Source organism: Schistocerca cancellata, chromosome 7, assembly GCF_023864275.1.
Source record: "Schistocerca cancellata isolate TAMUIC-IGC-003103 chromosome 7, iqSchCanc2.1, whole genome shotgun sequence".
Classification (NCBI taxonomy): domain Eukaryota; kingdom Metazoa; phylum Arthropoda; class Insecta; order Orthoptera; family Acrididae; genus Schistocerca; species Schistocerca cancellata.
Genome location: NC_064632.1, coordinates 302252111 through 302396289, shown reverse-complemented (window position 1 = coordinate 302396289; position 144179 = coordinate 302252111). Strand labels below are relative to the sequence as shown.

General features: G+C 41.6%; 1 protein-coding gene across 1 annotated transcript; it reads right to left on the bottom strand.

Annotated features, from left to right (window-relative positions):
• Positions 1–57258: 57258 nt before the first annotated feature.
• On the bottom strand, positions 57259–136373 carry LOC126092742 (sorbitol dehydrogenase-like). The gene is made up of 8 exons (XM_049908468.1): positions 136218–136373; positions 125564–125597; positions 124633–124797; positions 109822–109981; positions 86707–86891; positions 68840–69018; positions 68636–68754; positions 57259–57421 (listed from the first exon to the last, which is right to left on the bottom strand). The coding sequence occupies exons 1-8, from the start codon at positions 136371–136373 to the stop codon at positions 57259–57261; spliced, it is 1161 nt and encodes a 386-aa protein (XP_049764425.1).
• Between the last annotated feature and the right edge of the window lie 7806 nt (positions 136374–144179).

Genomic DNA, 144179 nt, shown 5'->3' with positions numbered 1-144179 from the left:
GAATCTATTTTGTCAAACGATGTCAGACCATTTGTCATGTAACAATCAAAGTATTGTTCACTAAGTCAGTAAGTGAGAATAGTAAAACAGTTGAGAGGATCTCTGATTTTGACGTTAACTTAAAATGTTTCAAATCAGATTTTGTGAAGGAGAAACTTTATTTTGAATACAAGTTTCTAACTGAACCATCTGGTCTTAGTATACAGCGTTATCAGTACCTCATCCTCTTCCACATCGTATTTATTTAAATCCAATAAACATTTCTTAAAAGAAATGATTTTCCAATCAGAGTCAGAAAAAATGTAATGTGCCAGAATCAGAAAAGTATTAATGTTTATAAAGCATTAAAGTGGGCAGCATTGCTCAGCGCTGAGCCAATATCCAGAACTATCACTCGACAATTGCAAGGTTATTCATTTATCAACTACATTTGAAAGAAGACAGCCCTCGGTCACTATTTTTAACGAATTAACTGGGTTTCAACACTGCTAGGAGTGTCTTTCTCAGAATTTAAATCAAAGAATGGTCTATAACATGGTCACAAAATTATGACTAAAAACGTATGATACGGAGTATAAGTACAAAATCATCGTGAAATACTGGCAGTACTTATACGTCATTTACAAAATAATAAATATGCCCAAAGGGCATTAGTCACAAAGATATTTAAGATAAAACATTGTGATGGCGAGCCACTGAGGACTGCTCGTTACTTACGCTGTTACAGGTTGCAAACGGACTGAGGTGCCCGCGTTAACAAATGCTGCTAGGTGAGCGCTCCATCTAGTAGCCGTAGATACAATTAGGCTACTTCACACTGAAATATAGGCAGAAATGATTATAAATGAACGGTATTTGGTACATAATGGAAAGCAATGTTTGTTTGATAGTAGCATACAACATAACATTTTGTCTACATCGCAGCTCATGACAGTAAGATAAAACATGAAAACATCATTACGAAAATGTAGACAGGACTGAATGACAACTTGTAGAAGGCAATATTCACGTGAAATACAGCCAAGAAACATTTGATAATTAGAAAACATAGGACTACCTTAGAAGGAAAAGAACATTTCGACAACCTGCACAAGTAGACCCGAAGTCAGAACGGCTTTATACTGTTGAAAAAATTTTTATTACGCAGCTGTAGCTGTTCGTTAAGGATGAGGCTATCCTTTCGAGCAATATGTTTGAAAATCTCTAATTCTTCTAAAATATCTAGTCTACGCCCTTTGTGGAAGAAGAAAATGCTCATTAACATGAACCCTCATCCCCCAAAACTTCGGTCTCAATTTAAAATCCACAAACATAATCAGCCGATACGCCCGATATCATATAGTATGAATAGTGCATACCATGATCTGGCCAAATTTCTACATGAAACTCTGAGAAAATTATTCGTTTTTGTGAACAATTGTTCCGTCCCAAATAGTCACACCTTAGTCCAAAAAATAAAAGACTTAGAATGCAGTTCAGACACCAAGTTAGTTTCTTTCGATATCAAAAATCTTTATACTAGCGTCCCCGTACAGGAAACGCTTACAATTGTAGAAAAAAATTTACGTCGCTTCAAAAAAGATATTTCAGACGAACAAATCACAAAAAATGGTTCAAATGGCACTGAGCCCTATGCGACTTAGCTTCTAAGGTCATCAGTCGCCTAGAACTTAGAACTAATTAAACCTAACTAACCTAAGAACATCACACACATCCATGCCCGAGGCAGGATTCGAACCTGCGACCGTAGCGGTCGCGCGGTTCCAGACTGTAGCGCCTTTAACCGCTTGGCCACCACGGCCGGCTGTACAAATCACAGACTTCATGAATCTCATCTCAGTCGTAGTCAAGTAGAACTATTTTGAATTTAATGGACTTTTGTACCAGCAATCCGACGGGCTCGCTATGGGAAATCCGTTATCTGGTATCCTCGCTGATATTTTCATCAACTCCCTAGAAGAAAAATATTTTAATTGTTTTCCAGCTGCGTCACTAGGCATTCTTTCTTATTACAGATACGTTGACGATATTCTAATCATCTACAAAGGACCCACTGACGGTGTTGATCGTATCTTTAACCTATTCAATGTTCTTCATGAGAAAATTTCTTTCACTATCGAATTTGAAAATGAGGCCGGCCAATTAAACTTCCTTGACTTGACGCTTACCATAGAAACAAATAAAATTTCTTTCAATATTTTTCGTAAAGTAACATATACCTACCAGATCGTTCCTGCATCTTATACTCATCCACAAATCCACAATCGCATAAAAAAGCCTTCTTTCATTCTGCTGTCACCACTTTCTAAAGAAAAGTTCAACGACGAAATCAATTTACTTAAAAAAAAAAAAATAGCAGTTAGCGAGTATAAACCTAACATAGTAGGTGACGTCCTTAAAAAGAAAACTGCTGAAAGAATTATTACGCTTGGCACTTCTGTTATCGAGTCTTACTCAAAAAAATATTTCTCTATTCCTTTCGTGGAGCCTATCCCTTATTAGATCCAACGCATTCCTCGAAAGAAATACGATTGTAACTTTGGTTTTTCCACTAATAATAATTTGAAAAAAAAATCTTCATTCAAAATTTACATTCTATTCGTTCCCCTTTAGAAAATTCTGGTGTCTACAAAATTGTCTGCGATACTTGCTTCTCTTACTACATAGGACAAGTATGGTTCAAATGGCTCTGAGCACTATGGGACTTAACATCTATGGCCATCAGTCCCCTAGAACTACTTAAACCTAACCAACCTAAGGACAGCACACAACACCCAGCCATCAAGAGGCAGAGAAAATCCCTGACCCCGCCGGGTACATAGGACAAACTGGACATACCTTCACTACCAGATATGAAAAACACTTGCTAATAAAAAATGGCACTAGCCCCCAAAATTCGTCGTTTGCCGACCATCTTTAGTTACAGATCATTAACCTAAAGCCATCTGCGATAGCAACATTTTGCACACCGAAAAGAAAGGGCGTAGACTAGATATTCTAGACGAATTAGAGATTTTCAAACATCTTGCTCGAAAGGATAGCCTCATCCTTAACGAACAGCTACAGCTACGTAATAAAAATTTTTTCAACGGTATAAAGCCGTTACTCGATATCTGACTTCGGGTCTCCTTGTGCAGGTTGCCGATGTGTTCTTTTCCTTCTAAGGTAGTCCTATGTTTTCTAATTATCAAATGTTCCTTGGCTGTATTTCACGTCAATATTGCCTTCTAAAAGTTGTCATTCAGTCCTGTCTACATTTTCGTAATGATGTTTTCATGTTTTATCTTACTGTCATGAGCTGCGATGTAGACAAAATGTTATGTTGTATGCTACTATCAAACAAACATTGCTTTCCATTATGTACCAAATACCGTTCATTTATAATCATTTCTGCCTATATTTCAGTGTGAAGTAGCCTAATTGTATCTACGGCTACTAGATGGAGCGCTCACCTAGCAGCATTTGTTAACGCGAACACCTCAGTCCGTTTGCAACCTGTAACCGCGTAAGTAACGAGCAGTCCTTAGTGGCTCGCCATCACAATGTTTTATCTTAAATATCTTTGTGAATAATGTCCTTTTGGCATATTTATTATTTTGTAAATGACATATAAGTACTGCCAGTCTTTCACGATGATTCTGTACTTATACTCTGTATCATACGTTTTAAGTCGTAATTCTGTGACCATGTTATAGATCATTCTTTGATTTAAATTCTGAGGAAGACACTCCTAGCAGTGTTGAAACCCAGTTAATTCGTTAAAAATAGTGCCCGAGGGCTGTCATCCTTCAATTGAAACTATTCACGGTCTTTGAACGTGCAGCCACTCTTCAGGGTCTTTGAACGTGCAACCATGTACAAAATTTTGATTTATCAACTAATCTACCGACATTATTTGTATGAAGCTATTTTACGGCCGACATTGCACTTCGCTTAGCCAAGATTTAATATTTTGTTCGCCTACTGTGGAGAGAACAGAATACAAAGTTTACATCTGTTGCGACTCCAGAGATAAGAAAAATGTATTTCATTGCTTATTTGCGTAGGGAAATTTGTCACGTTATTTCTCACGGCCATAGAACTTGGTGCTCTCGAGACTGAGTAAATTTCAGAGGGATTGATTTCATTAGAGGCATTACGTACTGCTTTTCCACATTAAGTTGTTAAATTTTTCTTTGGATTACAGTAAAATTGATTAAGCACACCATTTGCTCAACAACACATCACAAGGTAAATTTGGAGTGTTAAGGTTCCAGCGCGTAGTCTCACAATTAAAGATACCGGAATAGACGCTTTCCTATTGTTGACGACAATGTTGAGATTCATAGTGACCACTGTGCGGCGCAACAGTTGCAAAGCACCACAGAAAACATGAGTTCCGTTCCCAAAAATAATGAACAAATTCCTAACACTACAATTTCATCCACTAATTTAACAGTAATCAGACGGTAGAATTCGGTATTTCGGACGCTGCTGATCTGCACATGGCTGATGTGCATAATTCAAAACTTGATTGTTGACCGAGTGAGGTCGGTGATTCGCCTACTTTTCACACAATTGGTCTGATTGCCAATAGTATGTCAGAGGAAACAATAGTGCAGAGTGCTCAATACGTTTTTAAAAATCCGTCAGATTCCACAAACTGTAAGTGTGCAGATAATGCAACAAACGAGCGGTCCATGGTTGTAGATGATGCCTCCACAACACAAAACAACACAGGTGACACCCGACGCATCAGCTGACGAGAATACGGAAGCAACATTCAACATTCTTATGCAAATGATGGTTGAACAGAATAATAAAAACGATGAACAATTTTCCATCATACGAGAAGAACGAATTTCCATCATACAAGAAATACTAGAAATACAGGTTGACCAAACAAATCACTTACGAAAAATACAAGTTGACACCACCACTCAGTTCAATGAACAATTCTCCACCATACGTGACGAGCTTAAATCGCACGCAGAAACGACTGATAACCGTTTCAATCAGGTAGATACAGACATTAAGGCCAGCGAAAAATGCAACAGCAACAGTCACTAACTTTTCAGGCTCACAATAATATGGGCAGACTACAAAGAGTGCATGACTTTGATACAAGCCAGTCATCTCACAATCTGTTGTTTTACGCCGCCGAACCGTCTCAAAATCTACAACGCGAAGGATTTCGACTATAAACATTTCCTATCAGCAAAGAAATCAAGATATTTAGAAATAACCGCACAGATCTACATCCCTTTGATTGAGTGCAGTTATTTTCATTTTCGTCGCCACCAAACTGATCAGTGACACACAAGCTCGAATTTATATGTAGCTTTATAGAGGGAGAACCTTCGATGCGTATAAGACCCATAGCAAGGCAGTGTCACTCCGTCGAAGAGTTTCAACATGCTTTTCTATCTGCGTATTGGTCGGAAACGACTCAGCGAGGCATTCAAGATCAGCTAATTAGTTTACCCATTTTGAACACTCCAGTTTTCCCACTATCACGCAGTTTTTTGAATATAAGGTTCAACAAAACCAGTACCTGACCGAAACGTATAGCCAATCTGCCCTCATACAATTATGCAACTCCAAACATCCGCCCTCATTACGAGTTTCCCTTCACACCGGACAGCAAAAGGAAAGCATTTCAGCTTTCAGAGACTTATTACAATTATTAGAAATTCATCAACTGGACTTCTCATTTGTCAATAAGAACTTTAATAACAGCAATCAAGGTAACAACTCATTCGGTCACAACGAGCAATCCCGCTTATTCCATAGCAAGAGAAATAAAATATTTGGTTCCGATAACGATTTTTATGGACATTTTAATAATAGACAACTTTTTGGTAACCAATATATTCAGCAGCAGCAACAATATCAGAAATTCGATACCAAAAGTTTTCAGCCGCAATTCTTGCCACAGCCACAGCAACCCGGAAATATCCAACAACAATACGGTCGACAAGCTGAACCGAAGGTCAATGTGCCACCGCCCAGCTTTGCCGGTACAGCCCAGTTCAGCAATTTTACGCAACCGCAAGGGAATAACTTCTCCCACGAAAATCTATGGCCACAGTCACATTGAAACGATCAACAGCAAAGAAATTTTCACTACTAGCAAGAAGGGAATAGTCAACAACTTAAGCGTAATTTTGGCAACAGCAACTTTCATAACAACCGTACAGATCACATAACTGAACTATCACAGCAATCTTCTGCCACCAATCAGCCAACTAGTAATGCGTGACTAGAAACTACCGACGCTGCTCAATCGGAAAACGTGCAAGGCGATTCTTCTACTCATAATACCGTTCAGCATAACGTCATAACCTTCGACGACATTAGGGACACATTATTACAAAAGAGAGGTCAAACTCAAAAGAATATTTCTCATCCCGTAGTTGAAATTAAAATTGGTTTGTATTTATTTTCTGCAGTAATCGAATCTGCTTCACCAGTAACAGTGATAAATGAAACTACATTCCAAAAATGTAACGTTGAAAATACCTGTCCTTTCTTTCCTCTTGGTAATACTAAAGTTCGAGGCGCAATCTCTAACAAAGGAGTAGATGTGAAATTGCAAACCCATCTATCTTTTGCACTTGCTGATCACACGTTTCATGCTAATTTCTCGATAGTTCCTCTCTTTTGGATCCTAAATGCAGAAAATACATTGCTTTCCTTTGTTTAGGTAACTGCTATCAATTTTTTAAACTGTCTTTTGCCATAACAATTAGCTCCGCTGCTTTCATCAGTGCGATGAATACTTTTCTTCCAAATCAATTAAAAGACAGAATCACCACATGTATTGACGACATTCTAATTGCAGAACCTTCTTGGTCGAACCATAATTCTGTTCTTTGCATGCTGTTGCAAACTTTTCTTACAGAAGGTGTTACCGAGAACTTCAGTAAATCTCATTTTGGTTACACATCCATAAAATTTCTAGGCCACGTAATTTCGGCTGACGGCATTACATCTGATCCGGACAAACTACAAAGATATTTTTAAAGAACGTTACAGGATTTGACACTGCATTTCTACAAATGAACAACCGGTATTTGATTTCTGTGTTTACTTTCCATATTCACTTTCTGTATTTGCTGAGATAAAGACGCAAGATGGACGTGCGCTGGTGTGTCAGGCCTAACTCATCTAACACAGAAGATTAAGAACCACGAGGAATCTATCGCACATAAGAATGCTTATTTAGATTTATCAGTTTTTTGGAAAAAATAAATTTATTAATAGCGTAGCTCAGCTTTCAGAGAGAATACAGAACGACACAATAACATCTTGAGGAAAAATCGCTATTCCCTTTCAAAAATAATTGACTGTATTAAGATCTACTGTGGGTTTGGACTTGCCTTGCATAAATATGATAAAACAACAGGATCTGACAATCCTGGAATATTCAGAGGGATGTTAGAAAAGAGCACATGAACAGTGTTACTGTTTTTAAGGATAGAGATATAGAAAATGATTTATTAGAGAGTATGTCACATGTGTCTCATGAGTAAATTACTGCAGAAAGGCAGATTTTGTGTCTGTGATAGCAGATGAAACATCAGCTGTACCTTCTAAGTTTCAATTGGTTGTAAAGTTTTTTATCTGTTATCTACTGGAAAGGCTGTTGAATGATTTTGGTCATATTTAAATCCATCGGATAACACTGCTTCCTCCTTACTACCTTGCGTTAAAAATGTCGTCGCTGAGGTTGACCAAGAGCAGAAAGAAAAATAACATCTCAATGTTATGATGGTGCTTGTGTTACGCGCAGCCAACATGCAGGGTTCTAAAAAATAATAAGAGAAAAGTATCACTTCAAATACTGTGTACATATTCATCCACAGCAATTGAACTTAAATCCCCGCCCAAGCTAACCTCAAAATAAACAAGTAAAAATGGTTCAAATGGCTCTGAGCACTATGGGACTTAACATCTATGGTCATCAGTCCCCTAGAACTTAGGACTACTTAAACCTAACTAACCTAAGGACATCACACAACACCCATTCATCACGAGGTAGAGAAAATCCCTGACCCCGCCAGGAATCGAACCCGGGAACCCAGGCGTGGGAAGCGAGAACGCTACCGCACGACCACAAGCTGCGGACAATAAACAAGTAAAACTATTTTCAGTACAGTTAGAAAGATAAGAATATTCTTTCTCCATTCGCCTCAAAGAGTGTCTACTCTATGTGCAACTAATAAATAAAGAGTCCGTCATGGTCAACCACAACATGGAACTTTAAATCGAGGGCAGTCCTTGCAGTTAATGAGAATATCGATTCTATGAGGTGTTAAACACATTGAAATGAAGATACCAGCAACCAGACAACAACCGTGTGTAAAGAGTATGATCTAAGGTTGGTACTGCAGAAACCAAAATTTTCCCTGTAGTTAGAGGTATTTTATAAAATAATGCCCCACGTGGACAGCCCATTGCAAAAGTGCACCTGTGATCCCATCTCGATAAAACAAGCAGCAGCATCACATGAAAATGTAGTTTTGAAAATTAGAGACAACATCGATAGTATAATAATCGATAAAGAACCAAATGTATCAAAGAGAAGATGAAACAGAAGCAGTATGTGACATAATAATTCAGCAGAGCAAATGAGGTTTGATTTATTCAACGACTAAATAGCCAGCGCTTCTTCCCTCCACTAAAAAATAAACTTCTTGAAAAAATTCTTTCTGCTGTTGTACTAAACTCCGTCCGAGGAGCCCATGAAGGCCAAATGGTACCGACCGGCTTCTGTGTTATCCTCTGCCAAAAGGCGTCCCTGGATGCGTATATTGAGAAGCATGTGGTTAGCATACTCCTTCCCGGCCATACGTCGTTTTACGAGGCCTGGGCCGCTGCTTTGCGATCAGGTAGCTCCTCAGCTTGCCCCACAAGGGCTGAGTGTACCCCACTTGCCAACAGCGCCTGGCAGTGCGTGACTTCGGTGATCCGGCGGGAACTGGTGTTACCACTGCGGCTAGACCGTTGGCGTTGTACAGCCCTACCAACTTTATATAAAGCTAAGTTAAAAACTGAACTACAAATCATGTACTCTCGAAATGATTTTCAAGAAATGAGAAGTGCAATAGTCCTTCCTGAAGTCTTTAAATGAAAAAAAGCAGGAACCTTTTGGTGACGTTATGAAATTGTTGAATTTAGTATCTACTATGTCAATAACAACGTGTGAGACGGGGAGGTGTTTCTCCACTTTGTCGCGGATCAAAACGTTTATCAGAAATACGATGGATGGAGATATGCTGTTTGTTCTAGCCATGTTATCTATTGAAAAGGAAATGATCCACATTTCAGCGATAAAGTCATACACAGATTCGCCTCGAAAAAGGAAGGGAGAAGAACTTTTTTCCATAAATATACCACTTCAGGAGATTCGACCCCATGAACGTCGTCAGGTTCACTTTAACGTAATTTCTGAGCCATGGAAATAGTTAATTAAGAAAATGAAATTATTTGGAAATGTAAATTGCATAATGCAGTAATAGCAATGAATCCCCAGTCATTTTAGGCACCACCCGCCACTGTCATAAGTACGATTTCGTTTGTTGTTGCAATTTTAATGATAAGCAATGTATACAGGATAATTCTTTAATAAGTACAGACCACAGAAAACGATCCCTGAAAGAATAAGGAGCAAAAAAGATTGCGTGGAGATCAGGCCTGAAGTGCGTTCCGCGGGAGGTACACTCACTTGAAGGTGCAGGCAAAATATAGTGCACAGTGTAAGGTTTCAGTAATTCAAAGCAGGTATGAGAACACACAACGCAAGTGGACATTTCCTATCTGTACTGGTGTTCTGGTTCCACACTCAACAGGGCAGTGAGCCGGAGCGCCATCGTATAGTAACCACGTTACCCTTCATACTACCAAAGTCACGCCTTCCAGTAGGGGAGGCAGGGACAAAAACACGAAGTGCAGATATGCCTCGCCAGTGAGGCACTGTGGATTCAAAATGGTTCAATTGGCTCTGAGCACTATGGGACTTAACATCTATGGTCACCAGTCCCCTAGGACTTAGAAGTACTTAAACCTAACTAACATAAGGACAGCACACAACACCCAGTCATCACGAGGCAGAGAAAATCCCTGACCCCGCCGGGAATCGAACCCGGGCGCGGGAAGCGAGAACGCTACCGCACGAACACGAGCTGCGGACGGCACTGTGGATGGATTGCTGGTTCCAAGTGCCTTTCGTTAACAAACCCCACCTGTGTTGATGCCTCGCTGCCACCGTACCATTGTGATTCCCCGTGTCCTTCAAGTATGTGTTGTGAATGTTGGCGATGTTGTCCCTAGTAAAAGCAGACTCATCTGTGAAATGTCAGAAATCCCAGTGCGGGGAGGGGCGGGGGGTGGGATGTACTTTGGTAGGTCCGTATTTAATAACGCCAACCCACGTTGTAAATGATATGTATTGTGGTAGTTGTCGTTGAGAATATTCCACACGGTCGTGTGACTTATTCGTTGCTGGTGGACATCTTTCATCTCCACCTTTCAGTGGGAGAACCCCCGCTGGAACGCATTTCCATATGATATTTTTTGTTGCTTATGTTCTCAAGGATCGTTCCCTGCAGTTTTCCCCATTTCACATAATCGATCTGTAGATCAGAAGGGGGTACCATTCCGTCTGTTGTGGCTCTATGTCAGGAAGTATAGTCGAGTAGTTAAAGCTTGAAATAAATATGTCTTCAAGGATGACGTCAAAATAATGTTAAAAGTAAAACATGCACACCACCTTCCTTACCTCGTTCATTTCTTCCAAATGTGTTATACTAACACTAAGCACGCATGAAGGCTACCCACAATTACACAAAGGACCACGCGGATGTCAACACATATTCAGAGCGGTTGTGCAGCAGAAGGATAGCAGTCATACATGTGCAGTTTCGTTGACTGTTAGGCGACAGCAGGTTTGTTCCATTCTAGAAATTGTAGCTTTCTCGTCTGGAGACTCGTTAATAGACCACTGTGATCTGAGCTACAGGAAGTACACTTTTATATGAGGGCTCAATTTTTTTTTCGAGGTCCGATCGGTAGCCAGATTAAAACTACAGTGAAACTCCTATAAACCTTTCCGCACATGTGTTGTACACTGTGTCCAGTATGGCCGTCGATCGCGTCGCATTCCACTTTTCAGTTCTGAGCGCAATGTGAGCACGTAAGGATGCCTAGAACAAGATATTATCTCGCCAAGTATGATTGGCAGCTAGCTCCAAATGTGGAAAAATGTAAGTTAATGCGGAGCAGGAAGAACAAACCTGTAATGTTCAGTTACAGTGTTACTAGTGTCCTGCTTGACACAGTCAAGACGTCTAAATATCTGAGCGTAGCACTGCAAAACGATATGAAATGGAACGAACATATCAGAACTGCGGTTGGGAAGGCGAGTAGTCTACTTCGGTTTGTTGTTGTTGTGGTCTTCAGTCCTGAGACTGGTTTGATGCAGCTCTTCATGCTACTCTATCCTGTGCAAGCTTCTTCATCTCCCAGTACCTACTGCAATCTACATCCTTCTGAATCTGCTTAGTGTATTCCTCTCTTGGTCTCCCTCTACGATATTTACCCTCCACGCTACCCTCCAGGACCAAATTGGTATCCCTTGATGCTTCAGAACATGTCCTACCAACCGATCCCTTCTTCTAGTCAAGTTGTGCCACAAACTCTTCTTCTCCCCAATTCTATTCAATACATCCTCATTAGTTATGTGATCTACCCATCCAATCTTCAGCATTCTTCTGTAGCACCACATTTCGAAAGCTTCTATTCTCTTCTTGTCTAAACTATTTATCGTCCATGTTTCACTTCCATACATGGCTACACTCCACACAAATATTTTCAGAAACGACTTCCTGACACTTAAATCAATACTCAATGTTAACAAATTTCCCTTCTTCAGAAACACTTTCCTTGCCATTGCCAATCTACATTTTATATCCTTTCTACTTCGACCAACATCAGTTATTTTGCTCCCCAAATAGCAAAACTCCTTTACTACTTTAAGTGTCTCATTTCCTAATCTAATTCCCTCAGCATCACCCGATTTATTTCGACTACATTCCATTATCCTCGTTTTGCTTTTGTTGATGTTCATCTTATACCCTCCTTTCAAGACACTGTCCATTCCATTCAACTGCTGTTCCAAGTCCTTTGCTGTCTCTGACAGAATTACAATGGCATCGGCAAACCTCAAAGTTTTTATTTCTTCTCCATGGATTTTTATTCCGGAGGTAAAATAGTCCCCCATTCGGATCTCCGGGCGGGGACTACTCAAGAGGACGTCGTTATCAAGCGAAAGAAAACTGGCGTTCTAAGGATCGGAGCGTGGAATGTCAGATCCCTTTATCGGGCAGGTAGGTTAGAAAATTTAAAAAGGGAAATGGATAGGTTAAAGTTGGATATAGTGGGAATTAGTGAAGTTCGGTGGCAGGAGGAACAAGACTTTTGGTCAGGTGAATACAGGGTTATAAATACAAAATCAAATAGGGATAATGCAGGAGTAGGTTTAATAATGCATAAAAAATAGGAGTGCGGGTAAGCTACTGCAAAAAGCATAGTGAACGCATTATTGTGGCCAAGATAGACACGAAGCCCACGCCCAAGTACAAGTTTATACGCCAACTAACTCTGCTGATGATGAAGAAATTGATGAAATGTATGATGAGATAAAAGAAATTATACAGGTAGTGAAGGGAGACGAAAATTTAATAGTCATGGGTGACTGGAATTCAACAGTAGGAAAAGGAAGAGAAGGAAACGTAGTAGGTGAATATGGATTACGGCTAAGAAATGAAAGAGGAAGCCGCCTGGTAGAATTTTGCACAGAGCATAACTTAATCATAGCTAACACTTGGTTCTAGAATCATGAAAGAAGGTTGTATACATGGAAGAACCCTGGAGATACTAAAAGGTTTCAGATAGATTATATAATGGTAAGACAGAGATTTGGGAACCGGATTTTAAATTGTAAGTCATTTCCAGGGGCAGATGTGGACTCCGACCACAATCTGTTTGTTATGAACTGTAGATTAAAACTGAAGAAACTGCAAAAAAGTGGGAATTTAAGTAAATGGGACCTGGATAAATTGAGTAAACCTGAGGTTGTACAGAGTTTCAGGGAGAGCATAAGGGAACAATTGACAACAATGGGGGAAAGAAATACAGAGAAGAAGAATGGGTAGCCTTGAGGAATGAAATAGTGAAGGCAGCAGAGGATCAAGTAGGTAAAAAGACGAGGGCTAGTAGAAATCCTTGGGTAACAGAAGAGATACTGAATTGAATTGAGGAAAGGAGAAAACACAAAAATGCAGTAAGTGAAGCAGGAAAAAAGGAATACAAACGTCTCAAAAATGAGATCGACAGGAAGCGGAAATGGCTAAGCAGCGATGGCTAGAGGGCAAATCGGTTTATTGGGAGAATTTTAGGAAAGAGCGGTTCACCTGTAAGGGAGACCGCATTTAGGTCGCAAGTGCAACCTATTCTTAAGTACACCTCGAGTGTTTGGGATCCGTACTAGGTTAGATTGAAGGAAAACATCGAAGCAATTCAGAGGCGGGCTGCTAGATTTGTTACCGGTTGGTTCGAACAACTTGTACGTGGGTTGTTCAATAAGTGATGCCCCAAATTTTTTTCTCAGAACATATTTATTGTTGGGAGTCAGAATTTGGTAACAATTTACATCAACATATCTTGTCCACGTCGTATTTTTCTACGTAGTCTCCACCACGTTCTATGACCGTACGTCAGTGTTGTGAAAGAGCATGTATTCCCTGCTGGTAAAAACACTGGTCCTGTAGGCGTAGCCGTGTTTTCACTGCATGACTGACACTCACGTCATTTTTAAAGTGTGTTCCCCGGAGAGAATCTTTAAGCGGCCCAAAGAGATGGAAGTCTGATGAAATGGCCTTTCTTTGAATATTGTGGTCCGCTGTGAGCACGTTTTTTAATATCCGAGAGCCTCGATCACTGCAGACGCACTTCCAATGCTGGCCGGCAACTGTAGAGCAAATTGTCGAGTTGTGATGCACCAGTCGGCACGAATAATGGCATCCGCAGCATTTAGCATGTCTGGAGCAGTGGCTGCGACAGGACGTCCCGATTGTGGCTGATCATGGAGATCTGTCTCTGCGTTTTCTGAGGCTGTAACTTTCTTTACCCATCACCCAGCTGTACTTAACTGCAGCATCGCCAAACACTTCACACAAACGTTTACGGATGTTCACCACGGTTTCTTTTTCTGCACACAAGAATTCAATAACAGCACGCTGCTTTTAACGTGAGTCGTATGTAGACGCCATTTTGACGCTGTATACGCCTCTGCCATCTGCCAAAACGGTTTGAAACTTCACCGGCGCACCGAACAAACATGAAATGTGAAGCACCAACCAGGACGTTTGTCTAGGTGTATTAATGGCTTTTTAAAAACAATGTAAGGCTTTACTTATCGAACACCCTCGTAAGTGTGACGAAGATGCTTCGGGAACTCAAATGGGAATTCCTGGAGGTAAAACGATATTATATGCGGGAAACACTATTGGGAAAATTTAGAGAACCGGCATTTGAAGCTGACTTATGAAAGATTATACTTCCGCCAGTATGCATTGCACGAAAAGACCACGAAGATAGTATTCGAGAAATTAGGGCGCAAACAGAGCCATATTGACAGTCGCTTATCCCTCCCTCTATTTGCGAGTGGAACAGGAAAGGAAATGTGCAGTAGTGGTACAGGGTACCCTCCGCCACGCACCGTACGATGGTTTGCGGAGTATCTATGTAGATGTAGAATTGCGTGTTGTTCTTCGATTTCTTGATGCTAATGGTATCCGCCTCACCTCGTGCAGCTCTCATAACGAAACGGTCGTGCGTGACAGCAGAGTGAGGCAGCGGCGCAGAGACTTTGAAGCAGGACGTACAGACGTTCCTGATGTAGGCCGTCGGGGAAGAAAGCGAATGTCAACGGATATTCTTCAGCAAGTGGATCAAGCGATTCGATAGATCTCCAGCGAAGGGAAATTCATAACGAGCGAAGAGGAATGTTGTCATCCTTTTTTCACGACAACGCTCGGCTGCACGTTGCAACTGCGAGAAAGGCGCTCCTACAGGGATTCGATGGGAAGTCCGGATTTGGCACCCTTTCATTTTCATCCCTTAACTCACATGAACCGATGGCTATTAGACAGCGTTTTGGCAAGCACAAGAAATTCCAGAGCGGCGTAGAGAATTGGCGAAAAGCATGGTCCTATGATGGGTGAACTGGAAAGCAGACAAAACACCACCAGAAATCTGTAAATCGGAGCGGCAACTATGTAGGGAAGTAGCTGGGAGATTCAGCAAAATGTTGCAAACAAATTTTTTTTTTTTTGTTTTCACTGTAGTTCCCATTTCCCAGCCGATCGGAAGTAGAAAACAATAGCCCTCGTATAATGAACCACGGAATTCTGTGCTTGTCATATTTATTTCGCGTAGGCTGTATTTGTACGTGTGTCGTTGGTGCTGTTGTCGCCATCATCGTCTTTGTTGTCGCTATTAATTTATTCGCATACCGAGGAATGAAGGAAGATACGGTAAAGAATGGTAGCTTCAGTTGCTTGAGGTTTCTATTTACTCTAACTAAACATAGATATTACTGCGTGCAAAGCCAACCGTACACTCTGCTGTGGCAGCAGCTAACTCGGTCACGGGACTGGCTCAGCCGCGTTCCAGTTCAGAGCAGCGCGTTTTAGTACCTCGCAGAGCAAGCACGTAAAACCATCTCTGCAAATGCCTTCACGGCCACCTGCAATTGTGTGATGTTAACACCTTCAAATTCGTTAACGACTAGAAGGAGAACAAAGTGACAGAGTTGAAACGAAAATTGCAAGCACAATTGACGTAAATACTCTTTGAGTTCCATAAACTGGTCGAAGGATAAAAAGAAATGTGAAGGAAGCACGCGATGCTTAAGAAAAGCTGTTCCAAACAACGCATTTCTTAATGGGAATGCTAGGAGAAAAATTCGAGCTATTCTTCTTTGTTGGTCGAGTAAGCACAAACAGATTAAAGCTGTCATGCACTTGCCAATGGAACTGTTCCTAAAATTACAGCAGGCAGAGACATTTTGACTGTTTATAAATACAGATAAGCCTGTGTGAATCCGTTAGACAAGTTGTCGGACAGCTTTTAGCCCTCGCGAAGCAGAAATCCCAGTAAAGTCTTGGCTCAGTAGCCAGATTTAATGTGTCAGGATGGCTCGTTCCGGCGCGCGCGCACACACACACACACACACACACACACACACACACACACACACACAGGCGGGGAGGGGGCGGGGCGGAAGAGAAAGAGAGAGAGAGAGAGAGAGAGAGAGAGAGATAGCAGCACGTCTACTAAGTCTTCTGGTGTGTCAGTAAAAGAACGGCGTGTATGACAGCATCTGCATAAAGATACGCGCTAGTCATGCTGAGCGCTGTGTGCTTTTTCATGTCACGGACTAATCCACAATGTACCGAAAAATCCAACTTGCGTTATGCTTGAAAGAGAAGTTCATGTCTTATTAATAATAATGACGGTGATTATCAGGAAGGTAAAAATACGAAACACAACAGATGTGTAGGAGATATGGATTTAGTGCAGTGTATGGATACAGTGTAGATGGAATGCGTCACTTTGTTTTCGAGCCTCGGTCGGCTTGCTATGTTATTGAGGAATAGGAATTTCAGTGTTTTCCAAGACTGCGGACATGTACCTGCAGGCAAGCGAGGTAGTAGTTATGTACTTAACTGTTTTGATATTAACCGCGCGGGGTAGCCGAGCGGTCTTAGACGTCTCAGCAGTTTGGTCCCAAAAGACCTTCCCACAAATTTCCAATTGTTTTGCGGTTATAACTGGAACATTATGATTTCGCTTGTAAGACCGTGTCTGAATCTGTAATACAACGAACTTTTCCAGGATCGTCGCCCTGTGACACACGCACTTGGTCAACTGCACAAACCCGCAAACAAAGAAAGAGTCGAGTAGGAGCTCTGAAGCAATAAATCAAATGACAGGTTTAGGACTCTTTGGTAATGTACAGCCCAACGGTGTATCCATTATTTCACCGTCAATTTTAATTCGACTTCCTTGTAAAAGTCGCGATTTAAATTATCAACGAAATTTTCGATTAGAAAAGGAACCTCGTAATAACGTTTCATATATATATATATATATATATATAATGAGCAGCCAAAATCTGGAAACAGATTTCGGCTGCTGTCATTTTCAGAGGTGTTGACAATCTATTCAGAATGACAGTAATCTTTAAAAAGTACTCGTATTTTAAATGGTCGTTCTTCTGCTTAATGGGGATTTGGGGATACTGTGAGAAGTGCCTTTATAGCAGATGAAATCGAGCCAGAACGTGAAACGTCTGTCGGTATGGTCGCCACCTAAAGGGGTTGGATAAAAATATGGAAACGCTACAAGAAATGTATGCTACAACATAAATGCAGTCACTAGTCAAATTTGCTGGTTGTACTGCTGTATCTGAACAGCACCTGTTCACCGTCCTCAATACATTGCAAGTACCAGTTGTGCTTAGAAAATGGTTGTGTGTAGCTATAAGTGCATTATATGGGAGCTAATTGAAATCGAACGAGAGCAAATCGTTGGAGGACGTATGGTCGGTGCTTGCGTAGTTAAGATAGCAGATGTTGTTGACGTTTGAGGAAGCACCCCAAAGCTTTATACCTCGTAGGGGAAAACGGAGAAACATCACCAGCTCAGTCACAACACAGTGTTCGTGACAGACGGTGACTGAAGAAGACTGTGTCGAAAAAATTGGTACCTGAAAAAGTCACTGTAAAACTGAATGTTGCAATCACGAACCCTGTCAGTAGCAGGGAATTGCAGGGCGAGATGGAATCTCAAATCCACTTATCAGTGATTCAAATGCTGCTAACAGTAGGACGCAGTGCCGAAGTTGTAAAACACGGACTATGGAGCAATGGAAGGAAGTCATTTGGTCGGATGAGTCTAGTTTTACACTGTTCCCGACTTCCATCCCAGTTTACGATCCAAGAGTGAAGCATTGCAGAGGTTCGTTGATGATTTGGGCAGCCATATCATGGTATTCCATGATCCCCCATGGGTACTCTGCAAGGTCGCATTACTGTCGAGTGTTATGTTACCATTCTGGGTGATCAGGCCCATCGTATGGAATGATGCCTGGTCCACAATGGTGGTGCTGTGATGCAAGAAGACAGGGCCCCTGTTCATGCAGCTCACATTATCCAGGGGTGGTTGTGTTAGCAAAAGGATAAATTCTCGCTCCTACCCTGGCCATGACATGAGAGTCAGCAGATCTCAGTATTACTGAGCTTTTGTAGTCTACTTTGGCGAAAAGTGTGAGAGATCGCTGTCGACCTCTATCATCGCTACCTGAACTTGCCATTATCTTGCAGGAAGAAAAATGGTGAAGATTCTCTTCAAAGCAATACAGGGCCTATTTCTGTCCATTTAGAGACGACTGGAAGCTTTTTGAGTGCTAAGGGTTTCTCACACTTTGTATTGTGGTTTTGGTGTTTCCATATTTTTGTCCAACCCATGTGTGCCTCAGTACGGAAGGTTGGGCCTCAGCCCGCCAACGTAGTTGCTAAGGACTCTACTTTTTAAAAAATCGGAAGCTTACACAAGTGTGGCGTCAAGCAAGTCATAGGTGCGGCCATCGCCGCGCCCTACCCATCCAGTTTGAGGTTCGAGACGCACCAGCAGCTGCATCTTCGTCGTCTTCGCGGACGTATATTCGTACAAGCATTCACCGCCTTGCAGTTAGTAGCACTTTAGCTATTCATCACCTTGAACACAACGCAGCTATGTCACTGGCGTACACAAGCTGTTCCCTTAGTGCGGGCCGGCCGCGGTGGTCTTGCGGTTCTAGGCGCTGCAGTCCGGAACCGTGGGACTGCTACGGTCGCAGGTTCGAATCCTGCCTCGGGCATGGATGTGTGTGATGTCCTTAGGTTAGTTAGGTTCAAGTAGTTCTAAGTTCTAGGGGATTGATGACCTAAGATGTTAGGTCCCATAGTGCTCAGAGCCATTTCAACCAACCTTAGTGCGGTGAGCGCAAGTATCTCGCACGACGACCACAAACTAACAGCGCCAACAATGTGGTAACATTTATCTGAATCTCCCCCTTTGTCACCCTGATCTGCTCTCTTGGCTCCGTATCCGTTCTCTGTCTTGATCGTAGATGTACGTACCAAGCTACGGTTTCAATACATGAGCTCTGTGTCGTGGTTCATTGCGTAACGTCAGTATGAAGGCTGCCCTCGGCTGAATAGTGCGTTTTGATTAACATTTTTTGTTACTCCTTATTTCTTTCTTATTAGAGTTGTGATATCCTCCCACATTTTACAGCTTTCCCTGTACGCAACAAATCATGTTCCCTGTAAGAAGGAGCGTTACTGATGCTATACACTGTCGAATGCTTTGAATAGTTTCCACAACGAATCCCTCGCGAAATCTGGAAGAAAATCCAGAGAGATTGTGATCATATCTGAAGTACATCAGTGCCGAGACACAATGCCTTAACTGCGCGATATCGAAGCTTATGTTACGATGATAGTGCTACCAAAGCGGAGTTACTAAATACGGCTTTCCGAAATTTCTTCAGTAAAGAAAACAAAGTAAATGTTCCAGAATTCGAATCAAGAAATGCTCTCAACATGAGCAACGTAGAAGCAGACATCCTCGATGTAGCGAGGCAACGTAAATCACTTATTGAAGGTAAGTCTTGCGGTCCAGGATGTATACAAATTAGATTCATTTCAGAGCGTGCCGAAATGGACTAATATCTCCGTATTTGACAATCATGTAGAACCGCTAGCTCGACGAATGATGGGTACCTAAAGACTTGTGAGTTGCCTAGATCCCAGTAATACTCAAGAAACGAAGTAGGTGCAATCTGATGTCTTATATACCCATATCGCTGACGTAGATTGCCAGTAGAATTTTGAAACGTATAAGTTCCCGGACATTATGAATTACCTCGAGGAAAATGATCTGTAGACACACCGTGTTTGCAAAAACAGACATAATGTCTTATGGGATAACAGAAATCAGTGATTTTTTAATGTTATTAAAATCCGTCTTGATTGCAAATTTTTTATTCATATGACCGGTTTCGGTTCATTCAGAACCATCTTCAGATCTGATATTTCAGTTACAGGAGTAACCCGTCCAAATCCAGCAACTTTCACATGCTACGTCACATGTGCTGGATTTGGACGGGTTACTCCTGTAACTGAAATATCAGATCTGAAGATGGTTCTGAATGAACCGAAACCGGTCACATGAATAAAAAATTTGCAATCAAGACGGATTTTAAGTAACACTAAAAAACACACACCGTGTAATGGTTCTTTATTTGCGAAACCATTACCAACCGCCAACCTAATTTTTCGATACCGTAGATTAATGAATATTTTTCTACGTAATGTCTCATATTTTTCACTTGATTCAAATTTGGTTTCATTTTTATATGTAGGTACGTCGATATTTTGAGATGTTGAAATCGATATAATATCTAGTGTGAATATCTATGTACTTACTGTTATCTTTAGGGCTGGCTTGTGACTTTTGGCACGGAAACGTACAGCGTAGTCAAGTTTTAGTGTTGAATATGAACACTCTTGACTTTGTGTTGGAAATGAAAAGATGAGTCCGAGTTGCGGACAATGAAAAATGTTGGGAGATTTATTAAGAGCAGCAACGGCTGTGAAATTGTATGAAGAAGTAATGTATTGAACATGCGAAAATATAAAAAGTTTAATAAATGTGAATTTCTGTGAAAAGTGAGTGTGAAGAATTATTTTCAAGTGACCATTGTTTAAAAAAGTATGGTTCAAATGGCTCTGAGCGCTATGGGACTTAACATCTATGGTCATCAGTCCCCTAGAACTTAGAACTACTTAAACCTAACTAACCTAAGGACATCACACAACACCCAGTCATCACGAGGCAGAGAAAATCCCTGACCCCGCCGGGAATCGAATCCGGGAACCCGGGCGTGGGAAGCGAGAACGCTACCGCACGACCACGAGCTGCGGACTTAAAAAAGTATGAAGCACATTGCAATGAAAAACATGAATCATCAAATTAATACCGAAAGATCGTCTCGTAAGTTCTTCAAGTCGGCGTAATTAACATCCGAGTACCTTTCGCACCAACAGCGATAGTCGTGCTACCTAGACAACAATTTTAATTACGAGCCAAAGAAAGAGCGAGATCGTCGTTGGATTGCAAATACAAGATAAGTGATATTATTGTTAATTTTCTTCAGTTACTGTAATCAATTGATGTAGCAATACCTGCCACATTAAACACCTTTTAATTGCGCAATAAAAAGATCATACTTCGAGTGCGCGACGTGATAATTTTTGAACTAATTATCTGTTAGCGGAGGTATTGTTATAACCGGTACCATTGATTTAGGAAATATCGTTCTTGTGAAATACAATTAGCTCTTTACACTCAAGAAGTAATGAGTGCTATCGAGAGGGGATCTCAGATTGATTCCGTATTTCTACATTTTACAAAAGTCTTTCGATAACAGTTTCTACAAGCGAATTATAATCAAGTTGTGTGCTTATGGAGTATCGTTTTAGCTGTGTGACTGGGTTCGCAATTTCCCGTCAGGAAGATAACGGTTTGTAGTGATTGAAGGAAAGTCATCGAGTTACACGGAAGTGATACCTCCACAAGAAAGTGGTATAGGCCCTCTAGTGTTCCTAATCTATACAAACGATTTAGGAGACAATCTGAGCAGACCTCTAGGATTGTATGCCGATGATACTGTCATTCACCGTCTTGTTAAGTCATCAGATGATAAAAAAGAATTGCAAAATGTTTTTCACAAGATATCTGTATGATCGAGAAGTGGCAATTGAGCCCATGTAATGAGAAGTGTGAGGTCATCCACATGAGTAGTATAAGGAATCCGTTAAATTTCGTTTACACTACATATCATACGAATATTAGGCTGTCAGCTCAACTAAATACAAAAGAATTACAAGTACGAACAGCTTAAACTGGAACGATCACATAGATAACGTTGTGGGGAAGAGAAACCAAAGACTGCATTTTATTGGCAAAACACTTAGAAGAAGTCTCCTTAGGCTTCCTACACTACGTTTGTCCGTCCTCTGCTAGTGTACTGCTAAGGAATATTGGATCCTTACCAGATTGGACTCACAGAGGACACCGAAAAAGTTCAAATAAGGGCTGCTCGTTTTGTATTATTAACAAACAGGAGAGAGAGTAATACGGATATGATACGCGAGGTGGAGTGGGAATCATTTAAAAAAAAGCAATTTTACTTGCGGCGAGATATTTCCAAGAAATTTCAGTCTCCAACGTTCTCCTATGAATATAAAAATATTTTGTTGACATTCACGTACATAGAAAGCAATGATCATTATAATAAAATAATAGTAATCATAGTCCGCACGGAAAGACTTAACGCTTAAGTTTGCCGTGCGTTGTTAGAGAGTGGAACGGCAGAGAAATAGTGTGTGAAAGTTGTTCGATGCACCTTCTGCCAGGCAGTTACGTGTGAACCACCGAGTAGTCATGTAGATGTAGAAGTAGATAGTGGATAGGTAATCAGTTTAGGATCTAGCGTCCTGGTAACATACACCGCGTCCGTAGACTGTAGCAAGCTCCTTTCAATTTCGCAGCCTGGAGTAGCAAGAGCTCTTGGAAGCCTGTGGGAGGAGGTAGCCACAGACGAATGGTAAAAGAAAAAGAAGACTAACTAGAAAAATTCCTTGGGATGTTTTCCATAAACTACACTCCTGGAAATTGAAATAAGAACACCGTGAATTCATTGTCCCAGGAAGGGGAAACTTTATTGACACATTCCTGGGGTCAGATACATCACATGATCACACTGACAGAACCACAGGCACATAGACACAGGCAACAGAGCATGCACAATGTCGGCACTAGTACAGTGTATATCCACCTTTCGCAGCAATGCAGGCTGCTATTCTCCCATGGAGACGATCGTAGAGATGCTGGATGTAGTCCTGTGGAACGGCTTGCCATGCCATTTCCACCTGGCGCCTCAGTTGGACCAGCGTTCGTGCTGGACGTGCAGACCGCGTGAGACGACGCTTCATCCAGTCCCAAACATGCTCAATGGGGGACAGATCCGGAGATCTTGCTGGCCAGGGTAGTTGACTTACACCTTTTAGAGCAAATTGGGTGGCACGGGATACATGCGGACGTGCATTGTCCTGTTGGAACAGCAAGTTCCCTTGCCAGTCTAGGAATGGTAGAACGATGGGTTCGATGACGGTTTGGATGTACCGTGCACTATTCAGTGTCCCCTCGACGATCACCAGTGGTGTACGGCCAGTGTAGGAGATCGCTCCCCACTCCATGATGCCGGGTGTTGGCCCTGTGTGCCTCGGTCGTATGCAGTCCTGATTGTGGCGCTCACCTGCACGGCGCCAAACACGCACACGACCATCATTGGCACCAAGGCAGAAGCGACTCTCATCGCTGAAGACGACACGTCTCCATTCGTCCCTCCATTCACGCCTGTCGCGCACCACTGGAGGCGGGCTGCACGATGTTGGGGCGTGAGCGGTAGACGGCCTAACGGTGTGCTGGACCGTAGCCCAGCTTCATGGAGACGGTTGTGAATGGTCCTCGCCGATACCCCAGGAGCAACAGTGTCCCTAATTTGCTGGGAAGTGGCGGTGCGGTCCCCTACGGCACTGCGTAGGATCCTACGGTCTTGGCGTGCATCCGTGCGTTACTGCGGTCCGGTCCGAGGTCGACGGGCACGTGCACCTTCCGCCGGCCACTGGCGACAACATCGATGTACTGTGGAGACCTCACGCCCCACGTGTTGAGCAATTCGGCGGTACGTCCACCCGGCCTCCCGCATGCCCACTATACGCCCTCGCTCAAAGTCCGTCAACTGCACATACGGTTCACGTCCACGCTGTCGCGGCATGCTACCAGTGTTAAAGACTGCGATGGAGCTCTGTATGCCACGGCAAACTGGCTGACACTGACGGCGGCGGTGCACAAATGCTGCGCAGCTAGCGCCATTCGACGGCCAACACCGCGGTTCCTGGTGTGTCCGCTGTGCCGTGCGTGTGATAATTGCTTGTACAGCCCTCTCGCAGTGTCCGGAGCAAGTATGGTGGGTCTGACACACCGGTGTCAATGTGTTCTTTTTTCCATTTCCAGGAGTGTAAATAGGGTTTTCAAAACTAATCTTCCTGTATGTTTCGAAAGAAAAGTTTACAGTCAGTGTGAGGTATCAGTGGGCTTTCATGCGAAACACTACAGAAACTGGGTTTCACTCAGTGAAAAATGTACTGATATGTGTCGGGAATTACTTCGGAAGACAGGAAGACATAGAGATGGATCAATAGAAACTGTAACACGTCTGACAGTAATAAAAAATAGAACAGAGGTATTGTGATTATCACATGTGACATAGCATTGAGTTATGCCTAGTCGTCAACCGTTTTTCTCCCACTTTCCTGCGTGATTTGACAAATACGACAAAGCCTTTTACAGAGGAGGAAATGTTCGGGCACAAGCTGTGAGGGATCTCTTTATGAACTTTACACAAGAACTAGTACTGCAACAACTTTAATAATTTCCTTCATAGGGTTTTACTAAGGTCTACAGAGTTTTAGGGCGACACCCGTACATATACCCAGAACTGAATGTTGCCACGAAATTGGATGATGGCGTTTCGAAACTCTCCAACCTTAAACAATTTCGCGACTGTGCGTCCTGTTATTCCTTCGGACTCCCCGATACTAATATGAGCGTAACGATTCTTTCGTTTCGATGTCTGTGGTGTCGACCTGGATAGCAAGGATTCGATAACATCAAAGTATCTTAAGAAATCTGACAGTATTGGTAATGTAAGAGTTCGACCGTTTCGCGGAAAGGAATACATCAGTGTCAGGATTAAAATGTATGCTGTGTCCATTTAGTATACAGGGAACACAAACGCAGTAATAACATTTACATATAATGTGCAGTCCACAACAAACCCATGAAATTTCACCAACACATAGTTTCTTTCGTGGTCTTCAGTCCGAAGACTGCAACGAACATCCAGTTGAACCTGCTACTGTATTCAAGACTTGGCCATCCTCTACAATTTTAACCACATACACTTTCTTCTGTTGCCCACTTATCAATTGCTTGATGTCTCAGGACGTGTCCTATCAACTGATCGCTTCTTTTAATGAAATTTTCCCATAAATTATTTTCTCCCTAATTCGATTCAGTACATCCTCATTAGTTATCCGATCTACTCATCTAAGCTTCAGCATTCTCCTATTGCACGACGTTTTGTAACGTCCCCTTAGAAAAAGTAGAATTACTGTGCTGGTAAACTTCTACGTTATTTGATTTTCAAACAGCTGAGCAAAACTCGACGTACTCAAACAGTTTTCTTTTTCCTTATTCTGATCATCACTAAACTGACACACAATATTTTTAGCGCAACGCAGTCTCAGTTTGAATAATCCCTACAAAAGAATGACCCGACTAACAATAACCTCACATAAATCTTCTTTGCTCGAACTACTGCAATACAGAGAGCGCCAATAAAGCAAGCTAAATGAAGGATTTTAACTACTGAAGGCACTAACTACTGACAGGCATAGTCAGCAAATAAAAGATTTTGATAGAGAAAAAACAATGTATTCATCTTAATAGTGTTCGAAAGTCATAATATACAGTATATAACAGTTCATGACACCCAGTCTTACAAATTTCCTTTCTCTGACGGACACCCGTCCAGATCGTCCGCTCTCAAAACTCTGGCATCTCTCTCCCCACATCCACCACTGCTGGCGACTCACCTCCAACTGCACAACGCTACGCGCTCTTCACATCCAACTGCCCAACACTACACAAGCGAATATTCCAACAATGAGTCCAACCAGCTACAGACTCCACACAGTGCAGTCAGCGATTTCCATACAGAGCTCTACGTGGCGTTACCAACATACAAACCTAAACAGCTTACTTACAGTTACAAAAGATTCTGTCCTGTAAGTATATGAAGTCTTAATCATCCACTTCCACCTCCGTATACGGCTGCAAACCAGACAAATACGGCAGCAAAGACTCTGTAACACTTGACATTTTTTGATACCAAATTTCGCTTTCCAGAAATGACTTTCTTGCTGTTGCCAGTCTGCATTTGACATCCTCTGTACTTCGGAAGTCGTCAGTTATTTTGCAACCCAAAAAGCAAACCTCGTCAACAGCTTGAAGTGTCTCACTTCGTAACCTGATTCCCTCAGCATCGACACATGTTCTCCTTTCATTGATGTCCATCTTATGACCTCTTTCCAAGACACTATCCCTTCTGTTCAACTAGTCTTCTGTATCCTTTCGCGTCTCTGACATTTACAGTATCTTTGACAGTCGTCTAAGACAAATATACATTAAGTATGTGCTCACTGCCTTGGAAAAAATGGTTCCGGTTCTGATTTTTGTTTTGCAAGCAAGGCGTAATAACCATATTTAGCCTTATTCAAAATGTATTTGAAAAACTCATTATACCTAAATGCGCTTATTATAAAGAGAAGTCTGTAGTGATGCACTGTAATGACACGTATGGGTGTCATACATATTGTGTGACATGTATGTTTTGCTTGGAGCTGGAATATTGTATTTGTTGTGACTTAATACTCTAGGTGATTCATGAACACACAGCATAACTCCCACATTTTGTATTGTACTACAATAATTTGTTTTGTGATGTAAAAAAATTTAAAAATCTGTAAGCAATCAATACCTTGCGATACTATTAATATCGATGATTTTGTTCCGCTATTATCGAGGTTTCGACACAATTTTACGTACTGGTGACGATGCCGTATATCGTATCGAATCTGGTGTTGTAACGTCTCAAATCACTGCACCAATGATCACTGCGTAATATCATGACCACCTGTACGCATTTTCCGCTTGTGACACCAATCAGAGAAATACCGATGTTTTGCGGACGATCAGTTTACATGCAAATGCACGTCCATTCTAACAGCTTTCTAAATGGAGTAGCTATGTAAACACTTTGTACCGCTAAATGTACATTTACTATATTAGATTAGCAGTCTTTGTATCTGAATACTGGAAAGGACATAGATTCGATTCCTAGTCCTGTCAAGGATTTCCTTATTGTTAGGATGTCCAAAACGCGACGTGCGTAGAGTAGTAAATGCGGCAAAGAAACTACGTGTATTGAATGTAAGCCAATCTGAGATCGCAGCCAAGACAACCACGTGATTTTGTTGTCTTTCATTAAACTCAAACTTAAATGCTTTAATGAACTTTACATGATAGACGGAACACAAGGTACATTAGCTCAAAGGATATGGAGAGAACTGCTATAAACATAATTTAATGTGTATTCTGCTTTATGACATATTTGAGTTATGTAAAATTCTCTCAATGTTTGTTGTATTTTTTTCTAGTGTGTCTTTGATGGTGCTTTTTGAAGACAACTGAAACTGGTCATATATAAAAAGAATCTCTATGACACACACAGTGAAAACACTACCACAAATTATAAGAACCGTAGATCACAAGACACTGTGTTGTACCAGAAAACACAAAAGAAACGTCGGACTGTGGCCTTAAAATTTCAGTATTTTGCAAACAAAACGAAGTAACCATCAGAACGTTAAACAACATAATACGTAACTAAATACAGTTTCACCTTTCAGTGTCTCACGTTAGTTACTACACTGTTTGTCGACAGGATAGGCTCCACTTCGCTATGTTAACTATTCCAGGCTGCCTCTCATTCAGACAGACGCAGAAAATACACTATTAGATTGGAGGGACGTGGTTGTGTTTAGAGAGTTGGTGAGGTCCGGCGGGGAACAATGATAAAGGGATTTCTATTCGATCCTTGAGTGCTGATGAATATATGGCGCAATCAAATGTTTTTCTCTAGAGCGCAGTGGTCTGGTTACGTCGGTCATCTGTGTGTCTGGATCTGACAGTCAGTTTAATTGACTGATGATGTGGAGCTCGCGCACGCACTAGCGGTAACTGAGGCAGATTTCTATTTAGATCTGTGCTACACAACAAAGTGAACTCTACCTCCCGGTTTTGAATGTTAATGCTTATTTTGTTACATTTACAGAAGAAACAGTAGTGTGGAGGGTAGTGTTCAGAGTCTCAGTTTAATCAAATTTAGTTCACAGAGCTGCAGAAGCTTCACTAGGCCGGTCTTCTACAAGGGACATTCAAAAAGACACCAGCCGGAGGTCGTACAATGAAAATCGCTGAAGGGTTCGTAACGCCATCTACATCTACACACATACTCCACAAGCCACCATACGGTACATGGTGGAGAATACCACATTCTACTACTGGTCATTTCCTTTCCTGTTCCACTCGCAGATCGAGGGAAAAGCGACTATCCAAATGTAGCCCTGTCGGCCCTAATTTCTCCCATCGTATCTTCGTAGTTCTTGCTTCAAGAAATATCCTCATGATATTTGCTTGCTCATCAAACCTACCAGTGACAAATCTACCAGCTCGCCTCTGAATGGCTTGAATCTCTTCATTTAATCTGATTTGGTTGGATCCCAAACACTGGAACAGTACTCACGAATGGGTCGCACTAGCGTTGTATACACCGTCGCATTTATAGGTAAGCTATACCATCCCAGAATTCTCCCAATAAAGAGGAAGTCGAGCATTCGCCTTACACACAATCCGACGTGCTCATTTTAATCATATCGCTTTGCAACGTTACGTCTAGATGTTAAATCGATGTGACTTTACATGGTCGTTTTTCCTGCTCAGTCTCATTAACTTACACTATTCTACATTTAGAGCAAGCTGCCATTCATCACAATAACATACGGATCTTGAAGAACACACCTTTTTTCAGGTTGTTGTGGAATAAACACTTCGCTGTAGGTCTTCGTACTGTGATGACTTCGCTTTAGGCTTTGGGCAGGAGAGATGTCTGATGAGGCCAGCCTTGCTGCCGCTGGGAAGATGTCTGCAACTCCAGCTCTAAGTAGTGAACCAAGACTGGCATCGTACCGTCTAGCCGTTGTTGCCGCCGGCCTGTTTCTGTACAAACTGACCGGCTGGTAAGATCGCACATCGTCACGCCCGCCTAAACAGTTTAAAAACGAATATAGCTCACTTCCTTCAGTGGGGAGAGTCCGTGATCTGAAAGTAGCGCATCCAGCTTGTTGCACCCAGTGCGCAGTTTGGCTATCTCTTGGTGTTCACTCCTGTCTTCACGTGCACTTTCTATGCTTAATTAATTCACGCAGTACTAGCCGTGTCTGAAAGTTTTTAACGTTGTTGTAGTTGTTGTGGTCTTCAGTCCTGAGTCTGGTTTGATGCAGCTCTCCATGCTACTCTATCCTGTGCAAGCCTGTCCATCTCCCAGTACCTACTGCAACCTACATTGTAAGTAGGCTGTTTATGTTTTCTTTATGTAAGTAGGCTGTTTATGTTTTCTTTATGTAAGTAGGCTGTTTATGTTTTCTTTATGTAAGTAGGCTGTTTATGTTTTCTTTATGTAAGTAGGCTGTTTATATTTTCTTATTGGCAACGTTACGTAGCGCTCTGTATGAAAATCACTGGCTGTGCTGTGTGCAGTCTGTGGCTAGTTTGCATTGTTGTCTGCCATTGTAGTGTTGGGCAGCGGCAGCTGGATGTGAACAGCGCGTAGCGTTGCGCAGTTAGAGGTGAGCCGCCAGCAGTGGTGGATGTGTGGAAGGAAATGGCGGAGTTTCGAAATTACATATATTATGACTTTTGATGATATTAAGGTAAATACAGTGTTTGTTCTCTATTAATATCTTTCATTTGCTAACTATCCCTATCAGTAGTTAGTGCCTTCCGTAGTTTGAATCTTTTATTTAGCTGGCAGTAGTGGCGCTCGCTGTATTGCAGTAGTTCGAGTAATGAAGATTTTTGTGAGGTAAGTGATTTCTGAAAGGTATAGTTTAATGTTACTCAGGGCCATTCTTTTGCAGGGATCTTTGATAGTCAGATTGCGTTGCGCTAAAAAATATTTTGTGTCAGTTTAAGCACAGTCGTGTATAATTGTTCTAAGGGGACGTTTCAACATCCTTGTGAATTTGCTTAGTGTATTCATCTCTTGGTCTCCCTCTACGATTTTTACCCTCCAGGCTGCCCTCCAATACTAAACTGGTAATCCCTTGATGCCTCAGAACATCTCCTACCAACCGATCCCTTCTTCTAGTCAAGTTGTGCCACAAACTCCTCTTCTCCCCAATTCTATTCAATACCTCCTCATTAATTATGTGATCTACCCATCTAATCTTCAGCATTCTTCTGTAGCACCACATTTCGAAAGCTTCTATTCTCTTCTTGTCTAAACTATTTATCGTTCACGTTTCACTACCATACATGGCTACACTCCATACAAATACTTTCAGAAACGGCTTCCTGACACTTAAATCTATACTCTATGTTAACAAGTTTCTCTTCTTCAGAAACGCTTTCCTTGTCATTGCCAGTCTACATTTTATATCCACTCTACTTCGACAATCATCAGTTATTTTGCTCCCCAAATAGCAGACCTCCTTTACTCTCGCAGGAGAGCTTCTGTAAAGTTTGGAAGGTAGGAGACGAGATACTGGCAGAAGTAAAGCTGTGAGTACCGGGCGTGAGTCGTGCTTCGGTAGCTCAGATGGTAGAGCACTTGCCCGCGAAAGGGAAAGGTCCCGAGTTCGGGTCTCGGTCGGGCACACAGTTTTAATCTGCCAGGAAGTTTCATATCAGCGCACACTCCGCTGCAGAGTGAAAATCTCATTCTGGAAACAGTATATTTGTTTTCAATGAATTTTTGTGATCGTTTCTGGTGGTTTCACATTCAGCTGGGCATTAAGATTTTCGTTTTGTGCATTCTAGGGGTATCCTCCGGCCACAACCGACACCCCACGGTAAGACCAGAATGTTCCCGGGTTCTCGACAAGATCTTTCTGTATATTGTGATGGTGGAAGTAGTTGTATCTTCGTGCACTGATATTATTATGGAGGCACGAATTTCTACTAGCTTTCCTTCTCGACATTTGCACGTTGTTTTTTGAACAGAGAGTGCCACAATATCTGTTTTCTCAGGATTTTCCGAATTTGATTATTAAACCACGGAGGGTCTTTTCCATTCTTAATGCACTTACTTGACACATACATCTGCAGAGCGCGATTTACAATCCGTTTAAACATTCCTCTACGTCCGTCATACTGCAGCTAAATGACGTCCATTCGTTGTGTAAATAGGATGCTAACAACTGCTTATTTGCTTTTTCTGGCATAAATTCGCACATAGCCTTCCTGACGGATTTATTAACTTTAGTAACCAACCAGTCGCTAAGATGACACCATGAACCCAATTCTCTATCTATACTGACACCGCCGATAGGGTCAGGTCTGTTTTGTAACTACAGAGTCTAAAATATTTCCGTTGCGCGTGGGTTGTCGACCTAGTTGTCCAAGTCAGTTTTCGGAAAACGTGTTGAAAATTACTGCGCAAAACTCTGTCCGTACCAGTTGCAGCGAGTCCTTAGACCCCCCCACTCTATACTTGGTAGACTGAAGTCGCCTCCAACTAATACTGCGTGACTCGGGTATTTCCGTGCTACTGAGCGTAGTCTTCCCTTGAATGATATTACAGCTGTTATGGCGGCACTTGATTTCACCTAGGCCTGCTTTGGACTTCTATAGAAACAATATTTTTGTTGATAGCAATGAACACTCTCCCTCCTACGGCGTCTGATCTGTCATTTCCACATACGTTCCATGCCTCCCTAAAACAAGCAGTAGAAATACTCGTCATGCGCGGACGGGCACCATCTTGCTCATATGTAAGCCCAGGATGTCTTGCCATGAAGGGTAACAAAACAGAGCGTAGAACATCGTTGACATACCGCTGTGCTGTGAGAGTGTGGCGGATGAAAACCAAATGAGTCGTCCTATGAAAAGAAAGGCCACACCAGAGCATCACTCCTGGCTGTCGGCCCCTACAGAGGGCGACAGTCGGGTTGATATCCCACTGCATTGTGAGGCGTTTCCAGGCACGTCATCGCAGGTCAGCGAGGCTCAATTTAAAGTGGGATTCATCAATGAAAACAATTCTACACCAGTCAATGAGATTCCAGGCCGAAGATGCGTCTGGAGGCGCCCGGGACAGTGGTGGGATACCGTTCTGAATGTCGCTCGCCATACCACTCACAGTCAGTAGTGATGGTCTGAGGTGCCATTTCTTTTCATAGCAGGAATCCTTTGATTGTCATCCGCGGCCCCCTCACTGCACAGCGGTATGTCGAAGATATTCTACGCTTCGTTTTGTTTCCCTTCGTAGCTACTCACTCTGTGCTTACATTGCAGCCCTATAATGCCCGCCATCACATGTCGAGAGTTTCTACTGCTTGTCTTCGTGGTTAACAAACCCTACCTCGCTCAGCAAGGTCACCGGATCTCTTCCCAATTGAGAACGTTTGGGGTATTATTGGCGAGGTCCCCCTACCAGCTCAGGATTTTGACTATCTAACGTCCCAGTTGGACAGAAATTGTCCTGATGTCCCTCAGAACAACATCAAACAAATCTATCAATCATTGCCAAGCTTCCATAAGGGTCAGAGGTGGACCAACACGTTGCTGATATGCTAAGTTTGTGAAACTCTTTGTCTAGAATTTATCATACAATTTTTCTGAAATTGTATTCATTTGTTTGCCTGTACATGTACTTCACATCTACCAAATTCCGTCCCTTTCGGGCAACTTCTTCGTAATTTTTTTGAGTGTAGTTCTATGCTTTCTACTTCGAGTTTCAGCCAGCTCGGTGGCCGACGACGAACAATCTGGAACGCCACACCGTGTTACCGAAACCATTGCCCAGCGGGTGTATGCCCTCATTATTGAAGACCAGCGAATTACGGTGGCAGTAGTTGCCCCAGAGGTCAGATTGAGCGTCGGAATTACAACAGACATGCTGTACTCTCCTCACAGTTGTACCATTCTTCGATGAATTTCCGTTCCCGCACTCCTTCCGCTCTAAGGAAACCACTGCACATTCCTTCGTTCTTCTTCTGAAGCTTCCACTTCTCCGCATACTATCCGTTTGGCACCCCTTATTGGGGGTTGCCTGTTCTTAGGCGCTACGCTAGAGCAGCCGCAAGGCACAACTCACGAAGATAACCTTGGAAAATGCCATTACCCTACGTTTCGGGTACTCCGATCAGGAGAAGAGGAGTCAATATAAGCGAACACGTGTCGCAGCTTATCCATACATACTGGACCTTTTCTGGAAACACGACGGTCATAGTTTCCCAGGTACTTTACGTGCCTTTTGAAGCGTAATACTCTCACACGCAATGGTAGCTCAGTGGTGCCGGTACAATAGCTCAGCGTGTTCGGACAAGAAGAATAAGAAAATGATGATAAAAAAAGACCTGAGTAAAATAGTCAATTTGAATGGGTGTCCTGTGACGTCCACGCAGACCAAATGACGAAAAAAATGGAATAATGACGAAAAAGAGTGGGTAACGTCGCCGCTTATTAATTTTGCTCCCTGTGTTCAAACCCCAATTATTGTTTTTATTTTTATTTTGTATTTATTGTGTCTATTTCTTCATCTATGACTGTATAAGGTTACTAAATGAATGCTTCTTATCAAATTATAGAATACAGGGGCGTAATTACGACTCGATTTCACAGCAAGTCTCATTCATTTATTATACAAAATATGTGTGTGTGGTGTGTTGTGGGGTTACAATCTATGTAAATTCTCATATTCTGATACTTTATACTCATGTCATTTCTGATATTAAGCCATATATTTTATTAGCATGTTTATTTTTCAGAAGATTGGTGTACTACCTTGGATGAGATAGATCGTAGAAAATTTCGAAACACAAATATTCAGAAAACCACGAGCATCGGGTGAAGACAGGATTGCTACAGTGACATTTCTACGTATGGATCTCATTTGGGAAAGAAACGTTGTTAACATTGCTGAAGATTTCACGCGTTGGCAATAATTTGGTGGAAAATCATGCATAACTGATCACTTTTCCGAAAACTGGTGCATTAAGTTGACTATGAATTAGGTACACTTCAGGAATTTCACGGAATACAATTTCGACTAATTTTCTAATTCTTTTTTCTCAATTCACTTACCTGACATAGAATTAGTTTATTAAGGGGCTCTGGAAAGGCTCAAAATCATGAAAAGTTCAATTTTTACTTTTTTGCGTTTTCTGAATCTGCAGACTATTACCTTTTAATAGATATATAATTTATTCAATTCCGAAGACTACAACTATTTTTAATTTTTTTTTGAAATGTGTTCTACGTGGGCGTGACCCACTGTGGCGCTGTTAAACTGCTGTCAAATGGTGTTATTATTAACGACCGTATTCATCAGGTACATTTTAGTGATGTGAGATAAAGTATGTGTTGTGGCTAACCTGTGATGGTTCAATATATATCGCTGGTGTGATTGTCGATTGTTTCATGTTTATTTACTCTGTCGTTATCTCGAAAATATTCGTAATTAATTCTGTTTCTTGAGTCTCTGTTTTGTTGAAGTATAATAATGAGTAAAAGTAAAGTTATTAGAAATCCTCTGAAGGCTTTTAAGAAAAGGAGAAATGTTGGAAAGCCAAAGGTATGTGTTATTACTGTAAATAATAACATTCTAACATGGTACGAGGGATGCTTGCTTTATACAAGGAACGCCTTCGGGCTGCAGACAGGGCTGTTAAGAGTCCAGAAATACAAGCAAGAGTAAACAGGAGGAGGAACAAGAGGAAGCTGGAGGAGGAGTTTGCAGAGGATGAAGATAACCATCCTATGGACCTGGAATGCACTAAAAAGTTAATCCAATCTTTGTCGCTCGATTCCCAAAACTTTTATTTTCTCATACTAATTACATGTTTTCTAAGGATCTTCCAAACATATTTGTTTCAAACTTTCAGTAAATGTTACACAGTACCATCTGCATAATTTAACACAGCCTTTTTCCAAAAAACTGTATATTTTTGAATATATAAATAAAAAATTGCAAAAAAATGTTGTGAATTTTCATTACAATTGAAAAAAAATCATCTTTAATAACCGAGCTAAAATTCTGTAAAATCCCTGTGTTAAGTTGTAGCCCATATTCCAATAAATAATCTGTAAAAAGTTCAACTTCCTACCTCAAATACTTTGTGAGGAAAGATGTAATTTATAAGCGTTATTTTAACATTGCAAGTATAGGGCGTTCCGGAGCCCCTTAATAAGGACAATATTATGTCAATATACGCTGGGAAACATTCGTGTAGTAATTTTCTACCGACAGAAGTATATAAATATTAATAAAACTAATATTTTGGTTTCGAATACTGAGCGCAAGATGAAGAAACCACGACGCTAGTCACTGAGCCACCATTTCGTGTCAGGATATCTCGCCCCAAAAGGTCAAAAAATACCTCTAAAATCCTCGGAAACTGTGACAGTCGTTTTTTCAGAAACCCCTCACCCTGAGCGAAGTTTCTTGTCAATAGGGTGATGCCACTTGACGAGTTCTCCTCGTCGGCTGAAGGGTTACGAAGTCTCTACAGGTAGAGTTTTAAAGTGCTCAACAAAAGTGCGTCGGTGCCACTGAGACTGTTGCTGAACTGGGTGGAACTTACAGGAATCCTTTGCCGCTTTATTCTCGCACATGTCAGTGTTCCATCCCTCCACAATCACGCCACGGGAGAACGTGCAACGGCAGGGAAGAAAAAGCGTAAACATCCTCTGCTGCTTCGGTTCACGTTCACATTCCGTCGAATGGTTTTGAAGAGTCTCTAGTGGTTCCACCTTGTATACCAGAGCAAAACTTGCGGTTGCATGATGTTCGTAGAGTAGGGTTGAATCATCCGGTGGATCAGCAGAGTTGAACGTTGTCAAGACTGGCGTCCTGTAGCTCATCGTACTTCAGACTGTCGTTTTCGACGGCGAAATGTGTGGTAATGAACACCCAAAAGAAAGAGATGGTTTCATTGACACCCTTTGTGGTAGATCTCCGTTGATGTTCTCCTGTTTTCGGAATCAAAATGATGAACCCAACTTTTATTAGCTGTCACAACATTGTTACGGAACCAGTCAACCTCACGCTCAAAAGGCAAAAAAAAATGTTACAGATGTCTAATCTCAACTGTAACATATAAGGAGTGAGCATTCGAGGCACCCACCGTGCACACAATCTTGTGTAACGCAGTTCTGCAGTGATGGCCCCTATACTTTCACGCGATATGCCGCACTTACCTGATAGCTGTTTCTGTGTTACCCGACGATTTTCTCTGATGAGTTCATCAACCCGATTGCGATGAGTCTCGTCTGTTGCTGTACGCAGTCGTCCACTCCGAGCTCTGTCATGCGCCTTGAGGTTAGCACCACTGTTCACTTCATAAAGAGCACGAAAAGCCCAACTTCGCACAACAGTGATGCTCATAAATAATCACCGTAGGCAGCTTTCGGCGTTCTTCTATGAATTTCAGTTGGAGGCACGTTTTCTCTAGTCGGGAACTCGATTACAGCACGCTGTTTCTCACGCAACAACATAGTTATGTTACACTCCGCCACGTTACATGCACTCTAACTGGAGAGGGTTGCAGCGTGCGTCAGCGAAACGACAAAGTCAACCATGTAATATGCATGGCATCAAATATCGCAACCGATACTGAGAACAAAATAACAAATGCGAAGGTGTTACTTATATAAAATTGTGGTGTGCGTACTGTAAGACCTTCGGTACACACACCATAAGATTATTTGACTTGTCGCTCTAACGAAGTAGGCGAGTGTCAGCAATATGTCTCGTGGTCTTATCGTGGCGTGTTTATCTTCTGCCGTTAGGTCAGACGATAGAAATGCCACTTGCACGCTTAGAGTAGCAGATTGACGGTGACCAACATTAAACAGAACTTGATTAGTTTTCACACATATTTATTAAAACCATGAAAAGCATAGAAATTACTTAACTTGATTCTGGATGCTGTTTACAATTGACAATCTGAAGTTCCTTCGGTCTTGGTACGTAAATCTTATTCTCACATATCTCTGATACTTGACAAAGTGTCTAACATTTATCTTCATGGCTATGTACAGGAATATGATAATCGTATTAGGCGCAGACTGAAACTTCACTGCAGACTAATGCAGACTGACTAATCGGAGGTCTGTACACTCGTTATAATACCTCGCGCGTTCAGGTATCACTGCGCGAGTGTGATCCGCGCGGAGAAAAGGTTCTACGATAGCAGCAATCTCATTGGCTGCGTTACATATTAATACGCGGATCGGCGGAAGCAGAATTTGGTCCATATCTATGGCAGCGCCATCTCGTAGTGCGGAGATGGACGAGCGCTGCGCCTGCGCTGTTGTTCTTAGTGGGGCGCGCTCTAGTGTGAAAGTTGTGTACGCGCTGACTACGCGGAACTATGTAGACAACAAAAATACAAAGAAATAGTATCAGAACACGTACAAAATATGTATATAACACCGTTATACGAATCCACGTAAGGGGAAAGAGAGCAGTAACATGTAATTATCAGAAGAGTTATATAGGTGCCAACAAATCATAGCATAAACTTGTGACGAATGACACTCTATCCTCTACATAGCAGAAACCAAACTAAGGCCATTGCTTATAATCAGCGCAGACGGTATCGAATAAATAATGAAAGAAGTTAAAATATAGCTTTTTGGGTGTATACTCCATTAGAGGGAACTACAGGTCCTCGATGACGTATATTAATGCCGTTTAGGCTGGTTGCAAGCAACGGCCTTACTTTTATTTCTGCCATGTAAAGGCTAGTGTCATTTGTCACAAGTTTATGTTCTGACGTGTTGGTACCTGTATGATCTTTTGGTAACGGTATGTCATCCCTCTCTTCCCACTTACGTGGATACCTATTCTGTACTGATTCTATCTGCCTTTGTATCTTAGCACTGACGATAACTATGTTACAGCCGAAATCTAGATTTGCAATAAATTACGGATTTTAGCGACTGACTGCTGCCCTTCTTTAAATATGGATATTAAACGATCCCTGTGCACAAAGGCATCCAGATGACTCCCATTTAGTTAAAATTTAACAATTACAACACATTTATTTTTCAATTGTTGATGAAGTTTCAGAGCATTTAATGTCGCCATGGAGTCATAGACAATCCTCAATTATCACATAGCAGATAACTGGTCAGCTTCAACACGAGGTGACCGACACTTTTTTTTTCTGTCTGTTAGAGGAAAAGGTAACCACGCTCAGAAAGAAAAACCAGCACATTAATTTTATTGGTTTCAGAAAAATTTAATTTTAAATTTCAAAATCGTTGAATTCACCCCATTTGCTAAATTATGGTAGACAGATGAGCATGTAATTATTAGGTTAAACGGTTAAAATTATTTAGCTTTATAAGTCGAGATACTGATGCAAGTTAAAAAATCTGCGTACTTAACATAACATATTAGACTGCTTACAGAAGATATACTTTTCGTATGTGACTTGCCACAGCTGCACCATTTCCAAGTCAGGAGCCCGTACGGTCTGACGCTAGTCATGTTCAGAGACGGTGTTCAATCTGCCGAGTGATGAATATTCTTTTTTTGGATCAAACATAGGACGTCAGATAGTTGTGAATAATGTCCTGCACGCCATTCTCAATGGAGTGCTTCAGATGGCTAAGGGCTTGTAGCAACACATCGCTGGGATATCGTTTGGCGTCATTCTTTTTATTCATTATTCGACCTGATATGATTAGGGCGCGTTAGATCTGTTCAGATTAGATTGGAGTTACATCACATCCCGAATAGAATCTCGCTCGCTTTCCTGCTGAGTTGTAATTTAGCAGGCCAAGCTGGAGTAAGCCTTCTGCTTTCTGCAAGACATGGTCAATTATGGTGCTCATTCGTCTGCCTTACACATTTATGTGCATGCTGGTGGTCAAAGCTCCACCGTAAAGGTCTGCAGTGGTGCATCCGAGACCTTGACATCAACTAACAGGCGTGCAGCGACGTAAAGTAGAGGCCAGCGGGCCGTATACTGTACCTTGTGGTAGCCACGTAGGGCGGAACACAGCTGCTTGCAACGGATTTCTTCTTCTGAGGCCACGGTTCCCCTAGAACGAAAGCCACGTTAAAAAAGACAGCATATAATACGGAGGATTCTTTTTTTGTTAATTGTCGCTTCGGCCTGAAGGACCATGTACGTTCATTACATTCCTCCACAAGTCATTTCTGTTCCCGTATTTTGTGATCTGTTCTCCTTTTCTCAGGCACATAGCCTCTGTATCTCTGTTGATATCATTCTTCCATTTTGTCTGTGGCCTTCTACGGATTCTGAAAAAGCTACTAGTGGTAATCTTTCCTCTTCCATGTTAATTAGGTGTCCAGCTCACATCAACATTCTTTTAGACATCCTTCGAATAATACCAGCTTGTTGGTATCGGTCTGCCAACCCTTCCTTGTGACTCGGTGTCCCTCTTGGGGCCAAATGTTTTCCTTAATATTTTTCTCCCGTAAACTGGCGGTTTTTGTTCATCTGCTTTTCTTAACGTAAGTATTTCAGAGTCATATACAGCTACCGGGTGTAGTCTGGTATAGCCTGATTTGGAAACTTATCGAAACTGCTCTACTGCACAAAATGGCCGGTAAGCTAAAATATGTTTGCCGCTGCGATCCTTGATTTAATCTCAATTTCCATTCTATTCTGATCGCTAAAATTCTTACATTTAAATATGTTTACTATCATAAAAGTGAATTCATTAACTATAAATGGAGTTATATCACTCGGTGTCTTTCTCACATTTTGCGCAGTTGCCGCACGGTTAGAGGCGCCATATCACGGTTTCCGCGGCCCCTTCCGCTGGAGGTATGAGTGTGTGTGTTGTTCTTAGCGTAAGTTAATACTGTGTGTAAATCTAGGGATCGATGACCTTAGCAGTTTGGTCCCTTAGAATTCACACAATTTTTTTTGTCTTGCTCACGACTATACACTCAGTTTTCTCCTCGTTAATGTGTAACCCTACTTCGCTTGCAATATTTCTGTAAGAACATATCCTGAGTGACAAGTCCTCTTTGCTACCGCTTTTTTAGAAACATCGTCCGCGTATGCAAGCCGATTTGTTGTGATATTAGCCAGTTTTATTCCAGCCTGGTCTAATTTTTGGTGTTCTCTGCCTACCTTTCCTAAAATTAAATTAAAAATTATCTGTAGGATAAGAAAATTTAATGTAGTAGTACAAAACCATGTACCTCGGGCAAATTCGATATCTGCTAAGGCAACTTGAATCTTTCCTTATATGGCAGGTGAAATTTAAATTAAAAAATTATCGTCTTAAACAATAATTTTACATTCTGTCACCTTTTAATGGTAGGTCTGTGCATATTTGCAATACTCTTCTTTTACTGGCGTTGCAGAATGCTTTATTATAACTAGTTAATGTTACATTGATAAGTAATAATGCACAGCAATCTCATAAGAAGGTATACAACTACTATACAAATACTATCACACAACACTGTACTTGAATTATTAACCTATTATGTCGAGTCACTCACTTGATAAGTTCAGACTTAACCGAAGGATGCAAACAATGTTGTACCCAACTCAAAATCCATGAAAATAATGAGGAGGTGAAGGTACAATGCAGGAGGTTTACGAAATGAAAATAAGAAGTTTGAAAACATAAAACGTCACGATTGGGGAGAAACTTCTTTCAGAATCAGTTGAACTGGCAAAAAAAAAAAAAAAAAAAAAAAAAATGTTAGATGAGTTATTCTGACAAAAATTAATAACCTCCGCTATAAGACCCTGAAGATCGTTCGACGTCAACCGGCCGCCTGGTTATCATCCGTACGGAACTGAGACAGTTCCAGAAAAGTAGAAATTCAGGACATAGCACACGGATTAGTTCATATAACAAGAGATTATTAAAGAATATTGAAGAGAGCATTATGCAACGATTGACGGAAACAGGAAAAACGAATCCAACAAAAGGAGAATTGGTTGATTTGCGATATGAAATACTGAAGGCGAGAGACGTCCAAAGAAAGACACACTAAACATGCTTGGGTAACCAACGACGTATTGAATTTAAACCAAGAGAGAAGAAAGTATGAAATGTATAGCAAACGAAGCATGCAAATGGGTATACGAACGTCTAAGTACTAGATTGACAGAAAGTGCAAAATGACGAAGCAGAAAATGGCAGCGGGGAAGATAAGCTGGAGGATCATCTAGGACTAAGGAGAAGACAGATTCCGCACATAGGAAAATTAAATACTCCTGTAGGAAAATCAGGGGCACAGAGAGTAACCCAGTGCTAAGTAAAGAAATGAAAGGTGAAAAGTGGAATGTGTTATGAAGTGGAAGATGGAGTAAATGGGGTTGAGATGGGAGATATCAGGGTGCAGAAAAATTTCACAGCGCACTGAAACACCTACTTCGAAACAAGGCACCTGGAGCAAACGAACCTAAAGACCTCATCTCACCGGTCGCGGAAAACGTACTGTGGGGAGTTGGTGACGTCACAACGTGACAGTCCAAGTTCTATTACACTGTGAAGTGTGAAATGAAGAATGTGGCACGTCACACTTTTGCCTCGTGGAGTGGAACGTGGCCAATGAGAAGTGGCATCGGTTTTACGTCACAAGCAGAAGTTAGGCGCAGCCATATTGTATGGAGATAAATTCCGTAATTTATTTATTTTTTCTGTAGACTACGTGATATAGATATAAGCTGCTTCAAAGCATTAACACATTGAGGATCGCTTACAAACGCATCGATGTAGGGATGATTTGTTATAATAAAATGACAGGAAACTACATATCGATAGTTGAAGGCTTCCTGTATTTCATGGTTTTAGTGTTGCAACGTGTGTGTTCTCAAAGCATATACGGTTTCAACGCTGTGGCACTCTGATGATCAAATGCGTTTCGTTCTGGATATTATTTTTCGTAGTTAAATATCAAATAATGACATTTGTAGATACAGCCGTCACATAGCGTATACCATATAACTGAGGTGCTGCAGCCATGTACAAGTTGTAGTGTAGTTGGTAACGTCGTGAACTTCACAAATTCATGTCTTGCTACTTCCCAGTGTTTTCACTTTTTTTTCTAAAAGATTCCTCGCCCTTCTAATTAATGTAATAGATGCATTATCTGCAATAGTCGATGTTATTTATTACAAATGAAGTAGTTTCTGCAATTCCAGTTGCATAGACCAACAACTGGAATGTGTCCCCAGTGGTCGAAATCTTAGTGGCTACAGCCTGTGTCATAAAGTAAACGTAAGTTACATTCTGAAAGTTTTTGTTATTATATCTGTCTCTTCGTTTTATAGACCACCTCATGTTTGTATCTTACCGGTAAATGTATTTATCACTGACGGTGAGCCGCTTCGAGTGCCGGCCGTTGTGGCCGAGCGGTTCTCGGCGCTGAAGTCCGGAACCGCGCTGCTGCTACGGTCGCAGGTTCGAATCCTGCCTCGGGCATGGATGTGTATCATGTCCTTAGGTTAGTTAGGTTTAAGTACTTCTAAGTCCAGGGGACTGATGACCTCAGATGTTGAGTCCCGTAGTGCTTAAAGCCATTTGAACCATTTTTTTCCATTCCAGTGAAGACAAATCCCGATCTTCCAACCTATATACGAGTAAAATACGTTTCTTCAGGATGATGGTGGTCAATACATCGAGAATATTACGCATGCGCAAACTAGCATTAGACGCTATACTCTATATTAAATTTAAAACCGAAAATGAGTTAAGGAACAACTTCTATTAGAATGTATCTCAGATCGTTATACAGAATTATGTAGTCTTCCTACGGCAGAAATTTGCTATTCAAACTATCGACGAGTCCATAATCCTCTTCGCGATTTCCTCCGCTCTTCTTCAACAATCGCAGACAGTGTTTGCGCTGCTATTTTGCGCGCAACCGTTTTCGTTAGGAAACTGTAGCTTGCGCGCTGCATGCAGTCGGGAACTGCACTGGAGATTGCTGGTGGCGCAAATCACGACGAGGAGCACGTTTTGTGAGATGAAACAGGTCGTTTTAGATCGTGCAGCAACCACGACAGACATGAAGTCTCGTGTGCTTCGTGAGAGTGCGCCAGCGCGGTTCCTTCCGTCCCCTTACGATGAACCTGCACCTACCTGTGAACATTCTCAGCAAATCATCAGTAGGGAAGCCGAGTGAAACCTACTGTACTTAAACGTGAACCAGGCTGCAGTTTAAGTCACTAATCTACGTTTCGGGAAAGTTTTCACACGAAATGAAAAGTCCGAAATTTTGTCCTCAATTAATATATTCTGAAACTTACGTGAACAAGTATCACTGCCAAGCCCGTGCTAGTCTTAACACAGTCACTCACAATCCATTTCATTCACGTTAGCAAGTTTATGGTGTTGCATTTCCCGAAAACGTAATAGCTACAATAATACGGATTGTTTTTGATTGAGAATGCTCGCCAAATGTTAAGTTTGTCGGTTCCTAATGCAGTCAAAGTTTTTAGCCACCGATCTGCTCAATAGGCCACGCGGAATTTGTCTTTTTTCGTCACAAAATTCGTTCAAAAATTCCGAAATTTCTACACGCCCATCGGAATAATTATGCCGTCACTTTACCACACTTTTGATGTATGAAACACTGCTATATCCGGCAACTTGTCATTTCCATCGGAACTACTACTACACACGTCCGAACTGTTTCATGGCTACGCTCCGACTCCTCTCTAGAATACTCTAAGTCTTCTTTACCAGCAGAGAAAGACCATTGGTCAGTTTACTCAACAGCCAATAACAAAACAACACTCTCCCGCGTCAGTCCGCGCTTTTCATCAATAACCAATCGCAAAATAGTAAACCTATCGACTGCGCTTTTTACCGACGTAATTATCTAATATGCTGAAGCTTTGTTTATGCATAAAGTTATTTAGTATTGTTATTTATACCAGAATTAACTTTCTCTTTACCATAAACTTACTTTACAAATCTATTCTACAAAAATCCCCTTTGTCCACATCCATACTTCGAAATGTTCCCACACTAAATCCCACTACATAACTCGTTAAACAGTTATCTTCATATTAACCTTAAACCACACTCACGCATCATTCATACTGCTAAAACACATTTATAACATTTTACATACACAAAAAGACATAACAACACTTTATGAAAATACTAGAACAGTTTATGAAAAACATTATATTACTTTAGTGCACTCTAGTGGGCACAATCGAAACCAAATCACAGTCCCGTACCAAACACTGTCCTCTATCGGCTGATGCATAAACTACGTGCGCGTCCCGTCTCGCGTCACCATCTGTCACTATCTGCCTCTGAGACACATATCCCACTTAAACCGCCTCCAAGGCAGGATCGGTATACGGCGCTACGCATCAAGAGGATGGCTTAAGAAGTACTGAGTTACTTGGGCGAGCCAGGTATGAAAAAAACTGTTCCATTTGGTGTGCGAGGCATATGAGCCAAGAGAAATAGCCTCAGACTCCAAGAAAAATGTAATAGTTCCTATTCCAAAGAAGATAGACAGTGACAGCCGCAAATATTACCGAACATCAGTATATTAAGTAATGGCTCCAGAATACAGACTCGAGTTATTTACGAATGTGTTGGAAAAATTGGTACAAGGTGACCGTTGGGGAGACTAATTTGGGCTCCGGAGAAATTTAGTACTGACCCTACGAGCTATCTTAGAGATTAGACTGAACAAAGGCAATCTCAAGCATAGCATTTTTAGGTTCAGAGACGGCGTTCGTCAGTATAGATAGAACTACACTCTTTGAAATTCTGAAGGTAGCAGCTATAAACTGCAGGAAACGAAAATATATTTAGAGTTTGCACAGAAAATAGGCTGCAGTTACAGACGTACAAGAAGATGAAAATGGATCAGTAGCTGAGAAGCGAGTGAGACACTCACTGTCGCCAGTTCCTTCTACTATTATTCAATCTGTACTTTGACCAAGCAGTGAAGGAAACCAAGGAGACACATCGAAATTAATTATAGTTCAAGAACATGCAATAAATACTTCATGGTTTGCCATTGATATAATATACGGGCAGTCAAATGAAAACGAGAGATATGGAAGAAAAGTAAGTAAATAGTACAGGTTGTGTCGAGCACGCTGTAGAAGTTTCGTTGGGAAGCATTTACACAACCTCTATACAACCTGATCACCGGCCATACCTCTTGGCAACATTTGGGCGCACATTAACCTGTAAGGGAATGAAGCTGTCCGTCAATATTCCTGGATGTTTGGTCTCGATGGCGCGTTTTAATATTTACAAAGTGTCGACACACAGCTGTACTTTAGTTTTGGAGCCGTGTTCCAAGAAGACAATGAGCAGCTGCCATTTGCAGTCAAAGCAAAAGGTCATCACTACTTTCCCCGAGCTGACGTGCCTGTTGCTTCGACTACACTGCAGAAGTTTCGCCGGGAAGCTCTGACACATACTCCATATCGACCCGATCTCTCTCCATGCGGTTTCTATACTTTTGGCGCCCTGAAGGATGACATTTGAAGCCGTCGATGTGCCTCAGAAGAAGAGGTAAGTGCCCGGTTACAATCATGATGCCGTAGGCAACCGCAAGCGTATCTTCCATGAAGGGACTGACCATTTTATCTCAGTTTGGGATAAATATATTAACAGTTACAGCGATTACTTTTGAAATAATGAACAGTTTACTTTCTTTTTTTTAGGATTTCGTACGCCAATGTGTGTAAATGGAACCCTTATCGGATCACTTTGTCCATTTTCTCAGGAATGGACAGACGTATCAAGTTAAATTTTATGTCAAATACTAAGATTTATGGTCCTTTGGCGGTGTAATAAATGTAAGCACCTACGTCAGTGCAGTCAAAAGACACGGCTATCTATGTCACATATTTTGATACTCGTAAACTCAGTCATCAAAACCTATAGAGTACTTCTGCTAGCTTATAATACTGAAATTGCAAATCAAGTGAAGAAAAAAATGGCTCAAATAGCTCTATGCACTATGGGACTTAACATCTGAGGTCATCAGTACCTTAGACTTAAATCTACTTAAACCTAACTACGTAAGGACACCACACACATCCATGCCCGAGGCAGGACTCGAAACTGCGACTGTAGCAGCAGCGCGGTTCTGGACTGAAGCACCTAGAACTGCTCGGCCATAGCGGCTGGCGAAATTTTGCAAGAAGCAAGGTTTTACAGTACAATTAAAGAAAAAAAAAACATAAAATTGTGGATTTGTAATTACATCAAACAAATAAAAAGTTATAATTTGTTAACCGACTGTTTCCCTGTCCGTCTGTCTGATAAGACCCCTTTTTTCTCACAAACGTGTGGACTATCAAGTTAAAATATGTGTCGCATACGAAATTCTACGGTCCCTTGGCGGCATAAAAAAAACTGAAGCTTCTAAACCAATGAAATCGGAAGATACAGCGATTATGTCACGTAAATTAGAAACTCGCCAACTCACTTATTAGAACTGTGTGTTAATTCCCGTTGACTTAGTATCATTAATTTTGTCAAGAAGGAAGGTTACACAATACATGCAAATCATAAGTCGGAAAATTGTTGATTTTTAATTATATCACAGAAAGAAATATTTATTTTGCCATTTGTTATCCGACGTCAAACTTGAAATTAAATCAATTTCGAAATCCCTGGGACTGGTATGTTGCCAGTAGCAACGTCCCAAACAGGCAATAACGGAAGAGATTCTTGATTGCCGGGATGGATGAAGTAGCTGTATGTATAATTAAGTTTGTACAGAACTCTCAGTGCGTGAGCTCTACTCGCAACTGGCCAGTTTTTTACATCTGCCTCGTTTTCATTTGATTGCCCCTTATATTTCTATTAGAGATTTCAATGGACGCAGAAGATGAGTTCAACGTAATGGATAATGTACAGGAAAGAGGCTACAATATAAAACACAAGAAAAATGCAAGTAACGGAATGCACTCGAAAAAGAAACCATGTGCTGTCGAGGGAATGAGACACTATAAGTCATACATTATTTTGTTATTTGGATATCAAAATAAGTACCCGTGACTGAGACAGTGACAGAATAAAATGCAGACAGGCAATAACAAGATATTCGTTGGAAAGAGAAATTTATCTACGTAAACATAAATTTAAATGTTATGAAGTCTTTTCTGAAGGTATTTGAAGTATACACTTGTGCGTAAGTGAAACGTGGACACTAAACATATCATACAAGAAGAGAATATGGTCTTTAGAAATGTGGTGCTGCAGAAGAATAGTGAATATTTAAAGGGTAGGTCGGGCAGTTAATGAGGAGGTTTTGAACTCCTAAGAAATTCGTGGCTAAAGTTGACTAAATCAAAGAATCAGTCTGTAGTACACATCATGAGGCACCATCGAATCACTAATTTGGCAAAGGAGGGAAAAGAGAAAAGAGGAGGGAGAGGGAGAGGGAGAGGGAGAGGGAGGGGGAGGGGGAGGGGGAGGGGGAGGGAGTAGGATGCGGTAGGAGGTGATGACGTAAGGTTGAAAAGGCAAATCAAGGCGTGACTAGAATAAAGAGGTTCAAATATTCAAATGAATGTAGGCTGCAGTAGTTATGCAGAAATGAAGAGACCTACTTGCTCAATATAGACTAGCACGGAGAGCCGCATCAGACCAGTCTTCAGTATGAAAACAACAACTACAAGGAAGCGGCATGAGGTCACCTTCCCTACTGGTGGAACCACTACTTTCCGTACAAACATCTCTATATTGGCGTCGCAGTACACGCCACTCCCGTACTCAGACCAATGAAAATTCCTCTCCAGCCCCGTGCCAAAACCGCTGAATGGTCAATTCTTGTGACGGATCAGTCTTCCCATGCAATGAGCAAATAAAATAATCATTTTGTGAATGTTGCACTTCTTCTTATTTCCATGTTTGCTGAGAAAATTAGAGAGGAATTAGGTCTAATACAAGACATCTTTGAAGTTCTGTTTTCACTGAGACGTGTTTCAGCACTTTCCGTGATACCATCCTGGGGTTTATTTGGTTAGTTTCCTCCTGCAAAATTGTTGTTGGGCGTTTATTGTATAAGAAACTTTGGGGGCAAAATATTCACTTTAGTGTACTGAGCAAGTATTGTCAAACATTTTACATTGGTTTGCATATAGTAGAGCTGAGACATGTATCTAGGAGTTGAGGCATGTCTAAAGGTTCTAGTTCTAAAGTATATGTGGAAAAAAGTTGATGCATGCATTTGTTTAGCGTGCTACCTCGACACAAAGAAAAATCACCACAACATCAAAAAAATTGTAAGTTACACGCTAAGTAATATGATACATAGTGATTCTCAGTCCTAAATGCATAATAAACGAAAACATAAAATAACATTTTGCTGTTCGCTGGTGACAAATTGTAAATTACGTAGTAGACACAAAGCCACTAGTATAAACATCCAGTAACTTCATGTGATGTATTTAAACGGTCTCATGCTTCCACTTTATTTCTAAATGTACTATAAAGTGAGACCTTGAGACATACCGTAAACAAAAAACATAGAATGTTTCAGCTGCTTGATACATATCTCAGCTCTGTACTATATGCAAGCCCACGTAAAATATTTGATAATAATCCCACATTTTACATACGTAAATATTTTGCAGAAGTTTCTTTAAAGGTTAACATGGAACAACAATTTTGTGGAAGGAAAGTAAGCAAATAAACCTACTGAACACAGCAGAAAAGTGGTAAAAGATATTTGAGTGAAAACAAAGCTGCAAAGGTGTCTCTCATAAGGCGGAATTACTCTCCAAGTGGAAATAAAACTTAATGTACCATTTTTTTTGTATCTCAATTACGTCAGTCTGTTATGCTCCAACATTGATTTTCTTGATTTGATACGAAGATACTCACACATTTTTCTTAGTGTTTTACAGTAATGATATACTGCAGTCTCAATATTGTGATGACTTCTATCCATCTATGACGGCCTAATTTCCTCTGCATATCTGTTTCCTAATTTTCTTGCCCTAGATAGTTCTTTGAAAATATTTCCTGTTAGTGTGAGTCCTACTCTCTAAGAGGCCGAATACTACATGAATTATCAGTACTATCTTCGTATTGTAGGCAGTTTTGTTATATAATAGGTTAAAAATGAGTCACTAAGGCTGTAGCTAAGACAATGAGTTTCCATGTCTGTACTCAAACAGGGCAAAGAATTTATTTTCGTTTCTTGATGTATATTTCCTTATCAGTGGTCCATCTTCGAAGTGGCTGGACGTCGGTCGTCCAACAATATTGCGGAACTCCATGAAAAACAGCTTTTAGTGACCGGAAATATTCCCACTTTTCACTACATAGGAATACAATCGTCTTTAAAATAATGTGGTTATTCAAGCATTTATTTCTACCAACTCTGACATGGTCGCGTATACAAACAGTGATCCAATACTGTCAAATGTTTTTTATTCCAGTCTTTGATCACAATATGAATTCTTCAGACGCTGACCGGTTTCAGTCCGTAATGACCATCCTCAGATCTTTTTTGCACCATGTATTAAAGTAATCAGACCATAATGGCATCTTCAAAACATATAAATATAATCAGCATAGCATCGTCATATAGATCTATTCTACACCTTATTTTAGATCTATATGACGATGCTATGCTGATTAAAAAACGGTTCAAATGGCTCTGAGCACTATGGGACTTAACATCTGTGGTCATCAGTCCCCTAGAACTTAGAACTACTTAAACCTAACTAACCTAAGGACATTACACACATCCATGCCCGAGGCAGGATTCGAACCTGCGACCGTAGCGTCGCGCGTTTCCAGAGTGCAGCGCCTAAAACCGCGCTCGTTCACTCAGGCCGGCTATGCTGATTATATTTATATGTTTTGACGATGCCTTTATGGCCTTATCACTTTCAGACATGGTGTAAAAAAGGTCTGAGGATGGTCATTACGTACTGAAACCGGTCATCGTCTAAAGAATTCATATTGTGATCAAAGACTAGAATAAAAAACATTTATTTCCACGTTGACTTCCTGAAATTCCTTCTCGAAGGAGTGCCTTCAGGGATGTGAAGCGATTCAAGTTAATACATTGACATGGAGCAGCGGCCACAGCAAGCCCTCTTCTATATATTCTAACAACAAATTAGGGGTAGTGTTAATTAACGCATGTCGGCGGGAAAAGGTGGTAACCTACATCAGCGTTACCTGACAGTCCAAAACGTTTCGACAACAGATTTTAAAAAATAGAGGAAAGTTAAGATCGTACCTTTAATACTTTAAGTATTCTACGTAGTGCCCCCCCCCCCCAACACGCCATCACCCCCCCCTCCCTCCCACTTGTGAAGAACGCGCAGAAAATTCACACAACCATGTGAAACGGGCAGAAGAATCATTAATTGGATTGTTGTTCAACTCGTGCGTCACGTTAGTTTGAATATCGGTTGAGTTCATATTGATAATACCAACTTCCGGGCGTAGTGGCCGAACGGTTCTAGGTGCTACAGTCTGGAACCGCTCGACGTCTACGGTCGCAGGTTCGAATCCTGCCTCGGGCATGGATGTGTGTGATGTCCTTAGGTTAGTTAGGTTTAAGTAGTTCTAAGTTCTAGAGAACTGATGACCTCAGCAGTTTGGTCTCTTAGGAATTCACACACGTTTTTTTGATGTTCGCTGAATGACGAAGGGACAGGAAGACAATAAGCACAGCATGAAGATTACATAGGTATTTTTCCCAAATATACGTGAACCACTGTAAGTATTCATATAAGCCCATTCAAACGAATGATACATTCTTTGACATGATGTGGACCATATCTGTGTTTTTCAATGTATAATTAACAATATTAGAACACTTACAAATTGAAAGAAGTCTACTCTACTTTTGAATCCTTTTGATCATCTTGCACATCTTCACAGGGTGCATGTCTTCATGCATAATGGGTTTCCTCCTCGCTAAACTGTGTAGCAAATACACTGCTCGAATGCATATCTGTTATTTATAGTTGTTAGTTAGAGTTGTCAACATAGGTTAGAAATAGTGAGAATTCATATACACAGAATTGATTTTGTGTTGTCAACGTACATTGCCACCATGGTCATGTGATCTAGGGACAGCCCAGGTTTGTCCGTAATGCGTCCAATAAATTTTCAACGTCATTCTAACCATAGTACACATATATTCCCTTGACAGGTGCTGTGGATGTGGTACAGGCGTTTTGTGAACACCTAACAATTTTCATTAATTGATACCTGGAATAAACTGAGCTTCAGCTTTGATAAGCATCACGTTACGGTGTATTGACACTGTCCGTCACGCCATGTCACGTCACGTCGCTTAGCCCGGTACCTAACGGCGAAAGTGAGGTTATGAGTCACCATCTGTGATTCAAAAAGTCAGAGTATAATATCTGAATTGAGGAACTAACAACGACAACATCCATAACTGGCCAGAGTAAATTTCGTAACGTATGATCTTGATCAGTTTTGTTTGGTAATGTGCTATGAAGTGAAACATTTCAAAACATCGACATTTACTTGCTAGCGAAAATATATACATACAAACACATAAACAAAAGCTATAAACCAATAAATGTTTACCTTATCCATTACGTTTTTTTTTCTTATGTAAATAATGTCAGAAACAACTGTAGTTTCTCTTTCATTAAAGCTGACGTTTCCGCTTAAAATTTTATATAATGGAAATTTCTCCGTGAACTTATATTCTTATTTATATACATTGTGGGCGCCAGCTTTGTCCTGTTATTGTCAAACGTTAATAATTCTTCTCTTTGAGATATCTGACCTCCTTTATGTAAGAACACTCAATGGCAAAAAAACATCCGAGTAGTCATGGACCATTTGTAATTTGTCTCGAACACAGCGCATAATAATAAAACGAAGTTTGCGAAACTAAAAAGGCACAAATCCACTGCTATCACACGAGTGAGTGCTGAGATACCGTCAGAATTTTCTTCCCAAGAAACTTTGACGTGCCGTGTCGTGACGTGATGTGGCGGTCCGTTGAGAACCCGTGTCAATGCCGCCTTTTGAAATGCATTGTGGAATTCGACGCGACGCCCAAAGGGAACTGACCTTAAACAAAGCATCGTCCTGAGATCACGCGACAATTGACAACATGCGCAGAACCCAGTATTCACTCCATAGATATTTCTACTCTGTGGCTGTCGCCGTAGTTACTGCGCTGACATCGCTTAGACACGAACTAAAGTAGTCACGAAACTTTTTGGTAAGCGTAATGCGGGTCGTTACAAAACAACAGATAGTGTGATCAGACTAATTTTTGCTTAAGAGAGGACTAACACATTTTTCCTCAAACAAAGCATTTATGTAACTTTTCGCAGAACACTAAGAGCAATATAAAAAATTATTAATGTAAACGATACAGAGTAGTGAGTAACAAATATCAAATTCGCGGAAAAACTTAAAGTAGTGAAATTGAATGTTATTTCACCTCCTAGTTCAAGGATAACGGGTTCGACGGAATTCACGTAAGAGGTATGCGCCCATTTTTACGTAATTTGAAGGGTGCGTCAGTGCCGTAAAGAACGCTATACAAATACTTGGAAGTCACGGGTACTTGTAATTGTGCTCAAGTTGCAGGAATTTTCTGTGCTTATGTTATTATCTTTCGGTTTTGTTTTATTTCAGTCATCTGTCAATTTCATTGGATGTTAATAGGTCTAGTGTACTTAGCTAGCCATTTATAAAAATAAAAATAAAATTTTTGTGGCTGAAGCTGTATACAAGTCTTGTATGTGTCTATTACAATCATAAGTGTTTCATAAAAATAAGTTTATTCGTCGTGCCAAAGCATAGATTCGTCCCTTCCGCATTTACCTGGCGCTCACCTATTGCGCTCTCTCCCCCCCCCCCCCCCCCCTTTATAACATGAGTGTAATACAGTCGCTACTTTACGACCCGCCAGGGTAGCCGAGGGCGCTAATGGGCTGCTTCCTGGACTAGGGTAGGCGCGCCGGCACCGGATCGAATCCGCCTGACGGATTAATGACGAGCGCCGGTATGCCGGCCAGCCTGGATGTGATTCTTAGGCGGTTTTCCACACCCCACTAGGTGAAGACCGGGCTGGTCCCCACGTTCCGCCTCAGTTATATGACTCGCAGACATTTAAAAAAGTTCGCACTTTTTCCGTGGCTACACTAGACACAGACAGTTGGGGTACATTAATCCCATCCCGGGGGTTTGGGGTGGTGGTAGCAAGGGCATCTGGCTACCCTTTACAACTAACACTGCCAAATAATAACACGGCTGACGCCGCACGTCGTGGGACAAAGGCCCCAACAAATACAGAAAATAGTCTTTATTTTACGGTTTTATTACACTGTAAATTTGTTTATTAATTATACACTATCTCTACATCGTGTCTTTGTCATTTTGAAGTACTGTCTGTGGTTCCTTATCGATTTTTTTAGATTAATCTGATGATTATGTATAAACTGAAACGTGTAATTGGAGAAAGTAGTCACCCTGAGAATTCCACGTACTTGTATAACGTCCATAGTACTATCACAACATCCAGTTCAAAGAATTTAACGTAACATGTCAAACGAAACCACGAGGGTCAGTCAGAAAACAATGCCTTTCAATATTTTACAACAAAAGCATACGCAATATACGTAGGATACCAGTTACAACGTTCGCGATTAGTTTGTCCCTTTCCAGTGTAAACACCATCTGTATCCTTAGTTTTTTTTCCTATCTTGAAACAAGTGCCTATATACCAGAGCGGTAAAAAACATAGTCATACGTCCTCATCCAATAGAGCACAGAATGTTTCAGGGCAACTGCATCTTCAAAGTGATGCAGCCGATGAGCTCCTTTGGGTAGTCCGAACAACTGGAAGTCTTAGTCAGAGGTCTCTTTAATCTGGTCGGTCAACATTTGCGGTACCCAGCGTGCAAAAATCTTGAAGTTGCCCAGTTTTTCAATAGTGATGGTCACGCTGCCTTTACCGACGGACAAATGACGACACAATTCATCTTTTGCCACCTGACGGTCGTCACGGATGATTCGGTCGACACGCTGGATGTTGTGTGACGTCACTGCATTCGCTGGTCGGTCGCTCCGCGTTGCATCAGCCAATCGTGTTTGCCCTCCAGCTTCTCTACGGCGGCGAAACCATCGTCTAACCTTTGAACGCCAAGCGTAATATCTTTATACACCTTCCTCATCCTCTCATGAATACGATCGGGCTTTCCACCGTCTGCAGTTAGGAATTCAGTCTCAGAGCGCTCTTTTATACTCACGTCAATGTCGGCCGTTGTTTGAAAATTTAACTCGGCTGCCTTCTGTTGGAGTGGGCTGTAGTGAAGATTTGCGGAAGTGCACCAAATTCATGATTACTACACTACTAAGTTAATGATGAAGAACGTGAGAAGACATTACTTTCTGGCTGTCACTCGTAATATGTAAGACATAGTCAAACGACAACAAGACACATAGGAAGAAAGTAAGTAAACTTTTTAGTATGTTAAAAAAGCATCTCTTCGCACCAAGTGAATCCATGGCTATGAATGTCTTTGTTTAGCTGTCAATTAAAAAAAAAAAAAAAACGCATGGGGAGGTATCGGGACTGTATTGGGCTACCCAGCGAAACACCTGCAGCGTGGTTGAAACAATCTTGGGAACACGTGGGTTCGCCCACGTGTATGTGTGTGTGTGTGTGTGTGTGTGTGTGTGTGTGTGTGTGTGTGTGTGTGTGTGAGAGAGAGAGAGAGAGAGAGAGAGAGAGAGAGAGAGAGAGAGAGAGAGAGAGAGAGAGAGAGAGAAAGGGGGGGGGGGGAGGGAAAAAGGGAGGGAATGATCTTCATTGATTAAATGTAAAAGTAATATAAGCTGACAAATTGTATCGTACAGCTGGACGATGTTCTATAACTACAATGGAGCAAAGGACCAGAATTCAGTGAAATCTCCGATTACGACGTTACAGGTGCAAACAACAGCCAACTCCGGTAGTACATAGACTAAAATAGCCTTGACATTTAAATTGTTAATTTTCTGACGCCAGTTTTGAGAATCTATCGTTGTCTCTTTTTTGCACATTTGATCATGAAATGGCACCAGGAACGTCACTTTCTTGTTTACACACTGGCTTTCAAACACTAGTCATTACGCGCGTGTTTCGATGCCATTACTATTTGTTACCAGAAAAAAAAAACATTAATGGGGCTCGAGGGCGAACGAGTACTTCTACTTTAAATTCTGAAAGTCAACTCAAACGCAATTTATAAGGTTCTCAACTTTCACGTGTGCCTTCTGCTGTGACTTTTATACGCGTCATTCAGCATCATTCATCACATCTAAACTAGTATATTCCACTGCATGGAATGTACTTGCAGGTTGTGTTTTATGGGGGTACATGCCGTACACAAAGTTCACGCCAAATGTAACATTGTTATAGACTTCATATTGGTACAGGGTGAAGATCTATCGCGCTATTAGCTGGGTTAATGATTAGTTTTTTCTTTAACAGTGCTGGATACTGCTCACTGTAGAGTTCCTCTAGCTGAGAGCTGAGTAAGTATTACGCCTACCTTCAACACAATTAAATTAAAGTAATGATGATGCCGTTTTTAAGCAAGGGCTGGTGACTGCTCAACAACAAACCGTTTAAAAATACTACAGTACCTTACTATATGTACTCGTACCTATCTTAACTCTCTCTCTCTCTCTCTCTCTCTCTCTCTCTCTCTCGATAAATAAGAGTGTTTGTTGGTTTACAATTCATATAACTATACAGTTTTATCCCCATCTTGCTGAAATTTTGCACACTTTACCTTCCAAACAAGAGGAAGACCACTGTCTACATAAGATATCGTGATACAACTTGGAACGTATATGTATGCAATAAACGGGAAACATTGTTACCAAAAGTATCTAAAAGTTCTTGGCCGATTTACTTCATTAGGGGATCGTGTAGGAGTCTGAAGTAACGTGAGCTATGTTTTTATTCGATGTGTCATACTGTGTGTCTTTACACCGGATATTTTTCAAACAGGAGTCTTCAATAGTTGATATGTTGCGCCACTGAGGTTCTGAGTAAAATCAATGTGATCTTTGGTTGTCAGTAATATTTTAGTTGGTAGTAGCAATCGAGTGTTGGCCACACTGCTGAGCAGTCTGGCAATAGCTGCCAGGTCTCAGTGATAAAAATCCAAAGGTTGTTATATTTTGGAAAATTTGATTTTGAGTTAAGAATTGTGAAAATTTTCGGCTAACGTTGTCGCTGCTTTGTTTAGTCGCAGGTAATTTATGAAGAGTATGTGAAAGACAAATTTTGGATGATTTTTCTTTATTGATTCGGTTTAGTTAGTTCGATTGTCGAGACGAAATCAAATAAAAGTATCTGTTCACATAGCTTGCACTCATACACCACAGTTTTACCACTCTTTCGCCATTTCAGCAACTAATTACATAGCATAGCAATATTTTTTTAAGAAGTAGTAATTTTTGTAAAGATGATTGTAATTGTTAAGTAATGTGTTTCATAATACAGTTTTTTGGTGCTAGTCTCTTCTTTATGCTTCAATAATTACATCACCTTCCACCACCTCCTCACGAAACTTTTGTTTTGTAATTGTGTATGGCTGCATTGCACTTCGCGGGAGCGCAAGACTTTCCTTTAGCTTGTTTGCTGCTGCGCTGCGCTTTTATTTTCACCACTTTTGGAGCAGTACCGACTTTCTGTTGCCACAGAGAAGCCATGAAAGTTTGTTAAGGCCGGATTCACATTACTGTCGGGACACAGTTAAATCACTCGCAGTTGAGATACGCATTTCGGTATTATAATCAGATTCAATTTAGATGAAATTCAGTCCATATATCTTTTCTTTGATAGTAATTACATTACTTGGATTGTTCAGGATCACAATAGAAACACAGATGGAAGTTAACAATAGGAAACCAATTCAGTTTAGAACATAGTGACAAACACAAATAAGGTACAAGTGTCCTTTCTAGTGCATACGTTGTAGGAAAAATAACAAAATAGAAAGTATTTGTAAATAAATTATCGTTAGTTAAATAATACCACGTGATCGAACAGCACTATACACACTGCTTTCATATTTATTTTTGATTTGAGTTTAACACTTTTAAATTTGGACATATAAGTCAGGCACAATTGAAGTAACCACAACTGGGACCATACGTACGTTAGCAGATTTTGTTGGCATGAATCAGGATTTTTATTGGATTGCCTGTTCCACAGACTGCTGTCTCGAATGCCTTCACTGACTCCTCTAACTTGAAGCAGTGCGTTATGATTGGTTTCGGGTCGACTCTTCCGGTAGCCACCAGGCTCAGCGCTATGGGATAGCTGAAAGAAAATGTCTAATGTAACACAGGGAACGTATCGAGCAGGCACAGTTCTTGCAGAATGACAGTCGCTGTTGATACAAGGTTAAATCCTTCCATGCTCGTACTTTCGTCCCCCTAGGAATTTGCAGTTTCCACAGTGAATAACTAATGTTTAGCTGCGTATGAATGCCTGACTTTGTATACGAGGAAATTATTTTTCTACGCTGATGTGAGTTGGTGCAGCGTTCAGTTTAACAGTCTGCTGTTCATAGTGTGAGCACTGATTCGCGTTCAAATATTGTGTTGTATTTAGGCTGTGCGCTGTATTTTCTGGTGTGTAATCGCTGTAGTCAAGGGCCTGGCGTATGTTACTGCAGCTCCCATTGTATTAAATGGTGGAAAGTTCCTAATTTCGTCCCCCTTGTAGTTCTTATATATGTCCCAGGAACGATATTAAATGGTGGAAGGTTCGTAATTTCGTCCCCCTTGTAGTTCTTATTTATGTCCCAGGAACGATATTTGGAACTGCTATTAAAATTTTATACTATTTGTCATTTATAAAGATTATTTTCCTTTTTTCAGTTGGGAAAAAGAACACAGAGAGAAATGTATTCGTTTCATGAAATGCTTCGTTTCATATCACGAAACATGCCCTTCATCTCCACAGACACAAATTCATACATGAAACATGTTAGAAGGCGAAAAAAACGGTATAAACGTTGTTCCTTAATGGTGTTCAAGTGATTTATAATAGTTACAATGTTTGGCAATGTCGGGTGCAGAAATACAATTAAATTAATTATACTCTTGAGAATTTTAATGGGGACGATATTAGAAACACTTTCTTCGTAGTTTTGCTTTCGCAGTGTAAACTAACTATAACTACTAGCTACAGTACGTTGGAACTATCTGTAACTTGCTAAAATGGAGAATAAATTCAGGAATATATGTACCAATTTTTAACGTTTCTCTTAATCTTCCAGGGTTACAGGTCCTAACCTATTAGAATGACGAAATTTGTGCCCCCTGCCTTACAGATTTTAAGCCCCGAGACGACTGTGTCAAAGTTTGGGTTGTGTGCTCTTCCAGATAAAACATTAACATCCGCCTGAAAAGTCTACAATTTCGGTTCTTTTTCGTACGTTGAGTAGTTTAGAGTTAATATTTAGCATCATTCATTGGTTTCCATTTGATCTACCCAACAGGTGTTTCAGTGTACCTGTAGACCAGGACAGAGCTACTACAATATTTTTATTCTACAGATTGAATCCAACATTGCCAACAAAATTTTAGTGGTCATTCAAAGATATTTTCTAACCAATTTCGTATGAAGGATCCGTGGTTCCCGGTGGCTCGCTACGGAGTAATTTATGTAAATAACGCTGGAGAAACAAACCCGACACGAAACTGGGCAGTAATGAATGCAGCCATGAAGGCGAAGAGTAAATCAGGAATTACTGTTGTGAAAAGGAAGTACTGTGAACAAGCACCGCGAATAAAAGAAACTAGTCAGTTTCCAAACAAGACACACAGACTATACCACAGATATTTGTACTGTAGTGCAGATACTTTGAGTATAATACAGATATAAAGACAGATCATTATCATCATCATCTTGAACCAATTGGTTCAAATGGCTCTGAGCACTCTGGGACTCAACTTCTGAGGTCATCAGTCCCCTAGAACTTAGAACTACTTAAACCTAACTAACCTAAGGACATCACACACAGCCATGCCCGAGACAGGATTCGAACCTGCGACCGTAGCGGTCGCGCGGTTCCAGACTAGCGCCTAGAACCGCTCAGCGACTCCAGCCCTCTATCTTGAACAGTTTCCAGTCCCAGGCTGAGTCCGTTTGGAACATAAGTCTTGCTATGTAGTCCTGTTTTCCCACGATCTTTCTGTGTTCACTCTGGTCCATATCTCCAGATCTCACATTTTTTAATTTTTTTTTTAAAGACGCTCCTCCACACCTTTCAGTCATCCACCCCTTGGTCCTCTCCTCTTGGTATTTTCTTTCGATTCTCCTTTTAATGCATCATCTTGCGAATCCTCTTTTTTCCAGTCTCCTTAAGTGCCAATACCATCTTAGCCCTGATGTTCCTATCCTGTTCTGCGAGGGTTCCTCTTTCACTGTTTCACCTACCCTTCCACACCTCACTTTGTCACTCTTTCTTACTAGTTTCCTACTTCTGAGGAACTTCATCCCACGTGCCTGTAATCAGCTTACATCTTCTTTCTTCATTACCCATGTTTCAGATGTATATAAAGAAGAATGTAGGTGACAGTGCACTGCCTTTTTCACACCATATATTTGGTGGGACCAATCCGTCCTTTCATTTCCTACTTTCACACAACTCAGACTTCCACACAATATCTGCTCTACTTCGCGTGCTATCTCTTTTTCCGTTCCCTACTTTTCTAGTGCTTTCCAGACTTTTCTTCTCCTGCCGTTATCAAATGCCTTCTCTATGTCAGCAAACACCAGCACAAGATCTTTCCCTAGTTAATAGTGGTGTTCCTGGAGCTGCCTGACGGCAGATATGGCTTCAACTGTTGACCTCCCAGGTCTGAAGCCATACTCTTTCTCTCTGTTTATTCTCGACTCTTGTTAAGAGTTTGGATGTGGGGATAAGACATCAGACGGACCACAATTACTCGGTAACAAGCCACCAGAGGTCATATGCCCGTCATGCTAGAATGATCAGAAAATATCCCTGAACAGACTCAAAAATATTGACCGTGGAGTTTGGATACGTGTTGTATAATAGAACTAGAAAATTAAAGTGGATGAGAACAGAACAAATGCATCATACAGAAATGAAGTATAACTAATATCCGCCGAGCCGCGGCAAGCGCTGGATATCTCTAATATGAAAGGTATCTGAGTGAGTTAGAAGTTCCCTGTATTGTGTTACAACGCATTACATTAGACTGTATGTTGCATCATGCTAATACCTTGAAAAAATTTTGGATGCAAACCGTATTCTTTTTCTTTTTCTTGTTCCGCATGTGGAGCATGTTGAGGCACTGTCCGCAGCTATACTATAGATTTTGAATAACATGACAGCACTAGTTTATCTTTCATCTATAGTTTGGGCAAAAAGGTCATTATCCACTCATTGTCAGAACATAGGTGGGGGGGAGTAGAGTTAAGGGAAATGGACACACGAAAGGAGAGGTAGGAAGTGCATTGTGAGACCAAAAAAGGACACACCCCGAAGGAATTATCAGAATGGGACAGAAATTGTTAGACGTTATGTACATGCACAGACAAACAAATGAATAAAAATTTAGAAAAATTGGGTGATTCACTCAAGAGAAAGAGCTTCACTAATTAGGCAAGTCCATAACGCATTGATCCTCCTCTGGTAGTTATTCGCTTTAGCATTGATTGATAGAGTTGTTGGATGTCTTCCTGAGGGATATCGTGCCAGTTCTGTCCAATTGGAGCGTTAGATCGTCAAAATCCAGAACTGATTGGAGGGCTCTGCCCATAATCTTCGAAACGTTTTCAGTTTGGGAGAGGTCCGGCGACCTTACTGGCCAGGCTAGGATTTGACGAGCATGAAGACGAGCAGTAGAAACTGTCACCAGGTGCGTGTGGGCATATCTAGTTGAAATGTAATCCCAGGATTGCTTGCCATGAAAGGCAACGAAACGGAGTGTAGAATATTGTCGACATACTGTAGTGCTGTAAGGGTGCCGCAGTGACAACCAAAGGGTTCTGCTGTGGAAAGAAATGGTGCCTCGGACCACCTCTTCTGGTTGTCGGGCCTGCAATCTCATCGACTGGAGTAGAATTGTCTTCAGTGATGAGTCCCGCATTGAACTTAGCCTCTATGACCAGCGAAGACGTGTTTGGAGTCGGCCCGGACAGCAATGGATACCAATGTGACTATTGCGGGCCATATGGCCCGACAGTCAGGAGTAATGATCTGGGGTATCATTTCTTTTCATAGCAGGACCCGTTTTGTTGTCATATGTAGCACGCTTACAGTACAGCGGTACGTCGACTATATTCTGCGCCCCATTTCGTTGCCCTTCATGGCAAGCAATCCTGGGCTTACATTTCCTGCACACGGTAGCTGGTCCTTCTACTTGTCTTAGGGGTTGCCAAATCCTACCATGGTTAGCAAGGTCGCCGGATCTCTCCCCAATGGAGAACGTTTGGAGCATTATGCTTATGGCCTTCCAACCAGCTCAGTACTTTGACGATATAAAGTGCCAATTGGACAGACTTTGGCAATATATGACTCAGGAGTACATCCAACTACACTGTCAATGAATCCCAAGCCAAATAACTGTTTGCACAAGGACCATAAGCGAACAAATGGCTTACTCTCTTGCTTCATTTGTGAAGCTTATTCTCTTGAATGAATCACCCAGTTCTTCTGAAATTGTAACCATTTGTTTGTCTGTACATGTATATCATATCTGCCGTATAATTTATTATTGTTACCATAATTTCCTTCCCCTTATATTATTTCATGCGTGTCGGCACTTGGATGGGTGACCATCCAGGCCGTCATGCGCTGTTGCCATTTTTCGGGGTGCACTCGGCCTCGTGATGCCAATTGAGGAGCTACTCGACCGAACAATAGCGGCTTCGGTCGAGAATACCATTTTACGACCGGGAGAGCAGTGTGCTGACCCCACGCCCCTCCTATCCGAATCCTCCACCGAGGATGACACGGCGGTCGGATGGTCCCTGTAGGCCACTCGTGGCCTGAAGACGGAGTGCTTTTTTATGTTTTTTCTTAGAAATGGTAGATAAATCTTTAATCTTTTAAACCGAATGAATCATTATACTTCATTGCTATCATTGCATAAATATTCCCAGACAAGGGCTGGAGCCATTCTGCAGTACAACGGATGTCCGGCGACGACAGCGAAAAACCGCAGTGTAGACCAGGTGGGAGCAAGTCTTGGACACTGCACTTTCACGCATACCTTAAGCCACGACAAACGACAATAGGAATATAATTATCTCAGCAATGCTGCACAAATTCTTAAGCTACGTGTTTCTTGTTCGTTTCTGTCAGCACTGTTATTAAAGAAAGCACTGACCGCTTTTCCCATTTTCTATAATAACGTAATATTTCAAACCAATGTAAATTTTACGAATTAAATTATTCCCTTTTTTTAAAAAAGGATTTAAAAAGGAAACATTTTAGCACTGCTGCTGTGGCTAATTGATATTTCATAATTTTACTCTGTTATAACTGAAAACTATAACCGAGACGGAAAAATACCGAACAAAATAGCCTATAGGTCTAGTAGTTATTATTAAAATGCAGCCTCTGACTTAAGTCCAACGTGGGATAGCGCTAATGCTCGTGCAGTGTCCCGAGTATTGTCCGTTCTCTGGTCAAGAGTACGGGAAGTTTTGCGGTCTAGTTTACACAGGTTGCTACAGAAGATCCAGACGGTTCGACAGCTGGAACCTCGTGATCTCCAGCAACTTTCTAAATATATTGCTCTTCGGTTTTTGGCAGGGATTGAAGAGTGGAATGACGAGGCACATTTTACATTTCAGGTTGCAGTGAATACACAGGAATGGCGAACTTGGGGACTGTTAAACTGCGTGTTTTGTAGGAAGAATCACAGCACTCTCCGCGTACGACTCTGTGGTGTGGATTCGCAATCACTTTTATTCTCGTTCCGTTCTTCTTTGAAGAGAAGACACACAAAGGGCTCATCAGGTGTACCATGACGTCTGCATGTTGCGGAGACCTTGTACAGCACGTGATTCCTGCTTTCGTAGAGCGCAGCTGTGTGGAAACCACTGTTTTCATACGAAATGCCAACATCTCGTGTCACTTGCCCAATGAAAGATCTACTTAATACAATCTTCCACGAATGTCATATCTCAAGAGGTTTTCCAGATGCATAGCGTGCAAGATCACCTGATCTGAATCCATGTGACTTTTGGCTCTGGCGATATCTATAGCAACGCGTTTGCCACGCACACGTTCGGTCTCCACCTGATCTGAAGGTCAGTACACAGGACCACGATATTCATATTCCACCAGAGTTGCTGCGAGCAGCTGTTGGTCTCGTCTTTTTACGGATGAAGCATCTCGTCGATTCCTCCGGTGCTCATGTTGAACAAATTGTGTAAGCAGCGGTTAATAAAAAAGTCAACATCATGCCTTTCTCACTTGCTTGCCCTCTTCTGCTCATGTCTTGTTCTTAGTGCACGACACAGGGAAACATTTCTGTATATCTTTCTTGCAGTAACGGCGCTAGATTTGCATCTGGCCGCCAAAACTGTTGCTTTTTTTCTGCGTAAATCACTTCCGCTTTAACGCATTAGAATATATACAAAATTCCGCTGCCCTACGGTAATTACAGCCCACTCTGGACATCTGTGAGTAGCTGCGTTTTAACTATAACCATCCGGTACTTATGATATAAATTGCTGATGTCAGTGAATACAGGTTACACAGATTCATCTGAACAAGTTTCCGAGTGAACACTGTGGATGGAACTGCGTACAATGAGCATTAGGGGCCGGGTACATCTCAAATGCCATTACTTACAGTGTCAGCCTTCATTACGTCAAACAGCGCAGAAAATGTACAGTACCCGACAGGTGTTGTGTAGTATGTCCCTACGAGTCGTGATTTTACCCCTTTGTAAATGATCTAAAGCGTCGAGTGGCTCGACAGCACAATGAGACGTCTAATACGCTGTTTGTACATAGGTTAGTTCGCAGCGGAAGTGTATCCGTGAACATTTTGCGGGCGTTTTTCGTGCCATGAGCTTCACTCATTCCGGTTATCGTTAACACGAACCAGCATGTTTATTCCCACATTGTCATTGCCCAAAGTGTTTCCCTTTCTTCTGTACAGGCTGATTTTGTGATTTCGTTACAGATTTTCAGGGATGATGGAGAAGGTTAAATGTACGAATTTGAGGTAGTCCGGGAACGACCGAGACAAAAGGTATAAGCGAAAATCTACTTAAGTTCCACCTAATCCTCACGCAGCGCTCAAACTTAGGGTCCCAGCTTCTGCATCCTGATCATGACATACTGCATTCCTACTGAATACTCTCTCTCTCTCTCTCTCTCTCTCTCTCTCTCTCTCTCTCTCTCTCTCTTTTTTTTTTTTTTTTTTTTTTTTTTTTTTTTTTTTTTTTTTTTTTTTTTTTTTTTTTTTTTCTCCGTCAGTCTACTGACTGGTTTGATGCGGCCCGCCACGAATTCCTTTCCTGTGCTAACCTCTTCATCTCAGCGTAGCACTTGCAACCTACGTCCTCAATTATTTGCTTGACGTATTCCAATCTCTGTCTTCCTCTACAGTTTTCGCCCTCTACAGCTCCCTCTAGTACCATGGAAGTTATTCCCTCATGTCTTAGCAGATGTCCTATCATCCTGTCCCTTCTCCTTATCAGTGTTTTCCACATATTCCTTTCCTCTCCGATTCTGCGTAGAACCTCCTCATTCCTTACCTTATCAGTCCACCTAATTTTCAACATTCGTCTGTAGCACCACATCTCAAATGCTTCGATTCTCTCCTGTTCCGGTTTTCCCACAGTCCATGTTTCACTACCATACAATGCTGTACTCTAGACGTACATTCTCAGAAGTTTCGTCCTCAAATTAAGGCCGGTATTTGATATTAGTAGACTTCTATTGGCCAGAAATGCCTTTTTTGCCATAGCGAGTCTGCTTTTGATGTCCTCCTTGCTCCGTCCGTCGTTGGTTATTTTACTGCCTACGTAGCAGAATTCCTTAACTTCATTGACTTCGTGACCATCAATCCTGATGTTAAGTTTCTCGCTGTTTTCCTTTCTACTACTTCTCATTACCTTCGTCTTTCTCCGATTTACTCTCAAACCATACTGTGTACTCATTAGACTGTTCATTCCGTTCAGCAGATCATTTAATTCTTCTTCACTTTCACTCAGGTTAGCAATGTCATCAGCGAATCGTATCATTGATATCCTTTCACCTTGTATTTTAATTCCACTCCTGAACCTTTCTTTTATTTCCATCATTGCTTCCTCGATGTACAGATTGAAGAGTAGTGGCGTAAGGCTACAGCCTTGTCTTACACCCTTCTTAATACGAGCACTTCGTTCTTGATCGTCCACTCTTATTATTCCCTCTTGGTTGTTGTACATATTGTATATGACCCGTCTCTCCCTATAGCTTACCCCTACTTTTTTCAGAATCTCGAACAGCTTGCACCATTTTATATTGTCGAACGCTTCTTCCAGGTCGACAAATCCTATGAAAGTGTCTTGATTTTTCCTTAGCCTTGCTTCCATTATTAGCCGTAACGTCAGAATTGCCTCTCTCGTTCCTTTACTTTTCCTAAAGCCAAACTGATCGTCACCTAGCGCATTCTCAATTTTCTTTTCCATTCTTCTGTATATTATTCTTGTAAGCAGCTTCGATGCATGAGCTGTTAAGCTGATTGTGCGATAATTCTCGTACTTGTCAGCTCTTGCCGTCTTCGGAATTGTGTGGATGATGCTTTTCCGAAAGTCAGATGGTATATCGCCGGACTCATATATTCTACACACCAACGTGAATAGTCGTTTTTTTTTTTTTGCCACTTCCCCCAATTATTTTAGAAATTCTGATGGAATGTTATCTATCCCTTCTGCCTTATTTGACCGTAAGTCCGCCTAAGCTCTTTTAAATTCTGATACTAATACTGGATCCCCTATCTGTTCTAAATCGACTCCTGTTTCTTCTTCTATCACATCAGACAAATCTTCACCCTCATAGAGGCTTTCTATGTATTCTTTCCACCTATCTGCTCTCTCCTCTGCATTTAACAGTGGAATTCCCGTTGCACTCTTAATGTTACCACCATTACTCTCCAAAACCTTCAAATAATATCCCTTGTTGCTGGAAAAGTAACGGCGCACGTAGCTTGATGCCAGAGAGATCTAAAATCCTTAGTGTGACGTACACTAATAATGAATTCCATTTACCTGCACAACTTTCACAGGCCGCTACATTTACAACAATTGTTCAAACCGTGGTGGCCCAGCGTCAATGCAGGCGTGGCATTGTCGCACAAAGTTCTGTCGTGCCCGTTCTAGTATCCCCGTGTCGTTTAAACAGTGTCGCAGGCACCGATAACGAGATCAGGTGGACGAGCTGGCCACGAAACAGGCCCTCCTCTACCTATCTACTTTTCAGGGAATATCCGACCAGGTTTACACGAGCACTCAGCACGAAATGAGGTAGGGCTCCATATGTTCCTGGTTCAAAAAATGGCTCTCAGCACTATGGGACTTAAACTTCTAAGGTCATCAGTCCCCTAGAACTTAGAACTACTTAATCCTAACTAACCTAAGGACAACACACACATTCATGCCCGAGGCAGGATCCGAACCTGCGACGTAGCGGTCGCGCGGTTCCACACTGCAACGCCTAGATCCGCTCGGCTACCCCGGCCGGCTATGTTCCTGGTACTTGGATACTATGTATGAGATAAACTCCACTCTTAAAAGCATCAGAAGATTTTCGCTTATAACTTTCGACGCTGTCGTTTCCGGACCAGAGTCTTATAACTGAAATTGATACATTTACCCTTCTCCATCATCCCTGAAAGTTTGCAACATCATCACGGAATCCTCCTGTATATTCATTATGAGCATACTGCGAAGTAATGAAATTTCGGGAATGCATTTGACGAGGTAAGATAATTAAGTGATTAACATTGCAAGAGCCATGTAATGTAAGCGCGAGATTAGCCGTTGTCAATCTGAAATGCTGCTGCATTAATTACCGATGCAACCGTCAGAATGTTGAATGTAAGCATGCAAACGTTCATGCATTGTGTCGTACAGGTTCCGGATGTCAGTTGGTGGATAGAGTTCCATGTCTGTTGTACTTGGTCAGTACAGGGACGCTTAATGATTATTGTTGATGGCACTGGAGTTGTCTTCCGATGTCCCGTATGTCATCGATTGGAGACAGATCTGCCGATGGAGCAGTCCAAGGCAACATGTCGACACTCTGTAATGTTGGGTCACAACAGCAGTATGTGAGCGAGCGTTAGCCCGTTGGTAAACACTCCTTGGAATTCCGTTCATGAAAGGCAGCACAATAAGTCAAATTACCAGATTGACGTACAAATTTGCAGCCAGGATGCGTGGGATAACCATGAGTTTGTTCTTGGTGCAAACGAAATCGCACCTGAGACCGTAACTCCAGGTATAGGTCCAGCGTCTCTATCTCACAGAGTGGTTGGTTGAAAGCCCTCAACTGACATCCTCATAATTAACATGCGGCCACCACTGGCACCGAGGTAGAACCAACTTTCATCAGAAAACACAAGAGACCTCCACATTTTCTGTTGCTTGTCCAAACTGGAAATCAGTATTTTGATGTTGTCTTTCTGCAATTGTCCTTAAGTTGTTGTTGAGGAATGTGGTTTATAGAAATCTGACTTTTCATATTAAACTCCTTCACAACAGATCGTAATTCAGTACACAACAAGGAAACAGGATTGTCTTTGTTTACGGTAAAGGAATAATCCTCCGGCCATTTCATCTGGAATTGGACATTCAGCATCTACTTTTCTAGTCTTGATGGCAGACATTTTACGAATAGCCTCGGTAAAGTCGCATGAAAGCACTTGCACGGAATCAACAAACAACCAGCACAGAACTCTACGCGTGATTCGACAACTCACCAAGTTATTGGCCCCTGTTGCCATTGTTCAAATCGGCCCTTTTTTGCGAGCAGTAATTGATTTTCCACTCATTGTCTACTACCTACGTCTACGATCAGTCATTGTGTACCATAGACGTAGTAAGCTGTGGATAACGTGTGAGTATTGTCACCACTTATCCAGAGGCGAAAATACTTCTCTCCTTCAAGATAGCGTCGTATTCCCCCACTCAACGCACGCACATGACTTCGTGCTCGGAGTGGAAACGTGTTGCTCTTTATTGTTCAAAGTCATCGGCGGCGAAATGGTATTGCGCATTGGGGTGAGCAAAACTTTCACGGGTTACGCCATGAGCTGCAAACCCGGGGCGAGCCGAGCGTCGGCGGAAACATGTAAAAATGCGTCCCAGGCGGAGTACAATGCGAGCGCCTCGCTCTCTCCCCCCCACGGTTTTTTTTTCCGCAGACTGGAGTGAAACAAATCGCGAGACGGATCCGATTGCCCGCCCGTGGTCTATTACATTGTCTGACATGCCACTATTCGTATTACTAGATAAACAGTGACAGTAGCGAAACGAGAACACTTACCAGTTACGGTAGCGGAGACAGCCCATCACATCGACTTCGTGACACACTGGAACGATCGGCATACAACTGCAGTCGGTAGATATGCCTACGAGAACATACTTTCCACCGTAACGTGTAACCTGTGGACATGTTTTCAGTCAGTGAACGTCAAGCAGATAACGAAGAGCCTGAGTGAGTTTCTAGTCGCGACTACTTTCCACGTACCAGTATGCCCCTCCTAATCGTGCTCTCGAAGCCAGAGCAGTCAATGGTGACGTGTGGAGCTCCACCCATGCCACACCTTACCTCCTGCACGAATTTCGCTTCATCGTCGTCGTCGCACTGCTTGAAAGTAATATCTGCGCACATTTTCTTGGCGACGCCAAGCCGAAAGTCATTCTTATCTGAAACGAAAATAACAAGAGACTGTAGAAGACTGTGTTGCACGGACAAGCGTAGACTCCCTTTACCGAGTCAGTATCGCTGGACCAAGTTAAAATGTAGCAAAATGGCTCTGAGCACTATAGGACTTGACTTCTGAGGTCATCCGTCCCCTAGAACTTAGAACTACTTAAACCTAACTAACCTAAGGACATCACACACATCCATGTCCGAGGAAGGATTCGAACCTGCGACTGTAGCGGTCGCGCGGTTCCAGACTGTAGCGTCTAGAACCGCTCGGCCACTCCGGCCGGCTAAAATGTAGCAGTTCATTGGGTCAGACGTGCATTGTTCTCTTGATTGACTAACAAAATGAAATATTTCTTTCTGTAATGTTAGTCTGTGTTCTACTTAATGTCTTCTCTGTCGTATCACAGAGTCAAGTGAATCATCCTCTTTATGAAAGATGAACACACGGCAAACCGAGTAAAACAGATATGTATGTGCACGTGATGTAATGAAAATAACGAACTAATTGCAACTGGCTTCATATTTTCAATACCATTATACATTCCTTAGGAAAAAGACATAGTAAAAAACATGTTTCTATATCATTATACATTCCATAGGAACAAGATACTAAAAACTTTTTCTAGTTACGTTCTAACTTGTATGGTTGAGTTGAGTTCCATACACTGAAATCGTTACCTGAGGTGAAATTACTATGACTTCAAATAGTGTTCGAACCTCAGCTTAACTAAGCAAAACTTTCTATTCGTACAGGATGACCTAACAACTTGGTTCAAATGACTGAGCACTATGCGACTTAACTTCTGAGGTCATCAGTCACCTAGAACTTAGAACTAATTAAACCTAACTAACCTAAGGACATCACAGACATCCATGCCCGAGGCAGGATTCGAACCTGCGACCGTAGTGGTCGCTCGGCTCCAGACTGTAGCGCCTAGAACGGCACGGCCACTCCGGCCGGCTGACCTAACAACTATTGCACTCTATTCACACAAAACAATCGACCTAGAACAGTTTTTTAATACTGTTATCGGTCCAACAGTTTTTCGACTGTGCACCAAGGGCAGTTGTGGTCAACATTGTTAATGATTTTGGTCAGAGGCAAGGGACATGAAGAAGGACATACCTTGGTCTTTGCTCCGTGCTCATGAAGTCATGATTTGCAGGACCTGCAGCGACGTACCCAGTGATGAAATGATCGCGTCAGTCAATTTAGCTCCGACTGAATATCGTTAAAACTGAGTACCTAGAAACAGTTTCTGTAACTTGTACATCCTAGAGTACAAGCCGCTGAGATATTGCCAAAATTGCGGAAGACGCTGCTTTCCTCCTCACTCAAACAGCTCTCTCACTCCTTTCATCTCATTCTTCGGATTCATTTGCGTTCCTTTACCGTGGCTTATCTGTTCTTTGGTAACATGCACATTGGCGAAGCAGACTGCCGCTTTGATACCAGCTTGCTCTGACCTCCATTACCTTGGAGTCAGTCTAACAGAGTCCAGTGAATTCCAACGTGGGCACATTGTTGGTTCTCGTATGGTGGGCACTTCCGTAACCAAGGTAGCGTAAGTGATTGTTGTTTTGCGAGCCACTATATTGAAGATTTATACCGCATGCAGGGAAGGTGAAAAACATCCGCTAAGTCACAACGCGGACGGCAATGTCTGTTCAGTGATCGTGACAGACGGTCATTAAAGAGGATTTCGATAAAGAAATAAGGTGACGACAGCTGAAAAACTCACTGTGGATCTGAATGTCGCACTCAAGAATCCTGTCAGCACCAAAAGAACATGACGGGAGCTCCAGAAGCGGAGAATTATAAGGCAAGCTAGAACTCCAAAACCACACAGCAGTGACGGAAATGCCCGTAACAGAAAACGTGATTCAGAAGCCATAAAACCTGGACTGTGGAACAATGGAAGAAAGTGATTTGGTCGGATGAGTCTTGTTGCAACTTCTGACCGAGTGTATGTTTCAAGAGAGAAACGTGACATATGTTCTTTGTGATTTGGGCAGCCACATCGTAGCATTCCATGAGTCCTATTGTTACTCTGCAAGCTCACTTTACTGCCAAGGGTTGTATGAATATTTTGGCTGATCAGATCCACCTGATACAGTCTTTGATCTTCAATGGCGATACTGTGTTCCAAGACGACATGGCTCCTGCTCACACAGCTCACATCGTCTGGGAGTGGTTTTGCGAGCACGAGGACGAATGTTCACTTCTCTCCTGACCACCACAATCACCAGACGTCAATATTATTGAGCCTTTGTAGTCTGTTTTGGAGATAAGGGTGCGCGATTGATATCCACCTCCGTCGCGTTGCCTAAATATGCCATTATTTTGTAGGAAGGATTGTATAAGATTTCCCTGAGAATAATACAGTACCTGTTTTTATCCATTACGAGACGAGTGGAAGCTGTTTTGAATGTCATCGGTTTTCCTAAAGTGCATCTCCTGTACGTGCTGTCGCTGCTTTGGTAAGCGCTAGAACTCCCATGGCTAGTTGACAACTTCCATTGTTTCTCTCTCTACAGATTTTCCTTCAGTTGATTTGAAATTCGAACGATTTTCTTTCTTTCTTAAGCCAGTGTGGTAGTTAATTGACCTACTGGTGTCTTGAAATTCCGTTTGTAACATACTATGGGCTAACAAACTTCTTTGTCTCTTAGACTCAAATGGCTCTGATACTATGGGACTTAACTTCTGAGGTCATCAGTCTCCTAGAACTGAGAACTGCTTAAACCTAACTAACCTAAGGACATCTCACACATCCATGCCCGAGGCAGGATTCGAACCTGCGACCGTAGCGGTCGCGCGGTTCCAGACTGCAGCTCCTAGAACCGCTCGGCCACTTCGGCTGGCTCTCTGTCTCTTTAATACCTTGTTTGTTCAAATATTTTCCCTTGTGTTAAACTGCTATTTCCGCTAATAGTACGACGTTATGGATTAGTGACTCCCATAACGGAAGGGCTGCTTTCGCTTTTATTCGTATTGTCGAATATGTCTTATTTACGTTAAAATTCTACTGTCTGTTTCATGTGCGTAACCGACCCGCCTGTCCCAGTATTAGCATACAGCATGTTTCGCCATAGACACGTGCACTGAGTCTACATGTTCGACGCTGCTATGGTCACAGTGAAAGGAGAATTTCTCTAGAGGTAAGGTAAGAAACTACTCACCTGCGGGAAGGAAATGGAGCGACAGTGATGGAAAGACTACAGCCAAAATAAAGACACTGGAACATCCAAAGCAAATAGATTAACCTATGCAACGTTGCTATATTCCTATACCTTGGAATTCTTCTATAGGACAAGATAGTATTCAAGCAACGTGGATGCGGTAGGTGGCAGCTACTCGCCGTATCGTGTGACAAAGAAACGCCTGTATACATGAATGAAATTATACACGGTAAGTCGCACAAGACGTAACACCACTTTTATGTCATGAACGGTTCAAGGAATCAGATGAGGTTTTATACGAATTGTGGTGCCCCAGAATTTAACGAAAGTCTGGAGACACTTGTGTTCCAGCCGTTTCGAATAAGCGTTATTTTAAAGCAGGGCGTAAGGATGAGCATGGGATACTGCACCCATTTATTGTTTGTTGTGCAGGCGAAACTGGAAGGGAGATAATTCGTCGGCGCTGGCAAGTGTTCAGCGCGACCTGCCAAGAATAATCAAATACGGCCCGGAAGCTCCATGGCCGGCTGCAAAGAGTAATGTTGCGTTGTATTGTTGAAAAACAAATGGAGAGACTCTAAATAGTGACTGTTTATTAGACGTTGAACTGCTGTTGAGAGTACGTGGACTGGACGTGGATAGTTAGCCACGATAAAAGCTTATGTATTAATTGTGTTCAAAAATGTGTATTAACTGTTTCTGGGTGCCCGGTAATGTGTGGGCTTACGTCATAAAGTTTAGTTGCTTTTTGTACAAAGTGGAAATAAATATGTTCTGGTTCATTGAATGATATTCCAAGAGTAGCGTATTTTTTTAAATAACAAGAGAGAGAGAGAGAGAGAGAGAGAGAGAGAGAGTGAAAATTTCCCCTTCCTAACAGTGAAATCTTCGGAGAAGCGTCCGGTGCTAGCAGAAGACATCGGCGCTGCAAGAAAGCAGAACCAGCATTCTTCAACAAGTCCACGAAAACGCTTAAGCTATATAGAGAGAGTTTAACATTACACCGGGCCACCGCAAAATGTTAGTACACCGATGACAAATTAATGTTTTTGTCCGTTTAATCCTTGAAAGTATTGTATGAACCGTGATACTTAGGCAAATAATTTTTTTTATTTTAAAATGGAACGGTGCCCTTTTTTTTAACGGCATAGCTGGCAAACAACTTTTAACTCTATTAGTCCGGCATGTTTCCTTCCCAGGAATAAAGGGGTGAGTTTCAGATTAGTGAAAAAAATGAAGGGTGATCCTTTCGAGTCTCCATGTTGCAAAGACAATATTCTTAATGTTCTAGAAGAAATAGTGATTTGCCAGGACTTAAAGCAATCTCCTAGCCATACTCCTAAACTCAAGTTGAACTGAAACATAAATCGGTATTAGTTCTCAGAGGATAACATTGTCCGTTTCCCTCTGTGTGCGTCACCTTTTATGGCTCCCTCTCCCTTTACTTTTTAATGAATTCTAACATTTTTAATAGTTTCCGACAGTACGCTATTTAGACTCTCAAATAGTATCCTGTTTATGTTTTCTATTGTAGTATTTCGACGCGCAAGTCGCCGAAGTGTTAGTTTACAGCTTTCGGCTCTCCTCTGCAGTAGTTTATAGTGGGGTGTGACATGACTGGAGCGAAATTTTAGGAATCGAGGGAACAATTTAATATCAAATGATCTCCAGAATCATGTTGTAATTCTAAGTAATGATCATTTCCTTATTTTACATTACTTGCATTCAAGCCACTGCTGTCAAAGATCTGACATTTTTCTGTCTACGATTGTTACTTCCTTGTCTTATCTGACCTTTTTCTATCTAAGATTGTTACTTCCTTGTCTTATTTTACGGTTCCTTTCCATTTAGGACTTCTCCAGATGATGTAAGTAACGCTACGTGGAGGCGTCGTTAGGGTTTATCCCCTTCTTATTCTTGAGAAAACACTAAACGTGGAGGGATATGAGCTACTTTTGCAACACCGTGTACTGCGTACAGAAAGGAACAGTTCCGAGACGATAATAGTTTGTATCAGCATTACAGTGGACTGAGTCATAAAGCAGCACCCGTGAGGCAATAGATTGAAGACAATAACATTACTGACATGGACTGGCATGCTCACAGTCCTGAGCTCAACGCAATGGGTGTCTTTGGGATGAGTTAGAACATCGACTACGTTCCACACCACTGCGTCGAACATTGCTAGCTTCTCTGGCTTCGACTGCTGAGGAACAATGGGCTGCCATTCTTCCATAAATATTCAGACGCCTCATTGAAAGTGTCCGCAGCAGAGATGAAACCGTCAAGAAGGCGAAGGGTGGAGTCACCCCATATTAATAGCCACTAATAGGGGCCCAGTTTAGTGTACTTCTGAGGGCACGATTTTAATGCAAAATGTTTGGGAAACAATAATTTATGTTTACTACCGCTCCGTTAGAGAGTGATTATCTAGCGAAGCAAACTTCAATTTACTGCCATTTTGAAGGAGGGAATTTGTTTGACGATAAAGGATCAATATCAAGATATCAAAAGTTATTGTAATGCTAGAGTCTGAGTGAAGAATGGGATACAGATTTTGTAATGGATGTAAATAACGAATATCTGTGAAGATAAAAACTTAATCGATGGAGCAGTTAATCAAAGTTTTGTATGGGAAGTCAATAATAATCATCGCACTATACACAATGATATCGTGGGATTTATTAATGAAATTAATAATGATACAAAGAAAGGAAACAATCAGTTGGAATTAATAATTAATATGGCATAATTATATTATGAACAGTTTATATTTCCAAAGGATCACAAAAGTATTTCAGTATACCTTGCTAACTAGGGCGTCGAAGTAATCCTGAACGCGGCAGATGTTACTAACAGAAACGATAGAGATAATTTCGCGGTTGGAATGAGTTTAATTATCTATTATAGATACACGAATGTGAATATAAAGTTCTGATACGTTTACGCAAGGGTCTGAATAATCGACACGCAACTGGAAACATGTGTACATTGTATCAGTTTCAAGGTAAACTTTCAAGAAACGTGTAAATAGACTGAATTGAAAAGCAGGTATCGATAAACCGGAGCCTGATACCACCTGTAAAATAATTCCAACATAGTAAAAAACTGATGGGTTTACTTTTCATTACCATAAGGATGTCCAACAACAGTGATGGTGTAAAGTACAAATATTCCACGTATCAACGGAAAATAGCGTTTTGCGGTAACCATTGAGAGAGTTATTTGCTTTGATCCTATAAAAAAATAATTATTTACATCAAGCACAGTTCAAAGGGCAAAAGGTACAGCAGCACCCATGGGTTAAGCTGGTAGGGTAAAGGAAAATACTCTGTGTATTGTAATGTGCCTGAATTCTCCCTTGTATGAAAACATCCAAACATTATCAGATGACTTTGCCTTCAAAAAACTGATAAACAAGAATAATGGAAAATATGAGCATTATTAACACCAAAAAATTTCTATACAAAGAGATGTTAAACAGTGCTGGTGTATTTAGTTTGCAGGTGAAGTGTTCGAACTGTCTATTTCATGAGAATGTAGGCTAGTTTTAAAAATTATCTTTATGAGATAATCAATGTTAAATGGTGCTAGCCGGGCAGAATCAGTCAATTTAATGTCCTACACATGTGTAGTACTCTAAATACTCCAGCTGAAGTGTGCAAGTATGATACAGCAATAACTAGAATTGAAATGTTTGCCTCGACAGAGAAATAATGATGATGTGAGAGTATTGGAAAGTTGTCGAGGGCATAGAGGCATTTTTAGTGTATTGGAAGTAATGATAAGCATGGGAATGATGGTGGAGAGATATATGTTTATTAGATGTATGATTGAAGTACGAAATCTGTCAGAACAAATAATTTATCATGTAGAACTGTAACAAATGTAGCACAACTACCAAATAATGACATGTTAGGCATTATGTAAGTACCCACTGGATGTTGAGCTACATGAGCATATAGAACTGTTCCTTTTTTCTCTGTGTGGAATCACTATTTCTTGGTTAATTTTAGTTCTACTATATCCTTAATTTACTATGTTCTTAACTTCGTCATCACAGTCTCGAACATGTCCGTGCAGAATAATGAGATCTAAAAAATGTATTAACTTACAACAGCTTTTTCGTTGAGTATCTACGCTTGTTTCCTCACTGTTTAATGTTTATATCCCATGCTTAGCTTCCACGAAGAACAAGAATTTGCGTATGCTGAAGACTTTGCCCGTGCTATGTACAACAAAAGGCTTCGGTGATGTAATTCTGTGTCTTACTATGCGTCTGAAGAGAGCTCTAGTGTACTCAAAAAGCCGCCAGCAACTATCCACCAAACACGCACATCTATGTTTTTCCTTCTGAGCAACGCAATGTGCAAAATAATAATCTGCCTCTAAATTTAAGAATAAAAACAATGAATTTGAGGAAAAATTGAAATATTTCTCGAACAGTTGCTGCTAGCAGTGAATAACAGTGTGTCCAAAAGTTATCTCCTTAAGCTCTAGTAGCTATTTTACACATAAGAAGTTACATTGTGTTGATATTTAACTGTCACCAAATCTTTGCTCGAAGTGAAACAAGACTCCCCAGAAATTACACACTGGATTTTTATCCAAATTTTCACAGCCAGGCGAAGTGTCCGAAATAGACTAACCACGTATCAAACTGACTAGTGAGAGTTCTATTTTCGCAAAAATTATTTAATTGCTTGAAAATAATCAGGGTATTTAAGGAGATCGAGATTTATATTACATTGCATGCTTTCTGAACGATAAAAATAAAAAATCTTGACAAAACAATCGCAATATTCTATGAATTGATATGTCTAAAAGTAAGAAATAAATAGATTTGAGAAACATTTTCCACACCTTTGAATGATTCTCGAAATCATGTACAACAATTATCCTCTAGTACTCTTTAAAACTCTAAGTTAACTCTGAACTTAATATTCTCATTTGCTGCACATAATTTTTTGTATTATTCAGAGGTGCGGTAGATGCTTGTCAGATCTAATTTTTTTCTTACAAATCATTTCATAAAGCGTTTGACTGTTTATTCAGCTTTTTGTGGCCCACAACCTACAAAGAGACGTTTATGCAAATGATATCCTTAATTAACAAACAGAATTAGCTAGTACGTAGGTAACAATTTATATAATAGAACATCAATGTGAAAAGATATACATGTAAAACAACTTTTCATGTCTCATTACAGTAGCCACATTGTATTATTAAGCAAGCAATGTGACGTAGTCCATTTTCATTATACAGAAACGCATATCACGTCTTTATATGGGCTACTTCATATGTCTATAACCGCAACTGATTTCGGAATGTATATGAAAATTGTAAGTCGTAGACAAACTTAAACAAACGCGTAAGTCAACCAAACGGTGACAGCTGTACTTCACTAGTGAATCAGTGAAGTCCAAAGCATATAATCAGGAAAACAGGAGTTACAAGTTACAGAATAAAAGTAAATGCATCTAACTATCAACTAAACATAAATATATATGTGGAACAGTGATATGGTTCTATTCAAGCCTCTGTTCTTTCCGTAAGTCAAAGATCGACCGCGAATACTCAGTTATATTCTTAGGGCACTGATTCAGAATGGGCGCCCTTTATTCATCATAACCTAAATTTGTAAGTAATAAAAATTTATTCTGGTGTAAAGTAACAGGCACTCTTGGCTGCTACACAAAACTGCTTGAAATTATCCTTTTCTTTCCATACTAATCGTTTTATTTGCATTTATTTAATAAACGGTCTTCGTGAGATTAAAGTTTTCGTATTTAATTTCTCTTTTACAAGGGCGTACTGGGAAGCAATTTCTCCGAATTTTTTTTTTCTCTGCTCTTAATATCGGTTGTGATGTTACATGCCATGCATATTACATAGTCGTCGTCCCCGCTTCGTCGACGCAAGTTAAAATCCTCTTCTGCTAGAAGGCTCCGAATAGTAGCGTCCACCCCCGTTAGCTGAGTAGTCAGCGCGGCGGAATGCCACGCCAAGGGGCCCGGGTTCGATTGCAGGCTGGGGCAGGAGTTTTTCTCCGCTCAGAGACTGGGTGTTGTGTTGTCCTCATAATCATTGAAACGTCCCCTTGGAACAATTTATACATGACTGCGTTTAAACTGACACACAATATTTTTAGCGCAACACAATCTGACTTCCAATAATCCCTACAAAAGAATGGCCCTGACTAACATTAACCTATACCTTTCACAAATCACTTACCTCACAAAAATCTTCGTTACTCGAACTACTGCAATACAGCATGCGCCACTACTGCCAGCTAAATAAAAGATTCAAACTACGGAAGGCACTAACTACTAATAGGGATAGTTAGCAAATGAAAGATTTTAATAGAGAACAAACAATGTATTTACGTTAATATCATCAAAAGTCATAATATATGTAATTTCAAAACTCCGCCATTTCCTTCCACACATCCACCACTGCTGGCGGCTCACCTCCAACTGCGCAACGCTACGCGCTGTTCACATCCAGCTGCCGCTGCCCAACACTACAATGGCAGACAACAATGCAAACTAACCACAGACTGCACACAGCACAGCCAGTGATTTTCATACAGAGAGCTACGTAACGTTGCCAATAAGAAAACATAAACAGCCTACTTACATAGCCTACTTACATCATGTCATCCCTATCTCCGACGAGCAAGTCGTCCAATGTAGCGTCGAATGCATTAAGTACTTGCCCTCGGCGGCCGAACTTCCCCGAATGGGGGACTCCCGGCCCACAACGCCGTACGCTCATTTACATTTTTCCGAATAATAGTGTGTAACGTAACCGTGTATAGCGTAACTATGTAGATGCATGAGAAACAGCGTGCAGTAGTCGCGTTTCTAACATCAGAAACCGTGGCCCCAACTGAAATTCATAGCAGAATGTCCGCCCCGTAGCTGAATGGTCAACGTGACGGACTGGGGCCAGGGTTTGATTCCCGGCGGAGTCGGGCATTTTTCTTCGGTCAGGGACTGGGTGTTGTGTTGTCTCCATCATCATTTCATCTCCATCCGGCGAGCAGGTCGCCCAATGTGGCGTCGAATGTAATGAGACCTGCACCAAGGTGGCCGAACCTGACCCGTCAGGGGCCTCCCGGCCAATGACGCCAACCGCTCATTTTCATTTCCATAGAAGAATGTATGCTGTGTACAATAATGATTCTATCATCATTAATGTGCGAAGTTGCGTTGTTCCTGCTCGTAATGAAGGAAACAGTGTTGGTAACATCAACGTGTGTGACAGACACCGGAGTGGACGACTGCGTGCGGCAACCAACGAGACTCATCGGATATGAGTTGATGAACTCACCAGAGAAAATTGTGAGGTAAAACAAAACAGCTCTCAAGTAAGTGTGGCGCATCGTGAGAGCATAGGGGCCATCACTGCAGAACTGTGGTACACAAAACTGTGTGCGCGGTGGGTGCCTCGAATGCACTCTCTTGACGTGAAACAGAGGAGATTGGACTTGTGTCAACAATTTCTTTTGGTTTTTTGAGCGTGAGGATGGCGAGTTCCCTAGCAACATAGTGACAGCTGACAAAAGCTGGGTTCACCATTTCGACCTTGAAAGTAAGACAGCGTCAATGGAGGTCCGCCACAAAGCATCACCTGCGACACCTGCTATCAGCGGGCAAACTCATGCTCACAGATTCTGGGATGTTCAAGGGGTGGTGCATTTGGAGTCTGTGTGTAAAGGCATCACCATGAACACTCCAAGGTACTGCAAGACTCTCATAAAACTGGAAACACGAATTCCAAGCGTTCGTCCACGTATACAGTCGCTCGCACACACGAGCGCTGGGTCATCTGCAACAATCGACGCCCTGGGTTCACTGTCTTCGCTCATACTCGATGCAGCCCCGACTTGGCCCCATCTGACTTTTACCTGCTTCTAGAACTCAAAGAACACCTTCGAGGACATCGCTTTGATAGTGACGAAGTGGTGGAATCAGAGATGAGACTGTAGCTCCGTCAAAAATCAAGCATTCTACTGGTGTCTACGTTGATAAATAAATATGTAGACATGAAGAATAAAGATTGACAATGTTTATAGTTTTTTTCTCATTTAAAAATCTATAAGACTTTTCACATACAAAATTCTGAGGCATTTACTTTACAGCACGGCCTTGTAAATGTATTACTCTTCGATACGTCCATGTAAATGTATCTAATCAACTGAAGATGACCGAAACACGTCTTAGCATAAATAAAACTCTATAAATAGCGTCTGTTGTGTGTCTTAAAGTTATTTAATCCATAGCCACATTGCTCAACAGCGGTTATCATGGATAAATTAATGCTCTTTCATTCGATTCTCTAGCTACGTATTGCGTTGGCGACAGGGTCAGGTCCCACGTCGTCAGCTGTAGCGTACAGTGGCTGGTAACATACATGCAATTAGAAAACTGAGCGATTTCATCTCAAATTGTACAATGCATGTCAGTTCATCATAATGCATTTCTCTGGAAAAAATTGATACTAGACTTCCGTATAATTTGTATTAAGAAATAAAATAATTCAAATTTTTGATTTTAAATTGATACAGGCCTATGAAGAACGTGAATTTTGTTAATAACTCTCAATATAGTACTGAACTAAAAACATGTAACAAAGAAACCGCAAATACTAGTGACCTGAAAGATTTTTGGTTTAAAACTTTCAAATTTAGACGAGTAACACACTCAGTCTTTCTTTTTATGCACAAATTTTAGATTTTTCTAATGTTAAAAACTATTTTCTTTTGAATTTGGAAGGTCACTTAATGCTAAATTTCCTATTATATTACCACATGCAACTCATCTATCTACCTACAATGTCTTCTCTTCTTGAGCTATCTGTATTACATAAATATATAATAACAAAAATTTTAAAAATCACGTTTTTATGAGATTTTCCAAATTATTTGCTCTAAAACCCCCATCAAAAATGTATTCCATAGTATATTAGTTGGTTATTGTGTGATTTGTGGATGCAATCAAAATGAGAAATTTGTTGTTTGTAAAATGTGATTTTTCAACATTAAGCATATTTAGCTTTTAATTTTTAGCGCAAAATTAGTATGTTGACAACACTGTTTTCAGATCTATTCTGTTTGGTATAAACACACATGAATTTCCATGTCAACCATCCTGCTTAGAGTTCTGTGTGTGATTTGAACTTTTTGTTGGATATAGTGCCATTGATTAAATACACTAGTGAAAGGGTGAGATGCATGAACTGTGAAAACAAACACGGAAAGTTTGTGTTTAAGAAAAGTGGAAAACATCTACGAGTTTTTATATTCTTTCGTAAGTAATTCGTGTTAGTATTTTGCCACCATGACTTATTAAACTGATAGTTCGACAGCTTCACACCTATCAGCACTTGCTTTCTTCGGAATTGGAATTATTACTTTCTTCTTGAAGGCAGAGGGTATTTCGTCTGTCTCATACATGTGTCACACCGAACGGAAGAGTTTTATCATAGCCGGCGCTCCCAAGGCTGTCGGTAGTTCTGACGAAATATCGTTTACACCCAGGCCTTGTTAGGACTTACACTGTGAAATTTTTCTCGCTGTATATCATATCTCCAATCACACATTGAATGAAGTAATCTTCCATTTCTATAATATTTCCTTCAATTTCATCTGCCTTGCGGCAGATATGTGATGAATAGGGCCCGGATTTTAATTACCTAAAAAAGTGAAATATGCAAGCATTTATGACCTAAAGCTTACATAAATATGACTTTAAAAAATAAAATATGACGTGATAGAAGTTTATTTAAAGCATTCTTGTTTGTTTATTTAATTTTTTATTCACCATAAAGTAATACAAAACTCACTTCTCAAAATATTGTAAGTATAGTTCTTTCTATCTGTAGGGTTTGTGGCTAATTTGCACCTATTTTTTGAATGTCTGAATGTTTTATTTTCTAAACAGAAAGTACAGTGAAAATATCATCTATCAAAACAACAAAACAATATTTTTATTTCTACACAGTATTTAAAGGATTTCCATTATTTAATACTGCATGTCAATCTTCAGTATCTTCAAAGTTGCACTGGATCACAAGGTGCATTTTCAAGTTTTCCGTTGTCAAAGACCTACGGTTGTCGCTGAGGATAGTTTTGCACCTGGAAAAGCTCCTCTCCACTTCACAAGACGTCATTGGAGCGTATTTGAAGGCAGTCAAGTCACTGGAGTTCAGCTTTGTTTCAGTATCTTCAAATGTTGCGGCATTCCCTGAAAGACTGCCACTAATTTTGCACAGTATAGAATAGACAGGATTCCGTTGGAGAACATCTGCAATTTTGTTTTCACTTTGTCAGCCACATGACCACGAGCTCGACTCAACTCACTCTGCACATGTTGCACAATACTAAGGGCCTCACATAGCTGAGTGCCAACAGCTTCCAGTCGTTTGATGTCTTTTGATATCACTGAAAAATTGGCGTTGATGTATGCCAAGTTTCGAGACAATGTATCTCTAAAAACTTCTTTCACAATTTTGATAGCACTTGACTCATCGCTACCAAGCTCAAAGAAGATTGTCTTTATTTGGGTGTAGTTGGTGCAGCAATAGTCAGCAGCATTAAGCCAAGAACCCCATCGTGTAAGAACACGTTTAGGTGGGAGGGACGTTGAAGGTGCTTGTTCCGTGAATTTCTGCACCAGTAGCGGAGCCTTCACATAGGTTTTCTTGCCACGGAAAATTAATTTGTCCACGTCAGGGTAATTTGATCGCACCTTTTCGGCAACTCTGTGCAACGCATGTGCAAGTCAAGTGGCGTACACCATACGGGGGAAGAGAATCTGAAGCCCTTTGGATGCTTTAGCCATATATGAAGCACCATCTGTTACAAGCAGCAAACGTTCTCTCTTTTCACACCATCCGGCCACAGTAGCTTCAGAGAGTTGTCAAACAAAATATCAGTCGTCAAATTGTTTATCGACAGCTTCACACATTAGTAGCAACATTCTCCACGGCCATAAACTTTTAGAACACCAACAACAACATCTGCAATATATCGCCCACTAATATCGGTAGTTTCATCAATCGACAGCCAGATCTTTTGCTCAGCAATAGTAATTCGTATTTTGTTGAACACATCATTGTAGCACATGGATAAATAGTTATTTCTCAGTGAAGATTCATGTGAAACTGAATGTGGTGTGTACTTCTCCAAGAACCGTCTGAAGCGTGGATTTTTCAGGTTTTCCAATGGGATGTTGCAGGACACCATCATCTCACAGATCCTTGCAGAATGATTGCACGGTTGACAATTGACCTGTTTGTTCAAATAACAGCGTTTGCCTGCTGTTATTTTCAGCACACAGCTGCTGTGTTTAGCGGTATTACAGTGTTGTTGCACATTAAAGCGCTTTTCTGCACTCATTTTAACTTCACACAGTCTACAGAATAATATTTTCCCATCAGTACTGAAGAACTTCTCTCCAAATTCTCGAACATATCCTCGCAATTTCACGCTGTCGGAGCACTTTGCTTTAGGCATGTTGAACAAGGCAAAGGCTGTATTCAAACTGGTTACTGGGAACACCTGTGCGACTGCGATGATTATTACGGCAGAAGCCTTTGTTAGCTCTGAGAGCGTATTGTCGACTCTGCGCAACAATGTTTTATGTTCGCGAAACGACTGTTGTGGTACACCGATTTTCTGCTACAGTCCCGAGAAATAAAGCTGTGTACAAATTTATCTGTTTATCTTTCATAATAGCACGTTAAATACTGCCTCGTGAGCAACATATTCCTTTTCTAATTCGTATGTCCCGTAAGATACGAGAAAAACGGTATATGAATTTTTGGCAAAACTTGACGGAAATATGACTTATTATATTAAAAGGTAGCCGCAATATGACATACTACTAAAATTGGTTGAAATATGAGTTTATATGCACAATCAAAATACTCTTTTCGACACTAAAATGCCTAGATATGTGTATAAATTGTTCTAAAATTCACCCTATAGTTCAGAAAAATATATTACTTGTCATTAAAGTCCGGGCCCTAGTGATGAAACATCAGACTGGTGATAAGCTAGAACAAAATTATAACGTCGTAGTAACACGTTACTCTATTTTTGTAATATACGTGAATATTTATTTAGCGTCGTTGAGCGAATGTGAGCCGCTCTCAGCAGCCAAAATAGTACAGTCTCCGTTTTCAGAGGGGCTAGGATGTGAAATAAACTAACTCAGTCGGTCGCTGGTTTTGCCCGAGAGCGCTGGGCTCGAGCGAGTATGAGCGAACAAAACGCCCTTTGCAGACCTCTAGTGTGGAGCGCTCTAAGAGTTCATGTTACGGGGTAGCCGCAACTGTACAAGGCCATTTTGGAAAATTAAGAAACCCCGAAAGTTGCTTAATCCCCCAGCGTTTATTGTGTACACACGGTCGGTTTCGGAACAGTTTAAGTTCCATCGTCTGGTGCAAGAAAAAGAAATCACTTAATCAGCATGCTTGAGGAGCACGCGTAGCGGCTCAGTTGTTCTCTGCCGTCTCCGAATTGGACACACGCGGTTGACCCACGGCTATCTCCTTCGCCGTGAGAACGCGCTCAATTTTCGCTGTGATGCAGGGCTGACAGTGGTCCATCTTCTGATGGACTGCCCCCCTTTTAGCCCACTTGCGGCAGTCCTTTAATTTAACCAGCTGCACTTCCTTTAATTCTAGCTGACTCAGTTTTACGTTTTATCCGTACAGCTGGGTTTTATCACTCACTCTAGTGTGGGCGCGCTCGCATGATTTCTCAGGCTACACCCACTCCACGTGGATACCAAAATAGTGTCTTTTATGGTAACAAGTTGTGTTGGTATCTCTATCAACGCTTTCCAGCTGGAGGTTCTTCGTTTGTAGTTGAGTGGTTGACCTTTTGCCTGATCCATCAACCACTGTAGTCTGTTTTACTCTAGTCAACTATTTGCTCTGCTCTTTTAAGTGTCTTCTATTTTGTGTTATTGCGGTGTTTATTTTAGCTCTGAACCCCTTGGTGTTCCCTCCCTGACCGCTACGGTCGCAGGTTCGAATCCTGCCTCGGTCATGGATGTGTGTGCTGTCCTTAGGTTAGTTGGGTTTAATTAGTTCTAACAAGGGAACCTCCCCATCGCACCCCCTCATATTTAGTTATAAGTTGGCAGAGTGGATAGGCCTTGAAAACTGAACACAAATCAATCGAGAAAACAGGAAGAAGTTGTGTGGAACTATGAAAAAAAATAAGCAAAATATACAAACTGAGTAGTCCATTCGCAAGATAAGCAACATCAAGGATAAAGTGAGCTGACGAGCGCCGTGGTCCCGTGGTTAGCGTCAGCAGCTACGGAACGAGAGGTCCTTGATTCAAGTCTTCCCTCGAATGAAAAGTTTATTTGCTTTATTTTCGCAAAGTTATGATCTGTCCGTTCGTTCATTGACATCTCTGGTCACTGTAATAAGTTTAGTGTCTGTGTTTTGCGACCGCACCGCAAAACCGTGCGATTAGTAGACGAAAGGACGTGCCTCTCCAATGGGAACCGAAAACATCTGATCGCAAGTTCATAGGTCAACCGATTCCTCCACAGGAAAACACGTCTGATATATTCTATACGACACTGGTGACGGCATGTGCGCCACATGACAGGAATATGTTGTCGACCCACCTAACGTGTACACTTGACGAATGGGTAAAAGGGTTCTTCTACTTTGCCTGATTTAGGTTTTCTTGTGGATGTGATAATCACTCCCAAAAAAGTGATGAAAACATTTGTCACATCAACTGCAACAAATGAATGCAACAGTTTCACAGTCGCACAGCTTGGCCTGTGTTCTGTCAAAACATATGTTTTTAACGTTTTCAAGTTTTTCCGTGTGTAGACCGTCAAATCCTGCTTATGTCCAAGCAAATCTGAACATGGCCTGGAATTTTGGTGAACGAAGTTGATTTTATAAAAAATTCAACTTTTCACTCGAGGGAAGACTTGAACCAAGAATTCTCGTTCCCCAGCTGCTCACGCTAACCACGGGACCACGGCGCTCCTGAGCTAACACTCTCCTTGATGTTGCCTATCTTGCTCATGGACTACTCAGTTTGTAAATTTTGCTTATATTTTATAGTTCCACACAACTTGTTCCTTTTTTCTCGATTCATCTGTGTTCAGTTTTTCAAGGCCTATCCACTGTGTCAACTTATAACTAAATCTGAGGGGGGGGGGGGGTGCGATGGGGAGGTTACCTCGTAAGTTCTAGGCGACTGATGACTTCAGAAGTTAAGTCCCATAGCGCTCAGAGCCACTTGAACCATTTTTTTCCCTCTCTCTGGGTGCAGAGGTTACGCTTTTACTGTATAGGCCTTTTACAACTATGTCTGTTTGGAACAGGGGACTGATGACCTCGATGTTTAGCCCCCATCAAACCCCAAAACCAACCAACCAACTTAATCATCAGAGGTCATTGTCACCCCAACTTTGATTTCTCGATTTTTCGAAAGTGCAGTTTTGTACCTGCGATGCCGATCTTGTTGGCGCCGAACGCCTTGGCGGCGGCGACAGTGAGCAGTCCGACGGGCCCGGCGCCGATGACGAGCACTTTACAACCCGGGCAGACGCCGGCCAGGCGGCACGCGTGCACCCCCACAGACAGCGGCTCCAGGAGCGCCCCCTCCTCCAGCGACACGTGATCTGGCAGTCTGCACACAACGCCACGTGGTCAGCAGTCGATTCAATCTACCGATACCGGAAATCAGCTATAACGCAGATGGAGGATGTTACAGCATGTACAGGTATCTTCCCACTTGTACAAACACAGATGCGAAAGAACATTGGCATTGTTTTTTAACAAGGTGACCCAAAAGTCCATTAATATTTGAACATGCAGTAATTGCAGAATAATGGTGGAGAGGTAAAACTTGATACACATGCCTGAAACCAAAAACGAGTGCAAAAAAGGCCAACAGATGGCCTTGGACGGCAACACAACAGCGACGACTCATGAGAATCGTGTATAAAATGAACTGTAGTGAGAGATGGAGCCAGATGCGCAAACATTTTTGGTGTGAGCACTTAAAAGTTCAAATGTGTGTGAAATCTTGTGGGACTTAACTGCTAAGGTCATCAGTCCCTAAGCTTACTCATTATTTAACCTAAATTATCCTAAGGACAAACACACACACCCATGTCCGACGGAGGACTCGAACCTCCGACGGGACCAGCCGCAATGGGAGAAAATGACGATGTTGTCTAAAGCGTTATGGACAGACGTAGCCCATTTTACACTCTCAGGGTTTGTCAACATCTACGTGTTAAGAATTTGGGCTACCGAGAATCCTAGAATTGTGGTGGAATCCCAGTTACATGACGAAAAAGTCTCGGTGTGGTGTGGATTACCACATCAATCGTGACTGGATCCTTTTTCTTAGAGGAAATTCTGTGTGCTGCTTTTCAGACCGTTACCATGACCAAAGAAGACGAAGTAAATATTCCTGAATTCCAATCAAGAACAACTGCCAAGATGAGAAACATAGAAGTAAATATCCTCGGAGTAACGAAGCAGCTTAAATCACTTAATAAAGGGAAGGCCTCCGGTCCAGATTGGATACCACTCAGGTTCCTCTCAGAGTATGCTGATAAAATAGCTCCGTCTTTAGCAATTATATACAACCACTCGCTCACAGCTAGATCCGTACCTAAAGACTGGAAAATTGCTCAAGTCACATCAGTACCCAAAAGGGGAAGTAAGAGTAATCCGGCAGGCCGGAGTGGCCGAGTGGTTCTAGGCGCTTCAGTCTACACCGCGCGACTGCTACGGTCGCTGGTTAGAATCCTGCCTCGGGCATGGATGTGTGTGATGTCCTTAGGTTAGTTAGGTTTAAGTAGTTCTAAGTTCATTATGGCCTCACAACTTGTGGTGGCAAACAGGCCTGGCAATCCTCCTACCTGCGCTGCAGGAGGAGGACAAGGAACAAATATAGATGTCATTCTTGTAACACCGAACACAACTAATATTATTCAACACTGGAGAGTTATAGAAAACGCCACCACAAGCGACCACAACTTGATAACTTTCACCTTAGCAGAAAGAGAGTGCAGCCGGGCCATGGGGTGGGAGGTACAACTAAATTGTAAAAGAACTGACTGGGAACGCCTAGCAAGTGAGTGCGACATTCCTCCATTGCCGGAAGGTGACATGCATCGGGACATGGACGTAGACCAGAGAGCGGAGAAACTGGTGAGTGCAGTAACCAGAGCGGTGAGGGCAGCTGTACCGACTAGGAGGAGGGCCATGGCGGCCTCTCCGTCACCATGGTCTACCAAACTAGGAGAACTGCGTCAATCTGTCAGAAGGCTGAGGAGGCACTACCAGCGCAGTGTCGTCTGGCAGGAACGACAAAGGTGTCAGTTGCTATATAGGGAGGAAAAGCAGAGGTTTCAAAAGGAACTGCGCGAAGTAAGGACGCGAAGCTGGGAAAACTTCGTGCAAAACCAGTTAGTCATGGACCCATGGGGGCTTCCCTATAAGCTGGTAAGAGAAAAAACCCGCACTCCTCTGGAGCTATCAACAGTCAGGCACGGGGACAGGATGACGGAGTGTTGGCAGGAGACTGCGGAGGTCCTCCTCCGGTCCCTGCTGCCTGACGACAATGCGGATGGGGAGACTGAAGGGCAGAAGCAACTGAGAAACGAAGATCAAGAAGCGTACAATAATGAGACGGCTGTCTACCCCTTCTCTGAGGAGGAGGTAGCAGCCCATATAAGATCGTTGCAAAGAGGAAAAGCACCTGGGCCAGACGGCATTGTGGCGGAGGTAGTGCAGTTCCTGGCGCCCCAGCTGACTGCGCCACTTACTCATCTTTACAATGAATGCCTCAGGCAAAAAAAGTTTCCGGAGAAATGGAAAACGGCGAACGTAGTTATAATAAAGAAAGGACCTGACAAGGACCCCGTGGAAGTGAAGTCATACAGGCCGATTTGCCTGCTGGATCTATTCGGAAAGATACTGGAGAAACTGCTAGCTGACAGCTTGGCGGCACACCGAGTGTTGTGCTGGATGAGCAACAGGCAGTTCGGCTTCAGGCCGGGGCGGTCGGCATCTGATGCAATCGCCCTGGCGGCTGAGGTCTGCGGCTCGACCCCGCACAAACACGTGGTTGGCATCATGGTAGATATCAGTGGCGCCTTCGACAACTGTGGTGGCCTTCGCTCTTCTCCTGCTTGCGGGAGAGTGAGTGTCCAGGGTCGCTATACGGTTGCCTGAGGAGCTATTGTAAGGATCGGGAGGTCTGGCTATCATCCCCTAGCGAAAGAGTTGGAAAAACAATCAACAAAGGATGTCCCCAAGGATCCGCTTTAGGGCCCCTCTTCTGGGACATCCACATGGAGCCACTATTAGTGATCACAAAAAAGTGATGAGGTGCTAGAGGTGATAGCCTACGTGGATGACCTCCTCCTGTTGGTCGGCGGCCGTTGTCGGGAAGACATTGAAACAAAAATATAGAGCCATAGACAAACTCCAACAGTGGTGCCATACGACTAAAATGACGATATCGCCCAGCAAATCCACATACCTGTTGCTAAAAGGACATCTAATCAGAAATCCGACTGTCAGAATTGATGGCTCACCAGTTCTCCGGCGACGTGAGACACGCTATCTAGGAGTTACCATTGATGAGAGGTGGAGCTTCAGAAAACACATTGACACTGTAACCCAGCGAGCTCTCCAGATATTAAATAACCTCATCTCAATAGGGCATAAAAGATTCCATCTCGCACCACACCTGATTAAACTCTACCACAATAGCACCCTAACCTCAGTTGTGGGTTACGGCTCGGGAGTCTGGGCGCACGGGCTCACGAGGGTTGTGCCCGCCATGGTAGTGAGAAGAGTCCAGAGAAGCATGATATTAAGATCTGTGGGGAGCTACAGAACATCTCCGGGGGGGGGGGGGGGGGGGCTATTAGTCATAATGGGGCTCTGCCCTCTGGACATAAAAATAAGAGAACAAGCGGCTTGGTACTGGGCCAAAAAGGGAAATTATGAGAAGATTGCAGACATCATCGGTATTAGGGTGGGGGATAAAAGGGAAATAAGGAAAAGAGGGGAGGAACTTTGGCAGGAGTCTTGGGAGGTAGAAGAGGCTGGACGCAGAAATTTACAGTTCATACCTGATGTAAGGGAACGCTTGGAATTGAAATACTTTGAGCCCACACGAGGATTGATCCATTTTCTCACTGCCCATGGACCCTACCCGACATACTTATGTCGATTTGGGAAGAGGGCTACACTAGCGTGTGACTGTGGCGATCCGGAGGATACGCCCGAACATGTAGTTTACGAATGCCTCCTCTTCAATGATGTTGCGAACACACTACGAGACAGACTACCAAACTATGACACATATCAACTACTTAGACGAGAGGAAACTTTTCAGACCTTAAACACATTGGCTAACGAGGTATCGCGAAAAGTTTTAACTGAATACTTGAGAGAGATAAACTAAATAACCAAGAAAACAACCACTGATTGCGTCCAGAGCCGTATTCCCATGCCGCCTGTGCGTGGACAGGCCGACTTTTCATCTTAGTTGGAATCCGCCACGCGCAGGATTAGGGGGAGTAGGGGTCAACACCACCGATAATGACACGCACCTGAAATGACGTAGGATAAGTTAGTTTGTAGGACTTAGTTTTAGGAAACTACGTTAGGAATTGCAGCGAATTAACATCGAGGCCTGCCCAATGCCAGGGGCACGCTCTTCGGGATTAGCTCGAAGAGCAAGGCAATTTAAAAGTAGGTTTATATCTTTCACTGGCACACATGTGACGCTGCAGAATATAGGAATTAGTTATAGGAATTAGATATAAACTCTAGATATTAGAAATTAGATGCCCATTGTATGTTAAAATAAACTGTAGCTCACTCAAAAACTGAAACTAGCTGCGAACTAAGTATAAATGTATAAGTATTATGACCCACTAACGAAATAAGGAAGTGGTTTAACTTTGTATAATTATAATGGTTTTGTTAATAAAGATTTAAAAAAATTCTAGGGGACTAATTACCTCAGATGTTAAGTACCATAGTGCTCAGAGCCATTTCAACCATTTTAGGAGTAATCCGCTGAATTACAGGCCTATCTCACTAACGTCGATTTGCAGTAGGGTTTGGGAACATATACTGTGTTCGAACATTATGAAGTACCTCGAAGAAAACGGTTTATTGACACATAGTCAGCACGGTTTCAGAAAATATCGTTCTTGTGAAACACAACTAGCTCTTTATACTCCTGAAGAAATAAGTGCTATCGACAGGGGATGTGAAATTGATTTCATATTTTTAGATTTCCAGAAGGCTTTCGACACCGTTCCTCAAAAGTGTCTTCTAACCAAACTGCTTGCCTACGGAGTATCGCCTCTGTTGTGCGACTGGATTCATGATTTCCTGTCAGGAAGGTCACAGTTCGTAGTAATAGACGGAAAGTCATCGAGTAAAACAGAAGTAATATCCGGCGTTCCCAAAGGAAGTGTTATAGGCCCTCTATTGTTCCTGATCTATATTAACGACATAGGAGACAATCTAAGTAGCCGTCTGAGATTGTTTGCAGATGATGCTTTCATTTACCGTCGTGTAAAGTCATCAGATGATCAAAACGACTTGAGAAATGATTTAGATAAGATATCTGTGTGGAGCGAAAAGTGGCAATTGACCCTGAATAAAGAAAATTGCGAAGTTACTCACATACATAATATTGTGGATAGAGCAAACCAAAGACTGCGATTCATTGGCAGAACACTTAGAAGGTGCAACAGGTCTAGTAAAGAGACTGCTTACACTACGCTTGTCCGCCCTCTTCTGGAGTATTGCTGTGAGGTGTGGGATCCGCATCAGGTGGGACTGACGGATGACATCGAAGAAGTAAAAGGAAGGGGAGCTCGTTTTGTATTATCGTGAAATAAGGGAGATAGTGTCACAGACATGATACGTGAATTGGAGTGGCAATCATCAAAAGAAAATCGATTTTTGTTGCGACAGGATCTTCTCATGAAATTTCAATCACCAGTTTTCTCCTCCGATTGCGAAAACATTCTGTTGGTACCCACCTACATAGGGAGAAATGATCATCACGATAAAATAAGAGAAATAAGGGCTCGCACAGGAAAATTTAAGTGCTCGTTTTTCCCGCGTGCCGTTCGAGAGTGGAACGGTAGAGAGACAGCTTGAAGGTGGTTCGTGGAACCCTCTGCCAGCACTTATTGTGAATAGCAGAGTAATCACGAAGATGTATAGATGTACGTATGCGATGTACGCGGAAATGCTACAGAATCGCAGCATCCCTAGTCTAGCTGATAAACACCTGCTTGAAGGTACGACTTTTATGCAGGATGGTGCTCCACACCATACTGCTGCACACTTGATCTCTTGCATACATCGTTTGCTGAGCCGGCATTTCCGTCATACTTGGATTCCAGGTCCCAGACAGCAACCCGCGCGATTGTTGGTTGCCGTATTCCCAGAAGTCGCAAGACTACCGCGATCGACCGACCTCATTAGGGACGCCAGATGACAACATCCGAGCAATTTCTCACGTTACCTACTGATATACTGTAGAGTGCTATTATCAAGATTGTCCATCTTTTACAGGTATTGTTTCCGGCCGGTGTGGCCGTGCGGTTCTAAGCGCGTCAGTTTGGAACCGGGTGACCGCTACGGTCGCAGGTTCGAATCCTGCCTCGGGCATGGATGTGTATGATGTCCTTAGGTTAGTTATGCTTAAGTAGTTCTAAGTTCTAGGGAACTGATGACCTCAGTAGTTAAGTCCCATAGTGCTCAGAGCCATTTTAACCATTTTTTACATGTATTGTTGAAGAGTCACCGACATGTTAAACATTCGTATTTTCTAAAAACAAGTAGCTATACTAATTATTGCGTTTGTAGCACGAGAAGCACAATCTGTTTGTCATTTTGTGTACCGTTTTTGGTTTCAACAAAATCCCATGTTATTTCAAGCGAGAGTCAATTTTTAGCTCTCTGCCTACATTATTCTGTAAAGTATTGAATTTCCAACTGTTAAGTGACTTCTGGGTCACCCTCTATATTTATACTGATACGGGACAGCTGAGCAAAGTGCCTATGGCGGGAAAAGTGCCGCTGCGGTCACAGGAGCTACGAGATGCCGATATCCAAAGGTTAAAGGCCTCAAATTATTCTTCATGGAGTCTACAAACAATGCTGCTCGATGAACATCCGCAACTGATCATTGTAGCAGAGGTTGAACATGCCGCTTCAGTTGTAAGGTATTTTTTATTTTTCACCACTGATTTCTGGCTGTGATAACTTTGTGTTCTGGCCCCGAGCGCCTTGATGGACAAGTATAGGACGCAGTGTACCACCAGCGAGCGCAGAACACGGCGCTGGGGCGGTGGCATCAGCTTTGCGGGACCCAAGGACGCGGAACGAGGAGAATTGGGCACTGTAGCTAAAAACCAATAAATCATTTGGTAAGTTCTCGCCGAGTTTTAATACGGCAACTCCTGGCACCCACCCACTACATTTGGTGTCTTCCCACTACGTTTAGTCATCCTTACACATTCGGTGGCACAAGTCGCCACAACAATGGAATGTAGACGAATTAAATTGGGTGATGCTGAGGAAATTAGATTAGGAACTGAAACACTTAAAGTAGTAAATGAGTTTTGCTATCTGGGGAGGAAAATAACTCACGATGTTCGAAGTAGAGAGGATATAAAATATAGACTGGCAATGGCAAGGAAAGCGTTTCTGAAGAAGAGAAATTTGTTAACGTCAAGTATAAATTTAAGAGGCAGGAAGTCATTTCTGAAAGTATTTTTATGGGGTATAGCCATGTATGGAAGTGAAATGTGGACGATAAATAGTTTGGACAAGAAGAGAATAGAAGCTTTCGAAATGTGGTGCTACAGAAGAATGCTGAGGATTAGATGGGTAGATCACGTAACTAATGGGGACTACACTCAGCTGGCTGCTACACGGGTAGCGGAGGCTGTGTGGCGTGGACTGGGCGGTTTTTTAGGTTAGAAGGTCTCGGGAAAGTACGGGGTGGGCTGCAATCTCAAAGGGTGCATGGCAAATACAGGACGTGCTTGGATCAAGGAACAGTCGGAATTGTAGTTGTAAATTGTTGTAGCTGTGCTGGGAAAGTACCTGAGCTTCAAGCGCTAATAGAAAGCACAGAAACTGAAATCGTTATAGGTACAGAAAGCTGACTAAAGCCTGAAATAAGTTCTGCAGAAAATTTTACGAAGTCTCAGACGGTGTTCAGGAAAGATAGATTAGGCAGAATTGGTGGTGGAGTGTTTGTGTCTGTCAGTAGTAGTTTATCTTGTGGTGAAGTCGAAGTAGATACTCCGTGCGAATTGGTATGGGTGGAGGTTATACTTAACAGCCGAACTAAGTTAATAATTAGCTCCTTCTATCGACCCCCAGACTCCGATGATATAGTTGCTGAACACTTCAGAGAAAAGTTGAGTCTCGTAACAAATATACGGTTATAGTTGGTGGAGACTTCAACCTTCCCTCCATCTGTTGGCAAAAATACTTGTTCAAAACCGGTGGTAGGCAGGAAACATCTTCCGAGATTGTCCTAAATGCTTTCTCCGAAAATTATTTCGAGCAGTTAGCCCACGAACCCACGCGAATTGTAAATGGTTATGAATACACACTTGACCTCTTAGCCACAAACAATCCACAGCTGATACAGAGCATCATGACTGATACAGGGATTAGTGATCACAAGGTCGTTGTAGCTAGGCTCAATACCGTTTCTTCCAAATCCACCAGAAACAAACGCAAAATAATTTTATTTTAAAAAAGCGGATAAAGTGTCACTAGAAGCCTTCCTAAGAGACAATCTCCATTCCTTCCGAACTGACTATGCAAATGTAGACGAGTTGTGGCTCAAATTCAAAGATATAGTAGCAACAGCAATTGAGAGATTCATACCTCATAAATTGGTAAGAGATGGAACTGATCCCCCGTGGTACACAAAACCGGTCCGAACGCTGGTGCAGAGGCAACGGAAAAAGCATGCGAAGTTCAGAAGAACGCGAAATCCCGAAGATTGGCTAAAATTTACAGACGCGCGAAATTTGGCACGGACTTCAATGCGAGATGCCTTTAATAGGTTCCACAACGAAACAATGTCTCGAAATTTGGTAGAAAACCCGAAGAAATTCTGGTCGTATGTAAAGTACACAAGCGGCAAGACGCAGTCAATACGTTCGCTGCGCAGTGCCGATGATACTGTTACCAATGACTGTGCCGCTAAAGCGGAGTTATTGAAGAGTTTTCCGAAATTCCTTCACCAGGGAAGACGAATGGAATATTCCAGAATTTTAAACACGAACAGCTGCTAGCATGAGTTTCTTAGAAGTAGATACCTTAGGGGTTGCGAAGCAACTCAAATCGCTTGATACGGCAAGTCTTCATTTCCAGATTGTATACCGATTAGGTTCCTTTCAGATTACGCTGATACAATAGCTCCCTACTTAGCAACCATATGCCGGCCGGAGTGGCCGAGCGGTTAAAGGCGCTACAGTCTGGAACCGCACGACCGCTACGGTCGCAGCTTCGAATCCTGCCTCGGACATGGCTGTGTGTGATGTCTTTAGGTTAGTTAGGTTTAAGTAGTTCTAAGTTCTAGGGGACTTATGACCACAACAGTTGAGTCCCATAGTGTTCAGAGCCATTTGAACCATTTTAGCAACCATATACAACCGCTCACTCACCGATAGATCTGTATCTACAGATAGGAAAATTGCGCAGGTCGCGCCAGTGTTTAAGAAGGGTAGTAGGAGTAATCCATCGAACTACAGACCTATATCATTGACGTCGGTTTGCAATAGGGTTTTGGAGCATATACTGCATTCAGACATTATGAATCACCTCGAAGGGAACGATCTATTGATACGTAATCAGCATGGTTTCAGAAAACATCGTTCTTGTGCCACGCAGCTAGCTCTTTTTTCGCACGAAGTAATGGCCGCTATCGACAGGGGATCTCAGGTTGATTCCGTATTTCTGTATTTCCGGAAAGCTTTAGACACCGTTCCTCACAAGCGACTTCTAATCAAGCTGCGGGCCTGTGGGGTATCGTCTCAGTTGTGCGACTGGATTCGTGATTTCCTGTCAGGAATGTCGCAGTTCGTAGTAATAGACGGCAAATCATCGAGTAAAACTGAAGTGATATCAGGTGTTCCCCAGGGAAGCGTCCTGGGACCTCTGCTGTTCCTGATCTATATAAATGACCTGGGTGACAATCTGAGCAGTTCTCTTACGTTGTTCGCAGATGATGCTGTAATTTACCGTCTAGTAAGGTCATCCGAAGACCAGTATCAGTTGCAAAGCGATTTAGAAAAGATTGCTATATGGTGTGGCAGTTTACGCTAAATAACGAAAAATGTGAGGTGATCCACATGAGTTGCAAAACAAATCCGTTAGAATCCGATTACTCGATAAATAGTACAATTCTCAACGCTGTCAATTCAACTAAGTACCTGGGTGTTAAAATTACGATCCACATAGATAATATTGTGGGGAAGGTGGGCCAAATGTTGCGTTTCATTGGCAGGACACTTAGAAGATGCAACAAGTCCACTAAAGAGACAGCTTACACTACACTCGTTCGTCCTCTGTTAGAATATTGCTGCGCGGTGTGGGATCCTTACCAGGTGGGATTGACGGAGGATATCGAAAGGGTGCAAAAAAGGGCAGCTCGTTTTGTATTATCACGTAATAGGGGAGAGAGTGTGGCAGATATGATACGCGAATTGGGATGGAAGTCATTAAAGCAAAGACGTTTTTCGTCGCGGCGAGATCTATTTACGAAATCTCTGTCACCAACTTTCTCTTCCGAATGCGAAAATATTTTGTTGAGCCCAACCTACATAGGTACGAATGATCATCACAATAAAATAAGAGAAATCAGAGCTCGAACAGAAAGGTTTAGGTGTTCGTTTCTCCCGCGCGCTGTTCGGGAGTGGAATGGTAGAGAGTGAGTATGATTGTGGTTCGATGAACCCTCTGCCAAGCACTTAAATGTGAGTTGCAGTGTAGTCATGTAGATGTAGATTGAATGGAATTGGGGAGTAGAGAAATTTATGGCACAACTTGACTATAAGAAGGGATCGGTTGGTAGGACATATTCTGAGGCATCAAGGGATCACCAATTTAGTATTGGAGGGGAGCGTAGAGGGTAAAAATCGTAGAGGGAGACCAAGAGATGAATACACTAAGCACATTCAGAAGGATGAATGTTGCAGTAGGTACTGGGAGATGATGAAGCTTGCACAGGATAGAGTAGCATGGAGAGCTGTATCAAACCAGCCTCTGGACTCTAGACCACAACAAGAACAACAATGTAACTGTTCATTTAGTGTATTTGTGACTGTGAGGGAACGTCACTTTCGTCTTTTTAATGAAAATGTGTTGAAAGTGTATCTCATGACTCCATAATCCTACTTTAGTAATTGAAGTTTCGATCATTCTATTACAAGGCATGCAGCTTTTCTGTAAATGTCTCAATGTGGGCAAATTGGCCATCTTGGCGGTGGCTTCTGGCTACATTGTGCACGAAGATAATGTAAAAGCATTGACCGAAAGAAGGGCTAAGCGGTCATCCTTACAGCCAGTCCTTATAATAATGACAAGGAAGTGGCAAATAAAGAAAGACACCAAGTACAAAGTAAAAAGAAAGAAAACGGAAAGCAGTCGAAAACAAGAAAGGCGGGACTAGTATCTTGTGCAGCGGGACGTTTATGTCACACGGTAGTTTTCTCGTAGCCGCTTGTTTATACTGTTGAACCTGGGTCGCGTGGAGCTGCTTACTGGTGAACTCACACTACCCGAAATAGTGGATTCGCTGGTAGCCAGGTCACCCTCAACTTGTAGCCATACTCTCTGTTCATACCATCAGGGAGATTCTGATAGCCTCTCTTATTTTTCCACGGCCGCCAAACAAGAACACGACATTCTTGAAAATTAATAGGTCGGTACATTCCTGGTGATATGCAGCTATATCTGATTTATTGTGTTCCACTCTTTACTTTGAACTGTCCAATGGCATCCCAGAGTATGACGTTGCTAGTCACCTGATGTGGTGTGCATACTGTAAGACCTTCGGTACACACACCATCAGATTATTTGACTTGTTGCTCTAGCGAAGTAGGCGAGTGTCAGCAATATGTCTCGTGATCTTATCGTGGCGTGTTTATCTTCTGCCGTTAGGTCAGACGATAGAAATGTCACTTGCACGTTTAGAGTAGCAGATTGACGGTGACCAACTTTAAACAGAACTTGATTAATTTTCACACGCATTTATTAAAATAAAAAAATCATAGATATTACGTAACTTGATTCTGGATGCTGTTTACAATTGACAATCTGAAGTTTCTTTGGTCTTGGTACGTTAATCTTATTCTCACATATCTCTGATACTTGACAAAATGTCTAGTCATTTCTCTTCATGGCTATGTACAGGAATATGATAATCTTATTAGGCGCGGACTGAAACTTGACTACAGACTAATGCAGACTGGTACAGACTAAGTGCAGACAAATGCAGACTGACTGATCATAGGTCTGTATACTCGTTATAATATCTCGCGCGTTCAGGTATCTGCGCGAGTGTGATCCGCGAAGAGAAAAAGTTCTACGTTAGCAGCAATCTCATAGGCTGCGTTACATATTAATACGCGGATCGGCGGAAGCAGAATTTGGTCCGTCTTTATGGCAGCGCCATCTCGTAGAGCGGAGACGGACGAGCGCTGCGCCTGCGCTGTTGTTCTTAGCGGGCTCGTTCTAGAGGGAAAGTTGTGACTACGCGGAACTATGTACACAACACCTGACAACCGATGTAAGACAATATTCAGGGTGAACATACATAAAAACGACAAACTACAGGGACGGTTTCCTGACTGGAAATGGAGTAAAAAATGTCCAATGATCACATGTGCGGAAATGGACAGTGTGCGTGTAACGAAAAGAAATCGTCCCGGAACACAATACAGAACTGCATCGCATCCAGGTCACAACAGATGTTCAAGCGGCTTCCATGGGATGCAGTGGACGCGTTCACACATCGCATCACGGATTGCCGCACTCTTTCGAATGTTAAGGCCTCTTTCCAAATAGCGTCAGCGGCGTCATGAACACGCTTTCCATAGGTCTGCACATCAACTTGTTCAGCATACACACCGCTTATCAGCTGCTGCAGAGATAAATGGCCAGGGGTTTAAGTCCAGTGCTACAAGGCCCCCGAATCTTATCCAGCGTCCAGGGAAGATGCTGTTGAGGTGCCGTCGAATTGCAATGCGAAAGTGGGGTGGTGCTCCGTCATGCAGAAACCGCATACCCTGTCATACTGCAAAGATTCGTTCTCAAGCAGCCCAGACGGGGTATTCCACAGGAAGTCGAGGTACGTTCCTTCGTCAAGGCGTTGTGGAATAATAACTGGTCCAAGTATATGGTCGCCATGAATCGCTGCCCACACATTCGTTCTGAACCTATGCTACTGAGATATCTCAACCATTCTCCGAGGATTGTCTGTAGCCCACAAATGACGATTATGCAAATTGACGATGCCAGTTCTGGTAAAGGCTGCTTTATTGGTAAAGAGGAGCGATGACAGAAATCCCATAGACACAATTCTTCCCGTAGAGGGAAATCCGCTACTGATAATCCTAGCACTCGTTGCAGATAATAATGACAGTAGGGGCTGTCATGCTGGATACACGTAATCCTACTTTGGCTTACACCATGTTGGCGGGACACTCGCCAAGCGCTTGTACTATGGTTCGTCTCAATATCCTGCAGAACCTGATACTCCAAATGTGATGTACGCAGAGCCCGCTGCCTCCCTGCACGTTCGACCATCTCAAAAGGCCCATGATCAGACAAACGCCCAAAAGGGCTTACAATGTCATGTTATGTGGTTGGTGTCTGTGGGAGTACTTTTTTTGGCATAACCGTGCTGCTTCTCGACCTTTTACATCTGCTGGGCCGTACACAAACACCATGTCGGCTTGTTCCCGATATGAATACAGTACCATTCTACTGCTTACAGTACGCTGCGTCAATTACACAGCCTACAATACACAACAAGGAAGAGAAGGCACATGGTTAGAGGAACTTTCATTCGTCATCGTCATCTACCATGGAAACGACGCATTTCCGGACATACGTCCATATTACCTTCTTTCTACCGTTTCCGGTCAGGAATCCGTCCCTCCAGTTTGGCGGTTTTATTAACGTTCACCCTGTCTAGAGGACGAACATCACCACACTCCAGCAGTTAGTAGCTCGCTTTAGCGTTTCGTAACTTCGAGGCATAATACCGTAAATGATTTTCTTCGTATTTATCCTGGCCGTGGAAGCCTACCAACTTGCGGTATGTCTTTTTGCATCTGTGCTGCTTTTAGAATGCAGCTGTGATGACCGACTGAACTTCAGTTTCGCCAGAGACCCTGACCCGGCCGGAAATAGTGATGGTGGTTACCGCTGCAACAGTCGGTTTTCGGTAACAGAGGTTCCTTTCGTCTCCAGTTTAACCTGTTAAAACCGTTCGAAATAACCGGTCTTTTTTAAAAACCGTTTTTCTGTTTTTACTGCTGTTACTTCCAGTAATTAACGTAGACTTTGGACAAAGATTGAAAAATTCTAATGGCTGTGAAGGAGACGGAGATACTTTTCGATACAGGGTTGAGGTTGTGGCAGAGATCGGTCTCACTGTCTCCAGCAAAGATTGCTCAGGTGAAAGAGAGAGATTTGGCGACAGCGAGAGCGAGAGATCATAAGCTGAAGCTACCCTTCATTGTCACTTTTGGATGGTATCCAGTTTTCACCCTGAAGCAGCCACAAAATTAAGGATTTAATTATTATCTCAAGAATATATCACTTCAGTAAAATTGTGTGTAAACGAGTATTAATGAAATTCATCTTCTCGTCCAAGAACACAGTAAATGGTTTCTCCTTACATAATGCGCTAGCTAATTATTAATCGGTTAAAGCAAATCATACACTGTATTTCGTAAAATATACCCGCAGACTAGGGTTGGTACCATTCTGCGATACTACTGATGCTCGAGAACAACAGCGAGAATCTACTTTATAGACCAGGTGGAGGCAAGTTTTCCACATGTCTCACGTACTGTCTGATAAGACACACCACATGGCAACAGGTATATATTACTGTCTCTGAAATACTGTATCGACTCTTACGGAATGTGTTGCTGGTTCTTAATTGCAGGTGTTGTTATTAAAACAGTGCTGATTGCTTTTTCCAATCAAATTCCTGCAATATCGCGTATTTCAGACCAGCTGAACTCTTGTGAATAAACATTGTTCATTTAAAAAAAAAAAAAAAAAAAAAGTTTAATTTAAAAACCAAAAGTTTTAGCACTGCTGCTACGGAAAACTGAAATGTCCTTTATTTTGGGCAGTTATTTGTGAAAAGTGAAAAAAAACTGTTATAGCCAAGACCAAAAAAATACCGACCTATACCAGTTATTCAGAACTAAAATAGCGTTACCGGTTTTAACCGGTCGGTTTTTTCCATCCCTAGCCGAAAAGTGAAAGATCGTTAGTGAGTCGTCTACCGCTGTTCTCTTCTGCAAAAAAAGTGTGGTCTTCATGTGTAATCTGTCATGTGGAAAACACTCGATTACGGATACGGCACGTAATATAGAAATTTTACACACCACTTTTAAAAGAAGGCTGCCGCGCTGGAAGACATGACGATAGACAACAGTACAACAACTTGCCTGTATTCTTAACGAACAAACTACACTTGGATGACAAGGTCAGGGGATAGCCATATGTAAATATACAGATGGCGGTAGTATGGCGTACACAAGATATAAAAGGGCAGTGCACTGGCGGAGATGTCATCTGTAATCAGGTGGTTCATTTGAAAAGGTTTCCGACGTGATTGCGGCCGCATGGCGAAAATTAACACTTTGAAGGCGGAATGATAGTTGGAGTTAGACGCATGGGACATTCAATTTCTGAAATCGTTAGGGATTTCAGTATTCCGTGATCGACAGTGTCAGGAATGTGACGCGAATACCAAATTTAATGCATTACCTCCACTACGGACAAGCCAGTGACCGGCGGCCTTCACTTAACGACCGATAGCAGCGGCGTTTACGTAGAGTTGCAAGCAGCACTGAATAAAATAACCACAGAAACCAATGTGGGACGTACGAGCATCGTATCCGTTAGGTCTGTGCGGTGAAATGCAGCGTTAATGGGATATGTCAGCATACATTCGACGCGAGTGCCTTTGCTAACAGGACGACATCGCCTCCAGCGCATCCCTTGGACTTATAACCGTATCAGTTCGATCTTAGCCGACTGGAAAACCGTGGCGTGGTCAGGTGAGTTACGATTTTAGTTGGTAAGAGCTGATAGTAGGGTTCGAACTCGGCGCAGACCCCAGGAAGCCACGGAGCCAAGTTGTCAACAAGGCTCTGTGCAATCTGGTTGTGGCTCCAAAGTGATGAGGTGTGAACCGATCATTGGCTGGAAATGGTTCTGTTCGGCTACTTGCAGACCATTTGCAGCCATTCATAATGGACGTCATGTTTCCAAACAACGATGGATAACAATGCGTCATGTGGATGGTAATGTGTCATGTCTCAGGGTCACAGTGCTTCACGATCGGCTTTAAGAACTTTCTGAACAGTTCGAGAGAATGATTTCACCATCTGGATTCCATCAGACATTTATGGGACATAACCGAGACGTAAGTTCGTGCACAAAATCCTCCACTGGCAACACTTTCGCAATTGTGGACGGCCATAGAGGCCATAGATGCAGTAATTGGGAGCTCCAGTTGGTCACGCGTAAAGAAAAAAATATTTTTAGCACAGATTAGGCGAGGTACAGGCCAGTTCGTTTATATCCACACCATGCGCCGCAAACCATCTTAAGGTGTGTCGTGGAGGGTGCTTCTGATACCAGCAACTGATACCCCCTACCCTGTTCCACGCGCGAATGGTATTAGGGAAGAATGGCTGTCGGTAAGCCTCTATATTAGCTCTTATTTATCGAATTTTCTCGTCATTGTCATTACGCGAGATATATGTGGCAGGAAGTAATATGCTGTCCGACTCTTCCTGGAAGGTACCTTCTAGAAATTTCTGTGGTAAACCTCTCCGTGATGCACAACGCAACTCTTGTAACGTCTGTCAATGAAGTGTGTTGAGCACCTCGGTAACTCTCTCGCGCCGACAAAACGATCCCGTGACGAAACGTGCCGTTCTTCGGTGGATCTTCTCTATTTTGTCTATCAGTCCTATCTGATAACTATCCCATATTGATGAGCAATACTCAATAATCGGTGCAACAAGCACCTTGCAAGCGACTTTCTTTGTGGAGAAGTTACATTTCCTTAAGAGTCTTCCTATGAATCTGTCTGGCATCCGCTTTTCCCATAATTTTTTGTGTGTTCGTCCAACTTAAGGTCGCACTGGACAGTTACCCTAGATATTTTACAGTAGATACTGTTTCCAGTGGTTTATCATCAACAGCGTATCTGTGCAGTGGAAGCTTTCTCTCACCATATGTGCGCTATCTGTTACATTTATTTACATTCGGGTCAACTGCAAGAGCCTGCACCACACATCAATCCTCTGCAGGTCATTCTGCAAATCGATATAGTTTTCTGGCATTTCTACTTTGTTACAAGCAACCGCATCATCTGCAAGTAGGCTTAAAGAGCCTACGACGCTTTCTACGAGATCATTTATATCCACTGAAAACAGTAAATATAGGCTACAGGCTACAGGTAATGCGATAATGAATAGCTTAGTAAACAGTCAAGTTGAGGAGGACTGGACATCTCTAAAAAGGGTAACCACAGAAGTTGGAAGAAAAACAAAGATACTAGAAAGGTAAAAGCGAAGAAATTATGGATAACAGAAGAAATACTTGACTTAATGTTTCCGAAAATTCAGCAATACGTAAATACATTTCACTTAGAAATTAAAGAAACAAAGTGCAGGAAAGCTACGTCGAAATGGCTGCATGAAAAAATGTGAAGAGTTAGAAAAACAAACGATTGTCGGGAGCACTGACTCAGCATGCAGAAAAGTAGAAACTACTGTCGGTGAAATTAAAAACAACGGCGGTAGCGTTTAAAATTCAGTGGAATTCCACTGTTAAATGCGGAGGAGAGAGCAAATAGGTGGAAGGAATACACTGGAGGCCTTTATGATGGGGAAGACTTATCCGATGGTGTGGTGGAAAAAGAAACAGGAGCCGATAGGGAACAGATAGAGGATACAGTCTTAGAATTTAAGAAAGCTATGGAAGACTTAAGATCAAATAAGGCGGAAGGGATGGATAACATTCCATTTTAATTTCTAAAATTATTGGGCTAAGTGTCAATTAAACGACTCTTCACGTTGGTGTGTAGACTGCATGAGACTGGCGATATACAATCAGACTCACGGAAAAACGTCATCCACACAGTTCCGGAGACTGCAAGAGCCGACAAGTGCGAAAACTATCGCATAATCAGCTTAAAAGCTCTAGCACCCAAGTTTATGACAAGAATAATATACAGAAGAATGAAAAAGAAAACTGAGGATCTTTTAGATGACGATCAGTTTGGCATTAGGAAAGATAAAGGCACCAGAGAGGCAGTTCTGAAGCTGTGGTTGATAATGGTTGGTTGGTCTGTGGGGGTTAAAGGGACCAGACTGCGATGGTCATCGGTCCCTGGTTGATAATGGAAGCAAGACACGTTCATAGGATTTGTCGACTTGTCGACGTGCAAAAAGCGTACGACAGCGTAAAATGGTACAAGATGTTTGAAATTCTGAGAAAATAGGGGTAAGCTGTAGTTCCGGTATACAGTATGTACAAGAACCAACAGGGAACAATAAGCTTGGAAGATCAAGAACCAAGTGCTCTGATCAAAAAGGGTGTAAGACAGGGGTGTAGTCTTTCGCCCCTACTGTTCAATCTATACATCGAAAAAGCAATAACGGAAATAAAAGAATGGCTCAAGACAGGGATTAAAATTCAAGGTGAAATGATATCATTGGTAAGATTTTTATGGCATTGCCCTCATCAGCCCCAATGAAGATGAATGACAGGGTCTGCTGAATGGATTGTACAGAATTTGAATTGAAAGTAAATCGAAACAGGACGAAAGTGATAAGAAGTAGTAGAAATGATAACAGCGAGAAAAATAACATCAAAATCAGGGATTACGTAGTAGAAGCAGCTAAGAAACTCTGCTACCTAAGCGGCAAAATAACACAGGATGGACGGAGCAAGGATGATATAAAAAGCAGACTGGCACAGGGAAAAATGGGCATTCCAGTCCAAGAAGTTTGTTGGTATCAAAAACAGGAAGAAATTTCTGGAAATATGCGTTTGGAGCACAGCTTTGTATGGTAGTGAAACATGGACTGTGGGAAAACCGGAACAGAAGAGAAGCGAAGCATCTGAGATGTGGTGCTGCAGAAGACTGCTGAAAATTAAGTGGACTGATAATGTAAGAATCCGAGAGGAAGAGAATAAATGGAAAACAGTGACAACAAGAAGCTACAGGGTGATAGAACACGTATTAAGAGATCAGGCATTAATTTCCATGGCACCAGAGGGAGTTGTGGAGGGTATAAACTGTAGAGAAAGATGGAGAATGGAGTACATCCATCAGATAGTTGAAATTGCAAGTTGCAAGATTTACTGTGAGAGTAAAACGTTGGCCAGGAGAGCAATTCGAGGCGGGCCGCATGAGACTAGTCAGATGACTAATGACTGAGAAAAAAAAGTCCCTTTCATACTTCATTGGGGTACTCCAGTAATTACCGTTACGTCTGTCGACTTTGTTCCGTAAGGAGCGGTGTTCTATCTTCAAGAAAGCCTTCTTTCCAGCCGAAAATCCGATCCGATAATCGATAAGCTTGTATTTTTTTTTTCAGCAAACGGCAGTGCGGGACGGTGTGAAAGGCCTTCCTCAGGTCAAGGAACACCACATCGACCTGAACCTTTTGTGTCAGAGTAATTTGCAGGCAGCGGCTGATACACCAAGAACAATCGGTAATACGAAGATCATTGTGTCGCGTACGAACGCGGAAAGTTTTTGTATTTCCAATTTTTACGTTACGTACACTGTAGATAAACCAAAATAATGCTCAATATATTATATTTAAGTCTGGTCGATGAGCACATGGCAAAATGTAGGAATGTTGTCATTACATCATCAGAATCTGGAGAAGTTACAAAAACAAAATTTTTTGACTAATGTGAAGCCTTACGTACAGCAGGGGAGGGGGAGACAAACAAACCGAAAACACCACGAGAGACGGGATTTGTCGAGATGGAGGAGGATTGCCATCATGCAGTATTAATGTTATTTTCCTCTTCTCACCCCCCCCCCCCCCACACACACACACACAAATGCCCTGCCCTCGCTAGTGCAAACCGGCGCTATCTGTTTTTATCATCAGATAAAGAATTTGATGAAAAAGTTTCAAAACTGCTCCCATCTCATCGAAAGAGAAAAATAAATCACATCGCTAGAAGACAGCACGAAAATACATTACATTGCCAATATTTGGTGAAATGTTGAGTTATGCATACTTTGCAGCCACATTGTGCGATGTGAGAGAACATTTTGGCAACATAAACCAAGTTTGTTTTCTATAGAAACCTTAAAACCACCATGTATTTGTAAACAATCAGCGTTTGTAATGTATGCAAAATGAAAGAAAATTATTTCCACCCCTGTTTTTACCATGACTCCAGCACGTATAAATTATCTGCTGTAAAATAAAAAACATATCTGATTGTATATATGAAAACCAGAAATTTATTTGCAGTCCTAAACTTCTGTTAACCATTCCTTTTCATGTTTTTTTAATGAAAATATTAATAAATGGAGTATGTTGAGCACTATTTCGTTTATTCGTAGTGTAAGTAATGCGAAAACTGAAAATAAAAATAAAAGATTTCCTTGTAGAGACACGACGCCACGAAACTCTTACAACCGTTGTGTAGCTTGGAGGCTATGCTGCCATAAATGCCTCCCCCGATCCATACAAAACTTGCTATTATTTTTCTAAACTCTAGGGCACTTGGAGCTACCACTACTGTCAGTTACATCCCTGGCCGCGCCCTGTATAAACCATGAATTTGGGCGAAATCAGTGATGACAAGTATGCATGGTCCACTTTAAAGTCAACTTATCATCAAATTCTTAGTTTCATATGTTCCCTTTTACTATTTGTTTTGCATGTTTTATTTTTTATGGACTGTTTTCACTTGCACCCATTCATACAATTTCTTTAACAATCTCCTCCATCTATGAAGTGTGTTCACAGTTGCGAATATGGTCAACCATCAGCTGTATAATAATTTACACCGAACTGGGACTGTAACCCGGATTTCCAGCTTGTCGCATGCATGCATGTCCGAAGGAACTTTGCGTCGTAATTCTGAATAACACAGGCACTGCAATTTCGTAACCTCTTCCACTCCTAAACTGCATCGTAATTGGTAAGTTATACAACATTTTTCTGTGGCATGATTCTTACATGCCGTATATTTCTATACGCAAAAAGAAAATCTGGATATGAATCATATGTGACTTTTAGATAATGCCTTTTACTGTCATTTTATTTTCACATCTCTATCTTATATCTGGTTCTGGTAATTTATGTACACTGACTATACTTGTGTGTCTTATACAGGTATAGTTCATCTAGCAGACCACATTTTAATGTTATGTGCTGTGATTAAGCTGAAAAATGGCGTGAGTGCTGATACACAAGGGTAAAAGCACGTATCTGTAGACGAAAGATTTGCAGAGCCAGAATAGCTCTTTGTACTTGGCCCTGTGGAATTTTGCCTACAAGATGGTACTCAGTGGTCCATCCAGACGTGATGTCTAGAGAAAATACCAGAGTCCTCCATAAACTCAGCTCAAGAATGACAGTCCTGCATTTAAATTGTGTATGTCCTATTTAATATAAAAACTGCTTCCTAAATTCGATACATACAGCTGCCCCTATTGATAGGATTGATGCAACCCACATCGCCTTCAGAAGACTAATCACGAGATTTTCACATTCTCTCGCTCCGCTACTCACAAACTATTAGTCCTACAGAAAAACACGAACAACACTTATTGTGGGAAATTTAATGCAGCTAAATTATATACTGGGATATATTTTCGCTCGAGGCCACAGCATTCGAGTTAGTCAAGAAAAACGCGTTTTAAGGTAATTTTTGAACGTTTTTTTTTTTTTTTTTTTAATTCGAGAACTACGGCCTCTAGCGAAAACGTATCCCAGAACAAAATTTAATTACATTAAATTTACTATAAAAAGGTGCTGTTATTTTTTCTGTAGTACTAATAGTTTGCATATAGTGAGAGAGAGAGAGAATATGAAAATCTTGCACATGTTATTTTAGGCATGGCAGGTTGCATAAAACCCAAGGGAAGGTGCAGCTGAATGATCGTGTTCCGACAAAGGGAGTCAGTCTTCCACCAAGTCATCTGTAAAGATTAATTGCTTTTTCAAATACGCAGTTAACGTAAAATTACGTGAAAAGAAGTAGTGTCGTGGAAAGAGATACTAACCCGTGACTGGCTGGCTCAAATACTCTTTGGGTGAGGTGATCAGGAGGCGATAACACTGGCAAAAGCGCTTCGTCCTGGGCGCTCCAACGAACCGTGCGAGACTTCTTTCTCGGAAATCGCGAGCTGGAGCATAGTTTTGAGTATAGCATACCACAACATTGGCGGGATGTTGAGTGTCATTACTTGCTCCATGGATATCGGTGTTCCGTATTCAGGAACGACTCGTTGCCCAGCCATTTTAGTGTAAGATACAAATAGTGCTTCCGTAGTGCTAATCAAAATGTGTTGTAGATGAGGTGTGACGCCGGCCGTGGTGGTCAAGCGGTTAAAGGCGCTACAGTCTGGAACCGCGCGGCCGCTACGGTCGCAGTTTCGAATCCTGCCTCGGGCACGGATGTGTGTGATGTCCTTAGGTTAGTTAGGTTTAAGTAGTTCTAAGTTCTAGGGGACTGATGACCTAGAAGTTAAGTCCCACAGTGCTCAGAGCCATTTGAGGTGTGACAGTTGTATTAAAAAACAGACTTATTCTGACAGCTTTGTTTTCTTTGGGCTGGGAGCCTGCTGGTGACATTGGCGAGTTTATTAGTTCCTGCTTATGTTGTTGGATGCAGAGTGTTACCTACATCCATTGTGTGACAGGGCACGGAGGTGAAGGTATAGCTGGGCCAGTTGTATTAAAAACAGTACGAAGTGTATGGCGGCCCACTGGATTCCGCAGGTTACAGAATCTGCATGCGCAAGCACAATACGGCAACAGCATTCTAAGCCCCTAATGCACCCGCAGACAGTATAGCGGTTATTATGATGACTGCTAAGCAGCTACAACAGGTCACCATATTACTAATTTTTGCGGTCAAGACCACTTCAATAAGAAACATTTGAGAACATTAGATAGCGACTTTCGTAGCTCACAGGACTGATTAGTGTGTCTGGAGAGCTCACATTACACAACACTGAGTGAGTAGCGGTGCTAAGAATGAACACTTCTCACTTGTAGCAGAAGTCAGCGGCGTGCACGTAGTAGCGGACCAGGTTGCCGTCTACGGGCGGCGTCGCGCAGAAGGCGACGTCAGGACACAGGTTGTAGCGGCCCTCTTTGCAGAAGCTACACAGCCTGCAAGACACTCCAGGTTCTATTGCCACACGGTCACCTGTAATAGACACGTTTGAGTCCGCGCGCCGTTAATCTCTCTCAGTAGTATACCGCTTACAAGCAGCTTTCCCAAATAATGACATTATTGGAAAATAGTGGGTGTTACATAATACAGAACGTTCATCTAAATTACTGTATGAAGACAAGTCGTTGTTTAACGTTGTTACCTAAAATCTCCAAAAGTATTTGTTCGATTATCTTCAAATTTTTGTACGATTCTACAGGGTGTTACAAAAAGGAACGGCCAAACTTTCAGGAAACATTCCTCACACACAAAGAAAGCAAATATGTTATGTGGAAATGTGTCCGGAAACGCTTACTTTCCATGTTAGAGCTCATTTTATTACTTTTCTTCAAATCACATTAATCATGGAATGGAAACACCGTTACAGGAAATGTTCAAAATGTCCTCCGTTAGCGAGGATACATGAATCCACCGTCCATCGCATGGTATCCCTGATGCGCTGCAGCAGCCCTGTAGAATGGCGTATTGTATCACAGCCGTCCACAATACGAGCACGAAGAGTCTCTACATTTGATACCGGGGTTGCGTAGACAGGAGCTTTCAAATGCCCCCATAAATGATAGTCAAGAGGGTTGAGAGTGTGGACGCCATGTAATTGGTCCGCCTCTACCAATCCATCGGTCACCGAATCTGTTGTTGAGAAGCGTACGAACACTTCGACTGAAACGTACAGGAGCTCCATCGTGCATGAACCACATGTTGTGTCGTACTTCTAAAGGCACATGTTCTAGTAGCACAGGTAGTGTATCCCGTATGAAATCATGATAACGTGCTCCATTGAGCGTAGGTGGAAGAACATGGGGCCCAATCAAGACATCACCAACAATGCCTGCCCAAACGTTCACAGAAAATCTGTGTTGATCACGTGATTGCACAATTGCTTGCGGATTCTCGTCAGCCCACACATGTTGATTGTGAAAATTTACAATTTGATTACGTTGGAATGATGCATCATCCGTAAAGAGAACATTTGCACTGAAATGAGGATTGACACATTGTTAGATGAACCATTCGCAGAAGTGTACCCGTGGAAGCCAATCAGCTGCTGATAGTGCCTGCACACGCTGTACATGATACGGAAACAACTGGTTCTCCCGTAGCACTCTCCATACAGTGACGTGGTCAACTTTACCTTGTACAGCAGCAACTTCTCTGACGCTGACATTAGGGTTATCGTCAACTGCACGAAGAATTGCCTCGTCCATTGCAGGTGTCCTCGTCGTTCTAGGTCTTTTCCAGTCGCGAGTCATAGGCTGGAATGTTCCGTGCTCCCTAAGACGCCGATCAATTGCTTGGAACGTCTTCCTGTCGGGACACCTTCGTTCTGGAAATCTGTCTCGATACAAACGTACCGCGCCACGGCTATTGCCCCGTGCTAATCCATACATCAAATGGGCATCTCCCAACTCCGCATTTGTAAACATTGCACTGACTGCAAAACCACGTTTGTAATGAACACTAACCTGTTGATGCTACGTACTGATGTGCTTGATGCTAGTACTGTAGAGCAATGAGTCGCATGTCAACACAAGCACCGAAGTCAACATTACCTTTCTTCAATTAGGCCAACTGGCGGTGAATCGAGGAACTACAGTACATACTGACGAAACTAAAATGAGCTATAACATGGAAATTAAGCGTTTCCGGACACATGCTGTAATATTATTGGTGTTTCCGTCCTATGAAAGCTTTGAGTACCCTTTGAAAGACATTTGTTTTGTATAATTTACATAACTGTAAAGATGCGCATCTAGCGCGGATGCTAATACATCGATTGCACAGTCAAAGAGACATTTTAACAGAAGCTGAACTGACGTTCCGCTTCGATCTAAATAAAAGATGACGGTAACAAACTTTTGTAGATCTTCAGATTTTAATGTGCTTCTGCTTGTTACGTGAAAACGTAAAGGAGGTCGACTTTAAGTTAAAAAAGTCAGCGGTCTTGCTAGCGTGCAGACAACATTATTAATTAATAAAATTAAGGTAATTCATGTTCGAAACTGTAAATCAGCAAGTTATTGTTATCGGAGGTGTTGAACAGTGCAAGAATTGTCTTCAATGAAAGGAGAAAAGTAGTGACTGTAATTTGTGAAAAAAAAAAAAAAACGTGAACCAAGGAGACAGCACAGGACAGGCTGAAATCTGATCGCACCATACTGTTAGAAAAGTAATTATGTAAGTTGTATTGTTTATAAATAAGCCCTAATTTGCTAGTGAGAATAGTTTGAACATATTTAGTGTTTATCAGACTTCTTATTCTGTTCTTTTCCTTTATACTTTTTTTTATCCTCCATGCCATATTATTTTTATAAATGTCAAACAGCCTTTACTACAGCAGAGAATACTGCGGCATCCTGGTCGTAGACAGAAGGTCGCTCCTTGTCTTCTATACAATTCATAGCTGCCACATTTATTAAGGATTTCCTTTGCAAATGCAATTTTTTTTACTATTCATTGTTAAAGGTCCCTTAGGTAATTATGAAATTCATACTGATTACGTAAAGAAATCCGGGTTGTTCTTTTCCAAATAATAGAAGTCTTTGCGTAATCAGAAACTAGCCTCCTTCTGACAACGATCAGGAGCCGATCAGAAGACGGACGTCTTCGACCGCTTTCGTGTCTCCTGTGGCAAAGCTGTGCCAGACTGGAAACACGACATTCTAGTATGAAATACAGATTTAAATTGATAGAATTGAAATATATTTAACGTAATAATAATAATAATAACTTTTTTATCATACTAGAATGTCCACATAACATCTTTTCTTTCTTTGTGTGTGAGGAATGTTTCCTGAAAGATTGGCCGTACCTTTTTGTTACACACTGTATAAAGAACATTGGACGGACATAGGCTACATCATAAATGGGAAACATTGTCATCACAAATCTCGTAATGTTCCTGACCGATTTCTTAAAATTTTTACTCAGTGCTCTAATAAACCTCCAGACAGATGTAGGCTATATATTTTTAATGTGTACAGTATACGAATATATGTTTAATATAGAAAATGAAGTCGGTGTTAGCAAAAATCTCGAAAAGTTCGTAGCCGATTTAATTCACATTTTTATACGTCAGTGTGATGAACATCCAAATGGACATAGGCAGTGCACTTTTTTTAAACGACAATGTACAGATTTTCTGTTAAAACCGATTGCGAGGAAGAAAATGCTGCGCTGTGCTGTGCTATGAAAATGTACGGTTTCGATTTATTTTATCGCAGGGACTTTCAGGTATGATAGGATAGCATGTAAACCATTAGACAAATTGTTTCTCCTGTATATGTTCTTTCTGCTCTTTTCAAACAAAAATTGTGTACATAGGAGATATCTGTTTCCTTTCTCACCGTCTGTTTTAGAGGAAAGTTGTATTTATGGCATATCGACTTACTGCCACAATACTACTACGGAATCTGAATGGGACGAAACTTTGTAATCCTACCAATTCACAAATTAAAACCATGTGTATTATTGTGATTGAAGGAACTATCCTCACAGAATCAGCAGCTGGAGAGCTATCTTTCGTACTCTATATATCAATGATCCCAACCTATTTACCCATTCATTTTCAGTGACTTCGGTTCTCGATCAAGGTATCGTTTTCAATAAAAATCAACAAGGCTCAAGGTAAGAGAGAGGTATAAGGGGGCAGAGTGGGGCGGTTGGACGAAATGGACAGAAAAAGGGGGAGGAGGAGATGGAAAGAGAGGGGAGAAGAAGGTAGGAGATGTACAATGTGAGGTGGGGGGGGGGGGTTGAAGATGGGCAGAGAGAGGGGAGGGACTCAAGAACCCGTAACCAATTCTCATAAATATGTAACAATTGCGAAGCATTGCCCAGTTCGCTACTAGAGCATGCATCAGAACTTCTGTGAAGTTCAGAAGGTAGGAGATGAGGTACTGGAGGAAGCGAAGCTGTGAGGGCTCGATGTGGAGGTGGGGGGGGGGGAGGAAGGGAAAAGGGTCGTGAGTCGTGCTTGGATAGAGCTCACTCAGTAGAGCATTTGCCCGTGGAAGGAGATGGTCCCCAGTTCGAGTCCCGATGCAACACACATTTTTAATCTCCAAGAAAGTTTCAAGTCAGCTCACACTCCGCTGCAGAGTGATAATTCATCCTGGAACATTTATGTGTTACTGATGTTTTGGTATACAGTCACAGTGGTGTTCATTAGTACTCACTTTACTGGGCAATAACACAAATTCTGCAAACTCCACATGTTTTGAACACAAGGTATATGAGCGTTAACAAAGTTGCTGTACAGAGACACAACGGAAGATTTGGCATCCTATGAAAAGGAGGTGTACAGGATGATCAGGAACAGTCTGAAATACTTGGAAAGGTGATGCGGGATAGGTTGTGCTGAGAAACAATTCTGAAAAGAAGATTTCGATGTATTACGCCGTTCCCGAGTTAATTAGCACTGAAGTTAGCTAGTCAGAACGTTGCGCGCCTAGTTCAAGCCCCCCTCCGCTCCAAGGATAGTGCCATCAAACAAGTTCCTCGTTTGATTTCCTAAAACAAAACGAGAGAGCGATACAAAAATTGGACACAGGACGGTAGAACGTATCGAACCGGAGCCAAAGGTTGAGCAGTCTCGTGCACCACCATCTAACCTATTAGAAAAACTGACACTAATTGTATCTGGTAGGCTGTTTGAACGTGCAAGCACAACGGCCTGATTGACTAAATTCGGAGCCAATCAAGTTGGTAACTGCGAAACGTATCAAAATACATAGGGAAACTTTACTATCAGTGTATTGTAGAAAGCAGGTTATGGAAGTTAATTTAGCTCTTTCAGATTTGACTTCCAGTGTATTGGACACTGACTTCTTGCGTATTTTATACCATTAAATGATCGTGTTCACCTTCAGGGCCCAGCAGTCGTTTTACTACTATTAGATATGTCACTCTCGGTTTAGTGTTTCTTGCTGTCCTCTGTAGCAGTAATGGTGCGCTAACTTGGAAACAGTCAATATGGCGGTTCATTACGAAGTAATTAAAGACTGTATGGATCGAAAGGACGTATTAGGAAACACAGTGTGCTCATGCAGGGTATATAGAATAGAGACTGTTACAGAAAGAGAAGTTTTCTAAAAAAGGGAAATGTGTTACATTAAAAGTAATTTAATTTTAAAAAGTTTTTCTGAAAATATATTCTAGTACGGAAGAGAAACGTGGACGATAAGCCTTGTAAGTAGGCTGTTTATGTTTTCTTATTCGTAAAGAATAAGCGCTCTGTATGAAAATCACTGGCTGTGCTGTGTGCAGTCTGTAGCTAGTTTGCATTGTTGTAATACTCGCCATTGTAGTGTTGGACAGCGGCAGCTGGATGTGAACAGCGCGTAGCGTTGCGCAGTTGGAGGTGAGCCGCCAGCTGTGGTGGATGTGGGGAGAGAGATGGCGGTGTTTTGAAATTTGTAATACTGGATATTATGAACTGCTATGTATATTATGATTTTTCAACACTATTAAGGTAAATACATTGTTTGTTCTCTATAAAAATCTTTCATTTGCTAACTACGTCTATCAGTAGTTAGTGCCTTCCGTAGTTTAAATCTTTTATTTAGGTGGCAGTAGTGGCGCTCGCTGTATTGCAGTAGTTTGAGTAACCAAGATTATTGTGAGGTAAGCGATTTGGGAAACGCATAGGTTAATGTTAGTCAGAGCCATTCTTTTGTAGGGATTTATGAAAGTCAGATTGCGTTGCGCTAAAAATATTGTGTGTCAGTTTAAGCACAGTCGTGTATAAGTTTTTCAAAGGGGACGTTTCATATGCCGACCCTGCCAGGATTCGAACCTGGAATCTTCTGATTTTTTTCTCGTAGTTTGTGTAATTAGTGTAGATTTTGTTTATTGCTAGTGCGTAATTGTAGAGAGAATCTCCTTTGTAGTTGCAGTCTTTCATTGTTGTACAGTAAAACAGTTGTGGCATGCATGTAGATTTGCACCAAGTATTTCGCAGCTGCGCTTGCAATTAACTACATATTATTTTCAGTGCTATTTTAATGTGTTCTCTTATTTTTGCTCTTCAAATTGTGCTTTTCTGTGTTACCGTGTGAAATATTGTGACAATAATGGCGTGTGAAAAACGTAATACTAGGCTCCAAAGTAAACTGAGAAATGACAGTGAAGACGAAAGCAGTGTGTTAACGCCACCATGTAATGAATTAACTAATATTCAAAGTAGTAATTTGGTAACTGTGCATAGGGAAATGGAGCGGGCGTCAAATAATGGTGTAGGCAGTGAAACAATTAGCGAACAGGGAAGCATTATCGATCGATCGGTCGGCAACAGCTCGCCTCAGGATTCCGAAATGATAGGACACAATCTTGCAAATACTGTAGATTCAGGTTTTGCGTCCTAACCGTTAAATCAAGACACATTTTCTGCTTTTCAAAGTGTGAATATTGCCGGTTCAAATGCACTTCCGAATAGCACTGAGGAACATGTTTCAGATACCAGTGCACTGTTATTACAGTTAATGCAACAAATGGGACAAAGGCTACAAAAGTTATACACAACGCTTGAACAAAATCAGAAACAAATGGGACAAAATCTTCAAAAGTTAGACACCACGCTTGAACAAACACGTGAAGATTTAACTACTGAGTTACATAACATCGAATCGAAATGTCAAAAACTCTGTAATGACGTAAAAACACAAATTTGTGAGCATTTCCAACCTATTTTTTCGCGTCATGAAAATGCATTACAGAATCACGAAGCAGCCATACAAGAACTGCAAACTATTGTTCATGAAAATCACGACACTTTGCAAGCTAAAATTGACTCAGTTGCATCTACCGATTCGGTTACGCAACTTGCACAAACTCAAGAAAACTTAGAGGACACAGTAGATACGATTTCAACACAAATGGATACTCTGAAACTTGGTTCAGAAAAACACACTGAGGAAATAAGTACACTATCGGAGAAAGTAGCCGCACTTTCGGATCAGTTCACTAACTTATCTGCAAAGGTAGATGATGATCTGAATGACACAGGACCTGTAGCCATCACTGACACAGAAGAGTGCGAACAAATTAGGAAATTCAAACAAAATCAGAATCAAATTAATACGCAACACCAAAGAGAAATCCGGGAAGTACAAGATCAGCTGACACAGGTAATACAAGAATTACGTATTTCAGAGGCTACTCGCACTCCAATACGGGAAGAGGGACATAGAAATACGGAACAGCCACAAAATAATAACACAGGGCACTTCGGAAATTATGAAAGAAATTGGCAAGGTACACCGAATTTTGAGATGGAACCGCCGAAACGACGTAACAATGACAGATATGCTACTCGCCGACATGATGATTTTGACTATAAGCTGTTCATTACTACACGTAAATTCAAAACGTTTAAGAATTCTGCCAACGACATTCATCCACAAGCGTGGCTCCATCAATTCTCTCATTGTTTCCCTCCCAACTGGTCATTGGAGCACAGGTTAGAATTTATGTGTGGCTACTTGGAGAATGAACCAGCTGTAAGAATGTGATCGGTCATTCATGATTGTCACAGTGAAGGAGAATTTTACCATGTGTTCCTCTCAGCATATTGGTCTCAAGTTACACAAGACCGAGTAAAACATAGCATCACAATGATGAAACATTTCGAACAATCTGACTTTTCCAGTCTTGTGAAATATTTTGAAGACATGTTGCACAAGAATCAGTACCTGTCAAACCCATACAGCCCCTCAGAACTCATCCGCATTTGCTTAATCAAACTGCCTGAACATTTGAGACATATTATTTTAGCAGGACGTTGCAAAGACGACATTGAAGCTTTTCAGGGACTGTTACAAGAACTGGAAATTGACACTGACAATCACGGGATACGAAAACAGGAAAACAATCACTACAGGTCACATCCGTCACAATTCCGTGACGACAGAAACAATAACTGGACACGACAAGTCTATTCTTACAACGGAAATCGTGACCAAAGGAGACACCACCCGTATGACAACCGTTGGCAGAGTAGTAATAATTACAGGGAAAGATCACCTCTCCGCAGTAATGACCATCACAGAGACAATCAGAGAAACAGACAATATGGGAACCAAAATAATTATTATCACGGGAGACAGAATAACTTCAGACGCAATGGTCCACCGTGCAGTGATAATTCAGGGAGAAATTCTCCACCACTTAACCGACAAGAAAGAAACTACAGGAACTACCGACATGACGACAGACGATGTGATCGTAACGACAGACGTGAATTTCATCAGAACTGGCGGGATTTAAACAGGGCTGGGCCCTCTCGGCAAGGCGAATTTGTAGAAGTTAGGTCTCCTAATCCCAATAATGACGCACGCCAACAAAGAAACAGACAATGACTCGCACCGCAGGCAGCCACTTGCGCCCGCTGGCTCAGGGAAAAATAACATTGACGCTAACCTTGAGCAAAATTCCAGTATTCTTTACGGACGAATACCACATGATAATTGCATTGAAGTTGAAATTCTGCGTACTAGGAAGAGTAAAGGTTTACACCACATTTCACATGTAAAACCGTTTATTGAAAGATAATCTGCTTTTTAACTTTGTCTTTGCCATAAAACGTTTCTCTTCACGTTACTAGTATGCTTTAGAAACTGTTTCCATGCAACAATGTTTGAAGTTAAATATCCAGTCAAGAAGCAAGAGAACTTATTTCAACAGAAATTATGAATGCATTGTTATTGCGAACAGACGACACAGTGTAATTGTGTGTGTACATTCTTGCTTGTTAGTTGCACGATTACGTAACGACTATAAGGCTCACATACTTAGAACATGTACCTGTACTGCTAAGGAGATTTTAATGCAACATTTTGGTTTACTTGAAAATACATCCTGGATTTAAAGTACTTTCTGTGAGATACCAGATGACACAGTGGTTAGTTTATGTGACAGCTACACGATTTTATCACGACGCTACTAATGAGTGACAATTTACAATGTTGCTTTTGCGGTGTATCTGTTTTATATCTGCACAGTTTTTCTGAATTCTTCTGTAAAGTAAAACATGTTTTAGTAGTAACTTTTTGGTATAGCTACAAGGAGACAGCCTTTTCTGTAGCCCAACAATACGTTACAGCACAGTACTTTCTTCATCACAACAATAAGCGTAATAACTATGATATCTATATCCAAGGCATTTCACTTTTGTTTATCATGAGGTAAGTACATTGACTTCTGCAGAACTTAACTTTTGGAGGACGATAACTACGACACTTCCACAGAGATTATCTTACAACAAGACGCACAGTTTAGCGCTACAGTACACGTATCTGAGTGATTAATTTTGTATTTAAAACATTTATTTTTAAAGATATTTGAAGTACAATGATACAAAGGTTTTCCGTGACACATTTCATTCCATTGCTGTAATCTGTAACACCTGAGGGTATAATTACATTGATCCTCAGAGGGGTACACGCCTACTTTGTGTACCATGTGTTTGGCAAGCACAAGGAGCCCTAGCTAATATGGTATTTGCTTATACAACTTTACACATCGGCACCATATTCCTCTAACACATAAATTACACAGCTATCTGATCATTTAACTGAGAGATAAACTTTTTTTCACATCAGTGACACATGAAACTGTGTTTTGTCTGTACTGTGTGAATTGTTCATATTTTTTCGGAACCATTGTGATACTATGAGAGCTTTGAATGATGTATTTGGTATGAGATCATTATTTTTAAAGTACGTTTAAGGTAGATGACACTACCGAAATGAGCAGAGAATCTTCTTTAGGTTTTGAAATTATTGCAGAAAGCTACAACGTTTTTGAGATTTGACTGAGGTGTTATGATGTTATTTTTACGACGACGATGTGTATTATGCTGTTGAGGTATGTTTATGATCAATAAGCTGATGTTATATGAGGAATTTGATTATGCTACATATTTATTAAGATGAAATATTGAAGAAGTGTCGACGAATATGTATATGTGTAGTAAGGTAAGGAATAAGGAGTAGTGGTTAGGGACTCTGACTTGTGATAAAGGTTGTTGGAAACCAAGAATCGTACTTTAAGAGTTATGAAATGTATGTAAATGTGTGAATGTATTACAATACTGACGAAAATTTTTGGACAATGTTATATTCATAGGATTTTGTTTCTACGCATTTGCAACGCAAATTCTTGACCTATGAAATATTTTTATATGAGACTGTCACTGTAGCGGAAACTGCTGTCGTAAATATTTCTGTAAGAAAGTTAAGTGACCACCTGCACGTAATGCATCGTTGGGACCCAGCTGTGTCAGACGCCTGGAGAACAAGCCATTAGTGTGTGGCTTTTCAGAGGCACGGGTAGAAAAAAAGAAAGGGGAGGCAATTATCCTCGCTATTGACATTTCCTTGTTGAAAGCATACTGTGGAGCTCATAATTTATTATATTTACTAAAATGCCTAATGAAATGGTGAGAAACATTTTACATCTATTGTCTTTGAAGTTGAGAGATTGCTCATTTTGTTTAATATCTGGTTTCCAGCTGTGTTGCAGCATTAGTTTTATAAAATAAACTTAGATGCATTTGCTAATGTGAACATTTTCTGTCAACAGATCTATTACATAATTATTTTATGATCCACATTCTTCTATAAGGAGCTCTTGGAATGGAAAGAACAATAAGAAGGGACTGATAACAATAACTGCATATGTAATTTTCTTTTCAAGTACTTGATAATTTTTTGTAGAATTAGTTTTTGTGGTGCACCACTTTAATTACATAGACATTAAGATGTGAATATACATTTCCCTTGTCTGCATTATTGTCTTTAGTGTAATGTTTTTTTTCTGCTTGAGCTATGTCATGTTTAGATATAAGTTATTTCATTTGCTGCTGCTGTTTGCCAGGCATAGTGTTACTGAATTTGACTTTGTGTTACTCTTCTAAACCAGTTTACTACTGATTTATTTTTCTTGTTTGCTGCTCATTGCCTTGTATTAGTTGTAATATTGTTGCTTACTTTGCCAATTTGAATTTTTTTGTCATTGCTGTTCATGTTGATTGTTTTGTGCTGCTGCATTGCCTCATCCCTTAGTTTAGCATCTGAGCTCAGTAGATTTAAGTTAGCTTAAGATGGGGTAGGCAATATAAGAGAACATATTGTGATGGATTGGAAGAAATGCATTAAAAAGCTATAAGAAAATGGTTTGGCCAAAAAAGTATTTCGAAAGAGGATATGAACCAAAAAAGTAGGGTTTTAGGACAATGGGTTTAGGTAGGATTTTCTTGGAAATAAATGATGAGGTAAGATCATGGAAAATAAATAATGAGGTAAGAAATATGTGAACATATAAATACAGAAAGCAAGCTTGGATTGGATTTTTTTGGTGGAAACAAAGGTTGAAATAAGACGAAAGATCTATGGAATGAAGCTTTGGGGCGGACTGCAGTACCAAATGTCACACTGAAAACAAACCCTGTCCTGTATTTTTGTGTTATTACACTATGTGAATTTGTGTTTTTCCTGTCTTAATGTGTTTAGCTAATAAGAGTTATGCTGTAGAATTTTTCTGATAATATGTTATTTACCTTGTAAATATGCTTAGACATTATTTATTCTGTTTTGTTTTAATGCTCATGTGTGAAGTTGATGTTTCGCAAGTTATTCTGATCTTTTATGTATGTACTTATGTCATAATTCCTGTAACATTGATGTATATGTTATTTCTATTCTTCTGTAAAGCCTGTATTACTACAAATGTTATCTGTATTGTTATGTTTTTAATGATGTATTTTGTACCTTTGTAATTGTATTCTCATGTTATAATATTGTAATTGACACCAGGTCATCAAATTAAGTAACTTGAAAGCATTCATTTCACTGCACACATTTCTGTTGGTCATAGTAAGGCACAATATGTGAGAAGTTGGGACGATTAGTGTTTGCACATGTGTTAATAATTAAGCAAAGGACTGGATAACAGCATTGCTGGTTCTTAGGACAATTCCAAAAACTTTGTGCGTGCACAAGTGGTGGTTTATGGACTTGCTATATTCTCCACAAGACTCTTCGATGGTGATTGTGCACCTGCACAGTCGCAACAGATGGCTGCTGGCCGTCTCTACAAGGACTACAGTGGGTCCGCACCTTTGATGACCCACCAATACCATTATTTCTACAAGGACTGCAGTGGGTCTGCACCTCTGGTGGCCCACCAATACCGTAATCTCTACTGGGACTACAGTGGGTCTACTCTGTGATGACCTACCTACTCTTCAAAACTTCGACTGACTCTGCTGTGGCTTTGCTCTGTTGTGGCCCATTACCTGTCTGCATGTCAAGAGTCAGCACTGTCTTTCCGTTGGAAGGACAACACTACTTCTTCAAGACTGCATGGAAAACCACTACTTCTGTGAGCAATTTCTTTTACTAATGAGATTTTGTGAAAAAAACTGTAATTCCTATTATGATGAATGATCAGGACTATCTTTATGGACTGTGAGAAAATTTTAGCTTTTGACCAACATTGTATCAATAAGTGTGTGCATTTGATTTCTTTGTTATTGTAATTATGAAAAATTTTATCAAATCATTATTGGCCACTGCCCAAAACAATTTGTAAAATTTTTTGTGGGGAGCATGGGGGCTATGTAAGTAGGCTGTTTATGTTTTCTTATTGGTAAAGAATAAGCGCTCTGTATGAAAATCACTGGCTGTGCTGTGTGCAGTCTGTAGCTAGTTTGCATTGTTGTAATACTCGCCATTGTAGTGTTGGACAGCGGCAGCTGGATGTGAAAAGCGCGTAGCGTTGCACAGTTGGAGGTGAGCCGCCAGCTGTGGTGGATGTGGGGAGAGAGCTGGCGGTGTTTTGAAATTTGTAATACTGGATATTATGAACTGCTATGTATATTATGATTTTTCAACACTATTAAGGTAAATACATTGTTTGCTCTCTATCAAAATTTTTCATTTGCTATCTATGCCTATCAGTAGTTAGTGCCTTCCGTAGTTTAAATCTTTTATTTAGCTGGCAGTAGTGGTGCTCGCTGTATTGCAGTAGTTAGAGTAACCAAGATTTTTGTGAGGTAAGCGATTTGGGAAACGCATAGGTTAATGTTAGTCAGGGCCATTCTTTTGTAGGGATTTATGAAAGTCAGATTGCGTTGCGCTAAAAATATTGTGTGTCAGTTTAAGCACAGTCGTGTATAAGTTTTTCAAAGGGGACGTTTCAGCCTTTCAGACAAGAGGAGAACAGAAGCTGTAAAAATGTGTTGCTAAACTTGGAAATGTGTGGTATGTTCCTATGGGACCAAATTGCTGATATCATCGGTCCGTAGGCTTACACACCAATCTAACTTAAACTAACTTACGCTATGGACAATACACACACACCCATTCCCGAGGGAGGACTCGAACCTCCGACGGGGTGAGCCGTGCGAACCATGGCAATGCGCCCTTGACCACGCGGCTACCCCGCGCGGCTAATGTGTTGCTAAATAAGAATTCTCCATATTAGATGCGATGACCGGATAACTAATGCCGAGACTGAATCGAATTTGGGAAACACATTATGATGCAATCTGACTAACAGAATGTATCGGTTGATAGGACATATTTTGAGGCCTGAAACAATAGTTAATTTGGTGGCGAACGGGTAAACAGCGGGTCAAAATCGTACAGGGCGACCAAGGCTTGACCATTGTTATCATGCTGAAGTGGATATAGGTTGCAGAAATGAAGAACCTTTCAGAGGATAGAGCAGTCTTTGGGCTGAAGATTACACCAACAGCTGCTTTTACAACCTAAGTAACATTCGAACTCTACGACGATTTCAAAAAACATATTCAGTTTTAGTTGCCTGGAAGTCTTCAACGAGTCATAAACTTGGTCCAGTAAATCTTAAGTTTTTTTTTTTTTTTTCACCAGGCAGCTTATGTGATTTCAGCGTGTATTTGGCAGATGCATTACTACATTTCGAATGGGTGAATTTTTTACGTGGTTTATATGTAGTATTTTTCCCCATTCGCAATATATAGCGACGACTACACAACAGGATAGAACACCTCGAACCTAATTGACACGTGGGACAAGGACAGTCAAAACTCAGTTAGTAATCATCATCTCATAACGGATCCCTCGAGATCCCTGCAGGGTTTCAGCCTTACAAGAAAAGTTTGGACTAGGTTCAACCGGATCCAAAGCGGTTACACGAGATGCAAGGCCATGCTTTATATGTGTGGACTTGTGGACAGCCGAAGTCGTGACTGTGGAGCACTTGAGCAGACACTGGACCACATAGCAAAAGTGTGGAGGATGAGCTGAGGACTTTATAGAATCCGCACCTCACGCTATGAAGTGGATACAAGATCTGCACTTCGATCTGTAGTCAGTAACTAGTCTTTAATGCTGTATATGTTATATCTGTGTGGTTGTTGTGTCGTATTTATTATGTATTTTATATTCTCTTACATATGTTACGCGTTTTATTCTTGTCTATTATGGTATTTATATTTCAAATATGCTGCTGCCTTGTGCAATACGATAAAGAAATAAAGTGAAAAGCACTCGGCGTTGCGGAAATATACGGAACAACTTCGAAAGTTAAAGAATACAATAGTAATCTATATGTGGAGGTAATGCGGAGTACGTAGAACTTACCGCACTTCAGGTTCGTCACGGTACATCCCACTTTCTCGACGACCCCTGCCGCTTCATGTCCAAGAACCATAGGCTCCTTCACTACAAACTCTCCTATCCGACCATCAACATAGTAATGGACGTCTGAGGCACATACACCAACAGGGCCCATCTTTAGGAGAACTTCTGCAAATGAGAATAAAAGTAGCAATGTAGTACCCATTAAATATATTGTAGCTTCCCGAAAAGAAAACATACGAGTAGAAGGATACACATTCATAATGTGTTCGTTTAGCATCACATGTCTGTTAAACCTCTCTTAATTCTTGATAACAACCGCATTTCCTCCTGTGTAGTATTCATTGTTATACAGACATGTATTCCATGACTAAAATTTCAATGACAAGAAATTCAGCGTCAGCATAACATCATGTAATTAACGTCTTCGTAATTATGAGTGTACATTCTAACGTAATGTGAAATAAATTCTGTTACTTTCGTTTACCGTGAGTAGAAGTGCAGAGTAAAATGGTTTTCAGGTTTAATTCTCGAATGTATGACGTTTATGACGTTTCGAAGTTGGGTCCAATAAAAACAGAACTTGTGAAAGAAAGTGAAATATGACGAATAATACGGGAACAATTGAGCTAAAGTGTAGAAGAAAGTGCAAATACGAGACATTGCTACATGTTTTCAGGGCACGTCCGTGTATATTACACAAATAAACAAAGGCGACGAAAGAAATAATTACTGCAATATAATACACAAGACTGTATAGTGTGTTTCCTCGGCAACCATCAGTTCCATTATTGTCCTGAAATGACACACCATATGAACTGGTGGAGAAGTAGTAGTGAAGAATATAAATCGAGTGGTTTGGTAGCATGAAAGTATGCTTCATTTACTTCTAAAAGTTTTCCTTAATTACTGAAATTGAGTTCTTATAACTTACGGTCATACTTCGGTTCAGGAATAGGCCGTTGCTCCTGAAATGAAAAGGAAAAGTTAATAGCTAATTTTATTAAATAAAACTGCGGGTAATAGCAATGCCAATGAAAAGGCGACAATATTTAAATTAGAGGGCCAAAGCTTATCAAGGTTAACATCAATAATGTCAGATGCTAAGTTATAAATTTGCTGACCACTTGAATGGTTTTCTAGTGCATGTGCCTTAGAGAGTTTGTTATACTGTACAGTTTCATCAGTCTTCTTCCCTCCACTGTTATTTGTCTTCAAAATACAAAACTCTGCCCTTTAGAAAAATGGTAAAGCGCTCTCTCCCTCTCTCTCTCTCTCTCTCTCTCTCTCTCTCTCTCTCTCACACACACACACACACACACACACACATGCACTAGCACATTAGAACGTGCATTTAATTCTGGCTACACGAGCAAGCAAAATATCTAGATCTCCAGCAGAAGAAACTTTCAGTGTGATTCAACATGACCCTACTAGTTTTTGATAAAAACTGGTGTTGACGTTGGGAAGTCCAGTTCCTGTTGGGGCGAATTTTGGATTGCCTCAAGTAGTGAACATTTAGGGGGGATTTGGAGACCAAGAAAAGGAAAGTATCTTTTGTAATGGCTGAGCAGTTATAAATGCCAAGGGTTTTGTAAAATAGTGTCAAACTGATGGAATGTTGTGGCAAAAAATAATGCAGATCTCTATCATACCCATTAGCAATTTGACTGGCAGATGTGGCTTTTTCTCTGCACAAAGTAGTTACTGCTGTCCACAGCGAACCTCAAATTCTTTAGATATTTTTAGATTTCCTGGAAGTTTTTTGACACCGTTCCTAGCAATTGGTTTCTAATCAAGCTAGTAAGGTTCTGATTCTTTAAAGAACCATACTCCCACGTATAAAACAGATTTAAGCGTCTTATTACTTTACAAATGAGTTAATGTGTTAAATAGTGAACGAGAGGCATGTACATGAGGAAGTTTACATAAGCTTTGAAATTAAGTTTAAAGTTTGTCGGAGGAGTCTAAGCGCGCTCATTATGAAACAACAGATGAATATAGTCTGGGTAATTTGCCCACTGATTTAAGCAAAAGCTGGTTTTTCACGCATCTCAGTGTTTATGAGGTCATATCTGCTGAACGGGAAATTAAAATTGGCAGTACACTTTCTGGGACTCCAACCCTATTCCTCGTGGACGGAAAGCCCAAGTATACCCCCCCCCCCCCCAAACACAATAAAACCACCAAAGGTGCTTGGAATTGACAAGAAATTAAAAATGCCTGTTCCTTTTTGGGACTCAAACCATGATTCTACTGGATGGAAAGCCCAAGTGAGTCCCCTACACATGGAAACTATCCAGATGCGGGAGAGGAAGGTTAGGTTAGTGTATTTTATTTATTTTGGTAGGGAAACTGACGCAAAGATCTATTCTAATTACATAATTAACTACAAAAAATGGTTCAAATGGCTCTGAGCACTATGGGAATTAACATCTGAGGTCATCAGTCCAATAGAAATTAGAACTACTTAAACCTAACTAACCTAAGGACATCACACACATCCACGCCAGAGGCAGGATTCGAACCTGTGACCATAGCGGTCACGTGGTTCCAGACTGAAGCGCCTAGAACCGCTCGGCAACACCGGCCGGCAATTAACCACAAATATCAGGCCTAATTACACAATCATATCCATAGTGCTACATAGGGATGGCATAAAATCGCAATACCACTCAAAAACTGCCGATACCGTACAACTGTTGTTATCCTGCTGGGAAAAATATTCGCGATACCACTCGAAACTAGCGACACACACACTCAAACTCTATCCTACACCTACAAGCTGGCAGGAAAAACGCTGAGGTGTAAGGTACTACCTTTATTCTATTTGGTGGGAAATATGTTCAACTGACGAGATGCAGGTGTTGGGAAGAGAGAGAGGAGTTTAAGAAGCGTATTACTTGTAAGCATACAGCATCTATCGTTGTTTGACGTCGGAGTTCGCTATAGCTTCTAAGTAGGCTGTTTAGGTTTTTATATTGGTAACGCCACGTAGCGCTCTGTATGAAAATCACTGACTGTGCTGTGTGCAATCTGCGGCTGGTTGGCTTTGTTGGAATATCTGCCACTGTAGTGTTGGGCAGTTGGATGTAAACAGCGCGTAGCGTTGCGCAGTTGAGGTGAGCCGCCAGCAATGGTGGATGTGGGGAGAGAGATGGCGGAGAGCGGATGATCTGGACGTGGTTCCATCAGAGAGAGTAAATTTGTAAGACTGGATGTCATGAACCGACATATATATTATGACTTTTGAACATTATTAAGGTAAATACATTGTTTGTTTTCTATCAAAATCTCTCATTTGCTAACTATGCCTATCAGTAAGAATCCTTTATTTAGCTACAGTATTGGCGCTCGCTGTATTGCAGTAGTTCGAGTAACCAAGATTTTTGTGAGGTAAGTGATTCATGAAAGGTATAGGTTATTGTTAGTCAGGGCCATTCTTTTGTAGGGATTTTTGAAAGTCAGATTGCGTTGCGCTAAAAATATTGTGTGTCAGTTTAAGCACAGTCATTTATAATTTTTCTAAGGGGACGTTTCAAGCTGTCTGCTCAAAAACCATCCTGTAGCCCAGGCAATCGAAGCCAATACATGCTATCAGAACTGAAGGAAAAAAAATGCGTCATAGTTATAATTACACTTCGAAATAGTCGTGAGAATGCATAATGCATCATATGTACTGGGGAAAATCGTCGGCCTAAAAGACTGCAAAGGGGTGGTAGTTCAACGTGCGTTCTCAGCGATAGGCGTCCACAAGCTGCTGAAAATCGAGGCCCTCTTTCTCCCTCCCTCCCTCCATCCACATATGGAGGGGGACACAGGCTTTTTGAAACTAGCAGCTGCCCCGCTACCTCGGGGCACGGGCAGGCCATTGTCCGCACTCGGCTTTCCAACATCTGGCCGCCACCTTAAGGCGGTCCTAGACAACACAAAACGGAAATTTAGTAGCATAACCCTGACCATCTGAAGAACGCGCCAGATGGCTATTTCAAAAGTCAGCTGGTTCTGAAACAGAAAGCCACTACCGTGTAAAGCGACCGCTGCCTCACGCTTGCCTCCCTCAGACCCATGATAAATGACTGCTACCCCCACCGAAGGAGAGCCGCGTCTGTTAGAGAGCTCGCCCACTATTCTGTGTTCGACATAAACCTGACTCCTATAATAAAGCAACTATTAAAAAGAAAACACATTGGCGACGATAATAAATGTCGTCTTTTCACGAAAATAGGCACAGTCCATTTTCTTTTAGTTTTATGAGCAACATCGGTGTAGTTTTTTGGTTCGACTGCAGTTGCACCTCATTATTTTGTGACGTCCAGCGAAGTGTACCGACACCGATTTCAGATGGTCAGCAGACACCACCCGGCGTAAAATCAGCGAACAGAAAAAATCTTCGACTATTTTGATGCGAGAACTACCGATCACCACAGAATGTCCTCGTTATTTCGAAACCATCTCAGAGTAAAGAAAAAGCGAGAAATTAAACTCCAAGTGCTTCAGCTCAGAAGAAAGTTCCTGAAGCCACTCTAGCAGTTCTGGACGTGTGGGGTTTTGCACTGTCCTGTTGGAATTGCCGAAGTCTGTCTAAATGCTCAATGGACATGAATGGGTGCAGGTGATCAGACACGATGCTTACGCACATGTCATCTGTCAGAGCCATATCTAGACGTACCAGGGGTCTCATATCACTCCAACTGCACACATCCCACGCCATTACATAGCCTCCACCGGCTTGAACAGTCCCCTGTTGACACGCAGGGTCCATGGATCCATGATGATGTCTCCATACTCGTACACATCCATCCGCTCGATACAATTTGAAACGAGACTCTTCGGACCAGGCAACATATTTCCAGTCGTCAACAGTCCAGGGTCGGTGTTGACGGACCCAGACGAGCATAAAGCTCTATGTCGTGCAGACATCAAGGGTACACGAGTGGGCCTGCGACTCCGAATGCCGGTATCGATGATGTTTCGTTGAATGGTTCGCACGCTGACACTTGTTGATGGCTCAGCTTTGAAATCCGCAGCAATTTACGGAAGGGCTGCATGTAGTTATGTAACGTTGAACAATTCTCTTCAGTCTTCGTTGGTCCCGTTCTTATAGTATCTTTTTCTGTCACAGCCGCGATGTCGGAGATTTGATGTTTAATCGGATTCCTGATATTCACGGAACAGTCGTGAAATGGTCTTACGGTAAAATCCCGACTTCATCGCTACCTCGGAGATGCTGTGTCCCATCGCTCGTGTGCCGACTATAACACCAAGTTCAGACTCACTTACATCTTGATAACATGCCTTCGTAGCAGTCGTAGCAATCTAACAACAGTGTCAGATACTTGTTGTCTTACATAGGCGTTGCCGACTGCAGGGTCGTATTCTGCCTGTTTACGTATCTCTATAGTAAATACGCATGCCTATTACCTGTTTCTTCGGCGCTTTAGCGTAAGTAGTTTTTAAGGATTTTAAATAATTAAATTCGGTCACTATTTCTATTGTAATATGAAAAGAAAACTTTTGTTTCACTTGGAAGCCGTTACATAGGCTACTTTGGTTTGGCCTTGCACTGGGCTAGTCGCTTAGTATAACAGACTACGCGGCTATGGAGTGTCGTCTCAGCTATGCGACTTGATTCATCATTCCCTATCAAGAAAATCACAGCTCGTGGTGATATACAGAAAGTCATCTAGTAACAGCCAAGGTTACTGTGTGTTTCTCGCAAAACTGCTCTTAAGCTACATAAACCATTTAGCAGAGAATCGGGATATCAACTTCCTGGCAGATTAAAACTGTGTGCCGGACCGACACTCGAACTCGGAACCTTTGCCTTTCGTGGGCAAGTGCTCTACCATCTGAGCTACCCAAGCACGACTCACGCCCCGTCCTCACAGTTTTACTTTTGCCAGTACCTCGTCTCCTACAGAAACTCTCCTGCGAACCTTGCAGAACTAGCACTCCTGAAAGGAAGGATATTGCGGAGACATGGCTTAGCCACAGCCTGGGGATGTTTCCAGAATGAGATTTTCGCTCTGCAGCCGAGTGTGCGCCGATATGAAACTTCCTGACAGAGAGATGGTAGAGCACATGTCCGCGAAAGGCAAAGGTCCCGAGTTCGAGTCTCGGTCCGGCACACAGTTTTAATCTTCCAGGAAGACACTCCGCTGTAGTGTGAAATCTCATTTTGGAATCGTGATGTCGTTTACCGTCAGCCAAAGTAATCACAAGATCAAAACGAACTATAACTTTGTTTTGACGAGATACCTACGTAATGCGAAAAGTAGGAATTCTACATCACCATGGATACTCCGAAAATCACATTGAAGTGCCTGGCAGAGTGTTCATCGAACCACCTTCACAGTTCACTACTGTTCCACTCTCTCATAGCGCGCGGAAGGAACAATAAAGATATGAGTTCCTCCACGAAAGTACAAAAGAAATTGCGTGAATTACCGGTTAGACGACAAATCAAACCAAATGAAAGGTTAACTAGTCAACTAAATACCTAGAGACTTCAATTACATATAACTCAAATTGGGAAAGTAATATAGAAAATGTTGAGGTAAACGTGAAACAGACTGTGTTTCATTGACAAGATACTTTAGGTCCAACAAAGCTAATAAAAGACTTATTTCGCTACGGTTATCCACCATCTTCTGGAATATCGCTGTGCGACATTGGACTGACGGAGGACAGCGAGAAAATTCGAAGAGCAGCTTGTTTTGCACTGTCGTGAAGGAGGGGAGAGTGTATAAGAGATGTGATAGCAAGTTGCGGTGACAATCATTACACCTAGAACTACATTGTATAATTGCTCAGCAAGTCACAATTACGTGACTGGTAGAGGATTCATCGAACCATCTTTAAGCATATACTTCACCGTTCCACTCTCGAACAGCTCGTGGGATATACGAACACTTAAATTTATCCGTGCGACCTCCGATTTCTCTTCCTTTGTTACAATGATCACTTACCCTTATGTAGGTGGGCACCAACAAAATGTTTTCACACTCTAAGCAGAAAGTTGGTGATTGAAATTTGCTAAGAAGGTCCTGCCGCTGCATAAAACGCCTCTGTACTAATCAATACCACCCCAATTCGTTTATCATATCCGTAGCACTCTCTCCCATACTTCGTGATAATACAAATCCAGCTGCCCTTCTCTGAACTTCCACCGTGTCCTCCGTCAATCCTACCTGATGCGGATCCCACATCGCACAGTAGTAGTCCAGAAGAGGGCGAACAAGCATAGTACAAGCAGTCACTTTCGTAGACTTGTTACATTTGCTAACTTGTCTCCTAAATCGTTTACGTAAATCAGGAACAAGAGAGGACTTATAACACTTCCTTGGGGAACCACATATATTACTTCACATTTACTCGACCACTTTCCGTCCGTTATTACTGTGACCTTTCTGACGAATCCAGTCGCACATCTGAGACGATACTCCACAGACACGCAATTTAATTAGAAGTCGCTTATGAGAAACAGTGTCAAAAGCATTCTGGAAATTTAAAAATATGGAATCAATTTGACATTCCTTGTCGATAGCATTCATAACTTCGTAAGAATAAAGAGGTAGTTGTGTTTCACAAGAACGATTCTTTCTGGTATCATTCTAAAATGGCGCTAAGAGGACATTGTAAAAAAAAAACTTTGTACAATGAAATGAAATGAAATATCTTTACTGATGAACACCCTAGTATTGGAGCAGCGAGTTTGACTGGTATAGTATAAGAGAGAACAATGAGAATTATTGTGTAACATGAAGAGTATGACAAAAGAGAACATGATTTCTTTTCTTAAATCACTAATATAGTTTAAAATTTGTGTTGTAAATGTTGTATTTGCATCTGATGGCTGCAATATATTAATTCTTCCAAAACTTTGTTTAGTGAATCGTCTTAATGAAATATGCATGCCATTCACTTCTTTAGCGTCATGCCTGGACAGACTACGGTTCAATTTGTTTCTCTGTGTGGTTTCGCAACTTCTACATAATGAATCCTTGAAATGAATTTCCTTTGTGTTTCATTTGCTGACTCTACAATCTGAATGGTGATAAGGCCTGTGTTGACTAAGGGAGGTGGGTTGGTTTGTTAGGGGGAAGAGACCAAACAGTGAGGTCATCGGTCTCATCGGATTAGGGAAGGACGGGGAAGGAAGTCGGCCGTGCCCTTTCAGAGGAACCATCCCGGAATTTGGCTGAAGCGATTTAGGGAAATCACGAAAAACCTAAATCAGGATGGCCGGACGCGGGATTGAACCGCTTTCCTCCCGAATGCGAGTCCAGTGTGCTAACCATTGCGCCACCTCGCTGGGTACTGAGGGAGTCGCTAGTAACAAGTGGAGATTTATTTCGTTTTTAAATTAATGTTCTTGTTGCTGTGGTCTTCAGTCCTGAGACTGGTTTGATGCAGCTCTCCATGCTACTCTGCTCTGTGCAAGCTTCATCATCTCCCAGTATCTACTGCAACCTACATCCTTCTGAAACTGCTTAGTGTATTGATCTCTTGGTCTCCCTCTACGATTTTTACCCTCCACGCTGCCCTCCAATACTAAATTGATGATCCCTTGATGCCTCAGAACATGCCCTACCAACGGATTCCTTCTTCTAGTCAAGTTGTGCCACAAACTCCTCTTCTCCCCAATTCTGTTCAATACCTCTTCATTAGTTATGTGATCTACCCATCTAATCTTTAACATCCTTCTGTAGCACCACATTTCGAAAGCTTCTATTCTCTTCTTGTCCAAACTATTTATTGTCCACGTTTCACTTCCATACATGGCTACACTCCATACAAATACTTTCAGAAACGACTTCCTTACACTTAAATCTATACTCGATGTTAACAAATTTCTCTTCATCAGAAACGCTTTCCTTGCCATTACCAGTCTACATTTTATGTCCTCTGTACTTCGACAACCATCAGTTATTTTGCTCCCCAAATAGCAAAACTCAAAACTCCTTTACTACTTTAAGTGTCTCATTTCCTAATCTAATTTCCTCAGCATCATCCGAGTTAATTCGACTGCATTCCATTATCCTCGTTTTGCTTTTGTTGATGTTCTTCTTATATCCTCCTTTCAAGTCACTGTCTATTCCGTTCAGCTGCTCTTCCAGGTCCTTTGCTGTCTCTGACAGAATTACAATGTCATCGGCAAACCTCAAAGTTTTTATTTCTTCTCCATGGATTTTAATACCTACTCCGAACTTTTCTTTTGTTTCCTTTACTGTTTGCTCAATATACAGATCGAATAACATCGGGGATAGGCTACAACCCTGTCTCACTCCCTTCCCAACCACTGCTTTCTTTTCATGTCCCTCGACTCTTGTAACTGCTATCTGATTTCTGTGCAAATTGTAAATAGCCTTTCGCTCCCTGTATTTTACCCCTGCCACCTTCAGAATTTGAAAGAGAGTATTCCGGTCAACATTGTCAAAAGCTTTCTCTAAGTCTATTTAAATTAATATGATTATTAAAACATTACATGCCTAGGCAGTAAAGAGTAGCGATCAGCAAACAGAAGAATTCTAATAATCGGTTTTTATCTGAAAATTTCGTTCAATCAGTTTCATTTGCCTTCCTTTCGTTGCTCATCGTATTTCCTAAAGTGTCATTTGTTGTTATTTTGTTGTTTATTCTAATTTTAACCATTTTAATTTCTGCATTCTGATTTACATTGCATAATCCATCTCGTCTCCCACTGACAATAATTACCTGATTAAGGAGTGTCTCTTTAATTGGAGATGGGTCAGGACCATTAAGAAACCTATGTAAGTGACAAATAAGTGACGTGAAGTTATCGTTTCGTAATCTGGCTGTATTTCTGAGAATTATTCAACTGTTATCAGGACCTATTAGTCAGGCTTAGTACGACATACTTAACAATTAAAATGATAGCCTTTCAGTGACTTATTCACACAAATTATGGAGATACACTTAAGGTAGCTTAGCCAAAACGCACTATGAGTCTCGATACTTTGTGTGAAACGTGAATAAAAATTGAGATCACTGTGAGTGAATAGGATAATACAATACTAACGTGAACATTATTCGATGGCGAATGACCGTGAAATCAGATGATCCAGGTGGTCATTTCAAGACAACTCACCTGTAAATCAACGTACCCAGCTTCTGATGAAAGAATACAAGCTGTCTGACTCCGGATGGCTATATTCAAAACAGGTAACGGCGTTTTTTCAGTATAGTAAGCCAAAATCAAATTGTTACTGGTTGCTGCAGTAGATTATAAGCATTCTGTATCACTAAAAGCCTCGTTTTTCCCACGAAGCCAGCGTGTCACAAAATAACATTCAAATAAAAAAATTGTGGAAAAGTTCAAGATAATACCTATCAGAAAAAGAAATAAATCTGAGCAGTTGGAAGTTTAGTGGTGTTTATCTTGAGCACATCACACGGTCAAGTATTATTTAGAATTACTAGGTCAGGAACCATGTCTTTCACTGTTATTTATTTGTAGCTGTGTCTGAGACTTCGTATGTTCGCAATATATTTATAACTTATCAAGCTGCTTTGTGCACAACGTGTATAGTAGTGTGATTGGAAACATGAGGCAAGAGCTTACTTGCTTCACTAACATGGGAAAGAGCCATGCACAAAGCAACTGCACTAAGGTCCACACCAGCAACACGCAGCTTCTAGCCTTGTGCTTTGTTTGTGGTCATGACATAACATAATCTTACCAAGAATTGCTCACGTTTAAAGAGAAATGGTGAATTGTTAGGAATAAACAACATTCGGGGTATGAAAATTCTCTCGCCTGCGCTGCCTTCCGTCAAAATTTCCTCTTATAAGATGTTAAGTTTAAGAGAAGTACCTTTAAGTCTCTGTGGGAGTGAAGGGTTCTGAGGAGTGAGATGATGCATGATGCTCTCGATCAGAGTTACGTCATGCTTCGCTTTCGGAAGACATTTCCAAAGAGTGAGTTAAGGAATGGTGTATTGAAGCCGCAGCAAGTCTCTTCTTACGATCTTCATTAGAATCTTAAAATCACATATCTTCAGTTTTTGGCCTTTCTGGTGTATCGAGAAAGACTTGACCGCTTTATAGGCATTTTTATTAGTAAAATAAATGAAGTCAAAATGTAGTGAGTAGGCACCAAAACCACAAAGTGAACTAAATAAATTACTTTTTCGTAGCAAGGAACATAAATAAAACATATCGAAAGAAACAAAGCAACGTCACTATGTTTTTAATACACAACCGAAATTAGTGAATCCGTATATCCTAGCCAAGCAAAATCGCTGTTAGTTTGTATTCGTAAATATAACATAGCGGCGCTTAATTTTATCGGTTTCCAAATTTGCGAAAATATACTTGTTACTCAGTTAAACAACTAGCAACGCCATCTGTTGGTTGTTTGGTGTACTATGCCGTGATAATTAAATATTCGAACTACTAAGCAGAGTAGACGATTTTAGATGAAACTTTAAATTACGATATATTTTTACCGTGTTCTCATTTAGATGAAATAACGCCGATATGTTTAAAGTAACGAACGCTTTAGGTGATACGCCTCGTACACCGTATTCATAGCCACGGCTAACGTGGATGCATGAACTTACCAAGCGAAGATCCTTGGGGGCGCAGAGCACAGCGGCGAGGTTATCGCAGGGATCGGGACACTTCTGCTGAGGTTGGCACGAAGAGTTGCAGGCGACGGACGTCAGATGGAACGGCCATCCCGTCGGACGCACACATCTCGCAAGCAGGCGGAGCATTTCGATTTCTGCCGGTTCTGCGTTGGTAAGCGATTTTCAGGCCGCTCGTTCTACGCGGGAGATAGGAAGCACCTAGACGTAATAACTCTGATTACAGAATTAACGAGTATCTAAGGAGTACATAAACGTCGACACTTACCCTTAGACACACGATGAAGTAGTGCTCTTCCTGACGTCTCAAAATACAAGGTGACTGTCTTCGTCAGTAGTCATTGCAGAACCGTGATTTCCTTCGTCATTTTCATTTATATGCTGCAAACATAAAATTTTATATAAATATTTTGCGAGACGTGCTTACAAAAAAGGCATTAGTAACCTACTAGAGGACCCATATTAAGTCATTAAAGAGGTTTGGTAAATAGCATCAATACCATAACATATCACCAACAGGCCACAACAAAACGACGTAGCCCATTGCCAAAGCATCTTGGAGTCATTCGTTTCCCGATTTGAGAAGTAAAAAACACTGCAACCATCCGCGCTGAGTTGTTGGATGTGTACGGCAATAATATCGTATCACACAGTGGATAGGTGGCACGGATGGTTGCAGTGTGGTCAAAGAAATTCGAGTGATGAAGAAAATGAAAAACTAGAAAACAAATCCTGATAAGTGCGAGCAGGACTAGGGCACCGAAGGTTCCGTACAGACTTAATTACGCATATACATACATAATTCATCCGTCCCACGAATCTAGAATTTCTACGTGTTTTGCCTGTTAACGACATCGAGACCGGCAACATATCAAAATACGTGACATAAAGAGACCATACACTTCAGTATGCGAGATAAATTTTAACTTGATACGTCAGCCCGTTTCTGAGAAAAACGGTCTTAACAGACGAATAAAGGCAGAAAGTCGAATAACAAGATAAAAAATCTTTTTTGTGTGATATAATTACAAATTAACAATTTCTGTGTTGTTACCTTCAGATATACTGCGAAACCTTGCTTCTTGCCTAATTTCATGACCCTAAGTCAACAGGAAGTACCCTGCAGGTTTTGATGAGTAAGCTTGCGAGTATCAAAATAAGTGGCCCAAATGGCCGCATGTTTTGACTGCACTGACTAGGAAACTTAAGGTTTTTACAACGCCAGGCGACCATAGAACTTTGTACGTGACAAATTTCTACTTGATAAGTCTACCCCTTCCTGAGAAAAGGGGTTCTTAACTGTCAGAAAGAGAGGCAGACAATAAAGTGCCGTTTTTACCGACTAAGTTACCGAATCCTAAAAAGGACTTAATATCCTATGTCTACTATATCAGTGGTTGACTGTGACACAGTCAACTGTCAACTCATTCAAGTAACTGGGAGGGGGGGGGGGCGTGGAGTAACAGTTAGTGGGGATATGAACTGGAATGATCACATAGGTTCCGTCTTACATACGCCTAACGGAAGACTCGGATCATTGGCCGGATGCTGATAAATATCGTCATTCTACAAAGGAGACTGATTACAACACACGTGCGCGACCTGTCTCAGAACATCGCTCAAGTGTGTGGGACCCATACTGAATACTGCGTATTGGACGTGTCAGAGGAGGACAATTCGAATTCCATTGATTTGTTAGACTCACAGGAGGGCGTCACGGACATGTCGAAAGACATGAACTCTTTCATGCTTTGTCGTATAGTGTTCGGTAAAGTTTTTTTGGTGCCTACGAATCAGTATGTGAAATGCTAGATTTAAATGCGCTATAAATATGTTGTTCGCATACTGCATTATCTTGGTTCGCATCCTGTTCTGCACTTTCTCGTTGTCAGTGAAGAACTCCATGTAAGCAGCTTTTGACAGAACTGGCATTCAACTACAGTATATTACATCTTGTCACCGAATGAGTAGGGTCTATGTATTTCTGCTTCGAATGGTGTTACTTCTTGCCATTGAAAATGTTTTGTGTAGTCTTAGTGAGTAAGGCATTATTACCTGAAAATGCTGAAATTGCTGAAATTGCAAAAGTAGTTACTCAAATGTGTTGACACGTTATTAGCAGATACTGCAAACAATGAATTTTAACAAAGAGAAGTGTACTCCAACCATCCTCCTACTCTAACGAAAATTTAAAGGAAAGCAAATAATACACACTGTCGTTCTTCCATCAATGGATTTACTAGTGAATTACGTACAACTAGAGTTAACTAAATGCTGTAGCATTCAGCACGGTGGAAGTACGTTCAACCATACCACGTAATCATATGTATAAATATTCACCGCGATGAAGAACATTTTTTCTGCATAGTGGTACCTTGCACAATACCTACGTACTCTGCCACTAATATTAGAAAGCATATTAAACTGCAAGAAACAATAGTCAAAGCTGAAATGTATTCTCATTCCATGACACGATGTAAAGTCGAATACCAATCCTGCCAAATTGTAAAATTTAAATTTTCGCGGCCGGAAATGTCACAGTTATTAAAATATTCCGGGCTGTTATGACGTAGTCGAATAGTTCTCAAATTTAAATCGAGAGTTTCGTCCCCATCTGCGGAGGACATTTTCAAGGGCGACCTTAGCTTCTTTGAGTGTCCCGATTCACCCCCGGACTCGCTACTGATTGCAGTAAAATTCCGTTTACGCGTCGTTCCGCGCAGTGGCGTGACGTTACATTTTCTCAATACCCGATAGCAACTTGTAGTTGTCGAATGCCGTCGTCCGCTGTGGCTATCACCCCATGGTGCAAGACTGGTACACATCTTCTTCAGCACCGGGATCCAAGTGTCATTCAATTTCACACTAAAATTTCTGTGTGTTTTACAATCTCTATGGCCTCTCTGTATAGCCTTTCATGGTATCCGCTTGTGGCCGAAAGGACTTGACTCCTATCAGAATAGATGTTGTGGTCTCCTATATGCAAAGTATGTTCCACAACAGCTGATACGTCAATCTAACGCCTTCTGCCGTTGCCTTTGTGCTCCTCTAGTCGTTTATTGACCATTCTTTTGTAGTAGTCACGTACACCTACCCAAAACTACACAGAATTCTATAAATTACTGATTTTTCAGCGGTTGGCGAGCATCCTTAGCCAATATTAGGTGATCTTATACTACTCGGGTGGGTTTGTGGATTACCACGATGTTCCGTTTTTTCAAGATTTATCCTATGCAATAAGTAACGTCCTTAATGAAAGACAGGAAAACTTCGGATTTCACAGGCGCTTGTGCGTCGCTATGATTTCTGCGTGGTGGTCTAACTCTCATTTTACCACACCGGGCGAACAACGCCGTTGACAAACGAAATGCGACGGTTGTTTTGAATATCAAGTTACCTTCCATTAGAAATGTGGATGCGGAGTATATATGTAGATGGATGAGTGCTGAATATATGAGTGCAAATCAAAGAAGTAAAGGAAGTTGTACAGACATGTGAATATATCATCCTTCAAAACAGGCGAAGACCAAACCACCGTCGATCAAAGTGCTTCTCAGATATTTATTTTTCTCCTGCAGTGGTATGGTGCTAACAGATTACGCTCGTCCGGGCTAAGACGTCACAGGGGCACACTACCGTAAACTCAGGAGCACACTGCCGTAAACGTCTGAGGAAATTATGAGCAGTTGTCAAGATGATGTGACACCGGAAGCTGTCCCACGGGGTGGTTTTGCTCTACAGGACCTCTGTCAAGTCACACATGCTCTTTCTTAGGGCTATCAGATTTTGACTAATCCCCGTATTCACCCGACATGGCACCCGGTGACTTCTTCCTGGGTCGCATGAAGACACCATTGCGTTGGAGGCCTTTTCGTAGTGTCAACAACGTGATGTCAAGGTGGAATTATTCTTAACAGCGTACGTGACGACCTCTCCATCAATGTCTGCTACAACTCATCCATGGCTGCGAAAAACTGTCGCATTGTAAGATGATTAGGTACGGAATGACTAACGCTGTCACCAGCTTCCATTGTGGATGGTTGACTTTCTCGAGGTGATGATTAAAACTGCACCTCGAAAATTGACGGTGGTATAATCGAACAACATGATATAATATATTAGCAAAATTCAACAAGGGAAATAGCAGTAATCCACTGAATTACCCATTCCATTGACGTCGATTTGTAACAGGATTTTGGAAAATACACTGAGTTCGAACATTATGAACTACCTCGAAGAAAACGGTCTGTTGACAAATAGCCAGCACGGATTCAGAAAATACAGTTCTTGTGCAAAAAAATAGCCCTCTATTCACACGAAGGGGATTCCATATTTCTGTATTTCCAGAGTGCTTTTGACAACGTTCCTCAAAAGAGACGTATAATCAGATTGTTTGTCTACTGATTATCATCTCTTTTGAGTGACTGGATTCGTGATTTCGTGTCACAAAGGTCATAGTAGTTGGTAATCGGTGTAAAATCGTTCATAAAACAGAAACGATATCTAGTGTTTCCCGAGGAGGTGTTATACGCCTTCTGCTGTATAAACGGTTTAGGAGACAATCCGAGCAGCCGTCTAAGATTTTTGCACATGACGCTGTCATTTAAAAGTCACCAGAAGAACCACGCCAGAGGCAAAATGACTTACACACGATACCTCTAAGGTGCGAAAAGTGGGAACTAACCCTAAATAATTAAGAGTGTGAGGTCGTCCATGTGAGTACGAAAAGAAATCAGTTAAATTTCAGTTACACGATAAATCAGATAAACTGAAAGGGCTTCAGTTCCACTAAATATGTAAGAATTACAATAACGAAAACTTAAATTGGCGCGATCACATGAAAATGTTGTGAGGAAGACAAACCAAACACTGCGTTTTGTAGGCGGAACACTTAGAAGATGCAACAGGTCTCCTAATGAGACTGCCTATACTACAGTCTCGTCCATCCTCTGCTAGAGTAATGCTGTGCGGTATGGGGTCCCTACCAGATAGGATTGACGGAAGACATCGAAAAAGATCAAGAAATAGTGCACAGAGTGTCATGGATGTGATAGACGACATTGGGACGGCAGTCATTAAAGCAAAGGCTTTTTTTTTAGTTACGTGATATCTTTTCACGAAATTCCTATCTCCAACTTTCGCCTCTGAATGTGAAAATATTTCACTGTCGCTAAACTACATAGGGAGAAATGATCACTATAATGAAATAAGAAAAATCAAAACTCGAGCAGAAAATTTAAGTGTTCGCTTTACCCACGTGCTGGTACAGAGTGGAACGATGGAGAAATAATCTGTTGGTGGTTCAAAGTACCCCCTTCCAGGAGCGTAAGTCCGAACTGCAGAGTAGTGATGTAGATGTAGAAAGATGCTCCACGCGTAATCACAACCAACCAACATAAAATTGCCGTCCAAGCCTTCGCTCTTTACGTTCACTGGTTTCCCTGAGATTTTCCAGGCAAATACTATATTAATAGCTTGAAGGAGCCCGTGCCCAGTTGATCTGCTCGTATGGCATGATTCGCGAAGGACTTAGTTCTTAAGACAGTGAGCTGAGTCAGAGGTTAACTGAATCAGCACGCTGGATATATAATCGTTGTTCTCGTAAGTCGATCAGGCATAGTGTGGTTCTTCGGTGGTTTTCAACACTTGTCTAGGCAACTCTGGGCGGAAAAAAATGCCAATGAAACTACAGCATCTATACAAAAAATACTACGCTTATTTGATTTACGTACTGACGAAACTCACAGCCCTCTTGGTGCAGAGTAACTGACGTTTCAGGTGAGAGGCAACAAAGCTACTCATTTGGGAAGAAAAGACCATGGGTCGGTTGTTGCACATTAATAGCCGCCACTGATACAAGCTGGACAAACCCTGTAAAAACAGAAACAAACAAACAAACAAAAAAGAAGTAGAGGAAACTTCAGTTTTTGAACTATAACTTTGTATTTTTGATTGTGTTCCAGCGTCCTAAAAACGAGGAGTTTAGTGAGATATTGCTGGTTTTACTGTTTGTAGTAAAATGATATAACAAAGAACATTAGAGACGACACTAATTATGAACTCAGAAAATGCCAGAACATCGCTGATCTCATCCTGTTACCCGATATCTGTTTTAGAAACGAGATGAAACTGGGATTTATCAGTAGTCTTCGTTCTCATACGAAACATACACTGCCTGACAAAAAAGATTAAGCACTCAGAAGAAAAGGAGAAAACGGAATGAAATGATTCCAATGACTCTGAGCACTATGGGACTTGACATCTGAGGTCATCAGTCCCCTAGAACTTACAACTACTTAAACCTAACTAACCTAAGGACATCCATGCCCGAGGCAGGATTCGAAACTGCGACCGTAGCAGCAGCGCGGTTCCAGACTGAAGCGCCTAGAACCGCTCATCCACAACGGCCGGCTGAAACTGAATGAAACTTCACACGTTGATAGTTTGTGGTGATATTTCAGTGTTTACAAAATCGATTCAAGCTGACGCTATGACGGGCCGAGCGGTTCGGGCGTGGATGTGTGTGATATCCTTAGGTTAGTTAGGTTTAAGTATTTCTAAGTTCTAGGGGACTGATGACCTCAGATGTTAAGTCCCATAGAGCTCAGAGCCATTTAAACCATTTTTCACACTATGACGTTGCACTCCCTCTGACTTGGATGCACGCACTGATTCGCTTGGGAAGAGTTTCATGAAGCTGTTGTGTCCTCAATTGAAGTAAATGCCTTACAACTGTTGTAACTGCTATTCGATGTACTGCGTACTGCAGTGGGACAGAGCTGACGACCGAGCTGGTCCCACACAAGTTCTGTAGGGTTTTGCTGGCTATGGGAATACTTAAACACGAGACAGTCAGTTCATAGAGTCACGTGCCAGGAGTATAGTCCTGTACAAAAATATCACGATACTGTCGCGTAAGAGGTAACGCTTGAGAACTCAGGATATTCGTGACGCATCCGTCAGATACTACCAGCCGCCAGGAGTAACACCGTCGTGTGTCTCCAAATCGTTGGAAGTATGGGACCTGTAACCACATACCCACCATACCCACCGAAAACGATCATCCGTGGAAGTGCATAACCTGCGATTCCTCACTGAATACAATCCAACGCCATTCATCAGCAGTCCATGCTTTCCGTTCGCGGCAACTTCCCAGTTTGAGTTGTGATGTTAAGGACAGCCCTTGCATGGGATAGTAATTCCCTTTTCCGGCAGCTGCTAGTCTCCTACTGATGATGTAGAATCATACACAGTGTTGCAGGAAGTCAGTTACTTGTTCTAGAATGGCAGGCGCAGATGTGAAGGGGTAATAATTTGCATCGTTCGAAGTACGTCAATCTCAGCTTGTGATGGTCAGACGTGGTTGACCGTAACCTTCATGATAAGTATGCCTGCCTTCACTTTGCAACCCACCTTCGGGCCGCTGTCACCTCCGAATGCCCGACACATCTGGATACCGTACTGTTCGACCTGCTGACCAAAGGGAGATCTACCATGAGGTCCTTTAAAAACTTGTCAGATGCTGATAATGCTGTCCCATAGGGGTATGCGATCTCTCCGTGTCATTCACAATGGTCACTCAACATCTGAAGCTGTTCACACCTCTACGTACCTTACCAGGTCTGGCAACACCATTAAACACCAGCAATACTAATACAGTCTGGCGGCTGTTCCACACATCACACATAAATTACAACTCTAATTATTTTCACTACTGGCCGTTAAAATTGCTACACCGAGAAGAAATGCAGATGATAAACGGGTATCCATTGGACAAATATATTATAGTAGAACTGACATGTGATTACATTTTCACGCAATTTGGGTGCATACGTCCTGAGAAATCAGTACCCAAAACAACGACCACTGGCTTGATACGCCTGGGCATTGAGTCAAACAGAGCTTGGATGGCGTGTACAGGTACAGCTGCCCATG

Excerpts from the sequence above, each read along its gene's own strand:
- LOC126092742 (XM_049908468.1), bottom strand. The coding sequence starts at position 136,373 with ATGCTCCGCCTGCTTGCGAGATGTGTGCGTCCGACGGGATGGCCGTTC. Across the intron at positions 124,798-125,563 it reads TCCTGAACCGAAGTATGACC|AAGTTCTCCTAAAGATGGGC; the intron begins GTAAGTTATAAG and ends TCTCATTTGCAG. Across the intron at positions 109,982-124,632 it reads CGTGACGAACCTGAAGTGCG|GTGACCGTGTGGCAATAGAA; the intron begins GTAAGTTCTACG and ends TGTCTATTACAG.